The sequence below is a fragment of the Trichosurus vulpecula genome, chromosome 4 (genome assembly GCF_011100635.1).
Source record: "Trichosurus vulpecula isolate mTriVul1 chromosome 4, mTriVul1.pri, whole genome shotgun sequence".
Lineage (NCBI taxonomy): Eukaryota > Metazoa > Chordata > Mammalia > Diprotodontia > Phalangeridae > Trichosurus > Trichosurus vulpecula.
In genome coordinates this window covers 376,329,936-376,474,114 of record NC_050576.1, presented here as the reverse complement: position 1 = coordinate 376,474,114, position 144,179 = coordinate 376,329,936, and the positions used below count along the sequence as shown (strand labels likewise).

Sequence of the window (144,179 nt, the reverse complement as noted above, 5' to 3'; positions counted from 1 at the left end):
GGGGGATGGCAAGATAACATAGAAAAAGTGGGGAAATGCAGTTCTGATTTTGCTTCCTTGAATACGATGATATTACAAGTGGAAAAGATAGAAAGAACGTGGTTAAAGTCTAGTTAGAGAACAAGATAGGTAAGGTGATCACTAATAAAAGTGCACCTAGTACCTGAAAGATCAGGTTTCTAGGCCCAAAATATAGCCTAATGTATTTGAAGACCCTGAAGATGAGACTCAAGAATTCTGTCGGTAGCCTTAACATATCACCAAAGCTGGTTTTTGTTCAGCTCTTTTTCAGTTGTGTCTGACCCTTCATGATCCCATTTGAGGTTTTCTTGGCAGAGAGACTTGAGTGATTTGCACTTTCTTCTCCAGCTCATTTTACAGATGAGAAACTGAGGCAAATGGGGGGTAAGTGACTCACCCAGGATCACACAGCTAGTTAGGGTCTGAGGCTGGATTTGAACTCACGAAGATGAGTCTTCCTAATTCTAGGATTGGCACTTTATCCACCATGCCACCTAGCTGCCCCCTGCCGAAACTGGTGGCAGTGCTTAAATACAGGCAAACATAGAATCAATTGTCCAAAAGGGAGAAGAGCTGGAATCTAGAAAGCTGATTCTAGTGATTTCTACCCCAGTTTCCAGCAAAATTCTAAAATGAATTATTATAGATTATGAACACTTAGAGAAGGGAGCAGTGACCACTAGTAACGATCACCAAAGTGAACTTTGATTCGCTAATGATAATCCACAAAAGTCAATCAAGAAACATTTATTAAGCACCTACAATGTGCTAAGCATATCATACCACAACAATCTCATTTAATTCTGTCATAGGATTACTAGACTGATTATATCACTAGAGATAAGCTGTGGTTAAAAAAAAGGAGAGAGGGATAATAATTCTATTCTATATTTTATAGATACAAAATTTAAGAGAGATATATACAAATTAGAACCCATTCAAACAAGGGCAATCAGGCCAGGGAAGAATCTGGAAACTCTAAGAAATGGTTTGTGGAATCAAAGATGTTTAGCTTATGTCATGTAACAGCAGAAGTCATCACAGTGAATATTTGTGACATTTTGTGATCTTAAACATAACCATTTACTTAATAGGAAGGCAAAAGAAATCAATAATAACATCATAGATACAATTTTATTAAAGCAAGTGCATAAATAATAAATTTTATAAACATCAAAACAGATAAAACTCAGTCATACTCTCCCCCTAGTCCATCCATTGTAATGAAATGAATGTGAAGAAAACTGGACATAACTTACAGGAATCTGACAAAGAAGGACATGAGTGAGGAAAACCCACATGCTTAAGGTGACTCCCAACTCTGAACAACAAGCTTCGATATTAAGCCGTTCAGGAGTACCTGCACCACAGAAAACTGCTACTCTGCACTCTGGTTGATTTGTTCATACTTGTCATTACACTCTACTCTTCAGCTCAAGAAATCTTCTTCTCTCTTGTACTCAAACATAACTTTACACAAAGTCCTTCAATTTACAACCATCCTTAAAAGAACATTTAGGAAGCATTACTTTGTTCTTTTTCTTTTTCACAACATGAATGAGTTTTCTTTAAGCCAGAGAACAACAAAACTAAAAAAAAAAAAAAAAAAACTGGCTGTCTCTGAGATCAGGCCATCCCAGCATTCTCTGATCCAGATACTGCATTGTCCAACCAGAACAGAGCTTACAGCCACTCAGGCTGCCAGTGCCATACAAAGAAACTTAGATCCAGGATATCAAAATGTCCGTTTTTCCTTCTCAGGCCAGAAGTGGCATCAGAGAGCAAAAACCCTTTATAAGAAGATTTATTTCTCTCCACCTCTAGGATGTAGGTAATCTTGGGCAATAGCTATCACAATAAAGTTAATTTTCTTCACACCACCACCCCTTCCCCCTCAACGAGGAATCACTTACTTAGCTGAAGCCTTCTGACACCTTCTAATTCCCAGAGATGCAACAGTGCAGCTTTTCAGCCCTCTGCTGTATCTTCTATTCTCCCATACATGTTTCCAATATACTTCAGTGGCCTAGATAAGAGCCTCATGACTCTCTCAGTGACTTCAAAGTCTGCTTCAAAAATTCTCTTAAAAGTACACAAATTTCCCTCTATCAAATCAGTAGTCTTTTTTTCAACTATATCTCATCTCCATATGTTTATGTGGCCACATTTTGAAAAAATCTTTTAGTCACAGAAAATGCAAATACCTTAAGGTACCAAGCAAGCCTTGCTATTCCGAAGGAGCACAACAGGAGACTTCAGACACTAGCTTAGCTTTTCAAAATGAAATTGCCCAATGAGCACATGCACAACATATGCCAAAAAAGACCAATATGGATCCATAGGATAACATCCACAAAGACTGGGAGTCAGAGCTACCCTCAGAGGTAAGTCAGATGAAAAGAAAAAGTTGGATAAAAGCAGAGAATGTCACTTTTTTTCAGCCCTGTAATATACGTTCTATGTGCAAACCTCAGGGCCCGGGGTAGGGCGAGGGAGTAAGAAGACCGTGTTCATTAAAGAAAACCCCAAATCTCCCAAATGTTGCTTCTTCATTTTTGTTAGTTTATGTTGTGCCCTTGCAATCCAAATCTTGGATATGAATCAACATCAAGAAAATGGCATAGAAGTGACACACAGGGCAGGCAAGCCTTTGAGAAAGGGTGAGGGCACCTTCCCCTGAGACCTGCATTTAGTTATCTCTTTTTTTTTTCCTTACACTATTTTCTTCTTCCCTTGACACAGGCTCCCACCCTGCTAAGGATCACTTTCTGAATAATACCTGCTCAGTACTGCATAGAGAGAACAGAATCCCAGCTCACTGAAGCTGAACTTCCAGGGTTTTAGGAAAATGCTGATGTTTTGGCTCATTGGGCAGACAGTGGGCTTTATGTTTAACATGGTAATATTCTCATTCCTATTGATTAGAGCAATTAATTTAACCTAGAGCTGGGGTCAGGTGGTAGGTTTTCTATTCTCAGAAAACAATTAATTAATCTTTATTGACTGTGCTCCTGGGAAAATGGATCAAAGAATATAGCCGAAGCTGTTTGTCAATATATTTGGGGGCTTTCATGTGGAAAATTCTCTCATTAGTTAGTATGAGTGAGAAAAACTGAAATTCACAAATGATTTGATAAATCATGTCATGGACAGAAAAAATGGGATCTGAAAATTGTCTTTGGGTTTAGGTTTTAGTTTTGTTGCTTTTATTTTTGTTCTATGATTTCATCTGTATGATGAACTCTAAGTGTGGAAACTCTCTCCCCTGGTGCAGATCAACAACTCTTGTATAAATTATGTGCATCCTGAAAGCACTGAGAGACTAATTGACTTGTCCACAGTCACACTGCCAGTCTGTATCAGAGGTTTAAATCCAAGTCCTTCTGACTGAACAGTTGGCATTTTAGATGTTATTCCATGTTGCCTCTTTTCTTTGAGTTTAAGCTCATAATTACAAGAGAAGAAAAAACTACCCCCCCAAAATCATGATTATCAAATATTTTTATTTATATCTTTGATGGTGATGATGACGATGATGTTGATGAATCCCAAGATTTCACATTCCTTCCTAATCCATGGGAATTAGATATTATTATTTGTTTTATAAATAGCATAGGTATTTATTTTATGTTTTATAGGTCTTATTTGTTTTATAGTGAATATTATTTGGTTTACAGGTATTATTTTGTAGGCATTATTATTTGTTTCATAGAAGAATCTAACACTGATAAGTGACATACAATTGAAAATAGAAACTATACCCAACTCCTAGACCGTTCTACCTGGTGCCAAAGTAAGCTCACAAAATAGTTCACTAATTATTTCTCTCTGCCCTAACTTCCAGTTTAATTAGCAGCAGCTGCTCTGGCTGCTTCATCCAACAGAGAGTCTGGGAAATGGTGGACTCAGCATTTGCTTGGTTGTACAGGCAGGCTGTCAGAGGATCAAAGAACCACAGAGACTTAGAGCTGGAAGAGACCTAAGCTAATCCAACCTCTTTATTTTGCAGATCAGAAAACTGGGGCTATCTGAACTCAGGTCTTCAGATTCTGAAGCCATTATTTTTTCCTTTGCCATGGTGATAAAGCCACCAACCCTGCTCCTCTATTACATGACAGAGACAATACTCAAAAAGCAGCAAGAGGGTGAGAGTTGTGTCTTAAGGGTCAGGTGTATGATTGCCACCATCATACTAGAAAATAGGAATATTTTATTGATAATGCAGCTGTATATAGGAACCATGTTGAACTTTGCACCAAATTAAGTCAAATTGATAGAGACAACATGGTACAGGGTGGGAAACAAAACCCAGGATCTAAAGCCAGAAGAGCTAGTTCAAGTCCCATCTGTAAAGGCAAGTAAAGTGGGACTTTTTGTTGTCTTTTGTTTTGGAGTGCTTCTCAGCACTTAAGGCAATCAAGTGCCTTTGATGAGTCTTTTGTTTGTTTCAATCAAGGGTCTTTGATTGAATCAAGAGTCTTTGATGACCTGCTTAAGTCTCAGGAAAGCCTAGGTCATATGGGTTTGAGTCTCATGGTTGCAATGCCCTCTAACCCTGAAGAAGTATATATATACTCTGAGGTTAGCATTTGCTTGGGGGAATCACTCACTAGAGGAGCATTCCTATTATTTTGCCAGATGAGACTCTGGGTAGCCATCACAGAGCCCCCACCCCCCAGCTTTGAAAACCTAGATGTTGGTGCTCCTCTCTCTGGTAACTATGTATGTAATGTCCTGGTCAGACAGCTAGAGGCCTGTCTGTTAATTTCTGTGTGTTATTTGCTCTGTTTATATAATTTCTGCATGTGTTTTCTGCTTATGTTTTCCCTGAAGTTCAGGGTCCTGACTTTTCCCCTGAAAAAAGTGAATGATATGTATATGTTTAATTAAAGTAAGATTGTTAACCCCTTAAAGTTGCTTTCTTTAGAAAAGCAGACCAAAGAACTTGTGCTAGCAGCCCTCCTGTGTGCTGGTGTTGTTGGTCTTGCTATTGGCCTTACACAGCCACAGTAGTGGCAAATATCATTGTTGTCCCACCATCTTGTCATTTACTGCTTGTGTGGACTTGGGCAACTCACTTAATCTCTATGGGCTTCCATTGCCTCATATGTAAAAGAAAGAAGTTGGACTATATGGCCTCTAAGATTCCTTCCAGCTCTAAATCTATGATCCTCTGTGTATGCTCTATCTGCCATTTAGCCAATTCAGATTCTGGGGCTGGCCTTGGAGATGTAAAAATATAAATTAAATAACTCTTGACCCCTAGAAGCATATAGTTTACTGGGAAACAACACTTCTAAAACCAAAACAAGGTTTCAGGAAAACCGTCTCCCTTTTCTAACTGAAGAATAAGTGGTTTTCTAGCACCTCCCTGTGATGATCCCAAAGTACAATCCCCTGTTCAATAAACTTGTGTGGTGGGTGCCATATTACTTTTATAATCAAATACAAATTCCTCCATTTGGAACTTAAAGCCCTTCACAACCTGGCTCCAACCTTCTTTTCCTGCTTATTAAACATTATGCACCTTCACATACTCTAAGATTCAGTCAAACAGGCATCATATGGAGCATCTCATCTTTCATCTCCATGACCTGGCAAAATATGAAGGAACAGCTATGTCCAAAGGAAGAAGAGTAGGCTATGGACCTAAATGATGATGGTAAAGCCCTGTTTTGTTGAGAAAGAGAGAGACAGAGAGGGAGAGAAAGACAGAAAGACAGAGAGACAGAGGCAGGGAGGGGAGGGAAGGGAAAGGAAGGGGAGGGGAGGGGGGAGGGGAGGAGAGGGAAAAGAAAGAGACAGAGAGAGACAGTACTTTGGTCTAGGGCTACTTGTCCAGATGTTTCCCTTTGTCAGAGAAGAGAAAAGAAGAAAGAAGAGAAGAGAAGGGAAGGGAAGGGAAGGGAAGGGAAGGGAAGGGAAGGGAAGGGAAGGGAAGGGAAGGGAAGGGAAGGGAAGGGAAGGGAAGGGAAGGGAAGGGAAGAGAAGAGAAGAAAAGGGAAGAGAAGAGAAGGGAAGAGAAGGGAAGAGAAGAGAAGTGAAGTGAAGAGAAGAGCAGAGTAGAGAAGGAGAAGAGAAGGGAAGAGAAGAGAAGAGAAGGGAAGAGAAGAGAAGGGAAGAGAAGAGAAGAGAAGAGAAGAGAAGAGAAAGAAATAGAGACAGAGAGAGACAGTGCTTCAGTCTAGGGCTACTTGTTCAGGTGTTTCCCTTTGTCCTACCCCGTAGTTTAGCCCACTCACTTATAGCAAACATTCATGCAGAATACAATTTAAAAAAACAATCTTTATCAGAAGATAAAACCCACTATGAAAGTACAAACAGTTAAAAAAAAAAACAAGATTTGAGAGTAAGAGATGCTGATTCTCACAGCAGAATAGGACAGGACATGGAGAGGAAAGGAAATAAGGATAAATTCACCTTCTCTCAGTGTGGCAGCAAATTCTGTCTAGGCAGCTATAAGCAGGTCAATGTGCCAAACAAGGCTTCAACTGCTCATGATTATACTCAGTTTGGTGTAGCAGTGCCCTTCTCTTGCAGTCAGAAGGCTGCTGACTCTGGCCTGTATGCAGACATCCAAAGACCCCCAAAGACCCCTCTAAGCTTCCCTGACCTACAGGCTTCCACTGATCATGATCTTTCAGACTGAAGAAAGAGAAGTCTATGGCCTCAAATGAGATGGTATTTGGTGGTATGATCAAAGGAGATAGTATTTGTTTTTAAATAAAAAGTGCTTAGCATAGTGCCTGGTACATTGTAGGTACTATATAATGCTTGTTCCCTTTTCTTCCCTCCACTCTACTAGACCTAGCTCCTATTCCACATTGTTGGCAGGTTTAAGGCTTACCTGCACCCAGCACTAGTTAAAACCAACGGCTGAAACTCTCCTGCAAACTCGCTGATGTGGCACAATTGGGGCTTCTGTGTTCTCTGCCCTGTGGCAGTTGGAACAGGCCTTCCCGAGTTATCTTTGGAGAACTCTTCTTACTACAGGTGTGTGTTCTCTGATCCCATCACCCCTCCTGCAACATGGAAGCTGCCACACAAGCCCTTTGCCTGAAAACCCAAGCCCTAGAAGCCCTGGGCCTTCGACCAGAGTGCACATGCCATTGCTTGGCTGGGCACCACCCTGTATGCTGCCCCATACAACTCTATCCCTGACTGAATTGCTATCCATCTATCCATAACCTCCTAGGCTATTTTTGGATATGATTATCAATAAACCATTTTGACCCACCTTTGTGTTGTTATAATGCCATTCACTGGAACTTCCACCCCAAATACCCAATCCTATCACCTGGAAAATACTGTGCTATCACTTCTCTTGATGGTAAGGTGCTACAAATGCAAATACTTGGAAGTAGATTGGCAAAGGTTTGAAGGAAAAGGGGCAGGAGTTCCCAACTGATTCATCAAGTAAAGTGATGTATAACCATTACTTGAGGTTTCACCCTTGGGAGGCCAGTGCCATAAGGCAAATATTAAATAACTATTCCTCGTATTTAGTTGTCATATTTAACTTGTAAACAGAGTACTGTATGGACCTTGAATTATAATTCAGGGTGAGAGGGTAAGGTTAAAACCCAGCTCAGTCCACCATGCCCAACCTAAGTGTCCAGGATGCATAGAGAAGACATGAGAAATCCTATTGAGCCTCCAGTTCAGTCACGGTATCCAAGTTCCCATCTCCTGAACTTCTGAAGTGACAGCAAGTTCCCATCAAATCTCCACCCTAAGTCTCACTAGGTCTTTCCATTTTTATTGGATAGGCCCATGAAGAAGTTCTGCACCTGCTAGGTGCCCAGGACAAAGATCACAGAGGCCCTGAGGAGTCTGATTGTGCCACATCAATGAGTTTGCAGGAGACTTTCAGCAGCTGGTTTTAACCAGAACTGGGTGCAAGTAAGCCTTAAATGCTGTCATGTCATTGTATAGTAAGAGGACTTTAAAAAGACAAAAGGCATTTCAATGTGTCTTTACGTGGCTTATGGCACTTCTCTAGTCATCAAAACAATCCTTTCTAAATATTGTATTTAAGGCTATAACAGCTGAATATTAGGTACTTAATGACTGTTTTATTTTGTGTCCCTAATACCTAGCATGCTGCCTTGCATTTAATAAATATTGGTTGAATTTAATTGAATGCAAGATAATTTTGTTTTCCATCTCTATCCTGTGTAACTCCCAATTTGTTCATCTAAAAGCATTGCCAGAGAGACTCAAGAGACCAGTAGTATCTATGGCAACTGAGTAGGCTTTTACCTAGACTTCATAGGACTATGGTATTGACCTTGGCATTGAGATGAACTCAAGGGAAAGGCACAAGATGAAATGCATCTTGATGGAGTCACATGAAAAAATGCAGGGATGGACTGGAACTGTCACCTTTAAGGTCCATTCCAACTCTGACATTCTGCGATTCTGCGACCATTCTCCCATTTACCCAGGCTTAAACATGAGTCAGCTTTGGGTCCTCTCTTACCCTCCACACACACACACACACACACACACACACACACACACACACACACACCTCTATTTGGTTACCAAATACTGCCAATTCTACCTCAGTTTCTCCTATGTGCCTCTGTTCCTTGCCACTTCTACTGCAACCTCCATCATTCCCTCTCACTTGAATTATTACACTAGCCTTCTAACTGAATTTTTTGCCTCTGGTCTCTCCAATAGCCCCCTCACCAAGGGATTCATCTTTCACTTGTCTACCAAATCGTTCTTTCTAATGTACTTGTGTAGCTGCGTCAATCTCTTGCTCATAAATCTTCAGTAGTTTACAGAGAACACTGGCTTTGGAGTCTGTGAATCTGGGTTCAAATCCTATTTCTGATACTTACTACCTTTGGGCAAGTTACTTAATTTCCTTGGACCTCACATTTTCATATCTGCAAAAATGGGGGGAAGGGAGATAGCCTAAATGGCCATAGAGGTCCCTTCTCTCTCCAGATTTATCATCCTGTGATAGGTTTCCCTTTGCCTACAAGATGAAATATAAATTCCCTAACCTAACATGTAAGTACCTTGACAATATGATTCTAGCCTACCTATCCAGAATAATTTCACACCTTTCTACTCCATGCTTTGGCTAATTCAGACTACAAGCTGTTCCATTATCCCACCCTGTTCTCCCCCCACCATGGATTTACTCACACCTTCCCTCCAGCCTAGAATAGACTGCTTCACAGACATATCCACCTATGAAAAGCTGAAAGAGGCCCAAAAGTCCTCCAAGGCCCAACTCAAGTATCAACTTCTCATGAAGTCTTCCCAGATACTCCTGGCCAGAAGGGTTCCCTCTCTCCCAGAATCTCTCCTGCGTCTTTGTTCACTCCTATTCACTTACTACATTTTAACCTAGGTTATCATTATTAGTTTCCATGCAAGTCCTTGAAGGTAGAGACTAAGTCGATTCTTTTTTTTTCTTTCATATTTATTATACTGAGCACTTAGCTGTACTCCTTGAATAAAATAGTCGTAAGAAATCTTAGTTCGTGATGGAGACTGAGTGCAGATTGGAGCACATTATTTTCACTTTTTTGTTCTTTTTTTGTTTTTCGTGACTTTTCCCTTTTGTTCTGTTTCTTCTTTCACAACAGGACTAATATTAGTGGAAATATGTTTAACATGATTTCACAAGTGTAACCTATATCAGATTGCTTGCAGTCTTCTTGGGAAGGATGGATGGGAGGGAGGGAGAAAAATTTAGAACTCAAAATTTATAAAAGATGAATGTTGAAAACTATCTTTACATGTAATTGGAAAAAATAAAATACTATTTATCAAAAAAACAAAAGAAATCTTAGTTCAAACTTGAATTGGGTCTATCTTCATTGCCTCTTGTATCTGTACCCTTCCATTCCATCTTCATTCCTTCTTTCCTAGCCCTGACTCACAATACCTCTAACTAGGACTATTACAATAACCTACTGTCTCCACTATTCTCCAGTCTGTCCTCCATACTGCTACCAAGTTAATCTGCCTGATACAAAAGCCTGACCTTCACTCTGGCCTGCTCAAAAACCTTCAATTGTTATCCATTGTTAAGCAAATAAAATGTAAATTCCATAGACAAGTACTGAAGGCCAGGCTTAATGTATCCCCACCCACTTTTCCAATCTTCTTTTTATACTACTTCCATTCATGTATTCTAACATCACCCAAACTGGACTGTTCACCAATCCCCAAACACCTCCTCAATTCTCCCACCTCCATGCCTTTGCCGATGCTATTCACAATGACTAAAACGCCTTCTATCTGCCAACACCCCATCTCTGCCTGTTGCAGTTCAAGCCATCCTTCAAGAATTAGATCAAATACCATCTCTTTCACTAATCTATTATTATTACTTAATATACTCCAAGCCAGAAATGATAGCTTTTCCTCTTAAAATTCAAAACACTTAGCTCGTACTTGTCTTTTATCTTGTTTTGTTTTAGGATTATCCGTGCACTTCCTGTCTTTCCATAAGTTTCTTGATGGTGGAAACATATCTTATTTAGCTTTTTATCACCCTTGGTGTCTAACACAGTGCTCTACATATCAGAGATATGTAATGAATTTTTGTTAAACTGAATTAGGGTTGAATATATCAGTCTTGGTGCCTGCCCTGGATATAGTAGGATGGATCAAAGATGATTCAATGATTCTAACATCCATGTGATGTCATTCACAAAAGTAGAGAAATCTGGGAGTAGGTGTTGTTTAGGGAGGAAGATAGGTACTATTATGGACATGCAGACCTGAGGTGCTGGAGAAACAAACAGGCACAGTCCCCAAATTCACCCAGTCAATAACGCTGAATTTCCACCCTGACTCCTGTTCCTAGAACTCGACCAAACCATATCTTTTATGCTCAATGCATAGTGGTTCTCTCTCAAGCTCCCCATGTTTTTTCCATAGACATTTCATAGAATCATAAAATCTTAAAAGCAGAAAGGAGCTTTAGCAATCTTCTAGTTCAGCAGGTGTTTTGTAAGTACATATGTGTACCTCTTTTAGACAAAACAAATGACTGTCTATATTATTTTATTGCTTCATATCACAGATTATTAGCCTTGGAGGAGAGAAGAGCTCAGGTTTTTTAACCTTATGTTTTTTCCACCCACAGCACACCCATTCCCCTGCCCCCATCTTCCCTCACCCCCATTCACCCCTGTGCCCCACATGGATCTCTCCTCAGTCATCACTTTCATAATGCCATGCTGCTTCTCTTCCTGCTGCTTCCTTCCCCTTCCTTCCCTGTCTTTTTCTTGCTCTAACTCTATATCTCGTCACTCCAGGGACAGATTTTCTCTGGCTTGCAAGATGAAAAAACAAATAGCTTATCTGATCATTCATTATACTAATGAACTAAAGAAAGAAGGCTAGGGGCTGCTAGGTGGTACAGTGAGTAGAGCACTGGCCCTGGAGTCAGGAGGACCTGAGTTCAAATACAGCCTCAGACACTTGACAAGCTTACTAGCTGTGTGACCTTGGCCAAGTCACTTAACCCCAATTGCCCTGTCCTCCCCGTACCCCCCAAACAACAACAACAACAAAAAAAGAAGGCTATAGGAACTCCTAGGGTTCTCTTTTCAAGCCCAAATATGAATAGTATTACAAGAACTTTCAGGAAATGGTAAATTATTATTTGGTTTTTCAATAGAAATTATTGCATTAACTTCTGTAAATTAAATAAAATAATAAAGCTGTGTATACTAGTACAGATGAGATCACAGATGTGCTGGAGCCAGCTCAAACCAGCTGGTGATTGTTTAATTTTTAGGGTGAGCACTTATTTTTCAGATATCAACAAATGTTCTCAAGTAGGGCTTAATTATTTTGTTGATTTCTAGACTTAAGAAAGTGATGGAGAAAATGTTAATAAAATGCAAATTAAACTTTAAAGTGTATCTTGTGTTTATTGGGGGAGGGGAGAAGAACCTTATTAGCATACCACTGGATAAAAGTGATATAAAATATTTCTCCATCAATAATACAAATATACACAAATATATGTACATATTTTTTCTATGTCTGCTTACCTATATGTGGATATATAATGTGACATGATCCTAAAAATATTACTATGTCTCTTCTTCCTAATTTGCTAAATCACGGCCTAATCTACTCCCCAAAAGTTTCTCAGATGGAAAGACCAGAGGCCTAGAGAGATTAAATGACTTACTGAGGTCACATAGCTCAAATGCAAGACTGAGACCATAAATGGGGTCCAGAGCACGTAACCAGGTAAACATCTAATAAACAACAGTAATCCAGAGCTCTTTACACTGTCTCTACTCCAGCTCCCTATTCACATTCTTTTTGGACTCCATAACCCACACTCCACCTTTTCCGACTAATTAAATATGCCATCTGGAGGGGATTTTAAGTTTTCCTTTTAAAAGATTAGGATTGATTTTGGACACTGAACATTTTGCACCGCCACCTGAACCAAAAAATAAAAGTCATAAGAAAATCATTTCACTCTAGTCCATAGTGACTGAAATAAACCTGTAGCAAAAGGCTTCGTAGCCAATCTCAAATGGTTCAAACTGAGAACTGTTGGAAGCTAATGAACCACAAGGAAGCCACGTCCAGCCGGCCCTCATGTCTCACACTACGAGGACAAGAGTGAAATCTGACCATTTGCGTAGGCCTCTTCATTCTACTTCTCTCCCACACACAAATACCCACAGAACCAGATGGATACTTGTGTAGGATTAAAAAGCCTACAAACAATGTAGAAGCTACCCCTTACTTCCCCTTTTCCCAGTGAATTCATTTTATAATATGTGCATATTACAGGGGGTAGGGGGTGGAATTTAAACAATCCCTAATTAAGGAAGAAAGCACCACATATTTATCACATTATACTGTTGTGTATTTACCCCTTACTGCTTTTGATGCATTTGCATATAATCTTTCATAATTCAATTCACTTGTTTAAATCTTTTTTTTTTTCAATTTTCAGATATTTATTCAGAGGACTGAATTTGTTCTACAGATCACTGGGGACTCCCAGTGGTGATGTGGTGTAATTTCAGACTTAGATTTCAATCTTGAGAAGTAACATGCAAATCTTTAGTTTTCATTTTGTCTTGTTCTTCGATGCAAAGAATCAAGACCACCTTTGTATCTCTGGTCTATTTCCTTTATATCAAAGCTGAAACCTCTCCAGGTGTTGGTTTACAAATTTGCTAAAATTTCTTTTCCTGTCACTTGTTTAGCAGCTATGACTCCTAGCAGACTTTAGGCTCCTCCAGCCCTATATAGGAATCCACCCTAAACTCACCATAGAGCACATCCTCCTTACTCTTAGGAAAATATAGGACAATGGAGAGAGTCTCAGCCTCTAGTTTCCTGTCTTGGTTGGCTTTGAGATTTTCCTGGGGGTGTTGCACAGTTTTCCGGCATCCCTAGCCCTCCAAAGCTGTGACTTTTTCTTCTAAGGTTTCTCATTAGGCCATCAGGATCATGCCTCCTGGACACTCTTCTGGCCCTTCTTAGCATTTCCCTGTTCCAGAATTCTGGCCCCTCCCAAAACTGGTCTCACTTACCAAGCAGCATTCTAACACAAGCCTCACCTTCTAAACCTCTGTCTCCGGTCCAACATTCTATTCTTTCCGCTCAGTCCTCTGACATCACGAAAGCATGCTAAAGCTTCCCCTCCCATATCAGTTTACCCCTGTGTGCCTCATTCAGCTCAGGATGGGGCTTACCCAGCAGACCGAGCCAAACAGAAATGAGGTGCCTCTTACATAATGACCGTCCAGAAAATGGGTTCTAAGGGACCATTTCTACTAAGCCAGCATCTTTCTACTTAGTAGGCCAGTGCACTTCAATATTTCCAGCGTCTTTGCCCTCCTTTCTTTTGCTCTTGAAGGCCTCGTTGCCAGGCACCTTGTCAGTTTGAGGTATTACTCAAAGGCAATATCCATGAGCCGGTATTCTCACATTGCTTCAAGGATTAACTCTCTGCTGATGTGGTGAGCCATCCCACACTGAAAAAGACCTGTTAATTTTAGCTCCATAGACAGTGGTCACAAAAAGAGCCTGTGTTTCAAATTTCACCCCTCCTTGGCTCACACCAATGAAAAGCTGAAAACTTTTGCCTTGTGCTTCATTTGCGTCTTTCTCTCTGAGACACCTGGAAAGACGCCCCTGCTATGACAATTCCTTTACAAAAGCTGTGTTCCCTCACATGTGCACACACGAGGTCACCTGGTGTTATTAGATTGACTTGCATAGCATCTCTTCCAAAAATCTCCTGCCGATAGGAATTTATTCCGTGAGTTAGTACTCAGAGTACACAGTAGGAGATTAAGACCCAGTAAACCCTGATAGAGATCTCATTTGAACTGGCGTGAATTCCACCCAACCCACCCCAGACCGTACAGTTCTGTCACTGAGAAGTGAGGGAGTAGTAAACCCTAGCTGAATTGCCTTAGGAAATGGTAAACCACTCCAGCATCTTTGCCAAGCAAACCTTAAATGGGGTCATGAAGAGTCGGACACAACTAAAATGACTGAACAACACCCCCTCTAAACCCAAAAGAACTGAGTTCAGTTAAAATTGTATTGAATTTTGTCTCAACATGTTTTGCATTAGACACCCTCCATCTTGAGTTAATGATAGTAATAGCTAGCATTTAAGGTTTGCAAAATGCTTTAATCCTTGCAACAACTCAGGAGTAATTATAATTTTCATTTTACAGATAAGGAGACTGGCAGACAGAGGTTAGGTGATTTGCCCAGGATCACACAGCTAGTAAGTGTTTGAGGCTAGGTTTGAACAGAAGTCTCAGTGACTCCAAGTCCAATACCCTATCCAATGATCTGCTTAGCTGCCTAACCATTTAGACCTATATCTCTAAATTCTCTGAACGTTAGAGTTTATTCTCAACTGTTTTGGTACACTACATAATGCCTCCCTAACGCCATCTCCCCTCAAAAAAAATAGCATTGCTCCTCATTGGTTCCATTCAATTTCTTTTTCCAGCATTCAAGTCTAAAACAGACTTATTTTCTCTTTCTGGTCATCTTCACTTTTAATCTATCAATAATTTTGGAGAGTAGGAATGGGGAAAAGCCTTTGAAGAGGAGTGTTAATAATTTACTAACTATAAATTGTACTTTTACCTGGGAACACCAGTGGGCCCAAGACGCTGCTCACAGGGAAATTTAAGAAGCTCATACACTCTTCCATAACATCTTCTTTAGGCTTATTTAACAGAGGATTGTGACAAGGAACTCAACAGTACCACTGTGACTTACTATACCCCACAAAATACAACCCAAAGAAAGACTCACAAACGTAATTGAAATCAAGTCTGTGAAAGAAATCCAAGGAGGCAGAGGGGCCACCCAGGAATTAAAAATAAACATGATGAAAGGATAAAAATATATAGACTTTGGTCTGTGTAGATGAGGAAATGTAAAAAAGCAATTCTGCAAAAGCTAAGAAATCCCCCCAAACGGTGTTTGCCAAGAGTATTTTCATGTCAAATATTTCTATGTATTATGAAACAAGAATTTTCCATTTTCATACAGGAAATGAATAGTGTGTGCTAATTTTTATTCCTCTTGGGCATTTCCTTACAAAAACCATTAATCCCTAGATAATACAAGATCATTCTGGATTAAAAAATATTTCTCCTTTATTCGTCTATCTAAAAATCCGCCAACAAATAAAATTCAGTATTTGCCAGGACTCTTTTATTTTCTTCAATGTCAAAATCACAAAGAATAAGCATTTGATGCCTTTATAACCATCCCTCAAACCTTCCAGCATTTTAAAACACGTGAGCAATGTACAATGTTAAATACTCTACCTGAGGTTGAGTGTGAGGGAGCTGCTATAGAACCTAAATAAAGTCACATCAAATTCGTGATTGAGAGAAAGAACACTGCTCTTTGAGCCTGGCCAATAAAGTGTCAAACATAATAAAGGGCAAAGGCCAATTCAACAGAATAGACAGTCAATAGTGTGTGTACCCAGAAGAAATCTAAACACAGCACTCCTAAGTACAGTCCTGAGTAAACAGTAATGTTACAGCACAGGAAACCTGGGGGGAAAGGAGTTAATATGACCATGGAATTAATTGGTACTAACTAATGCCACCTGACAAGCAGCTTTCATATTAGTGCTGCTAGTCAATTAAATGGCATATTGTTTTCAGTTTTGTCCATAGCATACAGCTAAGTAAATATTGAAATTGGACTTTTAGCTTATATCCTAGACTTAATTTTGCATCACACAAACATGCCAAAACATGGATAGTTAAGGATTATATTATTATAATTATTTGTGAAGTAGTTCTAGGCTTATTAAAGAAGAGAGATGTGTATGTGCATATACATGTATACAGTTATGTGCACATAGAATAAGAAATGTGCATGCATATAATGTTATATATGTATGAATTATGTGTGATGTTTTTCTGTATTCATATATAGAAATGTGTGTTATATTTTATAAATATATGTGTATAATGTATCGGGTGTAAAGCATAAGCACATTTATATTATATACATATGTGTATATAAATATGCTACCTTTACTTTTTCATATTTAAAAGAGTTTCCCTTGGTTTTATAATGGTAATTACAAACAGAATTGACTCACAAAGCAATTAAAACCAGTTGAAGGGGAAAGAAGATTACAGAGAGCTTGGTGTCAGATGTAGTTAAACCGGTTTATGTCAATAGCTCTGAAAAGAGGACCACAAAAAGATATGAAACAAGTGAGATTTACCGGTGTGTGGCGCATCTATGTTAATAATAGTAGAATTACCATATTTAAACTCCGGCAAGGTACCACACTGGTACTTGACATACTATGTGATGGAGTAGCAAGGCCTTTAAGATGAAATTGGAATATTTGACTGGACCTTACAAAACAAATACAGAAAAACATATGTTCTGGAGACCCCCAAATTTTAAAGGTACTGTATATGAAATTAAGGAAGATTTGAGGCCTTCTAGGGCCTCAGGTGCAGCCCTTTGACTGAATCCAAACCTCACAAATCATTTGAATTCAAAGGCCCACACTTGAGGCCCTAGAGGGCCACATGTGGCCTCCAGGCCATAGGTTCCCCACCCAGCAATAGATAATAAGTGGTATTCAGGGGTGCTGTGAGGTTGAAATGAGATGATGGCTATAAAGCATTTTGTAAACCTTAAAGTATTATATCTCTATCTCTATATCATCTCTATCTACATATGCCAGTTATTATTATTAATTATGGTTGCTATTATTAGCCTCCAATCACCAGGTCTCCAATCTGAGCTTTCTACCGTATTCTTGATGAGCTCAAACAATGCTTATGGAGTAATACAAGTGTACAGTATTTATATATATATATATATATATATATACATATATATATATATATTTATATACAGAGAGAGAGAGAGAGAGAGAGAGAGAGAGAGAATGTATCTCTTATAGAGGTAATAGAATGTGCTAGGTAATGTTTAACAACCAGGCTCCCTGTGGGGAGAAAAAAAGGAAGCACACACACTTAAATTTAATCTGTATTATTAATGCTTTCTTAAGTCTAGGCAATCATCAATAAATCAAGCCCTGATTTATAGTTGATGCCTATTTCTGAGGTGTAAATGTTCACACTGAAAATTTAACGATCCACTTTTCAAGTCCGTTAGAACTGGCTCCAACAATCAATACATAAATGTTTATTATGTGCCTACTATGTGCCTGGCCCTGTCCTAAGCACAGAGGATACAAAAAGAGATAAAAGACAGTCCCTGACCTCAAGGGGCTTATGATCAAAAATGGGGGAGACAACATGCAAACAAATATATTCAAAGCAAGCTATATACAGGATAGATATGAAATAATTAAAGGAAGGAAAACACTGGAATTAAGAGGACTAGAGCAGGCTTCTGATGGAAGGTGGGATTTTAGTTTGGACCAAAAGGAAACCAGGGAGGTCAGCAGTTGAAGTGGAGGAGGGAAAGCGCTCTAGGCGTGGGGGACAACCCCAGAAAATGCCTGTACCAAGAGATGGCCCGTCTTGTTCATGGAACAGCCAGCAGGCCAGCGTTACTGGATCGAAGACTACATGTTGGTAAGGTATAAAAACACTGGAAAGGTAAGAAAGGGCTATATTTATGAAGGCCTTTGAATGCCAAACAAAGCATTCTTATATTCACTCCTGGAGATAATGGGGAGCCACTACAGTTTATTGCGTAGGGGGATGATATGATCGACCTGTGTTTTAGACATTACTCCACCCCACCTCCCAAAAAAGGCAATAACTGAACCATACGGCTCCTTTCTAATTTAGAAAACCTCCACAACATTGATCTGAGTGGCACAGTAGATAGAGTATTGGGTCTGGAGTCAGAAAGACCTGAGTTCCAATTCAGCCTCAGACACTAATTGTGTCCTGGGCAAGTTATTTAACATCTATTTGTCTCAGTTTCCCCATCTGTAATTGGGAGTAGTAATAGCACCTACCTCCCAAAGTGGTTGTGATCATCCAATAAGATAATAATTATAAACACTTAACATCGTGACCGGCATATAGTAAACTCTAAAAAATATTAATTATTATATATTATATACATACTATATATATCATAATATATAATGTACATTATATATTATATTGTTAGTTATTGTTGCCTTAACATATATTAAGGACTTCCTTAATGAAAATAGAGGAAGGGAATGGGCAAACTATAATAGCTCATTTTCTACAAGAGACCTCATCTCATTCATAGTCATACAAATGGCTGAGGGGAATATAAGAGCTCACTGTGCCAAGAGAAACATTTCAATATGAAAAACAAACACGTATATACATGGGGGGAGATGTGGGATCCAGGGAGAAAAAGAATAGGTTTTTGCAGGTTGATCAACAACAGCGCTAGAAAAGTATTTGACTTGGCAGAGGGAAGCGTAGCCCTGAAGGTTGTCCTGCAACGAGCAGCCTCCCACACACATGACATCACTGAAGATTCCATAACCGATGAGGCCGCAGAAATAAAGCGAGGCATTAAAAAGGAGACTTGTAGTATATTTCCACTAAAGGTATTTATTCATCAGTGTCAGGAAGTACACAGGATTTTCAGTGATCCCAAGTTACTCACTGTGGCAAAAGTCCATCTTTTTTTAACTGGAATGCTTTTCCTTACGATGCTATAATGCCTGCTGTAAAACGGCCTGTTCTCGGTGTGACCGGAATTGTATTTCTGCCCCAGTGGACGAGCGCAGGCCCATCTCAGATCGACCCCAGTCATGAAGCACCTGGGGGTGGACATGCCTCCGAGGCCTAAACACTATGAAAAGAGTACCTCAGGGAGGAAATGAAAAAGAAGAGAGAGCAAACAGTGCAAGTGCTGTGGGTTTTCAAGAACACAGATCACTTTGGTAGGGAGCGGTAGATATATAATAATAGATATCATTGTGCTTTAAGTACTTTACACATACTGTAATTTTTTTTTATTTTTTTGGGGGGGTAGGCAGGGCAATTGGGGTTAAGTGACTTGCCCAAGGCCACCCAGCAGTAAGTGTGTCAAGCATCTGAGGCCAAATTTGAACTCAGGCCAATGTTTTACTCACTGCGCCACCTAGCTGCCCCTGTAATTTTTTTTTTAATCCTCACAACTCGAAGAGGTAAGAGCTATTATTATCTATTGTTGTCATTTTCAGATAGGGAAATCGAGGCACAGAGAGCTTAAATGACCTACCCAAGGTCACACACCTAGTAAGTGCATTAAGATGCATTTGAACTCAGGTTTTCCCAACTCCAGGTCTAGTGTTCTATCCACATATGAGGTAAGGGGCAATGAGAAATGTATGTATCCATCTACCAAAAGTATTTGTTAATGGCAAGGTACTGAACAATGTTTTCAATCGTCCTGGAGTGTACAGGGCAACAAAAGTCAATCTTTTTAATTCATTGTGGTTGTTAAATATCCTACATCATATTAACAATCACTTATGTGCAAGAAGTGATCAAATGGATCAATGAAATGTACTTTTAAGATGTGATGCAAAAGACACCATAAAGCATATATGTAAGTGGAAAAGGAGGTTTCCTGATTACTTTATGGGGAATGAGAGTGGTACACTCATGCATACAATATTTTTTCATGCATACAATATTAAAAGAACCAGCAGAAGGCTTCAAACACCTTGGAGGATTTATGGAAAAGCATAAGCAAGAATCACGTAGCATAAGAAGGAATATGTGGGTTCTATAGAAATCAGCTTAACTAAAAAAAAATTCCAGTTTTGAAAAACTCCATTAGACTTATAGTGAAGGAACATAAGCATTAGGTTTTCTCCTTATCTTGGTAACTTCAGGCTGTTTAATTTTTTTGTAGTAACCACTGGGGGTTCTACTTTCCTGTGCTCAGGAGACTGTTACCCACTGTAGAAAACAGCTGAAGCTAAGTACCACTTAGGTGACCCCTAAGTGCCTGTCTTTGCTTCAGCAAATTCCTGTTCTTTTTCCTTTGTCTCAGTAGCTTCAAGATGTCCCAGTTTCTACTAAAGAAGTCTAACTCCGAGACATTCTGATGTTCCCTTTCCCCTTTTGACTGGGGCATAAAAAATTTACAGCATTGAAACCCTATGAGGCAATTATCCACTTCAAAGTTATTTAACTGGCTGGTTGTCAAATAAAAACCAGGCGAAATCTGACCACCTGGAGAATGGTCTTTATTCCCCAAAAGTTGCAGTCTGTACCAATGGAGGGAGCATCCTTACCAACAACTGAAGTGCCAGGGTAATTAGGTAGAACCCAGCAGTTACTTCTTATTTTTGTAATGGATACAGGGTAGCTAGGTCAAGCAGCAGATAGGGTACCTGACCTAAAGTCAGAAAGACTCATCTTCCTGAGTTCAGATTTGGTCTGAGATACTTACTAGCTATGTGACCCTAGGCAAGCTACTTAACTATGTTTGCCTCAGTTTCCTCAACTGTAAAATGAGCTGAAGAAGGAAAGGACAAACCACTCCATTGTCTTTGCCAAGAAAACCCCGAATGGGGTCATGAAGAGTCAGACACAGCTGAAAGAAACAACTGAACAGGCAAACCTTTTCTTCCACAGCAGGGCATTAAGCAACTAAAATTCATTCATCACTTTTTTACTTTACATTATCATAAAAAAAAAATTGCTCATGTGAGCTAACACTGCTGAAAACAAATTAAGTAGACATGGGCTTTTGTCATGGTTTTACAACTTTGTGACTTCACTTTTTTCTTTACTTTGTTTCCTTGTAAACGAGGGAGTTGTGCCAAAATTGTCTCCAAGGTCAATTCTAGCTTTAAATCCTATGACACTTTCACCTATAAGACTTAGGTCAAGATTTCTTAGCCTTTTTTCTGTCACAGACTTCTTTGGCAGTCTGGTGAAGCCTATGGATCTCATCTCAGAATAACGTTTTAAAATGCACAAGACACATAGCATTGCAAAGGAAGCCAATTATATAGAAATATGGTTATCAAAACATTTTTTAATTCTAAAAATAAATTCATAGCCTGCAAGTTAAGAATCCCTGGTCCAGAAGTTCACAGTGATGCTCTAGACCAGTGGTTAAAAGTTACTGAAGACACTCCAAAGCACTTTTGATAATGTGAGTTATATCTATCCATATTTTTCATGTTAGAAATTAAAGCACCTTGGTATTTTTATGAAAATAATTTTTACCTTAAGCCTCCCCTAAGTGAGTCTCAAGGATCCCTGGACCACATTTTGATAACCACTGCTCCAGTCTAGAGACCAATCTCCTGAAATATAGACTGTAAGGACAAAAATTAAGAATGTGTGGTTGCAGGCTTTTCTGTTCCACTTTCAATGAGCTCAGTCAACCAGCTGCTTAGTCTGTTATGAGATTTCACAGGTCCATCAATTCCTCATATAGCAAGAGGAAAGGGCATGCATGAGTCTGGGTATGGAATGAGGGAAGCTACTAAAAAAAATTGCAGGAGACAAAAATAGCAACACATGAAACACGATAAACTAGTCAACTCTATAACAAAGGTTTTGGTTCCAGTCCATCGCTTCCTGTGGTTAGTTTGTACAGTGAGGGTTATTAATAGAGTCTGTGGCATTCGAGGGTCCGTACAACTAGGAGGTGTAGACAGTAATGATCAAGGACAGTATTATACTACGGATTAGGGCTTGATTTATTGTTTTGTTGATTGTCTAGACTTGGGGAAATGATAGAGAAAACGTGAATATTAAACTTAAAAGTATGTCATGCATACTTTTTTTCAGTCCATTGTCAAACGTTTATCAAAACATTTACCAGCACACTGCTAAATCCTCTGTACCTCTGACACACAAAAAAGCAAAAATCAGGTAACAATCTCTATTGAAATCTCGACAGTGAACAATGTTCATGCTACTAAAACCTCCGATAAAGACTATAAGAATTAAACAAAGGCTTAGAGGGATTCACTCAAACCCAGCTTGCCAAAAAAGGAAATCCCACACAAGGAGACTCCCCTGGGATGACGTAAATATAAACCAGCCCATGACTTTGATGCAGGTGAAAACAATGTGGCTTAAGAGAAACCTGTCCAGAGCTTCTCAAAATAGAGGCTGCTGAAATTAAATCAATGTAAATTAGAATTCAGGAAAGGGGGAAGAAGCTGTAACAACCCAAAGATAAAGAACAGATGTGTACCCAGAAATTAGGTGACACACTAGAAACAGAAGGAGTGTGTGGGTGTTGCAATCTGAAAAAAAGAAATGTGGTAAACAGGATGAAACAATGGAGATCTTGAGTTTTGGATGACTGCTTTGGAATACAGAAAAGGAGGAATTTTGAAGGGTGACACAGGCAATATGATCCTGGCTGTCCTTGGGAGAAGGATGTCCTGTCTCACTTTCGCAAGAGCAGTTTAGGCAAACAAGTCCCCTGCAGAATTAACATGTTACCTTCCAGCCGGTTCTTCCACAACCTGTATTGATTTAAAAAAAAAAAAGCTTAAGATATTTCCAAAAGTTTCATCTCTGATTCTATATCCAATAAGAAATTTTCTGATCTATGTTAAGTTTCTTGTGTCAAGAGTGGGGCGAAATGACATCAATATATCACATTACATTTGCAGAGAATTTCAAAGTCTTTTTGTATACATTGGCTAATTTGCTTCTCCTAAAAGAAAAAAAATCCTCTTAGAAATGTCATCCCATTTTATAGATGAGGAAACTGAGGTTCATAGAATTAAGCAATTTGGACAAGTTCACATTTGGAGCAGAGAAAAAAAATCCAGGTCTCCTAACCCCAGAATATTTCCATAGTACCACAGTAACTGAAGAAGAATCAGTTCTCTTGGTACAGAATCCCCACTGTAAACTTAAATTAGGTCACCTTGTAAGAATTCTGCCAGTGAATGTCTCCATAGGGTACAAAGAGTGGTTTCTGTGCTCAGTATCAACCTATAAACAGTGGTGGGATTCAAATAAATTAACTGGTTCTCCATGGAATGCAGCTGACGTGCCGCCGCCACCACTGACGTGGCCGGCGCAGGCCCCGCTCCCGCTAACAACAGGTTCACCAAACGCAACCTAAAGTTAGGTAACGGTTCTGCCAAACAGGTACAAATTTGGCTGAATCTCACCACTGCCTATAAACTAGTTGGTATCCCGAGTACCGCATTGTAAATGGATAAAAGGGGAAAAAAGGAAACTGAACATAGTATTGGAGTTGGAGTTAGAGGAACTGGGTTCGAATCTCACCGAGGCTATCTGCTAAGGGTGTGATGTTGGGTAGGTCACTTCATTTCTCTGGGCCTTCATTTTTGATCTAACAGATGAAGGGGTTGAACTGGAGGACATCTAGGGTTCCTTCCTGAACTTAATGTATGACCCTAATTAGGATGACCAAGCTTGGTAGCACACCAGAGCTGAGAAAATGCACCTTCCTCCATTATATGTGGGAAAATAGAGAGGTGGAATATTGCCTTTCCTGTTGACGTGTTGGTTAATTTTGCTGAACTACTATTTTTTCCTCTTTCTTTTATAATCTTGGTTTCTAGGTATGATTCACTGGAGAGAAGATAGACGGACATATTCAGAAATGAACCTGATGCAAAAAACAAAAGACACAAATGAAAACAGGAATACAAACTAAGGATCTTGGGAGCATAGATTTGGAGCTGAAAGAGACCTAGTAGATCATCTATTCCAAACTCCTTACTTTACTAGAAAAGGAAACTGAGGATCACAGTATTTAAGGACCTTGAGATCAGAATGGCTGGCTTCATTGTGGTGACTAGTGTGGACTTGCAAACCTAGGTTTCTACTGCTTCCAGGTATCCACTTATTGCCTAAGACATTCCTTGCCATCACAGATGTCTGCTTCATGGATCTCAAGTAGACACTTCTGCATGTGCTATACAATTAAAGTATTTGATAGAAGGGGTGAAAGTATTGGAATCTGTTGTAGCCAAAACTATTGGGTGAGAATGGATTAATAAAGATGAGCTATGCCACCTTTTTAAAGTAATGGCAACCTGACTCTTTTAAGTTCAACTTTCCTTTTGATTCTTTGAGCAGTGACTTGGCCTCAGAGTGGAGATGAGAACTAACTGGGTTTTTCAAAGACCCTGGCAAACATTGTACCTGTATCACTATCTTACAAGGTCATCCAATTTTATTCTTCCTTTCAGAAAAATGTTCCTTTTTTGTGCTTTCCTTTAGTAAGCAGAAGAGAGGATTTGAACCCAGGTTCTTTCAGTAATTTTTTTCTACTGCACCATGTGGAAAAAAAAATGCTCCTAGTGACTACTATAGAAAGAAAACATTTTTGATGAGCCTGATGACAAATCTTGAGGCAACCTTCTATTTCAATTAGCTGATAAGTCTGCTGTACCCTTAAATCCGTTAGGGTGCTAGGACTCATGGGATCTTTTGGGGTTGGTCTTCTATCTTTTAACACATTATCAGAGCTGAACTCACAAAATAACTACGCATTTTTGTTGTAAAGATGTGTTTAACATGAATTATCAGAATATAGACCATAAGGGAATTCAACCCAATAATGAGCATCCCAATCTAAATTGAACTACCTAAAGCATGCACTATCAACCGTCAGAGAAATCCTTAGCTCCGCAACATATAAATCTATCAACAGTAAGACCTGTAGAATAAAAATACAGCCCTTCACGATGATACAAGGTACATCATTATCACCATAAAGAGAATGGTACCAGATTACCTGCTCCACCTACAGAAGTCAAACCTCAGGTCAGCCTTTTTAGAGGTGTCATAATACCTATCCATATTGGAAACTTGAAGGTGGCTCAATGCCCATCCACAATGAAGACTGCCAGAACACATTGGTTTGGGAGTTTGACCCCCCATTAAGTGAACAAAGATCCATCATTCTCCTCACAGGCCACAGAACTGAATCAAAAGAATACTGCCCCAGGTCTAGGATAAGATCCTACTTCCTCCCATCTGTGACCAAATGGCGAACATATCTGCACTGGCAGCAGCTAGGTGGGAGGAGGGGAAATTCCTTTTATTTCCCTCCTCCATTTAAATAGCCAGGAGCTATACTTTCAATCATGGCATTACAAAGGATATTGGAGCTGAGGACGCCTTGGACCATTTCTCCATCATTCCCATTGGTGGATCGATGATATAATCCCCATCATCACTTATGCTGACCATATTATATACAGTGGGAGAAGTTAAAGAATCAGGTGGCAATTATGGTATTATCAAGGAAAAGGGAGGAGCTAGAGACACCTTGCAACAACAGTTACCCCCTACTACTATCTTAACTGTTACCAAGCACAAAATTCTCACTTTTGCTTCTGTTTGCATTTTGCCCCTAACTGCCTTGCGCTTTAGTCTGATCTTTTAGGGCCAAGTACATATTCACACAGACTTGCAAATATCTGTGGCTTTGTCCAACAGAAGAGTTGTAAATGTGTTCAGCCACACATATCCGGGCTTTTGAGATTAGAATTAGAATCCTACATCTTTTCATCTATATCTTTAATGTTGTTGTTCTTGTGTTGTTGTTGTTGTTCTCCAGTCGTTTTAGGTCATGTCCAATTCTTCATGACCTCATTTGTGGTTTTTTTTTTGGCATGGATGCAAGAGAGGCTGGCCATTTCCTTTTCCAGTTCATTTTACAGATGAGGAAACTGAGGTAAATAGAGTTAAGTGACTTCTCCAGGTTCGCACAGCTAATAAGTGTCTGAGGACAGATTTGAACTCAGGAAGATGAGTCTTCCTGACTCCAGATGCACCACTCCATCCATTGTACCACCTAGCTGCCCTATAGCTTTATATTTTTATATCTTTGATAATAGGAAAGAATAACTGATTTGGATCTAACATATAGCAACCCTTAATATTGCACACTGTTTAAAAGTTTTATTTTCAGCTTTATTTAGCAAGAGACTTGAAATGCCATTGTTCATCACCTCAGTCCTACAAGCTGGACCCATTCCAGAGATTATAGCAAAATTCTCACCCAGCAGTATGAAGACTTACTCGGTTGCTCCAGTAGACTACCAGGAAATTTCATCTAATAGAGAAACAAATACAGTATGTTTCCCCTCCCCTAGTTGATACAGTAATAACACTATAACCAAACATTTCATCCCAAAGGATAGCCTATTCTTATATTTATGAATATAATCAACTACAAATTATGTCTATTTCAAAGCCATATTTATTGCAGACAACTTTATGGAAATATAAAATATTCAGCTTTCATTTTAACAAGAACACTAAGTGCTGGGAAGGTATATTCTCCTTATCCAAACATCCACGCACTATTGAGGCTGACCATATGAATTATCCTATAACTAGAAAGAGGCTAAGTGAAGTCTGTAAGGAAGATAGCTCAAATGAGGCAAGCTCTCTTTAACTGCCAGACCCAAGAACTATGGAGAATTGCCTCCATAGGAGAAGCCATCTTCTGAGCTATATAATATAACTCTTTGCTTCAGATGATAATCCTTACCATTTGAAAAGGGCCATAAGTAGCAACATACTTCACAAAATTGTTACTTCTTTGAGGGGTTCTGTGACATTATGCAAGTTTGATATTTCAGTTCAGGTTTTAACATCAGGTTGCTTGTGACATTACCACAGTCTGCTGTATGTTCATAAGTTTCATTTAGAGAAGCGGTCTCTCAGTTTATAAATGGTCAAAGGATGTAAACAGGCAGTTTTCAGATGAAGAAATCAAAGATATCTATAGTCATATGAAGTGCTCTAAATCATCTTGATTAGAGAAATACAAATTAAAACAACTCTGAGGGACCACCTCTGAGGTACCTATCAGACTAATAGGACAACAAAGGAAAATGATAAACTTTGGAAAGGATATGGGAAAATTGTGACACTAATGCACTGTTTGTGGAGTTGTGAACTGATCCAACCATTCTGGAGAACAATTTGGAACTATGCCAAAAGAGTAATCAAATTATGCATACCCTTTGATCCAGCAATACAACTACTAGATCTGAATCCCAAAGAGATCATAAAAAAGGGAAAAGGACCTCTATGTACAGAAATATTTATAGCAGCTCTTTTCGTGATGGCAAAATGTTGGAAATTGAGGGGATGCCTATTAATTGCGGAATGGCTGAACAACTTGTGTTACATGAATATAGTGGAATGCTATTGTGCAATAAGAAACGATGAACAGGAAGATATCAGAAAAACCTGAGGAGACTTGTACAAACTGATGCAAAGTGAAATGAGCAGAACCAGGAAAAAATTGTACACAGTAACAGCAACATTGTGTGATGATCAACTATGAATGGCTTAGCTCTTCTCAGCAACACAACGATCCAAGACAATTAATTACAAACGATTCATGATGGAAAATGCTATTTACATCCAGACAAAGAACTGATGGACTCTGAATGCAGATCGAAGCATACTTTTTCACTTTATTTTTTTCATGTTTTTTTTCTTTTGGTCTGTTTCTTCTTTCACAACTGTGACTACTATGGAAACATGTTTTATGTGAATGCACATTTATAAGCTACATCAAATTGCTTACCATTTTAGGAAGGATGAAGGGGAGAAAGAGAGAAAAATTTGGAATTCAAAATCTTGTAAAAATGAATGCCAAAAGTTGTCTTTATGTATATTTGGGAAACAATAAAATACTATTAGAGAAGCAGTCAACAAACATTCAAACAAGTGTTTTGTTTTGTTTTGTTTTGTTTTTATGTGCCAAGCACAATGATCAGAAATGGAGATACCAAGTAAGACTCACCCCCCAAAAAATAGCTTCTGTTCTCAAAGAGCTTCCATTGTAATGAGTGATGACACATGTAAATAATTAGACACATACAAGATATATACAGAGTAGATGAAGGCAGTTCAAGAGGGGAGGCTATGAGTAACTGGGGGGCACTGGAAAGACCTCCTGAAAAGGGTAAAATTTAAATTGTGTCCTTAAGGAAGCCAGGGAAATCTGGAAGGACATGTGTCCTTCTGGAAGCCAGGAATCTTCTGAATAAATATGGTTATTGCAGTGAAATCACAAAGTGAGATAGCATAGAGAAGAACGTCATAAACTTTTTTCCATATTATTGGACCTCTTTGGCAGTCTGGTAAAACTTATGGACCACTTCTCAGAATAATGTTTTTTAAATAAATGAAATAAAATATATAGGATTACAAAGGAAACTAATCATATTAAAAAGTTATCAATATGTTTTAAAGTAATTTCATGGGCCCTAGATTAAGACCCCTTGGCATATAGAAAAAGAAGGAGGGAACCCAGGACAGAGTTTGGGGGAACATCCATGATTAGTGGGGCATGACATGGATGAAGAAGTAGCAAAGGAGACTGAGAAGAAACAGTCAAATAGATATGGGGTCTGCCAGAGGAGGGAAAGAGAGCACTATCAGAAAAATCTAGAGAAGTAAGTACCCAGGAGAAAGTGATCAATAGAGGCAAATGCTGCAGAGAAGTCAGGGATCAGGATTGAGAAAAGACCATTAGATTTGGCAATTAAGAGCTCACTGGGAACTTTGCAGAGAACAATTTCAGTTAAATGGTGAGGTCAGAAGCCAAACTGCAGAGTGTGTAGAAGCAAATGAAAGGAGATGAAGTAAAGGCACAGATTATAGGTAAATGACAAATGGCCTTTGCCTCCTTCCCTTCTCTACCTGGGTATACGTTGGCAGTATTTTCAGATCTTTATCTGGGAGTATCATACTCTCCTACCATTTTTCTTCATAGCTTTATACAATTTAATGTTCAAGCTAGGGAAATTAGAAATTTCCTCCAGGTCAAACAACTCCTGAAACCTATCCACAAATTTATTTTCCTTATCTAACCTAAATTTCATGACCCAGAGGATAATGGTAGTGTCTTTACATAGGTGGTCAAAGGTGATAAGGAGCTCACCCAGGAAGGGGTGGGCATATACAACATCTGTGGCTAGGATATAGTCAAAATGGTTTGAAGACCTGGGGAAATTCTTCTCTAAGGCCATCCCCCAAGATAACTCCTTCACCTGAGGCTGATGCTTGCATTTCATTTTGGTATTTCGGGAAACATTATACTGAAGGTTTCCAAGTAAATTGGGCAGGTCTGTGGCAATCACTCGAGCACCTATAACACAAAGGAACAATGATGAAAGTCACCCCTTCGGTATGGGATAAAGTAGTCAAAAATCATACCCACACACATCCAGAAAGACCACACTGACCCAATAGCTATTACGACCCAAGCTCCCAAGTATTCAAACAACCTATGTTGAAGTGAAAGACCATTCACCAAATAAATATTCAAGTAGCCATTTCAAAATGTAGGACTTCCATAGTACTAAAAGATAGACTAAAAATAAATACTATTTAGCTAAGTTCTTTCCCTATGTGCCTACTATAGGCTGGGGGGAAAGGATCTTATCAATAAATGGTATTGAAAGTAAGTGGCAGTTCCCCTTCTATGGAAATGGTCATTGGGAGGTAACCAGCAGTCACAACAGAGAAGATCCTTTGCCAATTACCTACCTAAGTAAAGACTACCAAACCTTACCAAAATGACTTCAAACTAGCACATTTAGGGGATCTATGTCTTGTTTTCCACTACCAATTTTGTCAAAAGAATGGACATTCAATTAACTAAATTTATCTCAAAAGTTAGTGATTTATGGGCTTAAATCAAACATCAGGCAGCTAGGTGGCAGAGTGGATAGAATGCTGATAAGGTCAGGAAGACCTAGGTTCAAATTACTAGCTGCATAACTTAACTTACTACTACTTACTACTTACTGAAAATACCACTTACTACCTGCATAACCCTTGGCAAGTCACTTCAATTTTCTCAGCTGCAGTTTTCCTCATCTGTAGAATGGAGATCATTATAGCAGCTACTTCACAAAATTGTTGTGTGGGTTAAAAGAGATAACATGTAAAGCACTTTGTAAGTTTTAATGTGCTATGTAAACATTAGCTATCACAACTATTTCTACCTATGCCAAGTAGAGATTCAACTCAAGAATGTTAGCGCACACTAGATTCTTTGGTGTTGATCATGAATGTCATTTAGACGGTTGGAAAAGTACAAATTGCTAAGACCTGGGGGCCCTCTCAAGGTTTTCTAGTGCCAGGTGTGTACTTCCAAAGAACTCCAAAATCAAGACAGATCAATATCTATGCATAAAAGAATAAGGCTAACTTAAGGCAAACAGAACGGATTTTTTTACAAGAAAAATTGAAATAGACTTAGGCATGTCTATAGCACATGCAGCCAGGTGAAAAAAAAAGAGTGAAAATGAACAAAAGAAACAATTACAACCACAAACAACTAGAAATAGAAGCAAATTATGAGAAGATAAGTTCCATTGTCAACCCATCTGCATGGCTATTGAAACAGGTGTTCCTTCAGAAAGGAGAAGGAATTTACTCCCCAAAAGGGAACGCACAGCTATGCGGAGGGCATGAGAACCTGGCTACCAGTCATATTGCGTTAGAATCATTAATAGATATAGGTTACACCCGTCTCTAATTTCCTTCCCATCATTGTACTGCTCAGACTTTTTAGGGGGTGCTGCCCACTCACTGTTGGTTTATGATTTCTGTGACTTAGCACAAGATGGCATGTAACTATACCTTCACAAAACATTCTGAAGGAGCCATTAATACTTAACTTTTAAGTTGGTAGATTTTCCTGATGAAGTCTATTGAAAGAGTTTGAAAAGCTAAAATAGGTACACAATATATTTCGCCAGATGGTGATGGCTACTAATGCTATTTTTCATTAGAGCCCCTAACTTCAGCCAATCAAAAGTACCCAGCTTACCAAGTAAACTTGCCACTATCGAGACTAGTCCTGTCCCAGCCCCAATTTCAATTACATTTTTGTCAGCCAGATTATACTGCTTTGAATTTGTTTCCAGAAAGTGACAGAGAACGAGAGCCTGTGAGGGAGAGAAAAAAGGAAATATTGTGCTAGCAAATCATAACTGAAAATGAAACTTCTCCTTTTATTGACCTAGAAAATGTACTTTGCATAGACTCTCTACTCAACATATATGCAACACATCAGAAGAATGTCAACAGAAAAAAAAATTCCAATGAAATAAACAATCGCCTTAAAGAAAACTACGAACAAAAACATGGAATATTCTAAAAGCTTGAAGTTTAGTGATTTAGGTCCAGTTGGGTCTCAAAAGTGGAAGGGGGCAATGGCTACAAACAATGGTTATTTAGGATGAGAATAAGGAGTTACTACTGGTGAATTTTCATAATGAGGCAGATTGGTGATTGTCCCCAAAATCATTTCCTTGAAGGTCTGATGCTCTTTTAGAATATTATTAGTGTCAGGGCTGAGAATTAATTTATCTTTAGTTATTTGACATGAACATAGCCACTTTAGTATGAAAAGAGGAATTTTAATTTTCTACCAAGCACCTGGAGTCGTGAAAAACTAAGTATTTAAACAGTGCTTTCTGCCAGATCTTCAACCCAAAGCCAATAATCTTGAAAAACCATAAATGGGACTGATAAAAGCAATTTCCCAGTTGTGTAGTATCTATCCTTTAGTGTTGTTTCTGCTGCTGTACTCACTATCTTTCACTAAACGTTCTACTACATAACCAGAAGCTCTCTTTTTGAACTGATAGAGATTGAAGCATGTTATATTTCAGGTTTTTTGGTAGGAGGGTTTTTTGGTCTGTGTTTTCTTTCACAACACGACTAATGTGGAAATATGTTTTACCTATATCAATGTATAACCTATATCAAATTGTTTATATCTTAGGAAGAGAAGACAGGAGGGAAAAAGAAGAGAATTGTTGAAAATTTTTTAAAATGTTAAAAAATTGTTTTCACATGCAATAGAGAAAAAAGAAAATATTACATTCATAAAAAAGAAACTCTTTCCTGGAAAATAATTTAAATATTGAAAATAATACCGATGGCCAGACAACAGCACCATAGCAATCAGTGGCTTCTGTAATTCTTATCTCATGTCCAGCAAAACGAAAACCTTCCCAGGAAGTGGTTGTTATCAGAGATGGAAAAAAACATCTTGCCATGATCTCTGAAACCACCTGTTTGTCTTCATTTTCTCCATTTTCTCCTGGAAGTAAAATGACAAGAAACAAAGAGAGTTTTATCAAACTAATACATACATATATATATATATATATGTATATATATATATACATATATACACATACATATTAAATATAGCTTCTTTTTTGCTCCATAAAAAGGAAATATATTTATAATTTTATAGACTGATTAGGAATTATATGGGAAATTAGAAAGTACAGAGAGATAATAAATATAATCTTACCTAAAGTTACCTTCTTGACTTTTAAATGCAATAAACATTGACCCCCCCCCAAACTTGAACTCATCTATGTGACAATATGGATTATTAAAAGGGACCGTGCAAGTCATGGAGTCATTCTGATGACAAAACTGTCCATCACTAGTGCAGCCTTGTCAATCCATACAAAAATTAATCACTTGCAACTTTCCTAACCTTCAATGAAGGTATGCTAGTAGTAGAATGAATAATCTCAGCACTCATTGAGAATGAAATCTACTCACCTGGAATAAATTGTCATCTTCCCTGAGTAAGCACATGAGAATATGCTACGAAGTATCATACAGAATTCAATCAGATGTGTTAAATCTGCTCCCCTTAGGGACATGGCCGAATAATTTCTCCTAATTTCTCACTTTAATTTGAAAAATCACCCTGGCATGAATGTTAGGCCCAATGATTAACATTCGGTTTTTATTGGGTCATTTTCCTCAAGTGGTAACTAATGATGACTGGAGACTGTATTCGTACATGTATTATGTATGCTTCTTCTACAGATTTCTATGACCATTTTGGTCATAAAATGGTATGAATAAATAGATTCTATAAGTAGGCAAAGTAGTTAGTTCTCTATAGGATATGTTTTGACAGACATGAAAAGGAAGCACTAACCAAAAACATGTCCCTGCCAGACTCAGTCATAATCACAATTGTGAAGTGAATAACATTTGGTGCAGCTTGGTGGGACAGCAAATAGAGCCTGGAGTCAGGAAGACCTGAGTTCCAATTTGACATCAAACACTTAATATCTATGTTACCCTAAGTCACTTAACCCTATTTACTTCAGTTTCCTCGTCTATAAAATGATCTGGAGAAGAAAATGCCAAACCAGTTCAGTATCTTTGCCAAAAATAAAACCCCGAATGGGGTCACAAAGATTCAGACACAACTGAAATGACTAACAACAACAAGCAGATATGTATATGAATATCTATAATACAAGGCAGAATTTATTATGTCATGTGATTTGTAGAGACAAAGAAGTTCAGAAGGACATAAACGCAAAAATGTCCAGTGTGCGGTTGGACGTGTGGGACTGGAGCTAGGAAGAATGATACTGATTCTAAAGAGATAGATCATTGATTTAGAGTTGGAAAAAAAACCTTAGAGATCTTCTAGCCCTGGGGTCTTAAGCACTAAAGAATCTATGGATAGATTGGGGTGGCCTGGAAGAGGGTGAATGAGTTAGATGGGGAAAAGAATTTGTAGTGTTAATCTGATCAAAGATCTTCCCCATCCATTCAATAGGGTTCGGGTGGTTTTAGGTGGGAAAACCTGATTATATATTTGTTTGTTAGTAGGCCTAAAGCCCCTATTTACTAGGTGCTAAACCGATGTGGGCATGAAGCCCTCAGGTCCCTAAGGGGAGTTGCTAATACCAGAGTCAGTGGTATGTGCCCTGAGTTCTAGTCTAGGACTGTATAAAAAGAGAGCCCAGAACTGGGAGCAGCCGAGCGGAGAGCAGCCAGGATTCAGAAGCAGAGAGCCAGCATGGAGAGAGTGCAGAGCCGGGAGTGCTGAACAAGGGAGAGTTGCAGAGATCGAGGAGTCAGCAGAGCTGCAAAAGAGAGTGCTGAGCAGAGTTAGGATTCATGAGTGATCTTTCATTGGAAGGCCCTAGCATCAAGGGGAAGCTACACTATAGATTGGTTCCTTGCTATAATCTTTTGTTATAATTTCCTTGTTACTACAGTGAGGTGGGCTTATCGGTTTTGGAATACTATTGCTACAATATCAAATTAGGGGCATTGGTCCTTGAATCTGATCCTCTGGAGTCTCAATAAATGTTATACTTCCTCTGCCTTCTACCTAGAAAATTCCTAATACTTCATGATTCTGAACCACTCAGGCATGTCCATGACCCTCTCCGAGGTCATAAATTTTGATTTACTGCTTTAGAATTGCATCTTTATTTTCACTAACCTCTAACTGAAATTTAGCACTTCCTTCAATTATTTAAAAACATCATTCTGAGAAGGGGTCTATAGACTTCACCAGACTAGCCAAAGGGTCCATGACACCAAAAAAAAAAAAAAAGAATAAGAACCCTTTCTAGTCCAACCCCCTCACTTTACAGATTAGGAAACTGATGACCAGAGAGGGTCAGTGATTTCACACAGAATCAGACAGGTAGTAAATAGCAGAACCAGAATTTAAACACATCGTCTATCCTGGAATCCAATATTTCTTTCCAGGATACCATCGTTGTTATTGTTCAGTCATTTCAGTCATGTCCATATCTCCATGATTCCATTTGGGGTTTTCTTGACAGAGATACTAGAGTGATCTGCCATTTCCTTCTCCAGTTCATTTTACGGAGGAGGAAGCTGAGGCACTTGCCCTGAGTCACAGATCTAGTAAGGGTCTGTGGCTGGATTTGAACTCATAAAGTCTTCCTAACTCCAAGACTGGCACTCTATCCATTGTACCATGTAGCTGCCCATGCTGGCACTCAAATAGAAGCAGTCAGGTCCTATGACCAGCAAACTGATGGAATATTTGTTTTCCATGAACCTCTCCAACCTAAAGAAGACATGAAGTGCAAGCAACATGGAATGCATGAAGAAAGACCTTCTGTGCCTAAAAGAAAGGGGACTGGAACCCTCACCAGACCAGTCATCTACCCCAAGAATTTACTTTGGGCAGGGATGCTGGCCAGGTCCCCACAACCCCTGTTTAAGGAATCTGAGGATGCCCAGCCCCTGGGGCTTGTGTACCCCTAGTAGAAGAGAAGGAACCAAAGAATGAGGAGAGAAGCCAGAGATAGATGAGTAGGACTGCAAGATCTAGACCGGAAAACTAAAGTTCTAGTGAGAAAAACTGAGTAAAAACCTTTCTCACAAGCAGTTAAAGCAACAGAGATGTTAATAAAGACAGAAGAAAGAATGAGTAAAAACTGAAACACAGGTCAGAATACAATGAACAAGTATTAAAGCATCATGCTGTAAAAGAAACTTTAGCCAATAGAAGAACTCTTCAGACTCCTCTGATGTCATGAAGGAACAACAAGAAACTCTGGAATGGCACAAAAGAGAAAAGAAACTTAAAAAGATGGCAAGAAACATAATTAGATCATATATCAGAGCTCCTAGTGCAGAATTTCAAGAAACAACAGAGTACAGAATTTAGAAGACAAGAAGGACAGAAACATAGAATTTTTAGTTAGAAGGGATTTTGGTAGCTACTAACTCTAAGACATACAAAAGGAACTGTCACTATAAAATACCCAACATGTGATGATCCAACCTGTAGACTTGAAGGTTTCCAATGGGTGAGAGCAAGCAATTAGAAACGATTAAAAGAAATTGTTTTCCTGCAATTGAAAAACTTGCAGCAAGGGTGAGAAAAGAAAGCATCGACAGCATCAACTTGCATCAAATATCTTTAAAGAGGGTCTGAAATCTAAGATATGCTCAAAAGATAAAGGGAAATGAACAAATCTCAAAAGGAAAAATAGAAACTATTAATAATCATATGAAAGATTGCTCCAAATCATAAAAAATTAGAGAAATGTACACCAAAACAACTCTGAGGTTTCACCTCACATCCAGCCGATTGGCAAAGATTATAAAACATAGAAATAGTCACAGTTGAAAAAGCTAAAGACTGGCAAATTTGATACACTATGGGGGTTGTGAATTAGCTCAACAATTATAGAAATCAATTTGGAATTGTGCTAAGAAAATAACTGAAATGTCTATACCCTTTAGCCCAGAAATGCCACTGCTAGGTGCAAGGTCAAGCACAAGAAGAAAGATCCTACGCACACCTTTTGGTGGTGGCAAAGAATTAGATATATTCTGATTGGAGTATAGTAAAATAAATGTGGTATATGAGGATAATGGAATATTACTGTATTCTAGATGACTATGAAGAATACATATATAAAGACAGAAGCATGTAAAGACATGTGAACTAATGCAATGAATAAGAACCAAAAAAGTACCCAAATGACTAAAACAATGTAAATAGACCACAAATAGCCAAAATTAAATCCTATGTACCTATAATGACTAAGTTTGCTCCACCCCCCCCAAAAAAAAACCCAAATATCCCACCAAAAAAGAGATAAGGAAATTCACCTTTCTTCCTTCTTTACAGAAGTGAGATATTCTGGATATATAATATTGTATATCTGTAAGGCTTGATTGATATATTGGTCAGTTTTACAATTTTTTTGCTTTTTTGTCATAAGGAATGGCTCTTTGCATAGGGGCAGCGGAGAGTTATATTTGGAAATAAAGGTTGTGTTAAAAGATATCAATTGAAAAGGCCACATCCACACCATGACATTTAGTACTTTGGTTTCCATCTCTGACCTGAAACATAAGCTCCCACCTTGGGAACCTCCAGCTTCTGCCTGGTACACATTCACCTTCTGTTGCCCAGATCCAGACCCACCACACCACTTCCAGTCATCTGTGTCCCCTTCTCTTCCAACCCAAATCACCCGACTTTTCAACCTCAGCTCTGAAATCAACAGTCCAATCAAGTACCTTTCTAGAATAAGCATGTCAATCAATTACCCTATTTTTCCAATCACCGTTCACTTTGACTTCTGACAAAAACACTCCTCCTTCATCACTGCTCCTCCATTAGAATGACCTCCTTGAGGTTAGAGACAGTCTTGCTTCCTAGTTTTTGTACCCCCATTATGTAGCACAATGTCCAGTGCATGGCAAACAAAATGCTCCCTTCATTCATTCATTCATTCTTTGGACATGTCTGTATTCGGAGAAGCAACATGGTATGGGGAGTACATTGATGACCTTGAAGTCTGACTCTGATACATATTGGCTGTGTGACCCTGGTCAAGTCATTTAACTTCTCAGTGATCTAGGTAATTCTCTAAGACTATAAGTTGCAGGTAAAGAAAGGACCCAACATGAATCATTTTCACTGTTCATGCCTCCATTACCCTTTGGGTAACTTAACTTCCATTCTCCATAGACTGTGGCATTCCAAGACTTGCAGCTATACAATATCGCCAGGAGAGCACTGATATTAAAAAGTGGGTCTTTTGTTTCTGAGAGAAGTAGAAGGCAGGGGGAAATGGGCAGCTATTATTGGTATGACCTTTCCTGAGGCCAGAGCCCTAGCACGCACTTCCTGCCAAGTTGGTTAATTGTCCAACCTCTTGTAAACCTAATACAGTACTGTTGTAAAAGTCAAGAGAGCCAATAGTTTCCCGTGGAAACCCCACCATCACCACACACCAAACACCACCATCATTCACAGACCATAGAAGCATCTACCCAAAGGAGATGATTCCATAACAAAATGATATGCTTTAGCAACAGCCAACTCTTCCATTAAATTTCACTACATTTTCTCCTGTACAACTGGCTGAAACCACATTCAGGAAGCAGCTCTGGCAGGCATCAGGTAACATCTCTGATGTGCCTTATCTGACCTTTAGCTTTCATTTCGCCATATTCACTTGTCTTTGCTAAGATATTTTTGGCATCGTCTGCTCTTCCAGTTCTTTAGGGAAAAAGAGAGAACTTTAATTGCTTTCTTGACCTTCATCTGAACTTGTCCTCATGGGGCCCTGTGCACACTCCTTCCAGATAGTAGCGATGTTTTGACATGTCACCTAAGGTTTCAGGCACTAATAGAAGTTAGAGCACACTAAATCCCAAGTGCAGCATAGGTTCTGAGTCTTTGATATAAAAAGCTTGCCAATAAGCATTTGCCAAGATAACCTCACGTCACTGCCAATGCACTTTCCTATAAGGGCTGGTTGGACAAAGCAATGCAGCTATCCTGATAGCTGTGGAGATGATGGCAAAATCTTCCACTGTTTTCACCTTAAACCTCTTTTAATAAATATAACTAATAATTTCTTTCCAAGCATGGCCATATTGTGCTCCTTTGCCTCAATGGGGAAAATGGGGAAATGAATGGGGACATTTCCATGTGGATGCAATATATTAATAAGCTACATAATACAAAATTTAGGATCAATATATTTGTATTTCCCAGAACAAGATACAGGATATACACCCATCAGTGGGCCAAATCTGCTTACCATATAGAGTGATTCAGAATAACTTTTATAACCAGGAGGGACAAGTTATGTTTTATATGAAAAACATTATAATACTTAGAATTCATAAGCTATAGGCAAGTTGAATAAAACTTAATTGACAATGGTTCATATTCATGTTCCTTTTTGCATTTAAATGCTATCATGAATACTATAGACATCCCATAAGAAGCCATCCTTATAAAAATAATTAGCCTGTTAACAGCATGAGACCAAAGTGGATTGGTCTTTAGTTCTTTACTACAATGTGTCTTGGAATTACTTATGGGATTAGAAAATGACAAAGCTCTTTTTCTCTTTTCTGAATGAAAGTTTTAAGCCTTTATTTTCCTTTATTCTGTCACAGTGAGATTTTTAAGGTTCCTTTGCTTTCATTTCTTATAAGGGCAGCATTTTCGTTCACATCCTTTGGTCCCAACTGAAGCCAAAAACAGACAATTCTAAGGACTGAGAATTTCTAAAAATTCAGGATTTAAAAAATAATCCACAAATGAGAAGTTGAACTTTATCCTCCCAAAGCAGCATGAAAAGCATATACCCTGAAATGTGAATGATCATGTTGGGCACTCTGGCAAAAACAAATGACATTTTCATGAATTAGTTTGTCTTCTGCTTTCAATTTGGATACAAATATTTTCTTTTGACAACAAATGGTATTAAATGAATGGAATTCTATTCTAATTTTTTGAGAAAAAAATTACTTTTCTACCAAGGATCTCCTTTTGTTACCTGTGGTTAGGCCTCTGGAAATAAGTAAGCTAGGATTGCAAATCTAGCTTCCACCCTGCATCTGTTAGCTCAGCTGCATCACACTATCCTCCAGACTAGAATCATCCTGATTTCTGGAATCTAAGCAAAAGATGCTGCTTGCAATCTGAAATATCATGTTATCATCCCAAAAAATAAATCCTCCACTAACATCGGTGTTCTGGAAAGAGCAGATAATCGAGATCACTGCATTACAACGTGTACTTCATGGATTTCTTTGGTTAACACATTACATTAATTATTTGTGATAGCACATTTTATTAATGTAATGAAGTCTTAGAAACCTGAGATTTTATGCCAGCTCTCTGCTATTAAATCTTTTCCAAGAGGTGAGGAAAGACTCCCAGGTGCTCCTGTTTTCCTGAGAATTAGAGGGGGTTTGTGCATGAAGTGAAAATTAGCAGGTTTTACCACATTATGAAGATGATTTTCTTGAGTGGAAAATTAAAGAGTGTTCTATACTGAACTCACTTCCTTTGTTTGGTTTCAGCAAGTCTTCACGTATGGGGGCCCTGTCTACTGCTTCTTATTTCTATTATAGGCCAACAAAAACATGGACTTACAGAAGGCTCAGTTCACAGAAACGCCTCAGTACTTTACCTCAATTCTCTGTCTGATATACATTTAAACAAGTCTTGAAAGGCCATCACAAGTGAATTCAAGCTTCCATTTGGAGACTCTCAGGGAAATCTGGGTCTGTGCAAAATTCAAAGTGAAACCCCTCTAGGTGATGAAAGAAGCTGTCAGTCAGTGGGGACATCTATTTGAGGATGAATGTCATGTGCCTCTTGCAAACGCCTAGAGATAAAAAGTCAGCATTTAAGATCACGGCCAACCTGAAAGATAAAACCCTGAATTCCTTAGTCATGTCAAAGACTCAGGCCCTTCTTTCCCAAACAATTCCTGAAGTTATTTCACGAATATTGTCTGTGCTTAGTTCTGGTCAGCTTCATGAACTACTTAGTAACTACTGTTCTAATCTAACAAAAACCAAAGCACTATGCTTGGAATGTAGTGGGCGCTTAACAAAAGCTTCTTGACTGACTGACTGACCAAATGACACTATCTTTTACAAGTGCATAGAAGGTAATGTTACATCTAATATTGCAAGGCCATAAATGTCAAAAAAAATAGAAAGATGTTGTTGTTGTTCAGTTGTGTCCAACTCTTTGCAACCCCACTTGGTGTTTCCTTGGGAAAGATACTGGAGTGGTTGGCCATTTCCTTCTCCAGAGCATTTTATACAGGGTATTCCTAAAGTCTGGACACATAGGCAAAAATGCCGATTTTCAAGAAATGAAATGAATGAAATTTTTATTTACTTGGAATATTTACAAATAACATCTTCAATATGATTTCCATCATTTGTGATGCAAAAGTTGATGAGCTTTGCAAGATTCACGTGAACTCGATATAATAGCTCCACATGGCTGTCAATTGCCTCTGTGTCCAGACTTTAGGAACAGCTTGTAGAGAAGAAACTGAAGCAAACAGGATTAAGTGACTTTCCTAGGGTCACACAGCTAATAAGTGTCTGAGGCCAGATTTGAACTCATAAAGATGAGTCTTCCTGACTCCAGGCCTGGTACTCTGTCTACTATGCCACCCTGTTGCCCAAATAGGAAGATAGAGATTAGTTAAAACTTGAGTATCAACTATATTAGACAGTTAGTTTTTTTCAAATAACATTTTTTTAAAACTTACTTTTAATTCACATTGCTACAATTTACCTTACGTTTCTTAGAATCTCACCTTGGAACAAGCTATTAAAGTAAACATCTCCCTCCAAGGAGAGGGATCTGTTACTTTTCAATATATTTTAAATGTTCCTTTTAAATGAACAGATTTACTCAGTAAGTATATGCAATATAGTGACTTGGCTCACAGAATTTATCTTACCATCCCTTAATTGTGAAGGATGTCCTTCCATATCAGTAAAGTTTTATTTTGTTTCTGTCTTTGCATCACCAGCACTTAACACAGTGACTGACACATTGGGGAAGGTGAGGAGGGAGTCTGGGGGAAGATGAAGGAAGAAGAAAGATGGAACAAGGGAGACATACGAGTTTTTTAGTGTAGGGGAAGCCTAGTGGGGAAGCTCCCTCTACCAATGCAGATCAGAAAATGCTCTATAAACCTTAGAAAATAGCCTTAGAAAATTACCTTAAATATTGGGAAGTTATTGCCCAAGGACATACAGTCAGTATTGTAAAAGGCAGGCTTTGAACCAAAGTCTTCTTTACACCAAGGCCACCTCTCTATCCACATGGCCAGGTTATCACTTTGCTGAGAGCTAGTAGGAGCTTAATAAATGCTTGTTGAAATGAAATGAATTCTGATTAAATTGAAAGTTGCTCAAGTCAACTTTCTCCTCCTTCTAAAAATGAAAAATCATTACATAAATTTCATCTTCTATAGATTCCAGGTAGACCCCTAAACTATTCCAACTTTAGAAATGTTTACAAGTCAATACAAACTCGAGATTCTTGAAATGTCACAAAATGGTCTTTTTACAGTTTATTCTTTTTCATGTGATACCCCTGAGAAGAAACTTATTCTGAATCCTGTCTGTAAGTTAGCTATAGGTATTCAAAGGCATGGAAGCAGTGAAACTCCCCAGATTACCCATGATGGGTATATATTAGATGCAGTGATGGTCTATTCAGATAGACAACATAGGTGGCTTCATCATACTACCATATCAGATATGCCATCTAGAGGTCACTGAATATTGTCAAGATATAGTGGGTATGGGGGACTTGAAGTGGTCATCAATGAAAATTAATGCAGCAAGGAACATAGACAACAATCGATCAATATGGTGCCAGAAAGTGAGAGCTCAGAAAATATACAATACCAATTAGTTTTGCTTGACTTTGCATATTATACAGGTTTGTAATGCAGGTTTTGGTTTGAGGTGCACAGGAGATAAAACAGATTTTAGTTAATTAAAAAAAATTAATTTTTAAAAGAAAGTGCATAGCATCCAGCATGGGGCACGTCTTTGATATGTGAAGTATTTTGTAAGGTCACATGGCTCATGGGTTGCTTTAAGTGAGAATGAAACATGAGTCCTGGTGGCACATGGTGCTAAAAAGTTTGCTGATCCCTGTCCAAGAATAAGATATTGAATGTAACAGAGCTAGGGCAGGAAAGGCCAACTGTGCTTTAGTACTTATAAGTACTTCATGTTCCTCTAAGTAGAAGCCTTTCCAAACTAACTTTACCTGGTTGCAATCACTCTAACTGCAATTATGGATGGACGCCCATTAACTGGAGGATGGTTAAATGGAATACGATTATTGCTCTATAAGAAATTATGAAGGGGCAGCTAGGTGGCGCAGTGAGTAGAGCACCGGCCCTGAAGTCAGGAGTACCTGAGTTCAAATCTGACCTTAGGCACTTGACACACTTACTAGCTGTGTGATCTTGGGCAAGTCACTTAACCCCAATTACCCTGCCTTCTCCCCTCCAAAAAAAAATTATGAAAAGGAGAGTTTCAAGGATATTTGGTGATGTTTGTACGAACTGATGCAGAGTGAAGTGAACCAGGAAAACAATTCATACATCAACAAAAACATGATAAAGACAAATAACTTTGAAAGACTTAAAAACTCTAATTAGTACAATGACTAATCATGATTCCAAAAGAGGATTCAATCAAACATGTTACCCACCTACCCGGATAGAAAGATTGACTAAGGGGGCAGACATATAGACATATATAGATATACATATACATATATATGTATATGGAGATGAATGATGTAGGAATTTGTGGACTATGCAAATTTGTTGTGAGGTGTTTTTTCTTTATTTTCCAATAGTTAGAGAGGTAAGGAGGGAGAGAATAGATTTTTGTTCATTGAAAAAAATAAACTTAATTTCTAAAAAACTCAAACTCTCTTGGTACGATATTTATATGCCTTTTTATAGTTATACTTGCTACATATACATAAGCGATTTTTTAAAAAAAATCTTTATCCATATTGGATTCCCTGTCCCAAACTTACATTGTTTCCTTTGTAAGTTTCCAAAGTGCTGTGTACACAGTTCTCCTTAACTGCCATTAATGACTAAGAAAATGATGTTTACAATTCAGTGATATTCATGATATCCACAGAAATGTGGAGTAATTCAAGCAAGTTTGATGGGAGATTTCCTGAAGTTGTTGGAAGTTTCCAACAGGGCACCCCAAATCACATTCAAATAACCCAGGCAGGTCAACATTGAACATTTAGCCAGCTGACCTGGCCAGAGGAAGACCTCCTGGCCAAGGCAGATCTACTAGATGTGAAAGATAGACCAAAGAAGGAAAAGAAAACAGTTTCAGTTCCTAGAAGCATTCCATATAATGTATGGGGAGAAGAGTAATTCATTCAAACTAATCATCCCCATTAATGATATAGAGAAATGGCTGCTATGACTGCTCTGTACACTCATGTCAATCACAGCAGTGTTTCATCAATATTTGTGTGGTTGCCCTTTTAATCTCAAGATGCTGATGATTGTGTGGGCATAGCAATATTATGTGTTTCCATGCAGTCACAGTTGAGATCTTCACCAAACATGGGATCAATTCCAAAGACATAGAGCTGGGAACAGAATTCAAAATTAAAATTCTCACTGCTTCTGGAAGGCAAATCGTTAAGATCACAAGAACCCAGATCTAGAGCTGAAAAGGACATCAGGCCATCTAGTCCGCCTCCCTCACTTTACCAATGAGGAAACTGAGGCCCAAGGAGGTTATATGATTTGTTCAATGTCACACAGGTGAAGTAGAGTTTGAACTGCAGTCTCTGAATCCAGAATCAAGTCTATTTTCCATTACATGGACATATTACCTACTTGCCATAAATCAGTCTAAACTGACTGGAGGTGGGGTGGGGGTGAAGGGGTCTGGATATATGATTTTACTGGTATAGGGAACTCCTAGACAGAAAATCCTCTCAATCAATGTATTTCTACAACTGCTCTTCAATTTAGAAGTTTATAGCCTAGAGCACTAAGAACACCAGGCCTGGAGTCAGGAAGACCTGAGTTCAAATTCAGCCTCAGATATTTACTAACTGTGTGACCCTGAGCAAGTCACTTAACTTCTATTTGCCTCAGTTTCCTCATCTGTAAAATAGGGATAATAATATCATCTATTTTCCAGAGTTATTGTGACAATCAAATGAGATAATTATAAAAGTGCTTAGCGCAGTGCCTGGCATATAGTAAGCGTTGTTTAGATGGAGGTGGTTGTTACTGTTTGGCCATGGTCACAGAGCCTCTCATCTACTAAATACATATTTACTGTATTTGTTATGTAATGCACATATATAATATAGAAACATATTTGTGGAGCTACTCACTCAATTTCTAAGGCTATTCCTTCCCATTCACATTCACACTGGTGGGTTCTGTCCCCTGGAGGATAATTACTAACCAGGGTATCAAAAGTAGGTCTAGACTCCTAAAATTCTAGTTCATGAGCCCCACAATGGTGAGCTTGTCTTTGATAGTCAACCAGTAGATACAATTAAGACCAAAAAAAGGCAATTACTAATATGGCATGGAAAAATACTCTGTCCCCACCCCCCGCCAAAAAAGACCTAGAGCATGCTTTCCTACAAATACACACAGAGTCCATCATAAGCATGCGTAATCTTCATATAGCCAATTCCAAGCTCCCCTCCCAACTCAACCAGGGAAATTTTTTCTCATTTTATACAGGGATAATAGGGCATTGACCTACTTTCACACTTAGTTTCATATATTAACACCACATTGCCTCTGTTATTTGTCCCTTAGTTTCTGAGATTTAGTGGAGCTGAGGAGGAGGTGAGACCCCATAATAGGGACCTTTTTACCGAATGAATAATTTTTAGATGTTTGAATATACGTAAGTTTATTTTCATGCTGACTTTTAACATATATGTGCATTTTTACATAAACATTTTCTATACATGATAATTTAGTCTCAATCTTTTATTAAAACTTAACTTACTCTTATAATTTATAAGCATGAACCTATTGTTTAGGCCTCCAATCCAGAAAGACTTTTGATTACTTAAAATAACAAAATATTCAAGTCCTACACTTAATATGTTAAATATATATTATTATATCTCATATATTGTAGTTAAATATATTTATATTTACTATTTTTTTACAGTTTGTTCTTCAAGTATACCATATAAGGTATATGTATATGATATCAGTATCACTGACGCTATGGAAATGGACACTAAGCAAGCATTAAATCTAAAAATGATTGTAGTAATGCTAGACATATGATAGATATGCTAAAAGGCCCTTTGCATTCTGGCTTCCAACTCAACTGAGATTGCTCTCTCCAAAGTTATCAATTATCTCTTGATTGCTAAATCTTATGGTCTCTTCTCAGTCTCATCCCTCTTGACCTCCCTGCTGCTTTTGATACTGTTTGATCATCTTCTACTGGATAATCTCTCTTAACTGGGTTTTCGTAATACTACTATTTCTTGCTTCTTCTCGTAACTATTTGGCCATTTCTTCTCAGGATCCTTTGCTGTATTACCATCATATCATTCTATATCATATTCTCTAACTATGGATATTCCCTAAGGCTCTGCCCTGGGCCCTCTAATCTCTCTATACTCTCTCTCGGAGACTTGATCATCTACCATAGGTTTACTTATCTCTACGAAGATGATTCATAGACCCACACATCCAGCCCCAGTTCCTCCCTACCCCCCAAGCTCCAGCCTCCTATCACCAGGTGCTTATTAGATGTTTGCAACTGGATGTCCTAGAGACACCTCAAACTCATATCCAAAAGAGAACTCTTTATCTCTCCTCCCAAACCCATCCCTCTTCCAAACTTTCCTAATTTCGGTCAAAGACACCACAGTTCTTATAGTCTCCCAGGTTTGGAACTCTGTGATACAAACAATATTTCTCTTTGTTCCTTACACACAAGACTCCAACTCTTGCCTCCATGACTTTGCCCTGGCCCTCTCCCATGCTTTGAAAGCATTCCTGCCTCATCTTGGCCTCAGAGACCCCTTCTCTTCCTTCAAAATACAGCTCAAGCACTTTCTTCTATATACTTCCTTGATCCCCCCAACTGATAGTGCCCTGCCTCCCTCCCTACATCATATTTATTTGTATTTATTCTCTTTATATTTAATCTGAATACTTACGTATGTATATATGTGTGTTAGATATGTATACGTATATGAGTACATATGTATATCATGTATATATTCTATATACATATGTACTTATTGCTTCCCCAGACAGAATGTAAGGTCCTTGAGAATAATGCTTGTCTCATTCTGTGCATTTGGGTCCCCAACACCAGCACAATACATTCCCAGTGCTTAGCACAGGCAGTAGACACTTAGTAAATGTTTATCGAGCATTATATAGAGCTTGGTGGCTCAGTAGATAGACCACTGGGCCTGGGGTCAGGAAGACCTAAGTTTAAAACTGGCCTCAGATACTTACTAGCTGTGTAACACTGGACACCGTGACACTCTGTGGGCCTCAGTTTCCTCAACTGTAAAGTAGAGATACTAATAATGCCTACCTCTCAGGGTTGTTGAGGATAAAATGAAATAACATTTATAAAACACTTGGTACATAGTAGGCACTATATAAATGCTTATTCCTCCCTGCCACCTGTCTCCTCTTCCCACCTCAGTCCCCCACCCCAGCCTCAGCTGATTGACAGTGGCTGGTGCTTAATAAATGCTTGTTCTTTGTCTTTTTTTTGGAGGGAAGAAGGGAAGGCAATTGGGGTTAAGTGACTTAGTAAGCATTCCAAAGATAAAAGTTATGTACTTCCAATCACTATCTTTTTAGCATTGATCAAGAAATATAATGAAATATATTCATAAAAGGTTTAATTTTTCTTGCCTTCTCAATGAGTGGGGGAGGAGAAAATAAAAGGGAGAGAATTTGGAACTGAAAACAAAATAAAATTGAATTTGAAAAAGAAATAGAATGAAAGAGAAGCATTATTTACCTCCTTGAGCTTCTGATTCCATTATTTCATCAGTTAATAAACTATCATATTGTGATTTCATTTCCATTCTGTAGACTAAACAAGATACCATACAATGAGTTTATGAAAATAGCAAGCCATTGAAAATTAATACTGAACATTTAAGTTTATTCAATATCCTCTTATTTCTAGTATAATGCACAAAAAAGAGACTAAATTAAAATTGCAAATTTTTATCTAGAAGGGATTTTTTGAATCCAAACAGATTTTGTCCCATATAAATATGGCTTTTAAGAAAGAGGACTCAACAAACTTGTATATTTTAGACGTTCTCGGTGGGAAGGTTAACGAACATATCATTCGCAACAGACCTCCATAGGGAGTTATCATCTTTGTGTTGACTAGTGAAATAAAAACCCTATAAACTTAGCAGCACTGAAATGCCAGTAAAGAGGGGATTGCTGTTTTCAGATTAGTGAAACCACAGGATCAGCTTCAACATAAGTTTGCTTCATGACAGTCAAACAAAACTATCCTTTACCTCTATTTATCCATTGCCTGCAGATTGTTATCAAACAGTATTGTTAGCAAACAGCTCAATATACAAATGCTCTATTTAGTAGCATCTATTACTCTAAGTTCTCTCTCTCTCTCTCTCTCTCTCTCTCTCTCTCTCTCTCTCTCTCTCTTTTTCTCTCTCTCATCTCTCTTCCACTCACACTCTCCCACTCCCTCTGCCCTTCCCTCTCCCTAATCTTTCCCTCTCCTTCTCTTCTTCTTCCTCCCCCCCTCACATTCACACACACACACACACACACACACTCTACCGGATAAAGACTTCAGAGCCAAAAATATTTTTTGTTTCTCAAACCTAGCATCCAACATGAACAAATGCAATATTTCAACACTCACTGGAACTTCAGGACTTATTGATTTACTACTTTCCATCTCAAACTTGGGTCTGTAACAAGTTTGAATCATACTACCTTGCATTGATATAGCACCACCTTTCTCCTGAAGACTTCAAATTACCCCATCCACACAGCCACCTTCCTCTTCACAGCATCCCTGTAAGTTAAGCTGGAGACAGGAATTATCTTCCCTATATTTCATAGAGAAGAACATGAGTGGTTAAATTACAGACATATCTAGGGTTACACGGTTAATCAGTGGCAGAACTGGGACTCCTCGTTCCCTGATCAGGGTTCTTTCCAGTAAACAAAGTGGTCTCCATTTACTGTAAATTTGCATTAAGCCTACTGCTTATTGATCTGGTGGTAAGTCTAAACATACCCAAATGTTTCAGTCATGTTTTCCTGAAGGCATAGAGGATCATCCAAAGCTGCTGCTTCTTCTTTTTTTTCCGATGAGACCACTGATTACCCCTGAGAGAGCGGCACTAAAATGAGCTAGTACTGTAAAAAGTTGGCAAGGAGACCTCAGAGTAGGGATTAAGGATCATGACAGCTGCAGCTGGGTGCCTCTGGCTGTCTAGCACTGAAGGCCTGGAACATCTATGAGCTAGGGAGCAACCACAGGACATTACATAATGAAGGAGTAGCGCAGAACTATAACACATCTTAATTTAATTCTGCACACATTAATTATATGCCTACTACTTACAACGCACGATGATAGATGTTGGGGACCAAAGATCTTTCAGTTTAGGGGTAGATGGGAGGGAGGGCAACATATTCACAAATAATAATTTAAAGAGGGGGCAGCTAGGTAGCACAGTGAATAGAGCTCTGGCCCTGGAGTCAGGAGGATCTAAATTCAAATCCAGTCTCAGACACTTGAAACACTTACTAGCTGTGTGACCTTGAGCAAGTCACTTAACCCCAATTGCCCTGCCTTCCCCTCTCCAAAAAAAAAAAAAACTACCCCTTCCCCAGTAAAACCATTTAGAAACAGCTAAAACGAGTAACTATTTTATACAAAAGAGGAGCAAGAGGAAGAAAGGATACAGAGGTTTTAGATGGAGGAGGAGGGCTGGTAGTTCTGGTAACCTACTTTCATCGGGAATGGGTTTAAGAAGGAACAATACATATATATTTAGAAGAGTATAAAAGTCTTCTAAATTTAGAAGAAATAAAATGGTAGGGGTTTAGTGTGGGGTGAGAGGACAAGGGAGGGATTTTTAGAGCTGAGAATGAGGGAATAGGTAAAGGATGTTTAGATTAATGGGAATGGGAGGACAGGGGAGGGATCCTTGGAGGGGAAAAGGCAAGTAATAGGAGGGCAGGGTGGTTGGTGCAGGAGAGGGGTAGGAAAGTAATATGAGGGTGATGTAGCAGGTAGAAGTAAAGTAGAGGAGGCAGGAGGGATAGGAAACAAGAGATATGTACAAACATAAAAACAAAGATCAGGAATAGAGTATGTTTGGAAAAATATATGTCTATATACACATGCATATATGTATAAGCATATGTATTTATCTGTATGTGTTTATATATAGAGAAATACATCTAAGCCTTCTGGGGGGATGGGGGGAGGGAAAAAAAGAACAAAGTGCACAGCAGAGAACAAAAGAAAACACAAGGAAGCAAAGAAAAAATGGACAATTCTCAACACCAGGTGTATTATTTATCACGCAGGCTTTCTTGAAATGAAAATTTATTGTTACATATTTGGAATCCTCTATCATGTTCTGCTATGCACATGGCATTCTTTTTTTACTTTGTATTTAAGTTTCAGTACTTAAGTTTATGATATGTTTTGTTTCTTTTCTCTATTCTGTATTTGTGTTCTGGCAACATAAAAAAATTTTAAAAAGCTAATTTAAAGAATGATTAAGTGTATGAAATCAAGGGATCGTAGGTTTAGAGCTGGAAGGGATCTGGAAGATCATCTACTTTAATCCTTTAGTTGTACAGATAAGAAAATTGAGGCCCAGAGAGGTGACCAAAGGTCACTCAAGTATTAAGTAACAGACATGGAATTTGAACCAAGGTTCTCTGACTCCAAAACCAGTGTTCTTTCCACAATTCATACTTCTATATATCAAACATGGTGTCACCAGATATATAAATGTATGTGTAATATACATAATATATTTGTTGTTGTTCAGTTGTTTCAGTCACGTCGGATTCTTCACAACTGCTATTTGGGGCTTCCTTGGCAAAGATACTGGAGTGATTTGCCATTCTTTCTCCAATTCCTTTTACACATGAGGAAACTGAGGCAAACAGGGTTAAGCAACTTGCCTAGAGTCAGCTAGTAAGTGCCTGAGACCTGGTGTGAACTCAGGATTGGGGCCATCTCCAGTCATCCTGATTTATAGCTTGCCACTGGACCCAGATGGCTCCAGAGGAGAAAGTAAGGCTGGTAATTTTGCATAGCCCTCTCTCACTTAAATCCCATTAACTTGCAAGTCATGGCATCACCTTCCTGATATCATGGTCCTCTTTAAAAACTAAGGACAAAGAACAACCTGAACTCAAGAAGATGAGTCTTCCTGACTCCAGGACTGGCACTTTACCCAGCTGCCTACATAATATATATGCATCTATATTATAGATGTGTATACATCTTTGATATGTGTGTATGTGTGATGGGCAATGGGGAGCCATTTGACAAACACAGCAGCCCTAGAAGTAACAGCACCCCCTAAATTACCAGTATCGCTTCCAGAACAGACCTCACATCCATGGATGTGATTCCTGTGAAGAAAGGATCAGACTTCCTCACCAATTGCCACCAACTACTACCCACAGGGCAGGTAAGTTAGCCTAAATGAAGCAGCAAGGCACCCTGGGAGAGAGACAGAAGGTAGGTAGCATGCACCAAGCAGGTCAGGCTACTACCACCACCTTTAATACCATTTCCACTCAGATTCTAATGGAGAAGGCCCAGGACCTTGAACCAAAGAGCCTGGGAATGGCAATGCTTCTAGCCCAGTGCTCATAGCTAAAATCCTGGGAAGCATCCTCCTGTGGAGATGAAATCTGATAGCTCCTGTAGATGCTAGTCACATCTACCAAATACCAAGAAATCTTGTCACCTAAGTCCTTGGCACTGTGAAATGGCTCAACATCAGAAACTGGTATGAATTTATCAGCGAATGTAACAGCAAAGAAGAGGAATACCTAATAACTATCAGTATTAGTAATAATAACTATTAGTAATAACTATCTGGTTTGCTACTGTACTCTGAGGACTATGGGAACTTTTCATATGACTTGCACCTGAAACCTCCCATGTTTATTGTCTTCCTCTTTTAGACTGTGAGTTCCTTGAAAGCAGGGATTGTCCTACTTTTCTATTTGTATGGAAGCACTTGACACAATGCTTACATATAGTAATTACTCACTAAAGGTTTTTGACTAAGGAAATGATCGGAGAAGGCCTTTACATTAGGAAATTAGGAAACGTACTTTGCCAGACATATGAATGAAAAGATTGAAGGGGACAGAAATTAGAGTTGGGCAGACTAATTAGGAGGCCGGAGACAGGTAATGAGGGCCTGGACTAAGGTGGGGACAGTAGAAATAGAAAGGAGGAAGAGCTGAGAGAGGGAGTTTAGAGAATCAAGATGATACGGTAACTCATTGACGATAGTGGGTAGGGGAAAGGAATAAGGAAGAAGAATTAATAGATATGACTGGGAGAATGGGCCTGAGTGATTGGAAAAGTTACCACTGTTAGCAGGTATATAGTATCTCCTCTCCATCCACCCAGAAGGTCTGAATCAGAAAGATCAATGAGACACCAGGGAAGAAAAGGAAAGCCATATAAAATCATCCGAACCCCAAACATCCCCTAGTGTTCTTTTCCTTCAACTTTGAAGAGATTTCTGGGCCATGATTCCAGACAATTCTTTCCATGCTAGTGGGGGCAGGGTTAGCCATGGCTGGCCATTTCTTTTCCTTTTTTTTTTTCAAGGGGAGAAGGCAAGGCAGTTGGGGTTAAGTGACTTGCCCAAGGTCACACAGCTAGTAAGTGTCAAATGTCGGATTTGAACTCAGATCCTCCTGACTCCAGGTTCACTGCACCACCTAGCTGCCCCAGCTGGCCATTTGTGTCCTGCATTTGTTGCTTGATGATGCTGAGGCTGTATTGATGCTGCCTTAGTTCAATGACTCATAAGCAGACCTTGCAGAACTGTGGTAGCTAATACCAGAAGTGCACATGGGGCAGAGGAGCTGGGGATATGAGATGGATCAAAGGCCACCGGCAAAGAAAGAGACTGAATGGGGCTGACAGTTTCCATAAGAGATGGGCAAGAGACCATTCCCCACTAGGACTTCCCCTATTCTGCACACTTGCATAGCCAGTCATGTGAGAATTCCTTCTCACCACCCCACCACCTATGTAACTTCTTCCCTTAATTCTCTCCCCATGCATGCCTCAGGAGCAGGAAGGGTTGGGAGGAGGAGGAGAAGAGGCAGGAGTGTATTGGAGCCAATTCAAACTAGCTCTAGAGAACCAAATGTTAAATTTTCAGTGTAAGCATTTGCACCTTGGAAATTAATTAATGTTGCAAAACAGGGCTTGATTTATTGTTTTGTTGATTTACTGTATTGTTTCTAGATTAAAGAAAGTGACGGGGAAATGTTAATAATGCAGATTAATCTTAAAAGTGTGTCATGAATATCTTTTTTTTCTGGAGAGTGGGTGGTTAAATATTTGCCAGCACACTACAGAATGGGGAATTGCTGTGAAGCAGTTTCTTTATAGTTGGTAAAAAGAACTGCCACATAGAAGAACTATACTATGGTATCTTAATGAATTACATGGTCACAAAAAAGGTGATTATCTGAGTGTATGAATCAGATTGTCAAAGTCAAGAGCAGGTTTCACAGATGGTGGGGCGGGGCGGTACAGAGCCCCTGAGAAAGTCATGCCAAGATTTCCACAATTGTTACACTTCCCACAGTCGCTTTCTTTCTCCCATGTTAAATTTTGAATCAGGCTTTTGAACAGGAGTCGTGCGGCCTTTTTGGAGCAATCTTCAAAGCTTGAAGGTGAGCGCCCTCTAGTGAGCAGTGGTGACAATGCCGCCCTTTGGGAAGCCACTTGTGCGATCACATTCGAGAACCCAATCTGCTACTTGTTTGATAGTACTGCCACCTGGTGACCAAAATGTATAATACACTCTCCAGCTGATAATTTCTTATTTAAGATATTTGACAAAGAGAATTACGATATTATCTACAAGCATCAAATTAAACAAAACTATTCTCTGTCGTGGAATTTATTAAAGATAGGTAAAGTCTGTGATTATTTGTGGAGAACGAAAATAATAATGCTACTTATGGAGGACTTAGAAGTAGAAATCTACAGGGCAGTGTGGAAGGCAGGAAGAGATGGATTAAGCTTAATATAGTTAATAACACCCCTTAGTGTTCATAGTGTTTAGAGTAGTTATAGATTGCAGATTCAAATAGCCAGGTTGCAGCACACTCGCTATTTTGAGAAGCCCCAATGGGTTTGCCATGAAAATGATACTGCCAAACTGATCTCTCCAAATGATAATGTTCTGCTAGAAGCTAATTGAAAAGTTAAAGTCAGTCATCAATACACTCAGTATTTCATGTTTCCTATTTGCCAGGTACCGTACTAATTCCGGGGGATATATTTAAAAAACAAAAACAAAAACGCAGTCTCTGCCATCAAAGATTTCACATACATTAACGGACCTAACATGCTAGTAGGAATTATGTATAGATGGATGGATGGATGGATGAAGCAGGGGGGCAAGGGAGGAGGGAGAGAGAGAGAGAGAGAGAGAGAGAGAGAGAGAGAGAGAGAGAGAGAGAGAGAGAGAGAATAAAAATATAGAAAGTATTAGCAGAAGGTTCTAGTAGTGGGAGCTGGGGATGAATGAAAAAGGCCTTTTGCAGAACATGGGATTTGATCTGAATCTCACAGGAGGCCAGGGAAGCAAAGTGGCCAAAATAAAGAGCTGCAGGCATGGGGCACATCTAGTGAAGAGACACAGAATCAGGAAATGGGAGTATCTTATGTGAGAAACAGGAAACAGGCCAGTGTTTTGGGATCACAGAGTACGTAGAAGGAAATAACAGCATAAGAAGACTAGGATTTTATAACTGCTCTTGGAGGTCACAGACAATGAAGTTTAAAGAGAAAAGGGAGGTGGTGACACGGTCAAATTTGTACCTTAGGAAAATCACTTTGGCAGCTGAATTTAGAGTGGATTGGAGTGAGGAGAGACTTGAGGCAGGGAGACTGAACAGAAGTTTGCTGCAATTGTCGAGGGGAGAGAAGATGACATAGTCCTCGGAAGTTGGTGGTTCTGTATAGAGAAGGGGATGTATACAAGGGATGTTGTAAAGGTAGAAATAAAAAGACTTAACAACAGGTGGGATATGTGGAGTAAATTAAAGTGAGGATCAAGGATGACAATGAGATTGTGAGCCCGAGTGACTGTAAGAATGGTGGTTCTCTCCAAAGTACTCTTGGGAAGAAAGAAAATACCTAAGGAAAATTTAGTTCAAGATTGTCCAAAAGGTAAATGATGAGGTGAGATTGGAGCTCAGGAGAGATTCGGGCTGGATGTAAATCATCTGCATAAAGATGATACTTGCACTTACTGGAGCTGAGATCACTGAAATAGTATAAAGGGAGAAGATCTAAGAGCCCTGAGGCACACCCATAATTAATGGACATGCCATGATCCATCCAGCAAAGGAGACAAATGGTCACACCGGTAGTAGAACCAGGAGAGGGCAATGTCAACTTAGAGGAGAAAAAAAATCTAAGGGGTGAAAATAATTGACAGTGTCATGGGCTGCAAAGGGGTCAGGAAAGATGAAGGTTGGAATAAAAGAGCCATTAAGATTTGGCAATTCAGAGATTATTGGCAGCTTTGGGGAAAACATTTTTGGCTGAATAATGCAATCAGAAGCTGAGGGTTTAGAAGCAAGTGAAAGAGGTGAAGACATGGTATAGTCAGTTTTCTTAAGTTTTGCAAGAAGAGAAATAAAAGATGGTAGCTAGGGAGTTGAGATGGCAAAATAAATTGAAGTATTTTTAAGTCTGGGAGAGATATGAGTATGTCCATAGGCAGCAGATAAGGAAAGATTAAAAATTAGAGACAATGGACAGAGGGCAATCTGCTGGGAAAGATGGGAAGGAATGGGATCAACGGTACATGCTGAGGAGTTTGCCTTGCCTAAGAGAAGGGCATGTGAGATGTGGTGGAGATGGGCAAGGAAGAGATCTAAGTGATGTGAAATCAGAAAGGGGGGCAGCCCTCAGTGCTTTTCAGCGAAGTATGAGGCAAGATCCTCAGCTCAAAGGGCAGGGATAAGAGGTTTGGGAAGGAATGAAAAGGTTTGGTGTAGTTCCTGTAGTGAGGAGGGAAGTTAATCAATTCATGATAATAATAGCTAACATCTATATAGGAATATATACTATGTCCCACGCACTCTGCTAAGTGCTTCACAATTTCCTTTGAGCCTCACAGCCCTAGGAGGTAGGGGCTATTATTATCCCCGTTTTACAGATGAGGAAACTGAAGCAAACAGAGGCTGAGTGATTGCTCAGAGCTGGAGGGTCTTCCTAACACCAGATCCTATACTCTACCACCGCACCACCTAGCTATAAAAGTACTGCCTTACTTCAGTGCTAACTGCAGTTACAATTATGTCATATAAATTTATAGTGGACCCAGACAACATGATTTTTGACTTTTTCCGGCTTTGTTCAGCAACATGTGAACAGAAGGAAATGGTGAAAAGTAAGGTAAAGATGTGTATGCAATTATTATAAAAGGAAGGCCTAGGCCAAGTGCTGACAAATTTAAGCAACAGACTGCATTCAATGGGAGTGTGTTAGGGTTAGGGAAAGTTTCATAAGAGGTAGCCCCCAAATCAGGACCAGAAACTTCAAGGGAAGCATTGGGGGATGGGGTTGGAAGTCACCAAGAATAGGGGAACAATGCAAAGACATGGAGGGTAACGCAATGGGGCAGGTACACAGAATATGTGAATACTTTGATTCATCTTTGGCGTGAATTAAATTAAAACCCCTTATTTTCACATGAAGTATGCCACTATTCTTGCACAGTTGATTTTGTGAAGCTAAGTGCAGGACTTTGCATTTGTCACTACTAAATTTAATCCTAACTAATTTTGACTTTCCATACAAGAGACTCTTCAAATATTTTGTTATCCTGACTTTGTCACCCAACATATTAGCTATTCCTCCCAGCTAATAAAATGAAAATTTACATTATTTGCCAAAGTCATTGATAAGATACTAAATGATGTAACCATAATCACTAATAAACTACAGCCATACACCACCACTTATAAACCCCACTATCAAAACCATGTTGTAGTGAATAGTGCTGGACTCAGAAATGCAGAACTAGATTAGATTCCTTCTTCAGACACTACGAAGGTTATGTAATCCTAGGCTTCTTTAAGCTTCAGTTCCCTCATCTATAAAATCTCACAGAGTTGTTATAAGGATCAAATGAAATAATGTATGTAAAGCACTCTGAGAATTAAAGTACTATATAGGCATAAGCCATCATTACAGTACTAAAAAATGAATCATTCTGGTGAAACATTCATGGGAGTAGTACGGCATAAAGACTTTCTAAAATATTTATTGCAACCAAAGGACAGTTCCCAAATACTCTCTGGTAGTGGGCTTCCTTCTCTCCTAACTCAACCTTGAGAAAAGTGGGGAAAAGCATCCTATTTTTCACACAATTGTTAAAGAATGACAGTCCAAACAGAATGTGAATCCAGGCTAAGGTTAACACATTTCACATGTGGTAGCAAGGACATCCAAGAATATTCAGATGAATGCAAACATGGAGTAACAATGTCAGGGAGAAAATATATCAGTGATGTAAAAAAATGCCACATTTCCATTGGGACAACCAGAATGGGATATAAATGGCATTTAACAAAACCATGGAAGACTTTAAGATTTAGATTAAAAATAGAAAAACAAAACATTCAAACACAAATTAGGGCTTGTTGAATTTTATTTTCTCTATATAACAAATTCATTAGGAAATTTCATTATACTTGATTTCTCTCTTTATAAATACAGATATATATCTATCTAGATCCAGATCTGTGATTTCATGAGCACAAGTAGCTTCTGGTAAAGAAAATTCCTCTACCAACGCAGACCAGCAACTATTCTAAAACTTAGTCTTAAACAGTGGCCTGCAGCACCAAGAAGTTAAGTGACTTGCCTAGAGTCACACAGTCATTAATATGTATCAGAGACAGGATTGGAATCCAGGTCATCTTGACTCTGGGGCCAGCCCTTTATCGTTTTCATAGCTACAAACAGAACGAGGGGTAAGTTATGTTTTTCTTTTCTTCCCCCTCACATTTCGTTTCCTTTTTTTTTTCTCAAACACAGATCTAGCAGTCACCATAACCATTTGCGTTCCTTTTCCATCATCATCACTGGAGCTGCTGGTCCCTTCTCCATTCTTCTCAGAATTATGTTGTGTTATCTCCTGAAAGCCTAAAGAGACAGTATTTGACTGCTTAGGAGGTTTTCCCCTCTTGACCTTGTTTGAAGACGCACTTTCAGAATCCTCCCCTAAAGATACATCAAATGATTCTGGGAAATAGGCTTCCCCAACAAAGCCGCCTTCACCATACTGATTCTGCTGACTGGCACTGGAAAGCACTTTTCTTTTTAAATTTTGTGGTTTTTCCAATTTATTCTCTATGTTTTTCTTCCCATTTTTGTCTTTTGTTTTTTCAAGCGTTTTACATTCTCTCTCCATGGCAGCAGTGGCTGCTTCTATTTCACCAGCTTCTTCTTCCCTTTCCTTCCTGAGCATACACGTCACAGCTCTGTTGAGTCTCTGACTCTTCATTCCTTTAACGTGTTGTTTCTCGTGTTGTATCAGCCTGAAGAAAGAATCAATGTGGAGCTGTGTCTATAAAAAAAACAAATCAGAAAAGGAGGTGAAGTTTATGACTATCTACTCCAAAGAAGGATAATGTGAACACTAGTAAATGACACCTGATTACTATTTCAGAAAATAATAATTTGTTGCCTTTCAAATGAAGTCAATTTTATCATAGGTAGATTATCTAAAGTAGATCTTGTTTTCTAGGCCTTCTTGATTATCCACAAGAAAAAGAAAGAAAAAAAACCAACCTCTTACTTTCTAGGTTTCACTGACAGCACCTGCACTGACTCTGCTAATTAAGACCTTTGTTTATATACACATCATCTACCAGATGTATTCCTATTCACTCTCTCTCTGGATGTCATGTAAAGCATTTCTCAGGAAATACATTTTTTAAAACCATAGAAGTCCTCCTCTTAAAAAAAAAGTTAAACATCCTTTGGGAACAATTTGTATTGCTTACATTGTTTCACTGTGAATTCTCTTGATTACTGCTTTTAAAAAATAAATATTGCCACCGGACGTGGTAGCATACACCTGTAATCCTTTCTGCCGGGGAGACTGAGGCCACTGGATTGCTTGAACCAGGGATTTGGGAACTGCAGTAGATTAAGCCAGTACTGTATCTGCATTAAATCAGTACCAGTAAAGTAACTCCCTGGGAAGAGAAAGCCACCAGACGGCCTAAGGAAGGGAGAACCTGCTTAAATAAGAAACAGAGCGAGTCAAAGCTCCTGTGCTGATTGGTGGTAGGTTCTGGTCCCTGAGTGGCTGCTGCACATCCAGCCTGGGAAGAACTGGGAGAACCAGTCTCAAAAAAAACTGCCCCTAAATTTAGCAAGAATCAGTGAATGTTATTCCAGTTACAATCTACCCAGTTATCTTATAATCTTCTTGTAAAATACATGAAATAATAGTAATCTCCTCTTGAAAATAACATCTGATACAAGGCAGAGCCAAGATGGCAGGGTAGAGGAAGCACTACAGCCAAGCTCTCCAAACACTCCCCTCCAAATAACTTTAAAATAAGACCTGAAATCACACTCCTAAGCAATAAACGGTCAGAGTTAGACATTTTTCCAACCCAAGCCAACTTAGGAGGTGGTAAGGAGGGATGTGTGACACCAGAAGGGAAGCTGGCTTAGAGTGATGGTCACACCAGCTGTGGGCCTTGGAAGCATTGACAAGCAGCAGCAACAGCAGAAGCAGCAGCTTCAGGAGCTCTCAAACCAGAAACATAAGGACACTGGACAACTGGTCAGAAAGAGATTACAGGGGACCCTGAGCTGACACTGAGCACAGAACTGGGTCTACTTGGCAACTTCATTGCCCATATGCGTTTGTGGGTCACAGTTTCAGGGTGGACAGAAGAGCTTTTGGTCACAAAGGATCAAGGGCCCGCCCTGCGACAGGACCAGAGTGTAGACCAGGAGACCAGTGACCACACCTTTACCCACACCATCCCATCTTGGAAGCACCAAAAATTTCTAAACACCCAGAAGCAGCTCTAAAACCAGCTTTAAAAAGCCTGAAACTTGGTAAAGTGCCTGCTCCCCCACTGCCCCAAGTGAACAAAGCCCAAATGAAACATAAAGCACAAAGTCAAGAAAAAGGCTGAAAAAGCAAGCAAGCAATGACAACAAAAAAGAAACTGACCACAAAAAACTACTATGGTAACAGTGAAGATCAGGAAACAAACTCAGGAGACAATCATGTCTATGATCTAAAACATCTATGAGCAATGCCTCAAAGGGGAAAAAAAATGTGAATTAGACACAAGCCTAACAAGAATTCATGGAAGAGCTAAAAACTGATTTTGAAAATAAAATGACAATGGTAGAGGAAAAATTGGGAAAAGAAATGAGAGCAACACGATGAAAAGACAATTAACGAATTATTAAAAGAGGCACAAAAAAATACTGAAAATAACACCTAAAAAAAACCTGGCCAAATAGTAAAAGAAGTAAAACACTCCATTGAAGAAAAGAACTCCTTAAAAAGCAGAACTGGCCAAAGAGAAAAAGGAAAAAAGCTTATTGAAGAAAATAATTCCTCAAAAATTAGAACTGGGAAAGCAGAAGCTAGTGATACCAAGAAACATCAAGACTCAATAAAACAAAGACAGAAGAATAGGGGAAAAAAATAGAAAATGTGAAATATCTCACCAGAAAAACAACCTGGAAATAGAATTACTGGACTATCTGAATGCCATGATCAAAGAAAGAATCCAGACATAATATTTCAAGAAATTATACATCCTAGAACCAGATGGCAAAATAGAAAATTAAAGAAACCATCAATTACTTACTGAATGAGATCCCAAAATTAAAATTCAAAGGAATAACACTGCCAAATTCCAGAGCTCCCAGGTTTAAGAGAAAATACTTCAAGCAGCCAGAAAGAAATCATTTAAATACCACAGAATCAGGTTCACAAAAGATTTAGCAACTACCACATTAAATGAGCAGAGGGTTTGGAATATGACCCAAAGACAAAAGAGCTAGGATTACAACCAAGAATAACCTATCCAGCAAAGCTGAATATAATCTTCATATTTAATGAATATGAGATATTTAATGAAACAGAAGACCATCAAGCATTCCTGATGAAAAGACTAGAAATGAATAAAAAAATGTGTTCTTTTAATACAAGACTCAAGCATAAAAAGGTAAACATGAAAGCGAAATCATAAGTGACTCAATAAAGTCAAACTGTTTACATTCCTTTATGGGAAGATAATCATGTAACACCTAAGAATTTTATCATCATTAGGGCAGTCAGAAGGCTTCTACATAAATAGAAGACACAGGAATGAGCTGATTATATTGGGATGATCTTTAAAAAAAAAAGTAGATGGGCAAGAAAGCAGGTTACACTGGGAGACAGGAAAACAGAGAAGTGGGGGAAATTATCTTACATAACAAAGGCATGCAAGAAAAATGGGTAGGTGAGGAGACAATGCTTGAACCTCACTGTCATCTAAATTGGTTCAAAGAAGGAAGAATACACACACACACACACACACACACACACACACACACACACACTCAGTTGGGTACAGAAATCAAGCTTAACCAACAGGGAAGTACGAGGGGAAGGGAATAAGAAAAAGCAGGAGGAAGAGTGATAAAAGAGAAGGCTGATTAAGGGAAGCAGTGGTCAGAAGCAAAACAGACTTTTGAGGAGGGAACAGGATAAAAAAGAGAGAGGGAAAAACAAAAGAAAACAGGACAGAGGAAAAGACATAGTAATCATAATTGGGAATGTGAATGGGATGAACTCCCCCATAAAACAGAAGCAGATAGAAGAATGGATTAGAAACCAGAATCCAACAATATGCTGCTTATTACAAGAAACACACTTGAAACAGAAAGTCACACAGACTTAAAATGAGGGGCTGAAAAAGAATCTATTATGCTTCAGTTGAAGTAAAAACAGCAGGAATAGCAACAATGATCTCGCAAAATAGATCTAGTTGAAAAAGATAAGCAGAGAAACAGCATCTTGCTAAAACGTACCACATTTACCAAATGGCATAGCTTCAAGATACATGTTGATAGCATAGCACAGGTACCAATATATATATGAACCAAATGGCATAGCATCCAAATTCTTAATGGAAAAGTTAAATGAGTTGCAAGAGGAAAAGACTAAAACTATATTAGTGGAGGCCCTTACTTTCCTCTCTCAAAGCAAGATAAATCTAATCATAAAATAAATTTTAAAAGAAGTTAAGAAGATGAATAGAATTTTAGAAAATTTAGATAGAACAGACCTCTGGAGAAAACTGAACAAGAATAGAAAGGAGTAAATCTTTGTCTTAGCTATACATGGCACCTTCACAAAAAAATGGCCGTGTCTTGTGATACAAAACTGGAGACCAGATTTGAACTCAGGTCCTCCTGACTTCATGGCCGGTGCTCTACTCACTGCACCACCTAGCTGCCCAGAGCATAATGTAATAATAAACTCATTGGAAACTAAATAATCTAATCCTAGAAAATGAGTGAGTCAAAGAACAAATCATAGAAACAATCAATAATTTCATTTAAAAAAATGACAACAATGAGACAACATACCAAAATTTGTGGGATTCAAGCAAAACAGTAATTAGGGGAAAATTTGTAGCTCTAAACTTACATCAATAAAATAGAGAAAGAGCAGATCAATAAAAGGGGCACACAAATAAAAACACTAGAAAAAAGAACAAATTAAAAATTTTCAATTAAACACCAAAATGGAAAAGCCTGAAAATCAAAGAGATTAATGAAATGGGGGGAGCCACTGAAGTAATAAATAAAACTAGGAGCTAGTTTCATATAAAAAAATAAAACTGATATACTATGGATTAATTTTATTTTTAAAAAGAAAGCCACCAAATTATGAGTATCAAAAATAAAAAGGTAAATGTACCACCAATGAAGATGAAATTAAAACAATTATTGGGAGTTATTTTATCCAATTATATGCCAATAAATTTAACAATCTAAGTGAAATGGATGAATATTTACAATAATATAAATTGCCCAGCTAAGTAGAAGTTAAATAACCCTATTTTAGAAAAAGGAATGGAACAAGCCATAAATGAGTTCTGTAAGAAAAAACCCCAGGACCAGATGGGTTCACAAGAGAATTCTACCAAACATTTAAGGAACAATCAATCCCAATTCTATATAAACTATATGGGGAAAAAAATAAGCAAAGAAAGAGTTCTACTAAATTCCTTTTATGACACAAATATAATTTTGATACCCAAACCAGGGAGAGCAAAAACAGAGAAAGAAAAATATAGGCCAATTTCCCTAATAAATATTGATACAGAATTTTTAAATAAAATACTAGCAAGAGAGATAAAACAATATATACAAAGATCATACAAGGCCAGGTGGGATTTATACCAGGAATGCAGGGTTGGTTCAAAATTAGGAAAACTATAACTGATCAATAACAAAAACAATAAAAATTATATGATTATGTCAATAGATACAGAAAAAGCTTTTCACAAACTACAATTATCCAATTAAAAACACCAGAAAGCATAGGAATGAATGGAGTTTTTCTTGAAATGATCAATGGTAGTATTTATCTAAAACCAAAAGTATTATGTGGAAGGGGGATAATAAGCTAGAAGCCCTCCCAATAAGATCAGGGATGAAGCAAGGATGTTCATTATTACCATTATTATTCAATATTGTATTAGAAATGTCAGCTCTCACACTGACAAGAAAAAGAAATTGAAGAAAGAAAAATAGGCAATGAGGAAACTATCAATCTTCACAGAAGATATGATGGCATACTTAGAGAGAACCCTAGATAATCAACTAAAAAAACAGCTGAAATAATTAACAACTTTAGTAAAGTTGCAGGATATAAAATATACCTACATAAATCATCAGCATCTCTATATAGTACCAACAAAGTCCAGCAGCAAGGGATAGAGAAAATACATTAAAAATAGTCACAGACATTACAAAATACTTGGGAGTTTACTTGCCAAGATAAACTCAGGGACTATAAAAACACATTTACAAAATACTTTTCACACAAAGACAGGTCTAAAACAATGGAAGGTTCATTACTCACGGGTAGGCTGGGTCAATATAATAAAAAAGACAATTTTACCTAAACTAATTTACTTATTCAGTGCCATACCAATCAAACTACCAAAGAATTACTTTCTAAAGCTAGGAAAAAAAAACAATAAAATTCCACTGAAAGAAGGAAAGGTCAAGAATATCAAGGGAATATTTTTTTTCTTTTGTTTGTTTTTGAGGGTTTTTTGGTTTTATTTCTTCTTTCTCCTGATCCATTTCGTTGGTCATAATTCATCTTTACAACTTGACTATTGTGTAAATAAGTTCAATGAAAAGTTATATGTAGAAGATATATTGAATTCCATGCTGTCTTGGGGAGGGTGGGGGGGGGGAGGGAAAGAAAATCTGGAACTCAAAATTATGTGGAACTGAGCATTGTAAACTAAAAATAAAAAATCTTAATTATAAAAAAAAAAGAATATCAAGGGAATCAATGGAAGAAAATGAAGAAAGGTAGCCTAGAAGTACCAGACTTTAAACTATATTACAAAATAGTAATCATCAAACCAATTTGGTACTAGCAAAGAAATAAACTAGTGGATCAGTGAAACACGGTTAGGTACACAATACATAGTAGTAAATGACCATAGTAACTTAGTGTTTGATAAACCAAAGATCCAAACTTTTGGGTTAAGAACTCACCATTTGACAAGAATTGCTAGGAAAACAAGAAACCAGTTTGGAAGGAACTAGGCACAGGCCAGCATCTCATGCCATATACTAAAATAAGGTCAAAAATGGATAAATGGTTTAGAAATAAAGGGTGATACCATAAGTAAATAAGGTGAGCATGGAAAAAAATTATCTATCAGATCTACGGATAAGGGAAGAGCTTATAACCAAACAAAAGAGAGTACTGCAGGAAGTAAAATGGATACTTTTGATTACATTAAATTAAAACGGTGTTGCACAAACAAAACCAATGCAGTCAAGATTAAAGGAAAGCAGGAAACTGGAAGAAAATTTACATCAAGTTTCTCTGATTAAGACCTCATTTCTCAAATATATAGAGAACTAAGTAAAATTTATAAGAATATGAGTCATTCTCCAAATGATAGACAAGAATATGAACAGTCAGTTTTCAGAAAAGGAAATCAAACTATCTATGGTCATGTGAAAAAAGGTTCTTTATCACTACTGATTAAAGAAATGCAAATTAAAACAGTTCTGAGGTACCATTTCACACCTATCAGTCTGGCTAACATGATAGAAAAGGAAAATTATAAATGCTGGAGGGGATATGGAAAACTGGAAAACTAACACGCTGCTGGTAAAGTTGTGAACTGGTCCAACCATTCTGGAGAGCAATTTGGAACTATGTCTAAAAAGTTATAAAATTACACATACCCTTTGGCATAGCAATACCACTACTAGGTCCATATTCCAAAAAGATCAAGAAAAAAAGAACCTATATGTACATAGTTATTTATAGCACCTCTTTTTGTAGTGGCAAAGTACTGGAAACTGAGAGGATGTACATAATGAGGAATGGCTGAACAAGTTGTGGTATATGATTGTGATGGAAAACTACTGTTTTGTAAGAAATGACAAACTGGGTCGTCTCAGAAAAATCTAGGAAGATTTATATGAACTGACTCAAAGTGAGTTGAGCTGAACCAGGAGAACATTTTACATAGTAACGGTAATATAACAATGATCAACTGTGAAAGACTTAGCTACTCTGAGTAAGACAATGATCTAAGACAAATCCAAAGGATCCATGATGAAAAATGCAATCAATCTCCAGAAAGGGATGAAGTGAGAGCAAACTTGTAGTGCATTTTTTCATTCACCATATTTTTCTTGCTTTTTTGGGGGGGACAACATGGCTAATATGGAAATGTTTTGCATGACTTTACATGTACAACTGATAGAATACAGCTTGCCTTCTCAAGGATGGAGGAAGGGTGGGAGAGAGAAAATTTGGAATTCACAATTTTAAAAAATGAATGTTAAAAATAAATAACTAGCCTCATGATGGACAAAGTGATTCACATGAGGAAATCTGAATGCAGACTGAAGCAAATTATTTGCTCTCTTTTTTGTTTGTTTTTGTTTCTATTTTGTTTCTTCTTCTTGTGGTTCATTCCATTGGTTATACTTCTTCTTTACAACTTGACTATTGTGAAAGTAAGTTTAATGTGAAGGTATATGTACAACCTACATCAGATTACATGCTGTCTTGGGAGGGGAAGGGGGAGGAGAAGGACAAAATTTGAAACTCAAAAACTTGAGGAACTGAATGTTGTAAACTAAAACTAAATTAATTAATTTAAATAAATATCTTTTTTTAAAAGAGGGAATTACAGAAAATAGCATCTAAATGAATCAAGTCACAATTATGGTTTGATTTTAAAAGTAAAATCAATTTATAAAGTCTCATTATAGAAAGCTTCCTTTTTGATAAATAGCTCCTTGTTAAGGGTATGGATGCCAAACTAGACTCACAAGACATCTATATGGGATAATGTTAGGGGACATTGATAAGACCCTATGCTCCTCACAAATTTCCTCTTCTCAGGAAGATTATGAATTGCTCTGTTTCTGTTTCTCTGGGCCTAAATTTGTTCATCTTTATAATCAAGAGACTGAACCAGATGATCATAAAGGTATATTTGAGTTAGAAATCTTGTGGTATCATGAATATAAATGCAACTGGGCAGCTCAATACACTAAGTCACTAACGTGATGATATGCATTAATTTATCAAATCAATTTTCCCTGAATGAATACATAGGGGATCTTGAAAAAGAGATAGCAGAAAAATGTAATCTACTTCCCAATTTTGTGTAAGGCCAGCCCAGAAAGTCAAAACTGCAAGTTTTCCAACATGTACTTGTACAATGCATTCATAATTTTTAATTGTATATGATAGAGACCAGACCTGTGAATTAACTGATAAATTCTCAATACATCAAAAAGGAGATCTCCACCTTCTCTGCAACTTACAATCTTAAGAGAGCTGCCTAGAGCAGCCAGTATCAAACTCAAATAGAAATGAATCCCCGCCAAACCACAAATTGACTTGGAAAACCGCAAATTAACATTACATATGCTTGGGGGCAGCTAGGTGGCGCAGTGAGTAGAGCACCGGCCCTGGAGTCAGGAGGACCTGAGTTCAAATCAGGCCTCAGACACTTGCACATGTAATAGTTGTGTGACCTTGGGCAAATCACTTAACCCCAATTGCCCTGCCCCCCCCCAAAAAAATTACATATGCTGTACTGTATTTTTATTCATTTTGTTATACATTTCCCAACTACATTTTAATCTAGCTGGCCTGAGCTTTGACACTGAAAGGTTAAACACTGAAGATTGAGCACTGAAAGATTAAGTGACTTGTCCAAGATCACTTAGGATGTATCAGAAGCAGGAAAGTCTTCTTCATTCCAAATCCAACTCTCCATCCACTATGCAACACTGCCTCAAGTAATCAATGAAATAACGAAGAACAGTAAGTTGATATTTTTCTCAATTTAAAAATTAATATAGTCCTTTAGGGCTGATTTAATCTTTCCACTCATAGTTACAAAGCAGCCAAACAGTCCACTTTTAATCATTACCTGATGTGTATTCAGCTGTTTTAGTACAGGTAACAAAGATTCATCTGTCTTTGTTCTGTTCCAGCCAAAATAACGCTGACAAAACGTGAAAGTTGGTTAAGGCTTTAAATTTCTTTAAAAAAAAACTTTTTTTTACAACAAAGTGATCAAGAGGAGCCCCTACAATATCAAATACAATTATATTTTAAAATTTAAAAACTACAATTGATATTTTAAAATACATAGTTTGTAAAACTACAATAGTAAGGTCAAGAAATAAATAAGCCAATTAAGTATGCTGCCAAATAGAAGTATTTGGTATCATTTTCTACTTAACATTCTTTGAATAAAAGCTATTTCAGAATACAGATTTTCCATTAAAGAAAAGCAAAACAACACAAATCTCCGCAAGGAATGAAGAACTCGTACCATCTTTCTCTAGGAATTAACAATCAAGGGCTGATAACAAGCTTCCTTTGAATTTCCAGTTGTCCCCTTGAGGAATGCTTCCTTTAACTCTGCCCAAGAAAGCTTTGCAAATACAAACAATATACTAGGGTGACAAATTGTTGGCATGTTTTTTTGGTTTGTGCAACTGATTAATAAAATGAATAATGACCATATTCTTTGTAAACTGATAATAAAATGAATAATATAACTTCTCCTTCTAATTGTTCACATCATATTTCATTGGGTCAACAGCCATTAGCCCACATACAAAGCTGACAAGGATAAATCACTAAACATGGCATAAATACCCATGTTTAGTTATAATCATGTATAGTTATCCACAAATATTTTTCCAAGTCTTTACTCTCTAGGTGGCTCACTCAACAATAGGTAAGGCACTAGTTATAAACTGTAACGTTTAAATATGAAATACACACTAGTCAGGTTCAAAATCAGAGGACCTGGGTTCAAATTCTAGCTCTGGTACTTACTACCTGGGTGTCCTTAGGCAGATCATTTTATTCTCTTCACTTTAGTTTCTTCATGTGTAAAAGAAGGAAGGGGTTAACCTGGATGACATTCTGAGGATACTTTTTTTTAAACAATGATTCTGTGAACAACCTCAATGCTGAATGAGAAATACATAAGCCAGATGAGTCCAATATAGACATCTGTTACCATTTTCGTCCTAATATTGACTGTCTTGTAAACATGTATGTCCCTAATAAATTTATCACTATTCCTTTTCCCAGGGAGGTACATGGTAATAACACGAACAAAGTTAGCATTCTTTTCTACTTTTAGAATAAACCATACTCAGCCTGAATAAGCACAATCATATATCACTTCCAATTTTTAATAAAGAAGGTGCCTATTTTGCAGTAAGATTAAAATCTTAAGTAAAAATTCAAAGAAAAACCTGATTTAGGTTCACTTCCTATGGATTTGAAATGATCTAAAGTCAAGAAATAAAACAAAATAAAAATTTGATTCATTGTTCCTTTAATGTATATGTTAAGCAGCAAAAGGATATTCTCTAATTTTTTCGAGATCTGGTTTTCCCCACAAGAATGCTCCTTTTGAGTCATCCACCACAGGTTTCAGATAAGCTTCGGCTACAGCTGGGTTAGGGAAACCAGGAGAAAGTTGTAATTGTCGCAATTTCCTTTTCACCTTGGTATCATGGGGATTGGGTCTTATTTTCTTAGTCTTTTGAGCTTCATTCCACCATTCTCTGAAGAATAAAGAGAAACAGTATCCACAAAACACTCAATTAACCACAGCAAATTTGTTTTTATCAGCATTTTTTAAATTTTATTTTTTCTTCAGTTCAAATTCTCTTCCTCATTCCAGCCTTCCCCCACCCTGTGAGAAGGCAAGAAATACAATACTCATTACATGTACATATTTCCACATTCATAATATATTTATTCTCCCCCCACAATACTAAGGGGAAAAAAATCAAGAGCAGTGTATTTGTATACCGGTCTCATTTTGCCGTCTCAAATGTTATTTATCCTCTCTTTGGGTGCTGCTTAAAAACCATCTACATTTCACTCTCTGCAGCAAGGTGGGGACCTAAAACATAAGAGGCAACATTTGTCTAGCCCCTCTTTCCCTATAACAAAAGTGCTTACCTCCCAACCCCAACACAAGACAAGCACGAGGCAGGAATTAAAATATTTACTGACTGAAAGGAAAATACAAAATCATCTTGCAATCACTTTGCAAATTATCTCTCTCTGCCAATCTCTGCCTTCCTTAGAAACATGACAGTGTATGTGACCTGATAACTTCGTACACAACTTTCCATTAATGTGCTCTGTGCTTAAGAGATTTTCCATCAGAAAAAAGATAATATGCATTTAAATTCACTAATGAAATTCAACCCATACCCACTTACAAAATTTAATCATTAACAAAACGTATCCTCTGCAGTAGAGCAGAAATAACAAGGGAAGAAAGGGAACTGAGGGGATGCAGCATGGGACAGGAAGTAAAAAGAAGCCTGGCTTTGGGGTTTGAGGAGCTGGGCTTGAAGCCTGGCACAGCCATTTACTGCCTCTGTGGCCTTATGCAAATCACCTTACCCTTCAGGCCTTGTTTTCTCATCATTAAAATGATGGGGTGGCCTAAATGATTTCTACAATCCCTTCTAGCTCTAGAGTATGCGATCCTATTTTTTTCCAATGTGGTAATTTATAAAGCTAAAGACTAAACTAGGGTGACAGTGAGCACCTACTATCTTCCTCTACAAAAGGAAAACAGTAAATTAAACTCTCCTAAAGATAAGGTTACAATTATAAAATGTATCTGTTTAGGTGAAATTGAAAGTAAAGTTACAGAGAAAAATTAATATAGGTGTTAGCCTTTAAAACACAACCAACCAAAAAACTCAAATTCTTGCTATATACAGCCTGTTAATAGTAAAAGTTTCTCAAGTAATTAGGTCAGAAAATTTGAAAAGTGATGTAATGAGATTCCAGCCCTTTTCTTTCTGGTATAGTTGGGCTTTAAACAGATGCCTCACCATGAGGATGAGGGGGAGTTTGAGGGCAAACCAATTAACTTCCTGTTTAAGCAGAAAGGAAAATAGTGTGGAATCAAAAACCATCCTGTCAAGATCACATTACATGACAATTAGTCAACATCCAGGCTATTTGTCTAACAGATTTACAATTTCAGAAGAAAAAGGGAAAATTAGAACCATGAATAGGACAAAAATTTGAACATATCAGATGGAAAACATCTTTAAAGTTCTTTTAAGAACTTCTCAAAATGTATTTACTAAGTAAAATGGGACACTCATGAAATAACATGATAAGACATACTCAATGAGATACTAAATCATATTAATCTATTACGTAGCCTACCTATAATGTTAAAATGCTAGAATTCCCAAAGAGTAAAAATACAAAACAAACAAGAATAAGAATGGCTTACATTTATATTGCCCTTTAAGGCTTAGAAAGTGCTTTCCTCACAAACACACTGAGACAAGACATATATATAATCATCCCTATTTTATAAAACAAGAGGTTCCAAGAAATCAAAATCCACCTATAACAGCTAGACGTACATCAGAGTTTCAGAGTTAGGACTTGATTTTCAGCCTTTTGACTCTACATCCAATGATCTTTACATTACACCACACTGAAGAAAAGTGTTCTAAAGTGCTAATGGAAGTACGCCATAGATATTCAGTAGCAGACACACTAAAAGCAAAAACTTCTGTGTAAGACACAGAACCCTGGAATTTTAGGTCTAGATGAGATATTAGAGATTATCTAAGCCAACACTCTTACTTTATTTAAGTACACGGAGAAAGCTGAGATCTATTAGTCAAAAATTCCAGGTTCAATTTTTATTTCTAATAATGCAAAAAGCTTCATATGCTTTAAAGGCTGATTCAGGATAAGGGGAGAGTTGATGTAAGTGGCATTAGTCATGGATCTTTAAAATAAGCTAGGCACATGTGGCTACCTAGTACAAATCTTAAAGAGTCACATACATCCTTGATTCTGTATGCTGCAGCCGGCCTGATACTGCTCTAAAAACTAAAGGCCTATTAATCTAGGAGATGCTAAATTACACCACTGGACACACTGGCTCCCCAAAATGACATGCAGCAAAAGTAAGGAAAGGCAGCCTGTAGGGAGAGAGAAATTCTCTAAGGCATTACATACCAGATGCTAATTTGTACATTGTGATATTCCTCAGGATAAAAAAAAAAAGTTTGTCTACCCACATCCAGCCTCCTTCCCTCCCTCCCTGGAATGTACACACACATGCAGAATGACATAAAACAATGCCTCTTTGGGACTTTAAATCCAAATAAGGCCACCTCCTCTTTACCTCTAGATAATAGTAATATTTGAGGCTTTCATTATGCAACATTGGTTGGTTGCATTGTCAATGCTCCCTCTCTCTCTTTTTAGTTAAAAATCATCAATAAAAAGGCCTGTATATGCCTTTTATTTAAAAAAATAAAGCATACTATATATAGACTTACGAAAACTTTAAGAGAGGCTCCAAGCCATGTCCAGGAAATTCATTGAGAATTTCCATGGCTGTTACACAGCCAACAGTTGGTATCCCTTCTGTGTAATCACTTCCAAGCAAATAGGCCAAATTAATCAGTTTGCTCCGGTCTAATCCTATAGGGTAAGAGACATTAATCAATTAACATTTATTAATCACCTACCATGTGTTAGACACTGTGTCCAAGTACAGTCATATTTCTTCAAGATATCAACTTATTTACCATTTTAAAAGAAAAGCTATTGATCAAATAAGCATTTTTAGATTATTTAAGAAATGGTTATCAATTCCTGGTAGACCAGCTCCAGAAGTACACGGTTCAGAGGTCCAACAGAATTAACATAACTAACCTGTTCCCCTAATTCTACCCTCTCTGGCTTCTGTCTAGGTACAACTGTGAATCTTCTAAACATGACCCCCATGTTTCCCACTATCTAACCAGCCAATTATTCAAACTAAAATAACAGCCTGAAGATTCTCAATTTCCAATTTCTTCTTAAATCTAGTTCCAAACACGATGATCATGGGTTTATGAATATATGAAAGTTTATACATACAATGCCACCATTAAAACTAGGTCATCACATCAGTCCCCAGATAGTACATTACATTTAAAGCCTGAAGACGTTTTTTTAGAAAGCAATCCTATATACAACTCTTATCTCTAGGTACTGAAATATAAGCTCCTACAAAGATAAATAAAACAATAGTCTCAGCTTTTGAACCTTCCCCTATCAGTGCATTCCAAAGAGCAGATATTTAATAAATTTTTATTAGTATGAACAAATATGTAAACATAACCCTTCAAGGTCTTACCTAGTTGGTTGTGAAAGTCTATATACTGGTAATATTCTACAAACTTGTCTTTACTAAAGAAGTTTTTATACACATGCCGTGCTCCAAAAAGCCAGATATCACTATCATCAGTGATTGTTCCAGATGTCTGATCAGTCAGGTCCAAAATGGCACACTGAGCCTCTGCCTCCATAGGAGCCTCAATGTAAGGAATGCCAAATAATCGTAGAAGTTCCTATTGAGATTAAGAATGCAGTTGAAGCTTATTAAAAAGCGTATCAGCTTGCTTTGAGCTCAGAGTGAAATCCATATTTTAAGGGTTTAACACAATTTCCCAAACCATATCTCCTGAGAAATGCTGGAAATCTACACTAGTTACCTCTAAACTTTTTTGATTGTGTACCTTTATCAGTAAAAAAAAATTTGAGCATGCACCCCTAACATTTACTTACTTATAAACAACATACATGTACTATTATACTAATAATCATGTTATAAAACTTAATTTTGTCTGCATAGCTGCTTCAGGTATTTGGACTGAGTTAGGTAATACTCTCCTTTAGGGGTCGAAACTTAAGGTAAGCACATTGAAGGCCTCTGGTAGGGGCAGGGAGAGTAAGTGTTGATAAAGATGTTGTACAGGAAAATAATAAATGTTAGGGAGAATGCGGGAAAATTGGAACATTGTTACATCGTTGGTGGAGTTGTGAACTAATCCAGCCATTCTGAAGAGCAATTTAGAACTATGCCCAAAGGGCTATAAAAATGTGCATACCCCTTGACCCAGATATACCACTTCTAGGGCTATATCCCAAAGAGATCATACAATTGTACAAAAATATTTATAGCAGTTCTTTTTGTGGTAGCAAAGAACTGGAAATCAAGGATATGTCCATCAGTTGGGGAATGGCTAAACAAATTGTATTATATGAATGTAATGGAATACTATTGTGCAAAAAGAAACACGGAACAGACAGGCTTCATTATAACCTGGAATGATTTATAGGAACTGATGCTGAGTGAAGGGAGCAGAACCAGGACATCATTATATACAATTACAGACACACAGTCTCTGTAGGGACTCTAACTTTGATAGACTTGACTCCTCTCATCAATGCAAGGTTCAAAGACAGCTCCAAAAGACTCATGATGGAAAAAGCTACGCACATCCAGAGAAAGAATTGTGGAATCTGAACGCAGATTGAGGCAAACTTTTTTTGCTTTTTTTCCCTTGTTTTTTGGTTTCATCTCCCCTTTCTTATGATTCTTTCCATTGGTTATAATTCTTCCTTACAACTAGACTATGATGTAAATAAGTTCAATGTGAAGGCATATGTAGAACCTACATTAGATTACATGTCATCTTGGGGGGGAGGGCGGAGGGGAGGGAGGGAGAGAAAATTTGGAACCCAGAAACTTGTGGAACTGAGTGTTGTAAACTAAAAATAAAAAATATATTTATTATTAAAAAAAAAAAGAAAAGGATGCTGTAAATGTGTTGAGAACAAGCCCATGACTGACTATGCAGATGTTCCACTCCTCAACTTGTTAATCACATGATCAATATGTGATAAAGTTGCAGTTCATTCCATGGCCACCACTTTAGAAACTACTAATCTATACAACATCAACAGGGATTATGTAAGAAAATTTTACTGTTAGCAATAACGTTTTGGATTTTTTAAAGGGAAATGTGAATATTTCAAAAATGCATTTTACAAGAGAAATTTTCAAGGCAAACATTAGCTCAATTTTTTCTGTTTTAATACTTTTTTTAAGGGATTTTAATCCAGAAGATACATAGCAGGGCTAACAAACCTTTACCTGCTACAATGTTTTCCACTGTGATTTAGGGTAATTTCATTCCCCCCCCCCCCGCCCCGAGTCCCCTGGACCTAGGTTTCTGGGCTCTGCCAAAATACTTAAGCTTTAAAGTACCCTATAGCCAAATTTACTTGGTACAATGCTGAAACCCAAACCATTTTTAATCATCCCCAGATCTCCAGAACATACCCACTATCAACCAGGACACCAAGCCCTTCCAAGCATGGACATCTAACTATCTGCCTTGCCATTGGGTCAGAACCCTGTCCCAGGTTGCCCCAGCTTTTCAGCTCCTGCTGAGGAAACAATCAAATCAATACTGCCACTGCTACTGAAAAGGGCATGACAATCCACTGCATTATGGCTCCACTCACGATGCCTGTAACTATGTAGATCAAAGATCACTTCTCTAGCCACCACTTCCCTACGGGTTGTAAAAGTAGCACATAAGTTCTTTGAGGCCAGGGAATGTCTCACTTTTACATTTTTATCCCCAGCACCCAGCACAGTACGGCATATAGCAAGTGCTAAATAAATGTTTATTGATTGAAGTAAAAATACCAGAAGTTAAAGGAAGCTTACAATAGAAATAAACCTACCTGACTTTCCAAGAACATCTGGCCTGTTACAGTTGCAGCAATCCGTTCTTGTTGCTGTTTCTGAGCTTTCAGTGAATTCTGTTCAACTAAAAGATCGTTCTCCAGAGCCTCCAGTTCCTCCTGCATATGAATTATATTTTAAGTAACTTAAATAAATTTAATATAACTAGGTGGTACAGTGTATAGAGTGCTAGACCTCGAATAAGGAAGGCAGACTTCAAATCCAGCCTCAGATACTTAACAGCTGAGCTGAGGCCAGCCACTTAACCTCTTTCTGCCTCAGTTTCTTCATCTGTAAAATAGAGATAATAACGGTACTTACCTCCCAAGGTTGTTCTGAGGATAACGTAATATTTATAAAGTGTTTTGCAAACCTTTGAGCACTATATAAATCATAATAATTGTAAAGTGCTTAGTATAGTGCCTGGCACATAATAAGCACTATATAAATGTTAGCTCTTATTTTTTTAACTGAAATTGTGAGAAATAATTCATTTGGACCCCTACTCTATTCCAATCAGTATTAATCAATTTGGTATGATTCTATATGGGTAGTGATTATACATTCTGTATATTAGGCCCCAGAGCCATGAGCTGCAGACTGTAAGTTCACTTGCTTAATCATAGCAAGCCAACTAGAGGCCTTCCACCCTTGTTTTCTCTTGTCATGGTGACCAAGCCCAGTGTGGTGGAGATGACTCAATTACATGGAAAGTCCTCCAACTTATTTTTGCACCATGCCTCTTCTGCATATTTGAGTATCAAACTCTACAAAAACAAGGTCCTGGAATAAGGGGTCACGTCAGATCGTGAGGAAAATCTGAGGTCCACTTCATTAGAGGGGACCATGGATCTTTAATAAAGTGCCACAGGCTCAGAGTTCTGCTTCAGTCTCTTTTATTATAGGTTGGACAATTTTAATCCCCACAATTACCAACATGTTTTTTCTCCTTATAAGGAATTCCACTTGACTTTCAGAGAAAAACCAATATTTTTGGCATGTCTTCACTAAATAAAGCACAAGGAAAAGCAGAGTCTATCAGATCATTACATAAAAAGGAGATGATCCGCAAAAAGAAATGAAGAAACATGCAAATATGTCGCTGTGTTGTTCCAATAAGTCCTTGAAAACTAACTGGTACTTCCTCGAAATTCCATTTAACAGTAAGGTAAAATACAATTCAACTAATTACCAAATCAATATCTTGCCATTCATTGATCATTTCATCTGTTTCTTTTTCAATCTCTTCCTCTGGCTGCTTGGCTGATTCCATGCTTTCAAGAGAGTCTCTCAGGAGGTTTTCAGTGGTCCCAACAGCTCCTTTTCTCTCGATGTCTGTAGCCTCCTCTTCAGGAACTGACTTTTCCCCATGCTCCGTGAGAGGTCTGAATACCTCAGGTAAGTCAGACTGAAATTCGTCACTACTACTTTCATTGTCTACTTCAATGAAACTACCTGTTCCAACATAAGGGTCATTTTTTTCAGCATTAATATTTGACAACAGAAATAATTCTAAGAACTACTTGTGGGGCAGCTAGGTGGCACTGGCCCTGGAGTCAGGAGGACCTGAGGTCAAATCCAGCCTCAGACACCTGACACACTTACTAGCTGTGTGACCTCGAGCAAGCCACTTACCTCCAATTGTCTTGCCTTCCCCCCTCAAAAAAAAACTACTTGCAAAAGCTTTCCCAAAAAGTTTGTTCCTTAAAAAATTGAAACATTTGATTTATATGGCTGTTAATAATTTGCAATTCTTTTGAGAACTGTTTGTTCACATCCTTTAACCACTTATTCAAGAGAAAATGGTTCTTGCACTTTCATATTTAAGTTACCTCCCTACATGTCTTAAATGAGACCCTTACCAAAAATATCTGATGCCAAGACTTTTTTCTCCAATTGACAGCTCCTTTGCTACTTGTATTGATTTTGTTCGTATAAAAGCTTTTCAATTTCATGTAACTTGAAATGACCCATTTTATCATTTCTGATCACCTCTATCCCTTGTTTGGTTAAGAACTCGCCCCTTTCTTTGGCTCTACTATTAAAAGGTCTCACCTAATTTTTTTTTAATACAGTGATTATAAAAATTCAAATCACATATCCATTGATAAAAGCAAGAATTGCTTTTCAATAGTAAAATTTTAATGGGAAAGCATTAAATTTGACAAATGAATACCACTTTCCTTCATACTAGTAAGAAGGACTGTATCCAATTTGTCTTTTTTCAAATTGGGATCAAATATTTTAGGTAACCATTTAAAAATTAAATGAATTTTTAATTCTCTCAAATACTAATTTTAGTACTATTTGGACAGAAAATGTTTACGTTAACCAGTATTCTGTTTTTTCAAAAATTCCCTTCAGAGATAGAAAACTCAGCTCCAATTTATCTTTCCAAAGTTCTATTATTGCCCTCCCCACACTCCAAGTTCCAAAAATTGGCTTACTACCTGTTCCCCCAGCTTAGTATTCCATGCCCCATTGGCACAGGTTACCCCTAGGCCTGGAACATATATCCTCCATGCCTCTACTTCTTGGAATCAATTCCTTCAAAGCCCAACTCCACCACCATCCCTATGGTAAGCTTTTTCTGATCCCCTAAGTGCTTAGCACAGTGACTAGCACATAGTAAGAACTTAACAAATGCCTGTTGCCTACCTGCTGCCTGTTCTTTCTCTCAAATTACTTTCTATTTATTTATCTCTATACAGGTCATATCCCTAGAGTCAAGTACACTGTTAATAAGTTTGTCGAACTGAATTAACAGTATCAAGGAATGTGGACTTAATTATAATCAGATGTTTATTTCAACATGCTTTCATACTTCCTACTAAGAACTTAAAGGTTAAAAAAAAATGACAGTACCTACCATCAGATTCACTCTCTTCTGAGTCCATTTCTGTTAATGCCACAGTCTCTGGTGTTGCTGAAATTAAATCCTGAGCTAAAGATTCATTCTTTTCAATATCTTGTAGAGTTTTCCGCGAATTCTCATGTTCACTGGGCTTACAGCTTCCTACAGTTTTTGCTGTACTAAGATGACTTCCTGACATCAAAGGGGCATTTACTTCTTGGAAAGAGTTAGTTGCAGTTTCAGAAGACTGATTTTTTTTATACTGTATTTCCTTATCACTTGAAACAATCAAAACAGAGGAATCACACTTATCTGGAGATATGAAAATATCCTTTTCTAATTCAGGAATCACAGGGTTTTCTTTATCTTCAGATACAAAAACTGTACTTGTCAACTGAGTTGTCACTTTGGAGTCTTTTCTATCCTCAACCCCAAATTCACCAATATCTACATTAACTGCGCTCTCCAAATGAGTAAGAATTACTTCTTCTTCATCCTTAAAAACAGATTTAACACTTGGCCCAAAGACTGCATTTGCTGAATGCCTTAGTGATGTTGGTTCTTCTAGAACAATGGATTCATCCTTTCCTAAAAGAACAATACTTGATGACTGTGCTGCAGGTACAGATTTGTGTTCATTCTTAATGTTGCATTCATCTCCTTGTGCAAATATCCTATTTTCTGAATGAGACACTGCTGCAGATTGTATTCCTTTGCTTTCTCTAACCTTAAGGAACTCGTCTTCCTCTTCTGACCTATTTACAAGAATCTCTTTAACCTCTGACACTCCATTCTGAGAGTTTTTTCTATCATTTTTCACAGCATCATCATCATCATCATCAAGAACTCCTTGAATTGCTAATAGAGTTCTGGGTGACACAGAGCCTTTATCTACTGCAGCAGGGGTATGTGCTTTTTTCACACTGAACTGCTTTTCATTTTCATTATCCAGCTCTTCTTCTGAGCTACCTTCCGTCATAGCAGCCTGGATAGCTAATAAAGTCCTTGGGGAAGGAGGGGCTGCTGCATCAGTATAAGTGTCTTTCTCTGTCTTTGGCTTCTCAAATGATGACGATTTGGCATCAAAAGGATGTGGACTATACATTTTACTAGAAGAAGGAAGAACTGATTTAGTATCCATTTCTTCAGCTTTCTTAGCTTGACTGCCTTAAAAAAATTAAAATTAAGAGATTTTTAATATGTACTGTCACAATATGACAACACAATTTAACATGATGAATAAAAGGAGGAGTTTATCAGAGTTAATTTTAGTATCTAAGTTCATGAAAACAGCAATTAACATCTTACTTCTACATTCAATGACTTCAAAGGAGATTAAAGTAAGAAAAGTAGTAGCTGACACTTAAGCATACTTTTTAATCTCAACTAGCCAGCTTACTCAGTGCTCTTTCTGTATAATAAGTTACACACGTTTGCTGAACAGAATCCATTAACAGTTTTACTAACTGTGTTGTGAAGTACATAAGAATTCATCAAGTTCACCAATTATACTATCCTGGACTACAATTTACAGAATTCATAGATGAAAGACAAATTCTACTGTTATAATTTCAGCTTGCCAGCAAATTAAGGACTTACAACTGATACCTTTTATCAAGATGTAATGAGAAGTATCCTCAGAAATTACTTTCCTTGATTCCACAACCTTCATAAAACCCCCTTCATTTTCATATTGTCTTTGGATGTCGCCTGAATGCTGCTGATTCATCTCTTTTTGTACATTTTCTATGTGTCGGTTCAAGTTGTTTTTTTTAAGCAAGCCCTTGAGTTGATATGCTGAAAAATCATTGGACTCCTTAAAGCAAAATAAATAATTTAGATAGGGATAATATGACTGTATTTCCCCAAAATCTAACAATTGATTTCTTTTCATAGGTGATATTTTTCTTTTGATGACGCTATCATTTCACTAAATTATTAAAAATTAAATCTGGGATAAAAACAAGGAAGTAGAATGAAGACATTCTGTGCCACACTACCCAGGAGCCCTTGGGAAAGTCCAAAACTCTCAGGGCCTCAGTTTACTCATCTGTCAAATGAAGGGATAGGACTAAATTATTTCAAACGATTCTAGCACTAAATCTATGATCATATGACTCCATGAAAGACTGCAAAATTTATTTTTAAAACACATTAAAATAGGAAGAATTGGGCAAAAAAAAGAATTCATAGATATATTTTACATTCAATGAGACTTTTGAAAAGTTAACTTTAGTTTAGGCATAAAAATGGTTTTCCTTCAGAATCAAAGAATCTCAGAGTTGGAAGGGATCTTAGGAATGATGCATCTAGTCCAACTTGTACTTGACCAAGAAGAATCCCTCCTGTGGCATGCCCAGCAAGTGGTCATCTAGCCATTATTTAAAGACTTCTAGCAAGATGTAATTCTGGGCAGCCCATTCAACTTCAGGAAAAATCTAAGTGTTAGAAAGTTTTTCCTTATACTGAAATGTTCTTTAAAAGATTTTCCTTTATAAACAGAGTAGTTCCATATATAATGCTCCATAAAGAGTACCAAGATATTTATGGTTCTGTGATTCTGAGTTGTAGTACTATAGATGGGAATTTTCAGATATGAGATACTTAATTTCCTTTTAGAGCAATAGTAAAATTATTTGAAGAATGAATACACTACGTATTTTACCTCGGGCATTGCTTCAAACAATGTTCTTCTTCGCTTAGTAAATTCCTTCATATCTGTCAAGATTTCATGCTTTATTTCTGGTGGTAGAGAGCTGAAGTCTTCAGATTCAATGTCTATAGCATGAGGATTACGAAAGAACTCTTCCTATTTGTATTAAAACATAATACTGTGAAATTAAATATATATAAAAGTGTCTACCTACAAAGTGATTTCCTCAACAAACAAAAGTAACTTAAAACTAAATTAGAACGAAAACTGCGTCACTCTCAAAATAGAATGGTACTGAAGGGGGAGGGGCATACACACAGCATGAATGAACAATGTGTTTATACTTATATAGATAGATGCACATGCTATATACGTGTGTGTATATAAAATATACTGGGGGTAGAACTTGGCAGGAGTGATCCAGAGCAGCAGCTTCATCAGTGTGGGGAATTCTCAGCATATCAATTTCTTCCACCAATGGAGATCAGCCACTTATATAAAAGTTACAGTTTTAAAGAGATGCCTGGGCCTCTAAGAAGTAACTTGTCCATGGTCATACAATAAAGAATCAGACTGACAACCTGAAACCAGGTCTTAATGCCACGTGTACTGGCACTATTAAACACAGCACTTTTGGTAAATATTCAATAAATATTCACTAAGGGTCTACTAAGTACAAAGAAAAATACTAGGTGCAGGGAGAGACATGAAGCTTATATTTATAATAACAGTCTTCTAGAACCAGGAGAACAATTTAATCAGTAACAATATTATAAAGAAAAATAACTTTGAAAGACTTTAGAACTTTGGTCAATGAAATAACCAACCACAATTCCAGACCACCAGTGAAAAAACATGCTACCTTCTGAGGAAAAAAGTGATGGGCTCATACATTTTCACTGAAGCATTTTTTTAAATGTGTAAAAGACAACATAAGGAACCCACAGAAGAAAACCTGGACAAGCAGTACAATTCTGAAAGTTATGTTAGAATTTATCTTACAGCTAAGTTTTGAATAAGAACATTTTTAAAAACATAACAGCTTAGATCTATATAGCATTTACAATATGCCTTCCTAAATAGGACATGGTCCATGACCTCGAGGAGCTTATAATCTGGTAAGAAAAACAATAATTTGACAATAGGTAAATAACTATAACACAAGACTGTCTAGTTTGAACTTTAAAAAGCAAATAAAATTTTTGCAACAAATTATTTTAAAGAAATGCAAATGTGAAACAAATAATATTACGTACATCTATTATGCCTCCTGGTAGTATTTAAAATCACTTCACCAAAAAAGACATTTCTTGTTACAATGCTTATATGAAAAAGGTAACTTTGTGAAGTACATTTTTTTCTGTATTGCAAGGTAAAGTTTAAAATGTCCATGGCTTTATCTAAATTAATACTCAAGAGTATATGATGCAACTCTAATAATTCTTAGAAATAAGCCTTTTATTGACTTTTTAAAATACTTCATTTTAATACCACATTCACTTCTGCACAATTTCACAATTGTTCACATTCCAGTATGGAATGCAAAAAAATAGTCTAGCAGAGTTACATGAAAAGAAGTAAAAAATTCTCAAGATTAGGAAAAAAAAATAAAGGACATCCCAGTAGTTTTGTCACTTCTAAAGAAGAGACTACATGTAATATTAGGAGGAGAATACTGACTCAGGGTAAAAGGGCAAGTTCAATTTTTAGTACTATCTTTGGAATTATATTATAAAGGAAGGGAAAAAAATCACTAAGTCAGGATAAACTACCATTAATTATGATACAGTCTTATATTTACTTAGGTATAAAAGATAGACTTGGATCCCTACTACTATGTTAGGCCCCACAATTAAGAATTCTGACTGGTAGAAGTGTATGGAAGAAAATAGCACCTATCACAAAAATAACTAAAAGAGAATTTCAAACTGAAATTCTTTAGCATTTTCAAAACACTGATTTATATATTATTGTTAGAGATGTGGAATTTGATCACTTTTGATTTCAGTGATAAAACTTCCAAATAAAGAAACTCCTTCCACCAATGCAAGTTGGCACCTTCTGTGTAATTTATAGTCTCAAAGAGTTATCTAAAGTTGTGAGAGGTTAAGTTACTTGCACAGGATTACAAAGTCAAGTGTGTGTCAAAGGCAAGAACTCAAGTCTTTCTGTTCCAAGGCAATGATAAGTAATTCATCTTAGTCAAATAAGAAAATTTCATCTAATAGAATGTTTTTAACTAACATTTAAGCACTTCCTAGCTCTGAGAAATCAAAAGTAATGTTTTATTCATCTTTATCTTATTTTATAAGAAATATTTTGATGGAACTTTGATCTCACCAATGGGAATAGTCCTTCCACCAGTACAGATTGCAACCCAGCCAAAGCTGGTCCTCCAGTACAACCACTGCCTATGTCCTCCAATAAATCCTTCAACAAGTGTCTCCCCAAGATGCTGAGGACTTGTCTCTAGATCGCAACACTGCACAGATACCAACAGAACATACGGACTATAAATCTGTTTTCCTGCTCTCTCACTATATGAACAATCTACCTCCTTCTCTAGTCATAAATCTCTCAATTTTTAAAATCTTTTTAAATAAGAGATATTAAAATATAATTATACCCAGAAAGAACTGCCATACAGTAGTTCTACTTGTAATGCATACCTTCCCTACTAATCAAGATGCCCAGGCTTCTCAAAAACTATTCCAGGGAAGCACAAGTTCTCATTAAGTCCTACAAATTTGGGAAAGGATTTAATAATGAACTGTGTGTTTGTGGTCCAAAGAACAGACTAAGTGAATACAAATAAAGTTGGCTCCCAAAAGATAATTTCTTTTTTCAGCCACAGAAACTAAAGAAAACCACCTAAAGAAAACAAGGTGGTTATAATTTGCATGAACTAAAAGGAATACCTACACCGATTAAATAAGAAATCCTTGAATTACTGACAAAAAAAGATAATTGTGCTACTAAAGAATGTTCATGCCTCTGCTTAATAAGCTTGAAAGTAAGATCTCCTGCAGATAATCCAGCCATTTCATATAGTTCTAAACAGAACAGAGAAAGTATCAGTTCTAATTTTTAAAAAACATTTTTGCAATTACATGCCATATATGCTGATTATTTTTGCATTCCAAGAAAAGTATTTCTAGCTTTTAAAAGGCATTTCTGATTACCTGTAATGCTTGTTTCTGACTCATTCTTATTTGCCATTCTTTTTCATCCTCCTCTTCTGAGCTAAAATTTCAATTAACAAACAAGGATGGAAGTTTTAGTGCACATTAAAATATTTTCTATAAACACATACTAAATAACTATAACTCCAGGTATATGCATATGTACATATTTATGTGTGTGTGTGTGTGTATATATATATATACACACATATATATATATATATACACTCCAGTTACATATATAATAATGTATACTACATGATGTGGATAATACAAAGTATTCATAATTCATGCCCTCAAAGACTTTACAATCTATTTGGAAGAGACAGGACACGGAAAGTTACAAACGTAAAAGCTAAGAAACCATGCGAGGCCACAGATGTCAAGACAGCAATTTATGACTGAGTGATAATACAAATGGCATAGATAATAAAGAAAGAATAACAAGGTTTCATAGAGTTAAGTGGAGATCAAGCTGGGCCTTGAAGAGTGGGTTAGGATTTGAAAAGTGGAAGGGGCATTCCAGGAACAGAGAACACAGAACCAAGGACTAGGGTCAGAATGCACAAGGTATATATGGAGGGGTTAGTAAGTCTGGCTGAAGTATTTTGTTCATATTTACCAATGGTGGCAGATAATTTTGGAAAAATAGTTTACAGTCTGGAATCAGACTGCAGAGGTCCATAAATACCAGGTTAAAGAGTTTTAATTTTTGGCAATGGAGGACCATTTAAGGTTTTTGAGCAGCTGAGTGACAACATGAAAATGGTGGCTACAGAAAATTAATCTAACAGCAGTGTAGATAGTTACATAACTGAAAAAGTCAAAGTATGAGATGATGTGAGTCTGAATTTAAGATAATGGCAATGCTAAAAGAAAGTAAGATATGGACTCAAGAGACATTACGAAGGAACTGACAGGGTCTGATGCTTATTGGAGGAAGAGGAAAGAGAGAGAAATGCAGTCAAAATGATTTATAAGTTTTGAGATAATTCTAATGTGATGACAGAAATGAGGACTTTAACAAGGTGACAAGCTCTGCAATACTGTAAAACAATAAAAATCTTTACACACAAAATATCATATAATACTTCTTTTTCTCAACACAAGATGATATAAAATAACCGGACAGTTCCAGATTTTGTTACAGAGTTTGCCATACTTTAAAATCAAGTCTTTTCACATACTGTTCATTCATTACATGTTAATTACTTAGATAGCTTAATCCTATTCCAAATAAGCACTACGACAAACACCCATAGTCTAAAAACTTCCTGAAATTTGGAAACTGTTGAAAAATTAGATAAATTAAATCATAATTCAATTCTATAGAGGTTCAAATTACAAGGCAGTAATCCATTTTGTGGGAAGACTTCTTAACTGTGAGGATATATGGCCTTTTGAACATCAGCCATAAAAATTAAATATTCTCCAATCAAAGCTTAAAAAAAATCTTAAATCATATTGCAAGTTCTGAACACATGCACTTTGATTACCAAGGCAAAAATGCAAAAGCCTTCCACTAAGAAAACAAATAATGCATTACAAATCACAACAGAAAATTTGCTAAATGAGTCACCTTTTAATATAGTTCTAAAAAGAGATATCAATTCCCAACTGGCTTTGTCTATGTTAGAGACTAAGGTTTAAACATGTTATGATTGCATTAGTTATAGCTATTATTTTTTAAAGCAAAAAAAATATTTACCTATTTTTCTCCTCCTCTTGTAATGATGGCAAAACATACATGTCATCTTCTCTTTGAACTTGGGTAAGACTAGGAAGTGCTTCCTCTCTTATAGAAAATATTTAAACAGAGATATAAAAAACCAGGACCTCAAATTCAAAAAACCACCCTTCCAACCATGCAGTAGCTTTACTTTCACCTCTCTTGATGAAATAAAAAAGCAACACATTTCTCCCATGAATGACCTAATTTGCCTTCTGCTGCTACTTATGAAGCTGATGCATACTTGCTCTTTGAAACTATACTGCAAGCTGCCTCCTCTTCTCCTACTGCTTCAGGAGAACAGGAAGAGAAAAATGATACAGAGTAAAGATTATGTAGTAGCAATTTAGATTTGATGATCTTTGCCACCCATTAATAGGCCATGTGACCTGCTTATATCACAGAAAGCCTAAGACACATGTGGTAGGAGGAGCTTCCTGACAGGAAAAGGAAGTTATGTCACAGGAAATGCTGAGAGAGAGAACAGTTATGGCTGCTAATGGCGCCCTCATGATTGTTAGAACTGAACAGGCTGCCGTAGCTGTGCTGTGAGTTTGTTTCGGGGAAGACCCCAGCAGGGGGTCGGAGAGGTTTTGGCACGGCGAGTCTCCAGGTTGTGATACTGTGTACTGAATGTTTTACCGCTCTGATAGACTGGATAAACGGCTTGTGGGATCTGGTTCTCTTGGTGTCTGAATAAATGGCTTACTCCTTCTACCTTCTATGTGGAGAGTCTCTTATACTTTGCAATACAGAACCACACGGGCATTTTGACAATTATCATCTACATTGTTATTATTGCCTTGCTGGTACAGATTACAGCACTGCAACATTCCCATCTTTTCGTATTTCTTTTTGCTTATATTTGTATTCACAGCACAGCACAGTGCGGCACACATGTTGAGTATTTAATAAGTGCCTGTTTCCTTCCTTCCTTACTTCTATCACCCTGGAAGGTCCACGGTCGCTCAAATTAGGAAATTTTTCACATAACCAATAATGTGGTTTTAAATATGTTATATTAAATGTGCTCTGAATAAGCTTACTTGATCCCTAAAAACAAACTTGTTTAAATAGGCATAATAATTATTTTTACCTCCACATGGCATATGAGGAAAGAGACTCAAAGAGATTAAGTGACTTGCAGAAGGGGGACCCTAAAACCCAGGTTTTCTTATTTGTCACACAATACTATTCCCACTATACTGTGCTGTGGTCTGCACATAAGATTTCTGTCTCATACAAGCTGGGAGCTGAAGGAAGGTTAAATGGACAGCTACCTAAACCAATGATGTTATCTAATTTCAAACACATCTAACATCTAACCTTTGGCCTCTCAAAGTAGTTTTGATAGCTTGTCTTTTTAAGAATGTCTTCAAAAGTTTTTCTGTAGTTTTCCTGGAGTCAGCGGATGCCAAATCTTTTCTTTGTCTTCTCTTAGCCTACAGAGAGAGAGTTTTATGTCAGAGAATAAACTGGCTCTGAGATGCCTTCAGAGCCATTCTGTAAAATACAAAAGAAAAATCCATCTCATTACTTTGTAAGCATTTGTTATTGGTTTGGTTGTTCTGTTTTTTAATCACACCTCTCTGGTCTTCTCCATCACTGCCAACCACTTTCATTGACTCCAAATGGAAGAAGGAATAGGGGAAGAAGGAATAGGGAAAGAAGGAAAGAGCTGAACAGTTTGTGAAGTTGATGGTTATGAGGAGGAGCAGGTTTAGGAAAAGGTAGGCAGTAGGAGAAACAGATATGGATCTGTGATCAGAAAAGGGAATTTTAGGATCTCCCCACCTTAAGCCTCAAACAATTACAAGTAATAATGTAGTCTAGAGATGTGGCCACCCCAGAGTGGCTATGGTAGAATGGAAATGGAAATCAAGGGAGTTAAGGAAGTTGGGAATAAAAAAAAAATTGCACATACCAAAGTCTGTTTCTTCAACAGTGGTGCTTCTCCATCAAATACAAAAATTGGACGAATTCTGAAAAATAACAGCTTGCAAAGTCGATGAAACAAAGTTAAAAGATGGGGATTTTCAATTGAGTTTCCATGCCTGTCCCTGACTCCTTTAAGTGCCTGATTCAACCAAATGCTAATATCTGTAAGAATCATCAATGGAAAACACTTTGGAGTTTTGAAATATACATTTAACATTCAATGGAAATCAACTACAACCTGAACATTTATTTCAAATTATTTTAAAATCAAAATCATTTAACTCCATTTGGCCTTTTGCCAAATTTTTACCAAATTTTTTTAGTAAATTATTTGTGAAATCAAAACTCAAAATCCTAGTTTTAATCAATTAACTTACATTCTTATAGAACAATATTTTAAATTTAATTTGTGTTCTGGTAAATGTACTAAAGCACAATTTATTACTAAGGCAACACACATCTTGTCATTTTTGAAGAGAATGAGTGACATCACAAGGTGATGTCTTGACTCAAGCACAAAACTGGATTTAAGTGAGGCAGAAATGCAGTCAGAAGGCTCACCCTCTCTTCTACAGTCAACAAAATCCAGTGGCAGGACAAAAGTCAAGATGATAGGTGATGGCCCGAGATATAGTGGATAACCTTGGCATCTTCAATGTCTAACCAAGCTCTAAGCTCTCCAGAGTACCTGCTTCAGCTACCTTTGTGGCCACTGGAACAAAGTGTTCTCATCCAACCATTCTGCCAGCAAGTCATAGCATGCTTGGGGTAGACATTCCCCTAACTCACAGACAGGTTTGAGGCCTGGTTACCCTCGAGCTGGTTTAGCTCATCTGCCAAGACAGTTTTACTGGGGTGTAGCCACTGCATATGCTACAACTTCTTGGAGCCACAGGTGAGAGCTGGATGACAGGTGCATACCAAAGGTGGATGAGCAGCCCTGAAAAGGGCTCAGCAAGCCCTCATACAAGAAGTGCTAGTCCTTCCTGAACTCCTCATACACGCTGCCCCAAATGTGTTGGAAGGGAGGAGGGGCTCCCCCAGTGCAAGAGCTGGACAAAACAAACAACTAATACATAAATTACATACTGATGACTGGCAGGACTCTAAGGTCAATATCTGACCTCTGAGAATCTAGTTCAGTCTGTTCTAATAATTCGTTATTTGTTAATGCTGTATAAAACAAAGGAACTTATACAAATTACTGTTGTAGGAATAATTGAAGGAGAAAAGGACTGGACCTATAATTTCACTGACATGCAGGTCAGCACCTTCTCTGCATCTTACTCTTAAAAAATTGCTCAAAGAACTAAGAAGTCAAGTGATTTGTTGAGCATCACACAGGCAGTATGTATCAGAGGCTGAACTTTAACCTAGGTTGTTCTGGTTCTCAAGCCAGTTCTCTATCCAGTACAATATGCTACACTACAACATTTCACCTAAAGTCAATAAAAGTACAAAAAAAGTTTAATTATATCATCAAAATACTTTCTAGAAGGGACATAACAGTCCACCTATTCCAACTCCTCTCATTTTAGACAAGACAAATGAAGCCCAGAGTGACTTGTCTAAGGTCTCACAGGCAGTCCTAAATAAACAGCAAAACACATCAGTTTTAAGCCTTACAACTTACTTACCTATGGAATTAAGCATAACTAGAGATGGGGGAAAAGGTCCAAAAAATTAAATGAGCTGAAATATTTTGAACAAGTGAACGTTTCTAATTACACCAGGACTTAAAAAAGTCAGACACACTGCATCCATACTTCTGTGTGAGGCTGAAAAAAGTATGTTTGTAGCAAATTAATGTGCCATAATGCCTGGGCTATAAGAAGATGCAAAATTCTAAAAGAGGAAGCAGAATCCTAGGTGGCATTAATTCTACAACCAGGTCTATACAAGAAAAGAACAGCTGAAACTTATTTAGCACTCTAATGCATTAAGAAAGCACTTTCCTCACAACACTACTGTGAGGTAGGTGACACAAATATTATCTTCATTTATAAAATAGCAAACAGACCCTGAGAGGTTAGATGACTTGTCCAGATCACAAAGATAATAAAAGTGAAATCCAAGTCCAGCACTTTTCCTACTGTCACAATGTTTTGGCAGAGAGTTTAAAAAAAAAAAACACATTTAAGGTCATCTAAGTCACTTGAAGGTTAATTAAATCACAAAATCTTAAAGGGCCTCAGAATTCATCTTGTCCCACTTCTGCTTCTATAGAAATTACCCCTACAACTCCTCTATCAAATGGTTCCTCCTGTTGGTACGTGAAGACATCTAGTAAGAAAGAAGCCATTACATTCTAAGGTCATTCTTGAATAACTCCAATTTGAGTTATACTGAGACTAAATCTGCCTCCTTGTAACTTTCACCCAATCCTCCTGGTTCTGTAAAATATCAAATTAATTTGGTAAAATTTGGACTCCTTTCATAAGGGAAGTCCTAAACAACCCAAAGATCAATAACTTGAGCATTCTAGCTTTATTCTTAATCTGATAATTCGTTGTTCAGGGAATCAGAACATACTCTTTACGCTATTTCTCCAGTTTTATACATTGACCTGTTCTAGTAAACTAAAATGCAAGATAAACATTCCCGAAAAATCAAGTTTATTTTTTAAATGAATGGCAATAAAAATAGTGCCTTCATTTGCCATTTTTGGCTTTTAAGCAATTTTCCCTCATCTAAACTTTAACCTGAAGCACTAAACAAAGTCCACCAGATGTGGCAACAACACTCGAATTTCACCCCTTTCAATCTTAGCAGAGCACCAGTGCCTTGCTTTTAAGAAAAAAAAAATGAGCTATTAATATTATCTCTCCCTCTCCCATATTTTGGAGGGAAAGCAGTGGCTCTAGAGTAAGAAGGTGTGGTTTCAAATCCCACCTCTGACATGTTTGACATTAGGCAGCCACTTAACCTCCCTGAGCCTCATTTTCTTCATCTCTAAAATGTGGTGTTCAAGTAGTTGGCTTCTGATGTACCTTGCAGCTGTGAAGTGATGATCCTAGGATTCAGCAGAGATAAGTTGTGCATATCTAGAATCAAGTAGGATGTTGGTGCAGTGGAAAGAATTCTGAAACTAGATTTACAGGGATGAAATTTAAAACTGGTATTCTGCCACTTACTACGTGTGTAACCTAGGATAAGTCACTTAACTTCTCTGGGTTTCCCTTTCCAAACCTGTAAACTGAGAAGGATCTAGACTCTATGACCTCTATGGTCCCTTTCAGCTCTAGATCAACGATTCTCATAAATGGAAAGCAAGGCTGGTATTAGGAAGGAAAGAATGCTTATAATCATAACAAGTCACATTCATCATCCAGGAAAATATCATTTGTCCAAGAGATAAGAATCAATTAGCATTTATTAAGCATGTATTATGTGCCGGACACTGCGCTATGCAGTAGTAGTCAGCTAAATCAGGACGGAGAAAACAGAATTGCGCTTGGAAACGATCTCAAAGACTTAATCTAAACTTCTTTTATAAATAATGTCGCGGTAGAGATAGGATTTAAAGAAAGGCATTTCCCGCCTCACAAAAGCACAATGATAATTTTAAGGATACCGACAGCAAGAATTTTTCCTTCTAGCGTCTCTGGATTGATCTGTCTTCCCGAGCACTCAAGCAGCTTCCAAAGTCCCTGGACTCCCATTGCGCCTGGGTTTTCTCAAATCACGTTTAAGGAGCCCAACAAGCCGCGAGTCTGTTTCCTCCAGGAAGACGGAGAAGCAAGCGTTCTGGATGTTTGGGACTCTAGTTCTACGCTCCCTTGTAGCAGGTCAAGACGCCGTTAGGCACTAGCTTCCTGAAGCAGGAAGGAGAAAGGAAGTACGCAGCGGCCAACACGGACTAACATACAGGCCCATTTCTAACCTCGGAGTTTATCCCCGGCTTCTCCTAGTTTCCAAGAAAAGGGAAAAAACCTTCAGACCTAAGAAATGGAACAACTGCTTCCCAAGCTGTAAGGTGAACAAGTTCTTATTCCGTCCCTCAAGTCTTTCGTTGGACAGTTTGTTTAGGATTCGGAAGAACCAAGTGACCACCAGGTGTCCTCAGCAGCTCACCTTCCAGGTGGCCGTCAGAGATCCAATCACAGCAGCCGGAACCCGACTTCGGCCCTGAACTTCCGGCTTCCGGAAAAAGTCACGTCCTTCTTCCTTTAGGAAGTCCTGCCTTATCACTGCCACTAGCCCAATCACGACTTGCCGTCGCAGGTTACGTTGCGTCACGCAGAGAGACGAGAGGACGCAGGGGACGTCCTACACGCATAATTTCCGGAAGAAGTTGCGGACACACCCGTCCGTCTATTGTGTGGCGCTGGATGTGGATTTTCGCCTCTGAAGTACTCGGCTCCTAAGCTACGTGTGGGCGTGGGCGATAGAGGAGCCGAGACTGGCGATTAACAGTGGCTTTAGACAATATGGCATCGTATTCCCCGAGAGACCCGTCCCCATCCCGGGATCCTGCAGGCGGCTTGACGTCCTTAGTCTCTTTCCCCACCGCTACCTTTCTTTTCTGCCTCATTACTTCAATACCATCCCACCTTCCTCCGGAACTTTTACGTTTTCCCTTCTTCGCGCACTCTTCCCTGGAGAATGTTTTCATGGTAAAATTGCCAGCCTGATTTCTCAGTTCTTCGAGGGTAGGGACTTTGTCTCATTCATTTTTTACATCGCCCTGCCCCCAGTCCCTCAGCACGCTTGGCCCAGTACCTTGCACCAGCCGAGTAGGCGGGCGGTGTGTTTGAATGAATGTGTGTGTGAATGAATGAATGTTGCGTTTATTTAAACATAATATAGCACTCCTTTGGAGAGGGTAGCTTCTAAAGTTTGGTGTTTTGTCTTTTTTTTTTAATGGAAGCAAGACAGTTAAAAAAAAAACTGAAGATTTTCACAAAAGAATGTAGACGTTATAACGATAACATTGAAAAAATCTTTTTTCCCTCTTCAAAAGGAATGGCTGATGTAAAAATAAAAGATAGCAATGAAGTTTTTTGGGGGTTTTTTTTAGCCTCTTTTTCTAGTTGGAAATTTTTGCTGAACAAAATTTTGAGGGCTGAAGTGGTTTAAGGTCTGTTCCTACCAATAAATCATTTTAAAGGATTTTTGTCATCTCTGCTACTGATATATCTCTCTCTGAATTAAGAAGCATTGCTTATGTGCCTTTTTTCCAATTTGTTTGCAATCTGTTTTGTGTGCTATTTGGAAAATGAAGGTGATATAAAAACAAAGGTAGCAATTGACACTTTTTACAAATTTTAAAAGAAAAATGTACTTTTGCCTCTTTTTCTAGTTGTAAATTGACTTAACTGGGCTGCTTGGTAGTATAGTGAATGGTGCTGGGCCTGGAGGCAGAAAGACTCATCTTCTTAAGTTCAAATCTGGCCTTAGACACTAACTATGTGACCTTGGGCAGGTCACTTAACCTTGTTTGCTTTAGTTACCCCAACAGTAAAATGAGCTGAAGAAAGAAATGGCAAAACCTCCATTATCTTTTTTAAGAAAATGTCATGGGGGCAGCTAGGTGGAGCACCAGCCTTGGAGTAAGGAGGACCTGCATTCACATGTGGCCTCAAACACTTGACACACTTCCTAGCTGTGTGACCTTGGGCAAGTCACTTAACCCCAATTGCTTTGCCTTCCCCCCTCCAAAAAAAAGAAAAAAAAAAAAGAAAACCTCACAGACACAACTGAACAAAAAATTTATCTTCCTGACCTTCAGGTTTTTATAAGAAAAAAAAATTCAGAAATCAGTTTCTTCATGCTCTCTCGGTCACTGATCACTGTATGAGTGCCTCTGTAAATGAGTATACTAATTACCTTGATTTTCTTGAGCTCCCCAATTATCCAGGTAACCAAGAAGGTATGAGGATTGGGTGTATTAACTAAAACACAGAGTGGCTAGACATACCAATAATCCATTTCAGTGACCCAGAGTAAGCCTAGCTGGAAAGTGCAGAAAATCAGCAACTCTGAAGCCAATTAAGACTATTCAGCTTTGAAGCAGACCTTGAGCCATTTGGTTTATGGACCTTCAAGAGACAGGCTTATCTTCAGAGATTCTCCTAACTTTGGTTACGGGGCTCTTAGACACTTTCTGGTTTTGGAGACATCTCATTATATTATTGCCTTGAGTTATAGACTGCTTATCACCAAGAATGCCTTCTGATTGGTGTATCAAAGGGCTACAGCTCTGACAGGTTGAATTTTTCACTCCCCCCTCCCTTTTGGAATGGGACTCACTGACTCATTCCTTTCTAAGCCCACCTTTCTCCAAAATTTCTTAATCTTCCTTTGTTTAAAAGGTATATTACTTGATATTCTATTGAGCATAGGCCAGACAGTTCCCATGTGAATTTTTTTTCCTTCCCTGCTTAATAAAAACCCTTCTTTAATTTCACAGACATTGTCTTCCTCTGGTTTTGTTGTTGTTTTGTTTTATTTTGTTTTTCCTTTAGGGAAAGGGGGGATTTAGTTCTTGAGAACTGGCCTTTGTGTTCTCTGGGTATCTTCCCCTTTAGGGAAAAGATCTCAATTCCCTTAAGAGAAAGTCTGCCTCAGTTTACACCACCAATGAGGAGAGAGTCCCTTACCAATGTGCTTTGAGGCTGGGTTACATTTGTACAGTCATAGATTTAAACCTGGAAACTTACTGGGCATCTAGTCCATACATTTCATCTTACAAAGCCCAGCAAGGTTAAGTAACTTACTCTATTGCACAGTAAGTGGCAGTCAGGATTCAAACCCAAGTCTTTTGATTCAAAATCCAGTATATTCTCCATTGCTCTGAACACCTTCAGTTTTTCAAATATGGTAGATTTTAAAATTATAGAATCTTGGATTAAGCTAAAACCCCTTTGAGTACTAGTTCATATCAGGGAGATTTTGATTACTAAATAAGTGTTCCTTACCTTTGCTTATCAATATATTAAGTCCTATGAACTCTACAGCTACCCATAACTGCCCCCCAAAGTGCTAATTCATCTAAATTGAGATCCTAGAGAAGATCGTGTATTTAACATGAGTGACCCTACTTATTCCAAGAATAGTTTAGTTTTTAGAAGTAATTATATATTTGTTTTTTGGTTTATTGTAATTCAACAACTAGTATATTTGATTCAAAGCCTTCCTTTTGTAACATTGATCTTTTTTCTTTGTTCTTTGTCTATTTAGGGATTGAGATTGGAGGAATGACTGAATTTACATAGGGAAATTTGAGGTAACTCTCACCACCAATGCATGTTGGCACTTACTCTACAATTTATAATATTAGTTGAATGGAGTAATGAGTAAAATAATGAGGTCAAGTGAGTTTTCCAAGGTCAAATAGCCAATATCAGATGGAACAAGATGGAAGCTAGATTATCCTGATTTGAAGGTCAGTTCTATGAACTACACTATAATTGCTTCTATTTTTGCCTACTTAGAGTAGCAAAAAATTAACTACTTCATTTTTAAAGTAGTTTATAATAACTTGAAACAATGATTCATGAGAAATTTTTGTGGAGACCTTCAATTTCATAGATATAGGAACTTCTTCCACTAATAAGGAACTGCAGTTTGTCTATAACTTCTAGCCTTAGCACATTCAACTAATAAAACAAAGTATATTAAACATTTTAAAACAACACATTAAAAATACACTCTTGAAGAAACAGACTCAATTTCAAATTATGTGACTCAATTATTATGACTAAAGGTCACATGAGTAATAAAAGTAGCAGTCAAGATTTGAGCCTAAATTCTCTACTCCAAATCCATGGTTCTTTCCACTACACTGCATAATGAAAGCTATTGATATACCCTAGGGTATGGTACGTAGTAGTAGTGCTTTGTTGAACAGATCTCAAAGGATACTGTTTGAAGAATAATACAGCATTAGAAATGTTTCTGCTAACTCCTATTTATGTAATCACTTTCTGTGGTAAAAGTACAGAATTTGATTGCATGCTGTTGAACTTAATTGTGGCTTCTAACTAGCTAGCCTCTAAACTATTTTGCATCACAGTGTTAGAATATCCTTAAAAGATCACTCATGTCACCTCTCTACTCAGAATCCTCCATTCTCATTGTTACTAATTTGTGAATTGTAAAAATGTGAGTTTTTGTTCTTTCCCTTCAGGAGTCTCTTGGAGTAAATCAAATAAATTAATACCTCCCAATTGACAAATTATGCTTGACAAATTCAAGATTCAAATGTTACATGCTGGATGATGTTGTATACTTGATAATTCACCATGATTTGTAATAAATGAACATCTAGAGATTCTTTTCTGAACACCTAGTAACTTGCTGTGGTACATGCTGAGGGAAATGCTAAGAAAAATAAGACACCTCACTGCATTCAAAAGTCAATCTAAAACAAACTGGCCCCAACTCATCTTTCCAGCCGTATCATCCACTATTTCCCTATAAGAACCCAATTTAACTCTTTGCACCAGGGGTATCAAAGAAAAGTCTACAATACTTCTGAGTGCAACCCAATCCCGATTGTTACTGTAATTAAACATTGTGATTGTAAATGTAATTGAGGAACATTTAACAAAATAAAAATGCAATGCATTCTATTGAATAGTTCTATTCAATATTGTATTCTTGTACTATTAGAATTAATATAATAGAATAATATTTAGTACTTCTATCGAGTAGAATATAGATAATGCTAATATGTGATTTTCTTAGTCAATATGCAGCCCACAGGGATCTTTATATGCAGTTTAGTGGCCCCCATTTCTGTTTGACACCAGTGATATAAACTATTTTACTTGCTTGTTTCCAGAGCACAGCTCGTAACCCTGGGCATTTGTTCAAGCCATCCCTACACCTGGGATGTCCTCTACTCCTCAATCCCAGCTCCACTTATTGTCTTACCTGAGGACAAAGGTAACCTCCTCCATGAAGCATTCCTTGATTGTTCTGGCTGAAAATAATCACTCTCTTCAGTTCTTAGCACTTCGTAGCATTTTTCAGTAGTTATCACATGCTGCCTTTTATTATGGTTATTTAATAGATTTGAGCTAAAATGGACCCTAAATATTAATTGGCCCAGTTATATTCATTTGCAGATGAGGAAATTGAGGCCCAAAGAGATAACATCATAGATTTCAAAAAAGAAGTAACCAGCTCAAGAGATAATTTAGTACAACCCAATCACTTAACAGATGAGGAAACCAAGGTCTAGGGAAGGTAAGGGACTTACTCAAGGTCACATTATAAATGGCAATTGAGACTTGAACTCCAGTCATTTGATTTCAACTTCAATCCTCTTTCTGTTGCTAAATGTGATCCTATCTGTTCAGTGGATTGAATGCTTGCTAAGGACAGAACCTTGTTTCATATGTCTTTGTATGACTCAGTGCCTTGCTCAATAATTTTTCTTTTAAATGAATGAATGAAAATTGTAGGTTGGTTGAGATTCGTTAAATGGGAACTAAATCCTCTGATGAATCTGAGGATTGCTACACAGAGGTATGTTTTTTGAGAAGATATTTTTTGAAGTTTTATGACTAATCTGGCAAGGTCCAATCATAAAGAAATCTCCCAAAGCATAACGATGGAAAAGTAAGTATGGAATATGATGGATATGAGAATTTTGTTCAAAAATCTGTATAAAAGAACAGAATGATTAACCAAGGTCTTCAAGAACTACAATACTTCCTAGATCTAAAATATTTCTTCATTATGAAGTATTCTTTTTTTCCTAAGAACAGATAACTTAGAGAATATGTAGTTTATTTGGAAAGAAATGGCTTTTTTTTTTTGCACGTTGTTCAAACGATTCCTCCAGAATGTGTGGGATGACAGGTATACTAATGTAATGTTTTTGGAACTGCTGATTGTTACAGCCATTCTGGATGTGTTTGGTATTAGGCAAGAAAAGAAACTAAACAGTTCATATTGTTTGGCCTACCAATACATCTAGTGACTATATAAGAAGGTCAAGGACAGAAACAAATGTCCATGGCACAGTGGAAAGTGTTTTGGATTTGGAATTAAAATACCTAGGTTCAGATACCACCCCTGCCACCTGTTAGCTATGAGACTTTGGGTAAGTCACTTCAACTCCAAAATCTTGAAAATGAGATATTTGTTGAAAAAAAAAATCACTTAGCACAGTGCCTAGCACATAGTAGGCACTAAACAAATGTTTATTTCCTATCCTGTACAAATGAAGGGGCTTCTAAAGTCCTTTCCAGATCAAAATGTATGATCCTAGGAATAGGGATTGGACCTGTGATTTCATTTGTATAGAGAGCTCCCAGGTAATTAAATGCCCAGTGCAACTTGGAACATAGAGTTTTAGAGATTTGCCCAAAGCACTGAGAAAATAAATGACTTGCCCAGAGTCACACAGCCTATGATCCAGGACACATATTCCAAAATGTACATAGCAGCCCTCTGTAGTAGCAAAGAATTAGAAACAAAGTGGGTGCCTATCAATTGGCAAATGGCTGAAGAAATGTATGTGAATATACACATATATGAATATAAGGAAACATAATCATATAGTAAAAAATGAATAAGGAATTTTGCAAAATGAGGGAAAAGTTATATCAATTGATACAGAAACAGTTAGAACCAAAAGAACAATATATACAATGACTAAAATAATATAAAATGAAATATCACTAAAAGGAAATAACTGTAAAATTGAAAAATCAATGATTGCCCATAAGAATAGACAATGAAGCATCGCTTCTCACCACAGAAAAGTGGGATGCAACTTAATTCAGATGCAATTGCTGTATTGGGTGTTTCTGCTTCATTTTTTTGTGTTTTACAAGGGCGGATACAATTTGGAAGTGGGCATGGGGAGACCTTTCCAGAAATGACTTATGTAGAAATAAAAACAGCATTAACAAAACTTATTTTGAAGTAACTTTTAAAAAAGAAATTAGATGAATAAATAGGTAAGAACCAGTAGCAATTTGAACATCCTCGCCTGGGTGATACCCTACTCTAAGAAGGAACATAGAGTAGTGGAAAGAACACTAGACTTGGAGTCTGGGTTTAAGCCCTGGGTCATCCATTTATTAGCTATATGATCGTTACCAAATCACAATTTCTCATCTGTAAGATGAGAATAATAGTCCTTGCAATCATATATTTATTAAGTGCCAACCATGTGCCAGGCATTGTGCTGTATTCTCTTTCTTATAGGTTAGAGATGATTGAATGAAAATGTACAAGGCATATTTTAACCATGAGGTGCTTTACCAATGTGATCTATAATTATTCTTTAGTCTCACAGTTTGTCTATTTTAACTTTTTTTCTTTTTTCCTGTTTTTGCTTAATTGAAATAATGCATTATGCTTTTTAAAAATCATTCCTTGTATCAAGTCCTATGGATATATATTAGTTATGCCACATAATATTATGTTACTAGATATTTTCTCTTGTTGTTCAGTTGCTTCAGTTGTATCTGACTCTTCATGACCCCATTGGGGATTTTCTTCATAAAGATACTGGAGTGGTTTGCCATTTCCTTCAGCTCATTTGGCAGATTAAAAAACTAAGGCAAACACTGTGAAGTGACTTGCCCAGGGTCACACAGCTATTGTCTGAGGTCAGATTTGAACTCAGGAAGATCCAGGCCTAGCACTCTATCCAACTGCACCACCTGACTACCCTCCTAGATACACACCACATATTAAATCATGTCCCCTAGAACACAATTAACAACAGATAAAAGCCAGACAAGTAATATGTAGTATATAATGTAGCCTTTAGTTTCCCTAGTAGTGTTGATGGACCCCAAAAAGCTCCAAGTTAATGTTTCTGAAAGTAACCCATCTCAACCCCCCACACCTCCACCTCCCTCGGGCGCCTCATGAGAAAATTTTCACTTGTTGGAGGCCTGACTGTATTTCCCTTATCAGGACAGACACAGGATCCTGTCTCTGGTATTTGCCCAAGGTCCATGCCCCTGGCAGGTAAACAAAAAACTGTCTTTTCTCCCTCAATGTCTGCCATACTCCCTACACTTTCCTATTCGCAGCTCCCAGAGACACCTGGACCCTTAGATTACCTAATTAGCATGCCTGGCATTCCTTTCTAATGCCTCTTTTCTATAGAAGTTCTAGATTCACCCCCCCCACTGGGGTGCAAGTTCCCCAAAGGGACTTCACCCACTTCTATTGGCATTCTAACAGATTGTCTCACGACCGAAAGAAGGCTTGAGTGTGTGAATTCATTACAGGCGACTCTGCCTTGGCATTCTCAGCATCCCAGAACCCCCACCCCCTATCCCTTGCCTCCTTGGTGCCACCATAAAAGAACTTCAGCTCTTTCAGAACTAGTCAGGCGGACAGAAGTAGTTGAGCAAATTCTTATTATTGTTGTGTTTTTTTCTATGTAGGGAATTCCTAAATGATGAAACTCCTTCTGCTGGTATAAATCTGCAGATGTTCTGAAGTTTGCATGGGGCACCGAGAGGTTAAGTTACTTGCCCAATATCCCCTAACCAATATACATCGTAGTAGCCGAACTTGAACCCAGATCTTCTCAACTCAGGCCAGCTCACTGTCTACTACTAAACTAAACTTCATGGTTATTGAATGATAAATGCCCAAATTCACAAATATTTACATGACTAAAAGTAAAAAAAAACAAAACAAAGCTTTATTTAAAGAACAAAGTTTTCTAAAAGTTCCAGTCTTAGTTAACAAAATCAGCAATCTACAAATCCTAACCCCTTTTATTTAAACATAGGTTTAGTGTTCCCTTTAGAAAAAAAAATGAACATCCTATTACCATGTTCTCATTTGTAGATTACACAAGTGGATACTCGATATGGAGTTAAAAAATAAATAAACTAGGAATCACCTTTTACTAGAGGTATATTTCAGAGGAACTGCCAAAGTCTCACCACTTTGCAGTAATGACAGTATTTGTTCGAATATCCCCAAAAGACCCTTGAAAAGGAAGAAAAGCAAGAAAACCCCAGCTTCTCTGATTCACAAATTGGCAACAATCACAGTAGGGTTCAGAATCTCTCCAGGGAGAGCAGAGTTCTAACATGTGAAATCCACCCCTCAGGTTTTTATTTTTGTCTTTAACACCATGTATCAATTGCTTATGTGGATAGGATTCACGGATTCAGCAGCAGATACATGGATCTTACAGTAAGACTGAATCAGACAATTAAAGCAACAGCTTCCTTGCACTCAGTGAATTCAAGATTCCTTAATGTTTCTATTGCCTCCATCCTAGAGTGAGACCAATCAGGTCCTAGGAGATCCCATTCTGTATCACTATGTAGTAGTTTGAAGTTCCAGACACCTAACCCATCCCTCCCCCAAATTAAATAAAAAAATCTATAAGCTCCATGGATTACAAATAGGATCCAGATTTCTAATCTATGTTTTACAGAACTTTATCAGGTCAAAAAAGACAAGAGTATATTGATTCAATGGACTAAATTACCTACAACTGATAGATGATATATTGAGTTCCAAGATGTTTCATTTCTGATAAAGGTTGACAAGCAAAAAGTCAAGTGTAGTGGTAGTGATACTCATAATTGTATAGACAGCTACCAAAGCACACTGGACAATTTCAGATGAACCTTTATCCTTATATACCTTAGCTGAAATTAGTAATTGGTAGCTCTATCAGCTACCTTTTTTAAAAGTGATGATGGAGACCTACATTTTAATCTTATATGCAGAATAATCTTCAATGTTCATCTGAGAAAAGCTATTTTAAAATTTCATGCTTGGTTAAGTAGTTCATTTCTTGATTCTGTTAAACATACTTTATCTTCAGCTATTTTGGAAAGTAATCACAGTTTGATTTTGGTTCTAAAAAAGAAATTGCTTTCCAATTTTGACTGCTTATTTTCTTTAATTTTACAAGACCAATACTCTGTGCTTATCTGTTCACATATTTAAGATCATCCATCACAATGATATACAAGCTTAGGTACTGAAAAACTACAAGACTGTGTTTTATCCCACACAATGAGACCTATTCATATATAACACAAGCTTAGTAAAACTCCCTACTACTGCATGTCCTACTCCAAGTTTTCATACACAACTGTGCAGTACCCACCCATTTAATCATTTCCATCATAATCACTATAACCCAAATAGGCACTATTTCTTCTTTCATTAATACTGGACATCTTTTTCCATGTTGATTCCTGATGAAAACTAGCACTCAAAGATCGGCCCAGACGCCCATGATGCTTCTTAGAGATGTTGTCTTCACTCTCAGATTTGGCAAGTCCTTGTGTATGTGCTGGAGGTTGTGTTTCTTGTCGGATATTTCCAAATGGGAAGTTCCAAAGGCCAAATCTTTGCCAATTAAGTCTCTGAAAGGCTATGATGCAATGTAGATTTCCCCCTACCTAGAAGACAAATATTAAACAAACAGGCATTGAGCACCTAATATACAAGTTCCTACACTAAGTCTTTCCAGAGACAGATAAATAAAATTCAGCCCCAACCCTCAGGGAACTCACAATCTAGTTGGGAAGATAAGATCTTTTTTCTTTTGAAGGGAGAGGGGTATCTGGACCTGTGATTATATCTATGTAAGGAAGTCCCAGTGTGGAATGATGAAAATCTGCAACTTAGGGTTTTAGAAATTTGCCTTGAACGCTGAGATTAAGTTATCTCACTGAGTCACATAGCTAGTATGTGGCAAAGACAGAACTTGAACACATATTCCTGCTGCCAAGGCCAACCTTATTAACTACATAATTCTACCTGTCAATAGATGAGGTAAGATACAAAAATAAACAAAGGATAATACAAAATAGGATATAGTAAGTGACAATAGGGCCTTAAATGCTTTGTGAAGACAAAGAAGGAAAATTGTATGCACAAAAGTACATCTCTTTTAATAAAGTATAATAATAATAATAGCATTTTATAGTGTTTTACATATCTTATTTCATTTGATCCTGGGAGATAGGTGTTATTATTATCCTCATTAGACAGTTGAGTAAACTGAGGCACAGAAAGGTTAAGTGATTGCACAGATCACATAGCTTGAGTGTCTCAGGCAGGATTTTAACTTGGGCTTTCCTGACTCTAAGTCCAACACTACATCCAATATACCACCTAGCCCCCTTTAAGGGTAGGGAGTGGTTTCACTGTGTGGTCACAGTGCCTAGCACATGGGCACTTAATAAATGCTTGCTGATTGACTGATTAAAGCCCTAAAATCCCCGTATAACTCCCCTTTCTTCCTACCTGCCTCAAAAGTACATTGCCCTTCCCAGATTCTACCTCCTTTTTCTTTTCTACCTTCCTGCTGCTTGCCTTTCTTCAAATGATCAAAAATCCAAAGCACTTCTCAACCACACTCCTTTCATTGAGCAGTTCAGTGCCCTCAACAATGATACCTCCACTTACTGGTCTCCTCCTCTACCTGCCTCATTGAAAATAAGAAGGAACCCTTTGTATCCCATTCAGTTCTCCACATCTATTCTGTATTTCTTTCTTACCTGCTCTAATTACCTTTACTTTTTTGCAGGCAATAGTTTAAAGGACTAGGGAGAGAAAAATCACAATCTCAAAGTATTTGAGCATGGGTGACACTTTTTGGTGAGTTGGGAAATGTATCTTTGAGTAGGATCTCGTCTTACCTTCTTTGTTTTTCTATACTGTAGTCCCCTTTCTAGGTGTCGAATATCGAGGTACTCTGGATTTTGAGTGTTAAGGTCAACAACAATGTCTGCCCATCTAGAGTTAAGAAGAAAATTTAGGAGTTTTTTTTTTTTTAAGAACTAAAATGGGGGTGGGGGAGCAGAGCCAAGATGGCAGCGTAAAAGCAGAGACTTGTTTGAGCTCTCCCCCAAACCCCTCTAAATAACTATAAAAAATGACTCCGAACAAATTCTGGAGCAGCAGAACCCACAAAATGATAGCAAAACAAATTTCCAGCCCAAGACAACCTGGAAGGTCAACAGAAAATGTCTGCTGCACCAGACTGAGAGAAGAGCACAATCCAGGGTGGGCTGAGCAGCCACAAATGGGGCTGGAGCAGGCCTCAGGTGACTGAATCACTGGCAGCTGTGGGGGTTTCCAGACTTCTCAACCCCAAAACGCCAAGAACAACTCGGAAAGTCAGTGGAAAGAGTCTGTTGGACCTATGTGAGAGAGGAGAATGGTCTGGCCCTAGACCCAGGGTGGCAGTAGTGGCAGGTGGCAGCAGTAACTGCTTCTGGAGCTCTCAGCCCAAAGGCAGTAGTGGGGATTGAGCAGCTGATCAGAGGGGGATTGCAGGGATCTCTTTGGGGGCACTGAGGCAGGATTCTCTTGCTTTGCCCATGATTCAATCTGGGTCATGGTCCTGGGTGGCGATCCTGGGGTGAGGAGGAGCGCTAGCATGGCAGAGCTTGTGGTGGTGGTGAAGAGGGAATCTTCCTCACAGTTCCAAGGCAGAAAAGAATACCTGTGGTCACTCACAGACCGGAGCACAGACTAGGAGAGGAGTAAACACTCTCCTTTGATCATACAACCTTGGGAGAACTGAAAATTTACAGGTCCCTGGAAATATTTCTGAAAACAGCTGCATAAAACCGATGAAGCTTGGGACAGTACACCTTCCACACTAGAAGCAGAGACCTTAACAAAGAGCTAAAAAGTCAAGTAACTGGTTGGGAAAATAAGCAAACAGCAGAAAAAAATCAGACTATAGAATCTTACTTTGGTGACAAGGAATATCAAAACATAAAACCAGAAGAAGACAACAAAGTCAAAGTTCCTACATCCAAAGCCTCCAAGAAAAATATGAATTGGTCACAGGTCATGGAAGAGCTCAAAAAGGATTTTGAAAATCAAGTGAGAGAAATAGAGGGAAAATTGGGAAGAAAAATGAGAGTGATGCAAGAAAATCATGAAAAACAAGTCAATGAATTGCTAAAGGAGACCCAAAAGAATACTGAAGAAAATTACACCTTAAAAAATAGACTAACCCAAATGGCAAAAGAGGTCCAAAAAGCCAATGAAGAGAAGAATATCTTAAAAAGCAGAATTGGCCAAGTAGAAAAGGAGGTTCAAAGCTCACTGAAGAAAATAATTCCTTAAAAATTAGAATGAAACAAATGGAAGCTAATGACTTTATGAGAAATCAAGAAATTATAAAACAAAACCAAAAGAATGAAAAAACAGAAGACAATGTGAAATATCTCATTGCAAAAACAACTGATCTGGAAAATAGATCCAGGAGAGATAATTTAAAAATTATTGGACTACCTGAAAGCCATGATCAAAAAAAAGAGCCATCATTCAAGAAATTATCAAGGAAAACTATCCTGATATTCTAGAACCAGAGGGTAAAGTAGAAATTGAAAGAATCCACCGATCACCTCTTGAAAAAGATCCCAAAAAGAAAACTCCTAAAAATATTGTAGCCAAGTTCCAGAGTTCCCAGGTCAAGGAGAAAATATTTCAAGCAGCCAGAAAGAAACAATTCAAGTACTGTGGAAACACAATCAGAATAATACAAGGTTTAGCAGCTTCTACATTAAGGGATCAAAGGACTTAGGATATGATATTCTGGAGGTCAAAGGAGCTAGGATTAAAACCAAGGATCACCTACCCTTTAAAACTGAGTATATCCTTAAGGGGAAGGGCTAATCAGAATGCATGCCATCTTGGGGTGGGGGGAGGAGAGAGATGGGGAGAAAATTTGGAACTCAAAATCTTGTGGAAGTAAATGTTGAAAACTAAAAATAGATTAGTAAATAAAATAAAAAAGGTAGAAGAATGGTCAAAAAAAAAAGAACCAAAGTAAAACATTTAATGAATTTTTTCACCTAGGCAAATTGCTACAGAGTTAATGGTTACTGGAATATAAACTCCCTCAGAGCAGAATGATTTCATTTTTGCCTTTTTATCTGAGTGTCTTTAGCGGATATTTACTAAATGTAAGATCACAGATTTAGAGTTGGAAGGACCTTAGCAGTCATCTAGTCCAACCTCATTTTACATCTGAGGAAACTGAGAGAGAAAATTGTAAGGGGCAAAGACAGGATTCAAACCCATGTTCCCTGACTCCAGTTCCAGCACTCTTTAAAACTGTACCACAATGACTCCAAAAATGTTGGTTGAATTGAATGAGCTTTACCATGGCAGTAATTAATTTTTCAAATTATTCTTTTACCATTACAAGACATGATATAATTATAAGCAATGGTCTTCATAACAACATGGGGGTTTTTTAATCCAAAATTCCAGGTCAGTAATTGAGTTTTCTAATATATATGTGTTTATGTGTATGTATATGTATATACACACATATATATAATATATACATATAGAGAGACATATACACATACAAAGAGAGAGAAAGCATGGTATATACATATAACGATAGTGACACATCAAGATAATGCACAAAAACTGTATATTTTCCTTTCGTTGCAGGCAAGTCCAGATAAAGAATTAAATGTAATTACAATACCTCAACTTACTTTTTACAGTGAATGGTAGGATGTTTTCTACTTGGCTCTCCAATTAGGATCCAATATTCTACTTCTTGCTGCAACAAATGACTCCTGCTAAATAAAAAATACATTCAGAATACACTCAGGTCACAATATGTACCAATGCCTTAATCGAAATGAAGGTCTTTAGTTTCCTTAAGATTTCTGCATTAATTATAACAAGATGACAATTTGGTTCCAATGGAAAAATATATAGTACTACAAAGGGCACTAAAAGCTGGGAAAGCTAAAAGAATTTAGGCACTTTAAAATTTCTGACAACAATTAGAAAAATGGGGCCTATTATTTAGTCTCATCTCATGTTCCCAATGACTGGGACTAGGAGAATTGATACATCTCAGACTCTAGAAGAAGAGAAAAGGTCATATTCTTCTTTGTGGACCAATTACTGAAGACTGCAATGGAAGCAATAGTCCTTAAGGGTGAGGTGTTAAAAAAGGAAATTCACATTTCACAATGATTGAGGTTCTCTGTAATAAAGTAAAATTCTAAGATATCATTGAAACAACAGAAACATATCAATATTTCTATTAATTATGAGGATGCCTTTGAACAACACACTTCATTGCCAGAAACTTCCTACTAAAGGAAAAATAGACAACAAAGAGATTTGTTCTAGCATATGGATTTCCTTCCTACCTCACCTTTGTCAGATACTTCCCACTGAGAAGTGGATTGTGACTCACTGATTTTCTAGGGAGAGATTCTGCCTTCCTCAGGAGGATATTTTGATAATGAAAGACATATGTGTTCCTGGCTTATATATGTTCCCCAAAATACATTATTCCCATCTAACCAGGCCACTTGAATGGTTCTTCCCTCAACTATGTCCAGGACCTATTTGCTGTTCATTCTAAAAAATTCAGATTATCCCTTGGGAAACTTCTGTACCCAAGATGAATTTATTCAGATGGATGCCATTCTCAGAGGATTCCTTATTTACCCTCTCCATCCTCAACCAAGATCCATAGCATAACATTTCACAGTGCCAGCATATTACTTCAACCTATCATAAAGAAGCAATTTCTATGCAATTTAAACATAACAACTAGGACTGAGATGCCTAATTTTTCTTTTCTGATAGATTCTTTGGGGGTTGTTCCTGAGTCATTTCTGAAGCACTTTTGTCTTTAAGTTTTTCAAAGATTCCTTTCAAGTTTATTTTCTCCAATTAAAGTTTCAATCATATATAAGAACAAACAAAAGAAAATTTTAAAAAATGTAAACAGATTAAATAGCAAGCAATGTGTCAACAAAAGACACACTTGATACTCTTTTGAGTGCCTAGCAAAACATGAAGTCATACTCCTGGTTGCTATGGAACCAAACCAAAAAACGGATAGCTTTCTGCAAAAGAAAAAATTACCACCAGCGAAGAATTCCCATCGATAATGCTTACCTGTATGCTTTATTAGCTTTAACTGGTGTTGCTTCAAATCCAATTGGACAAAAGTAATGATTCTGGCAATGGTAAATGTAAGCCAGTGATTCATCTTTCAGTCCATGTGTTAATTTTGACAATGCCCCTGAAGCTACAAAGAGATAAATACCTGAGTCTCCAGAAAATGAGTAAAAACATTTTACAGAAATTTCTATGAGAAAATGTCACTTGTATATCCTGCTAAAAGGCACCATAAACAATGAAGCAATATCATTGCTTAACATATATACACCAAGTGGTAAGGCATACAAATTCTTAGAGGAGAGGTTAAGGGAGTTACAGGAAGAAATAGACAGCAAAACTATAATATTGGGAGACCTCAACCTCCCCCTTTCTGAACTTGATAAATCTAACCTCAAAATAAATAAGAAAATGTCACTTGGTACACAAAGAAAATTGCTGAATGCATTAGCAAAGGACAGGTCACCAAAAGTTTCACATTTTAGCTTCTACTTCAGAGAAAAAAGTAATTCAATCAAAATAACTTTATAATTTTAAAGTGAAAGTATAAAATACTGAATTTTTTGCTTCCCAACATGTTTTGAGTAGTACATGTCCTAACGGTCCATAAACTTTAATCATCAATCCTGTGCTTATTTCCCCTAATTTACAGGCCAAAAATCAACAGACTCTTCTCAACATGCAAGCTCCTATTTAAAATAAAGAGATGTTATAATATTTCTCAAGAGCTATAGACTAGAGGTGAACTCATCTTTTAAGTGGTGACACACAAAAGCCTCTTTAAGGAGACACCCCATCTTTCTGGCAAGAAGCAGCAGTAAGCTTCTCACCTTCTCGATCTTTTTACTTGTATTTTTCTGACATTTATCTGTCAAGTAACATGGAGGTGTATTATGCCAAGAAAATAGTTCTTACCAAGCCTCAGAACTGAGACTACCAACTAAAATTCAATTAACTTGTACTTCCAGTAAAAAAACTAAATTATTCATTAACCAAAAAGTCCATTAAGGCAGAAATACTAACAATAACTGAAGTAGATGATGAGATTCTGAATCAGAATAATAATGATGGCAGTTAATTGATTTTGTGGCTGCTAAAAGAGCTGAAGATAGCTAAGAAAAGCCTATTTAGTGAGTGCAGCACAAAAGTAAGGAGACGAGGCATGCTTACTTATAGTCCTCAGCACTACCCAGACTTTCTGGACCCTTAAGCCTTCAAATCGTTTTCCAAGGACAGCCCCTTCTCTAGGTCTTTATTAATAAGTATAAAGTGTATCACTTTATTACACAAGCCCTCTCTTTTCTACAGATTTATTTCATAACTATAGTGGCTAAGGAAGCCTTCCTTATTAATGATAAGGTTCTCCAAATGCCCCTATTTGAAGACGATGTCACACTAATTATATAGAATACTAAAAACCTCAGTTAAATTCACCAGTCAAAAGATATTTAACTATATATACCACAAAAACAAAATGTTGAAAAAAATACATTGTCCAGATTATGACATGTAGTTAGTTACACAAGAAGACAATCAAGTTATTTCATTTGCAGCTGAACACATATATATTAACATATCTATTTACTCATATACAAATATACACAACACACACAAAGCTTAGACAGTCACTACAATTGGACAATGAACAGGGTTTAGAATTGAACAAGCAGATAAAATCAAGATAGAATGCATTCGGGAATATTCACAGAAATTTCAATGTTTCCAAAATGCTCACTGAAGCAAAAACCCATCTCTTTTATGACATATTACTAATAACTGAAATATACTAATTACCATATAATATATAACATGATATAATAAATTACTAGTAACTAAAATAACTAAAATCTTGGAAGAGTCCAAAATACAGGTGACTCAAAGGACAAGACACAGGATAAGTTTAGGTAAGCTCTAATATGTTACCTATGATGCTCTGCTTGCCTAAGAGGAATGGAATAAAAGACATAATTGAGGATATGTAAGACCAGGAAAAAGGCAGACCAGTCAGGTACTGAGAATAAGAAACACCAGACTGACAGAGAGCCCAAGTGTTATAGCAGTGTCCCTCAAAATATTAAAAGAATCTAAGTAATACCAACAATGCATTAGGTAGATCTCCTGTGTAGAATTTATAGAAATTTATGTACAAAAATTGTTCGTATGCAAAGTGAGGTATGGAATAGCTGCTATCTAGATCAATGAAATCATGGATCCATCAAATTACCAAAGGAAAACCTTCTTATAAATTTTATTTAAAGTCTCAAAACATAAAAAGTGACACATTATAGTAATGTAAATGAAAATGCATACAAGAATTAAAATGTATGTGATATAACATGATAGAAATTGAGTGTTCTATTTTCTGTAATTGGTGTTCACTCTGGAAAAGATGCAGGTGGTTGAGAAAATATAAAGAATGGCTTTTGGCAATTAAATAATTCATAAATAATTTAAATATGTAAGAATTAAAGTAACTTGTACACCCAATATTAAAGGATGTAATGAAAGAACCTGGTAGAGTGATAGCTCATTACTTGGCGTCTATGGAAAAGGAAGTATAACAATGTGGGAAAGGAGACTGATAACAGAAATAGGTGAAGTCTGGTAAGAGAGCTGACTGTGGGGAAAGGGGAGGGTGAAGGGCAAATAGCAAGAAAGTAGGGAAAGATGATGAGTTACTTTTTTAAAAAGGGGGGAGAGAATAAATCATACTCAGTCAAAATTGACTTAACTAAGGAGTATATGAAAACATTCTTAAATGATATAATAAAGGCAGAAATAGGGAAATAAACAAATCCACCCCAAACAAATATAAATAAAAGAAATACCAAAAAAATTAAAAAGAGTGATACTAAAAATATTAAGAGTATTAACACTCTCAAGATAGAAATCATTTTTCAAATCTATGTATGCTCAGTAATGTCTTTAAAAGCGCTATTATTGCTCTGTTACTATCCATCATCCTCTGAGCAACCCTGAGGATCATCCTTGATTTCTTTTTCTTCTTCACCCCACATATCCAATATTTTTGCCAAATCTTATGGTTTTTACCTTCACAATATCTCTAACATATTCCCCCTTTTCTTTACCTCTCATTGAATTCCAGTGGCTACCTATTACCTCCAGGATCAAAAAGAAACTTCTCTAGCATGTAAAACTCTTTCTAACATAACCCTTTTCCTACCTTTCCATTCATTTTATACATTACCCTCCACTCATGCTATGATTCAGCTATACCAGCCTACTTAAAAGTTGCTTTAAGGAGACACTTAATTTCCAATTGCTATGCCTTCATATAGGATTACTCTACTATGCTTATAATGTTCTGCTCCCTTGCCCCTACTTCTAAGTTTCCCTGGCTTTCTTCAAGACTCGGTTCAAATCCAGTTTTCTGAAGAAGCCCTTCTAGTCTCCACCCCCAACTAGTGACTGTTGCTTTAAGATTACCTTCCTGGGGCAGCTAGGTGGCCCAGTGGGTATAGAGTACCGGCTCTGGAGTCAGGAGGACCTGAGTTCAAATCCAGCCTCAGACACTTGACACACTTACTAACCGTGTGACCTTGGACAAGTCACTTAACCTCAAGTGCCCTACCTTCCTCCCTACAAAAAACAACAACAAAAAAATAAGATTACCTTCCTCCTTTTCAGTATAGATCTTATATATAACTAGTTATTCTCACGTTTATTAGAATATGTACTCTTTGAGGGCAGAAATTACAGGGTTTGGTTTGCTTTGGTTTTGCCTTTGTTTGTATTGCCAGCTCACAGTATAGTGCCTGCCTATTAAATGTAAATAATGGGTTTTCTATAATAATGTATTCTAAACATATACATTAGAGTTAACATTTACATAGTGCCTATTATGTGCAGACACTTTAAAATTATCATCTCATTTGATCCTTACAACAATCCTGAGAGATAAATGCTAATATCCCTATTTTACACATGAGGAAACTGAGGCAAACAGGTTAAATGACTTTCTCAATATCACAGAGCTAGAGTGTTTGAGACCAAATTTGAACTCAGGTCTTCTTGATGCCAGACCCAGTGCTCTATCTATTGCACCACCTAGCTGCCTCACAGATTTTAGAATTGGAAGGTAAATTTAATAGTTCACCTAATCTAATTCATTCCTCATCTTTAAAATCAAGCTAATGACATACTGCATATCTCACAAGACTGTTGAGGAAAAAAGTACTTTGTAAACCTTTAAAATACTCTATGTGATCAAATCAATCTAATAAGCATTTATTAAGTCCCTAAAGGTTTGTGGGTTCGTTGGTTGTTGTCCTTCATGCTCAGGGGACCAAAATGACATCACTATTTTGAGGTCAAGTTACAGTGTGTCCAACTGTGGCTGATTAGACCAGGAGAGGTAATACATCAGGGCTGTCTAGCCTTAGGTTTTATTGAAACAACAGACAATATATTTTGATTTGCCATTTTAGTGAGAGCTCTGCTGTAGCGCAGCTTCCTTTACTAAAGCATTTATGTAAATGTCTATGCTTGTAGGTGGGCAGTATAAATTGCACTGCCAGATGCATGTGGCCCCTGGGCAGCATTTTGGACAGCCCTGGCTTAGACCAATATGAGCTCAGAATGCTCTTCCACAGGTTGGGCACAAATAGTCCGTAAGAACATTTCAGGCGAGGATATCTCTAAATTTTCAAATTTCCTGTTTCTTTTGTGCAATTGCAATTCTGCTTCACTCATAGCACAGCACCTTCTTTGATGTGGGCACACCATGCTGAGTGGTCCATTGCCAGCATGTCCCATGTCACACAACCAACTCTAAAGTTCTTCCTAAGTCTCTACTGTGTACAAAGTACAATACTAGATACTAAGGTGCAAAGGTAGAACAAGAAACCTTATCTGCCTTTAAGGAGCCTACATTCTTTTGGAGAGATACAACATGTAAATAGATAAATATATTCATGACAATTTGAAGACAAGACAGCGCTAATGACCAAATGCCTCAAAACAGGCTTTCCATAAGTTGACAGGAGATGATTCTAGAACGAAGGGAGGCATTTCAGGAAGTAGAGATTAGAAGGAACAGCATTCAAGGAACTATGGACAGCCTGTGTACAAAGTCACAAAGGCAGGAGGTAGAGTGACAAATCTGAGGGAAAATGTAAGATTATTTGGCTGGAATGTAGAATTGTGAAAGCGGAATAAGGTGAAATTAGCCTGCAAAGTTAGGTTGAAGCTAGACTGTGCAAGGCTTTAAATTCCAAGCTGAGAAGTTTGTATTTTATGTTAGAGGGAGTAGGGAACCACCGAAGGTTCTTGGGCTGGGGAATAACATGGTCAAACAATCTTTAGAAGCATACAGAACTGTGAGTTATTATTTTATAGATGAGGAAACTGAAGCCTAGAGAGGTTAAATGCTTGCCCACGGCTCTTTGTAAATTATAAAGTGCAATATAAGATATTATTATCATTAATGCTATAAGTTGCAATACAACCCACATCCCATGTTTTCCCTTCTCTGCACCTTTGTTCTGGGCCTGATTTGTCCTTACACCCTCCTCGCCCTTCATCTTAACCTCTTGTAATCTACATCATCCTTTAATGCCTAACTCAAATGTCATCTTGCTACATGAAGCCTTTTAAGGTTTCATGAAGTCTCCAAATTTCCTTTGTCAAATTTCCAGAGCAATTTGTTTAGACTTTTCTTATGCATTTACGAGGAACCATTTTACATTATAATCATTTGTATATGTTAAATGCCCCAACTAAACTGAAAGCTTTATGAGAGCAGGGATGGTGTCATTTATCATCTTATTTTTTCAAGTGTCTGTACATAATTAGATAGTTAATACATTTGTTAAATTTAATCACATTTAAGGAATATACAATTTACTCTTGTTAAATTAGATTACTTAATGGCTTGTTTGTGTTAGTGGAGTAAGGAAATACTACAGTTCAGCTTTCTCAGTACTTTTGCCATAAAGTCTTACAGCATGCTAATACAGTTCAAATGCACTATCATTCAAAAACATCTCTTCAGTTTATGGAAAGGAGTATAGTTGTACAAGTTGTACTTGTATCAAGCAACTCAAGATGCAGCCTAACAGTTCAGTTTCAATGGATAAGCCATTTTTTATGACTTTGAGAACATGACTAGTGGATGCTCCCACTGCATTCACAGCCATCACCAATCATCTTGACCAATGTCTTGCCACTGCACTCAGATGACCTTAGAGGAAAGAGTAAGGCTGAAGACTCTACACATCTCTGCTTCACTTAAATTCAATTCACTTGCCAAGACAAGACATCACCCTCCTGATGTCATTGGTCCTCTTCAAGAACAAAGGATGAACAACAACAAATCTATGATCCACTCAGAACTTACCAGGTCCTGGAATTAACGACATACAGTCCATCACCAATCCTATACTCAAAGTCTTTCCAGCTTTGTAAGACCTGCTTGCTGGACCTTTAACTTAATTGGCATAGTCTTTGAAACGCAGGGTCACCAGCCCTCCATAACAATTTATCAGAGTAGAAATGATATGGAGCATCACATACTCCCTTCAATAATTCCAAGATCTATTAGTGAGGATCTCCCTCCACAAAAATTATACCATGCTCCCTTCTACTATGACTTCTGTAGATAATCAGTGAGAGTTTTAGTGACCAGAATTTGCCACCTGAAGCTAACCAGGTGAAAAGCTGTAATTTAGCTATGTCAGGCCTTAGATACAGAGTCTATAGCTAGACATATAGTCAAAGACTTTCCAGACTTACAGGACCCAACAAAGTTTATGCTCTTTTAACATAACTTTCAAGCACCCAGGGTTACTTCTATGCAAGAAAATGACAAGAGAGCGGAGCTTTGGTAGAGATGCAAACAGCTATAATAAAATAAGTATACAAGTGTTCAAGAGAAGTGTAAGGCAGGATATACCTATATCTGCATATGCAAAAGAAAAAAATGGAACACTGAGATTTTATGAATATTTCGAGCTTGTGGTGTTTTTTTTTTTACTTTTAACATCACTGCTTCAATTATTCACTGATTAAATAGGCATCTTGAAATAAAAGATGAACAAAGGTTGAAACCAATTTTTCTGCTAAGCCACCAACACACAAATCTTTACCTTGGTTTATTCTCTTCTAAAATACTGGATCACTATCATGTTCTGACTACTAATCCTGCATTTCATCAGAAAAAGGTAGATTCCACTTGCTAGTTATATCATATATATCATATATATTCCACTAAGTGGAAAAGGTCCTTCATACGTCGTTAAGGAGGAAAGCTTGAAAAATCTAAAATGCAAAATTCTTTGTGTTAGATAAGCTGGTTTTTTAGATTGTAAAAAAAGTATTTCATGCAAAATAAATCTAATTACTCTATATGCTCCTGATAATCTCTAGCTATTACATGAGTAACCCAATAGTTTCTAGAATTCATAGCAAAATCAATATGGTGAATCACTTAAGCTCGACTCTCTCATATGAAAAATATCTTGACTCAAAATCTTGTAGACAGAGTTTGAAATGAAAAAAAACCAAGAAATCAACTAAGAGTTTAAAAATATAAGAAAGAATCATGACCAAATCAAATATAAGTAAAAATAAGTAGAGAAAGGTCTCTGATTCCCATGTATCATGTTTTTATATTGACAAAAAAAATTTTATATTGACAAAAAAGTTGAACACATTATGCAGTACTAAATGATATCAACTTGCTAGAGTTTACAGTTAGCTCCTAGAAAGAAACAAAGTACTAATTTCCAGAAAAAGTTTAAAGTCAATCAGTTATTCAGATCATAAAAGTATCCTTCACATTTCTGACAAAACCAGCATTGATGGGATCAGAAGACCTTGCCTTTGACACTTTCCTGTGTGACCTGGGGCAAGTCACTTAACCTCTATGAGATTCAGTTTCCTCTTCTATAAAATGAGAGGATTAGTTTCATGACCTCTAGGATGCCTCTCATTCAGATTTAGATTTATAATCCTATAATCTTATATGAAAGCAATTCAGACTGATGGTTTTGTTGAAGACTTATATGTCCGTGTATGTATATATATAAAATATACATGATCCATTATATATATATAATACATTATATACATATTCAAGTGGTTTTGCCAAAGACTTAAAAGAATATTATATTTATTATAATTATATATAATATATGTACATGATAAAGAATATAATTATATGTGTTATATATTATATGATATATTTATATATTATATCTTTTTATATAATATTATCACATATAATGTGACATGATAAATTGATATATAATATAACAAATATATCCTTTAATTCTTTGACAAAACCACTTGAATATGTATATAATATATAAATACATAATGGATCACATATTAGTATAATATATACATATAATACACATGTCTGCGTCTACATACATATAACATATAATATTCTATTATGTCTTTCACAAAACCATCTGACAATATATTATAAATTTTATATATCATATATAATATACATACATATATATGAATCTAGTTCAATCTCTTTACAGATGAGGAGGCAGAAGCCCAAAGACTTGTATTTCTTTTAAGTGAACTTATGTAACTCTTAATCTAATTCTTTTCTAAGAATTTTAGAATTCTGCCAATGATCAATACCAAGTTCACTGGGATACAGTTTCCAGACTTACTTTTTTTGGAAAGTAAGCCAACGCTTTTCCTGTTTTAAGGCCTTTTCATATCTCTCCCATACATGATTTCACAGGTGATTATATCTATAAATTCTTTCAGTATCTTAAGATGTTATTTGTCTGGCTTAAGGTTTTGAACTTGTTTAAAGCAGGTAGTCTCTCTCTCTGTCTTCTTTTTGAGGTTTGTTCTACCCTTTCTATTTTGAAAGTCACTTTTCTTAATAGAGAAGACAAGAACAAAATGCCTTCTGTCATAACACGTCACGTAATAATTTTTAAAAGCCCATCTGTTCACATTTTACCATCTCCCTAAATACTGACACTTTCCTCCCCTTGTTTTTTTTTTATTCTAAGCAGGATTTTGCACAGAATATTGCTCTTTGCTTTAACATTTTTTTTCTCAAGTCTAAGCTCCCTCTGAGCTTTAGCATTCTAAATGTGTGCCATTCCTGCACTACCCTCACTGCTCTTGGTTACGTGCCAATCCTATCTTTTATGCATGCCCTTCTTAAAACTGAACTTATAGGTCTCTATGTGTGGCCACATCAGCTTCTTTAGCTAAATACCCTCATTTCTTCCTCATTAGCACAGTTGAGACTAGGGACAGACAAATAGGCAACCATCTAAGATGTGGTATGTAAAGAATGCAATTAAGGACAGAGGTTTTATAAATTAACCTAGTTTTAATGCTACAAAGTGCTGCCCTGTGGTATATAGGTATTTATTTTGTAGTAGGTTATCACATATACTAATATGAAATTTCAAAGCCTCTTATGTGTAGGAGGTATAATTTTCAGACACTGATGGATGTCTTTTTCAGACTGATCAGGGTGTCTAAATGCTTCATACTAGCTCTATTCATTAGTAACATTCAAGTGGCTAGCCTAAACTTAAATATTTTTCATAGTCATTTACTCTTGAAATATTTGATCATTAAAAACTAAGTCACATTCAGCTCTCCTAAGAATATTCTGAAATCTACATTCCTAAAGTTTAGGCACATTATTTATATTGTCTAATGCTGTATTTCTCTACTTTTATAAGTTCCAAGATGGCAAAAGCATCTGTCTGCTTTTAAATGATCTCTTGAGCAGGATACAAGATGATTTTAAAATTCAAAAGAATAGCATTCAACAGAATTGGCCTGGTTGAATAATAAAATATTTCTTTGTTTACACTAAAATTGATTTATATGTCCCTGAGATTGGAAAATGTCAAAATGTATAAGATGTATTCAAAGGGGGAGGAGGGTGGAGAATATCCATTCAACTAAAATCATCTAACTTTTTTCCCTAGAATACAGAATTATTTCATTGTTTAGTTGAAAAATTGTTTGCTTGTATGTAATTGGAAGGCAGGTAATTCCGGAAAAAATAAAAATATAAAATTATTTCTAAATATGCCATAATATCATTTATATATATTTTCATTTCAAAGCATTTTATGTTTCAATCAATCCATGATATGGGGAGCAAATGTTATCTATATTTTGAAGACTGTCATAGATGTGTTAAAGGATTTATCCAATTAAATCAAAGGAAATTAAAATTGATCGTGCTATCCACTATTATTTTCTTTCTAAAATACAATTTCTCTTTCATTAAATAGCAAATATTTTCATGGAAGATAATTTATATTAATTATATTATATTATACTATATTATATTACATTATATATACATGCACATGTATTACATACATATATATAATACTACATGTAAATATACATATACACACCCATATATATGTATATATGCCTCTGTCCAGAATGGATAGACACATACATGCACATATAATAGATACAGGTATATATACATATATGTGTATATACACACATCTAAATCAGATGTGCTTAAAACCATGGACACACTTTGGCAATGAATGTGAAGCCCTGTGACAACAAAAATTAAAAAGTAGCTACAGGAGTGAAATTATTTCTAGGAACACTGCAGTTGAGAGGGAAAAAAATGCAAACTTTCTATACTAACTCTTAAACTAATCAGACCTAAAGATTTTACTCTGAAGACCTGAATGCTAACGTAACCAAATGTAAGTCAATAATATTTTTTGAGCACCAATCTTGGGCCCAACATTTCTCTACCAAGTACTGAGGAGGACAAAGCATAAGATTGGGGGGAAGGGTAGAGAAGAGGATTCACAGAAGAGAGAAGGGAGAAGAAACCAAACAAATGAAAGACATTTTTATAACACAGACAGTGTCAAAATACTACTACATAGTTTGCAATTAAATTAGAAAAGCTTGGTGTTAAAAAGAGTTTCCAAGCTCTCTGAATGCACCTTTATAAGAAAAGGAATTGGTGAGAAAATGGTACTAGACATCAAGAAGACAAACTCTAATGAATCAAGAAACCTAAAGAAAGTCACAAGTGTGGAACAAGTTGTATCATCTTTTAAGAAATTAAAATTAAATAGGAACAGACATGCCTTTTCAAGAGAACGCAAAAGAACAAGAAATGCTAAGGAGGAAGAAGTATAAAATGGAAATGAAAAGGTAAAAAAACCAGAAAACCACAAGACATTAAAACTTCTATGAAGAAAGGGCAACAATAACTAAAAAGGGAAAACCGAGTTTTTTTCTTTGTATCCACTTTTAACAGGTAAATAGGAAAAATGGAAATTCAGATTTTTGCCCACTGCCCAGAAAAAAAAAAGATGGTAATTATACGGAAAGGAGGAAGCAGATGGATAGACTCGGGGTAATTTTAAACATATAAATGTCAGTAGAACCAAGAGACATGCATCCTAAAAGTGTTAAGGGAATTTGCTAATAAACTTACCGAACCATAAATATTTATTTTTGAAAAGTCATGAAGAACTGGGAAGGTACCAGAATATTGGAAAAAAGCAAATGCAGTACTGATCTTCAAAAGAGGAAGAGAAGTGATCCTGGAAGTTACCATCCAGTAAGTCTAACGTCAATTCCTATTAAAATAATGGAATAGAATCTTAGAGTTGGAATGGACCTTCAGAGGTCATACACATTTCAGAGAAAAACTTTGGAATTCCAGAATGTTGCTTCCTAAACTTTCTCTGATCCAGCACCCTACTACCATTTGATTACATCCTAAGGACTGTCCCTTTCCCCCAACATATGGCACCTGATGAAATGTTTACATTTGACTTCTCTCTTTCCTCATAAATCATACCAAGCTATGTTTCTTTACTTTTATAGTATCAGAATGGACATTGTCACCTGGGATCTCTTCAAACATCCCATTACACTGTCAAACTTGAAGCAACATCAATCAATCCAGTTCATCCCAAGTTTGTTCACCTGACCCTACAGTTCTTTCCTACCTCTTGAATTGCAGCTGCTATCCAAAATAGCAAAGAATTGGTAAAAATTTCTCTTAGTCAGAGGTGGCCATAGCTGGGCAAGGGTTACAGAGAACAATCTAGAAGCAGTCCCACCTTTTCCTACTGATTATACACTCCTGGGACAGAGCTTTGAAGACAACGTTAAAATAGTCTATCAGTGTACCAGATACCTTTAGTTTTTTGCTGTGCATGATATCCTCTTCAGTAACATTTATTTTTATCTCTGGCTTCCTCTGGTTCCCTTTTCTTTCTGAACTCATGTCTAGTTCCACTTCAGTCAGCTAGAATTTACATTGGCAACCCCTCATGCATGGTTTTGGAAATACTGATCTATATCAGTGTATTTCAACATTTTCATTTGTAAATGTATATACCTAAAGGAGGAGAATGTCATTCCTACTAAGGAAATCTCCTGTAAAGGCACAAAAGGTAAGGGTAAAAAGGGACAATAAGGAGTGAAGATAGTCTCAAACCCTACACAACCTCCCTATATCAGAGTTCATCAAAGTTAAACTTTTGGTCCCAAGGGATTCACAAAATATGTCACAAAGCTCAATGCATATTCCCTAGATGCCCCCCCTCCTTCCCATCATCTGATCCATTCTTCAGTATGTGTCTTCACCTGATCCCCACAGGTTCTAGAAAGAATATGGAACACCAAGAAGGCAGTCCTAGCTCATTGGTAGGCTGGTAAGCACTGATCTCAGAAACACTGAAATGTCAATGATGAGCAATACTGAATATGATTCTTCTATTCCTTTGCAAGAGGCAATGTGGGCTGAGGTCAGGCATTTAAGGATGCTAAAATATGTTTATGAGGAATCATCTGCATATTTTTTGGACTCTAAGTGAAGTCAGTGTTTGCTGATTCATTTCAGAAAGGGTGTTAGTAAAATAATTACAGAGTTTTATAATTCCTTTTAACTGAGATGTGTTTTCTATAAGCTATGGAATTCATAAAGATAATGCAGATTTTATATTAAAAGTATGTCAAAAATTATTTCATATTTAAGTAAGACTACCCCTCAAAAAAATTTACTACTGTGCTGTCACATGGTCTGAAAAATAGCAATATTGAGCTAAGTTTATAATAATGGCAACAATTGAAAATGAGAGGATTACTATAATGTTGTACATATTACTGGCATATGTGAGTTCCAAAGTAAGCTTTTGCCACTAAAAATCAGAGTATTATTCCTGATAGCAAATATCTTTAAACACAGACATATACACAGACATTCTTTGAAAATGTCATCTAGTTACATAGAAAGTTACAAGCTTTTAGTCTTGAAGCCAAAAACATAATAGTAAATTCAATCAAACTAAATTTTTTTTAAATTGGTGAAAACTGTGTGTGTGTGTGTGTGTGTGTGTGTGTGTGTGTGTTGTGTAGTTGGCTGGAAAAGACATACCTTAAAAACCTTAAAATAGTAGGCAGGTACTGAGAAGGCAGAAACCTCAGGGTAATAGTGGACAGTAAAGTAAATGTGTGGTCACGCGGATAATCTGGACCACATATAAAGAGGCATAAATTTTCTATCTGCGTGATCAGGTTTTCTGCTCGACTGAAACGACTAGATGGACTAGAAGAATCCATCAAAGCAATGAACAAATTATGCATACTGACACAGTCTTAGTGTCAGAGAATAGGACAAATTTATATTATGTCTATCCCAAAATATTCTGAAGAGCATCAGCATTATTCTACTATCTTTAACATACTAACATTTAAACGCTTTATGCTATACCCTGAAAAATGCGGTTAGACAATATTGAACTGAACTGAATTAGATTAAAGGCTAAAGGGTCATGAGGAATAGGACACAACTGAAAAACGAATGAACAGCAACAAATACTGAGGACTGGTAAAGAAAAAAAAAGGAAAAAAGAAAGGGAAACTTTATAGAACTTTTTGGCTCTGGACAAAATAGTAGCAACATGAAAATAAAATAATAACAAAATTCTCCTAAAGGCACTAAAGGTCAAGAATCCTAAAGGAAATAATGAAAAATAGTAGGAATGAAGTGGGTCTACCATTACCAGATCTCAAGTGATACTATAAAGCAATGACTATCAAAACTATTTTGAACAGATTAAATAAGTAAGACCCACCACAGTAGCCTACAGATTTCCTATTTGACTAAGACTGCATGGAGAGACTAAAACACTGAAAAAGTTTGGCAAAAATTAGGTTTAAATTACTCATACCATTTATCACAATAAATTGCAAATGTATACACAATCTCAATGTAAAAGGACATATCAAAAAATCAGCAGAGAATGAAAGGATAAATATATCTAAGGGGAGAATTCTTAACTAAATAATGGATAGAGGTTATCAAAGAAGAAACACTGACAACTTTGATTATACAGATTCAAAAATATTTGCAGAAACAAAATCAATGCAGTTAGAATTAGAACAGAAATTAGTAGGAGAAATTCATTGTAAGAAATATCTTTGTTGGGGCAGCTAGGTGGCGCAGTGAATAGAGCACCAGCCCTGAAGTCAGGAGGACCTGAGGTCAAAATCGACCTCAGACACTTGACATACGTCCTAGCTGTGTGACCTTGGGCAAGTCACTTTACCCCAATTGCCCTGCCTTCCCCCCTGCAAAAAAAAAAATTTAAATATCTGCTAAAGGTCTGAAATGCAAGCTATATAGGGAATCAACAGAAATACATGAATAAGAACTATCTGGAAAAGATGAATAGTTAAAGAATATGATAGTTATTAAAAGCCAGTATAAAAATAAGAAATATAAGCTCTCAAACAAAAATGTTCCAAATCACTAATAAGAAGAGAACTGAGATTAACAGCAGAACATATTGGATAAAGAGCTGGCCTTGTAGTCAGCAGACCTAGGTTCAAGTCCCACCTTTGACACAGACTGGCTATGTGACCTTGGGTGAAAAAAGAAAGATGCAAATTCAAACAACTCTAAGGCTTTACTCCATGCCCTTCAGATCAGCAAAAGACAAAAATGGCTTCACAAAGACAGGAACCCTATTTGGACTGTCAGTAGAGCTATAAGTTTGAACAAGTGTGGGAAATAATTTTAAGCTGTAATATCAATAGCTAGCATTTACTTTGTGCTTTAAGGTTTTCAAAGTTCTTTACATGTTATCCTCTCACCAATCCAATGAGATGAGTACTATTATTATCCCTGTTTTACAGATGAGGAAACAGGCTGAGAAAGGTTAAGTAACTTGCCTAGGGTCACAGAGCAAGGAAAGGTCTGCGGCAGGATCTGAATTCAGATTTCCCTGCCCCCAAGTGCAATACTCTATTCACTGTTCCATGTAGTTGCCCAACAGAAAATAAAATGCACATACTCTGACCAATGATACAACTACTAGGCATACACCCAAGGGAGTTAAAGACAGAGGAGAAGATAGAAACAAAAACAGACTTTTCGTACTTCCAAATCACTGAATGACTAAACAAATTGTGATCCATGAATGTAATGGAATATTATCATGCTGTAAGACATGGAAAATGTGAAGAAGTCAGAGCAACTTGGGAAGACTTTATGAACTTGTGCCCAGTCAAATAAAAAGCAGAAGAACAATTTACATTTACATGATGACCACAATAATGAAAAGAAAAGCAAAACATAGACTTCTGAACTCTGATCCATGGAGTGACTAATCATAACTTCACTAGAATGATGGTAACGCATGCCTTTCTGTTTCACCAACAGATGGAGAAATATAGTTGTGACATAGAGCAAACATTTACAGACATATTAATTTGTCTTCTGACTCTATTTGTCATGTGACATGTACATTTACATATATGTATATTATATATGTGTGTGTATACATATACTTACACACACATGCACACAAACATATGCCATAAGGGTCCTCTCTATTGGATGAGAGTGGGAGAAGTCAGAGGCAAGTGATAATGATATAAGAAAGAGCATCAAAAAATTATATCCCCAAAATTAATATTTTAAGTCATCCAAATTATGAACTCTGTGTTGTGAAAATATTTTTTCTATGTTACGAATGTAATTTAATGTGATGATAAGATCATAAAAGACCACTCCAGAGAATGAAAGTGAAGTTAGTAACCTGAGTTTATGGTACATCAGTCCTTGCAGCTCTGCCAGTGAAGTATGATGGAGGCATGGGGGAAGGGAGGATGGCGCTGTGGAGAGGAGCAAAGGGTGCAATAACATGATATTCTGGGAGCCAGCATGGACTAAGAAGTGTTTCTGAGAATTAATAGCCAATGTGGTATTACAAACTCCTTTTAGATAACTCTAAGATCATTTATCAAACAAGAGGTGAAATTTTGAGCATTCCACTGATATAGATCTACTAGACAGCATTCTAAATAAATCAATAGAAACCTCTTACTCCCAGGGAGTTGTGACTAAACTATAGATGGCTATCGTACAAATAAGGAAGGGCTTGGTAAGCTATCTAAAAATAGTTAGAAACAAGAAATATCAAATATATTGCTTATTGTGAATATAAGAGGAAATAACAGGAAAAAAAGCTTTGTTTTGACTACATACTCCTAAAATGATATCTAATCATCTCTAGAAATGGATCCTAAGGAGGGGGGAGAAATACACACACACACACACACACACACACACACACACACACACACACACACATTCATATACATATACATATACATATATGAACCTACATTCTAGAGAATAAGCCTACCCATAATCACATATATTTAAACTCTAAAATAGCTTCCTTTTTTCCTGTTTACTCATAAAATTAATGTGAAAAAAATTACTGAAAATATTTTAAACAGTATATTTTGGACTATGGTAAATATTCATTTTAGAATAAAAGTATTGTGGTACACAAACTCAAACATTTATGATGATGAATATAAATTCTTTAGGCCTGCCCCCTTCATCCTTCCCTTAACTTGTCTGAGACTGTTTTCTGAGGAATGGACTAATCTTGAAAACCTAAGGTCAAAAGGGAAACTCTGGATTGTTACCCATCTTGGATTTAAGAACAGGTATCATTACCTCTGCAGTTCAAGATGCCTTTTTATGCCTCGAGAAATTCTCCTTCCTAGGATAACTAACCAGGTACGACATGCTGACTAACTACTGATAGCATATCAACAGCTAAGACTTCTATAGCATTTCACGTACGTTATCTCATTTGAGCCTCACAATAATCCTGTGAAGTTGAGTATTATTCCCATTTTTACAAATAAGAACCTGAGGCCCATCCGGGTTAAGTGACTTGCCAAGTTTACCCAGCTTGCAAATAGCAGCTGGGGCTTAATAACCCCAGAGTTTATGATTCTGTAGTTAGTATTCTCTTTAACTTCAACATAGCTGCCCTACCAAAATTCAAACACCTATGTGGGTAAAATAAAAGTGTTTTTAAAAGTGTGGAGGGGGGAGCAGTTTGATGAATCAATCTGTGACTGCTGAGCAGCAATCCCAAGATTTTCATCTCTCCTGTCTTCTAAATTTCAGATAGTTATCCCTATCGAAATATTAGATTTACAAATAAGAAGTAACAGGGTTTCTTTCCCACCCCTCCCTTGTTTTGGTATCTGGCCAAGATTGAAATAATAAGCCTCTACATGCTTTAAATGATTCTTTGACTAGGATACAAAGCACTAAGGAAAGGGAGTGGAAGTCTAGAGGGGGAAGCAAAGTATTTGTCTGCTGAATTTGGACAATGTAGATGTGGAGCCTATCAGAACAACAACAAAAAACTGCCTGAGTGAATTATCCACTTAGGTAGTTTATACTGGCCAAATTACGCAGACAATTGTTCAAACTTTTATTTCTTTGCCATTATAGAATGGATAAAAAAGGTTTTCTTTTTGAACTGTGCAATATGTACAAATAGTTCTGTACCATTTAGGCCTACCTAAACAACAGCATTTTGTGCCTTTCCTTTGGGTGAACAGCCCTTTGGTCCTTTCCTTCAGAATACTCCATTAAGAGACACAGTACTTGATCTAGCACACTTTAGTGGAAAAACTTAGATGTGGAGTCAGAGAAGCTGGGTTCATATCCTAGCTTCAGCACTTACTGTATGACCCTGGGCAAGTGCCTTAATTTCTTGATGCCACCGTTTCCTCATCTATAAAATAAGAGTTATATGTAAGGTCCCTTTTAGCTCTAAATCTAAGACACTAAGCTGTCTATATAAAAATAAGTTAACCTTTAACTTTGGTGATTAGTATAAGAAGTTATACTCAAAATATGGTAAAAGAAAAAAAAACTGCACATCAATTGTCTTAATGTTATGCTTACCAGTTTCTCCTGCTGTTTTATTCTTCCCATGAGGTTTATAGAGAACATAAGAACAGCCCTTTACATGGAAGTGGTCATTAATTTGTCGAAACCATCTGAAAAAGCAAGAAGACTTATTATGGACCAGAGTTTTTGAAGAAAACAACCAACACAAATTCAAATGAAACTTTAAGAGTCAGAAATATGGCATATTTAATATAATAATAATATTTACAGGAAGCTCAAATAAAATATGAGCCTTGCTATCAAGTAAACATCCTGCAGTACTAATACTTTTAAAAATAAATATATAACTGGAAACAAAGTAGGTGTCCATTGATTGAGTAATAGCAGAGGGGAAAAAACCTACAATATGTAAATGTCGTATTACTGTACAGTAAGGAATGAATAATAGAAAAATTCAGAGAAACATGGGAAGATTTCTATGAATTGATGCAGTGATGTGAGAGAACAACGTACAAAATGGTTACAAAAATATAAATGAAAAGATCATTAAAAACAAATTGAACTCCAAGTAACTGAAAAAGCAATGAAGGTCTCGGAGAACAGACGATGAGACCTGCTTCCCCCATCCTCACAGGAGGGAGGCAGAGCACTACTGGGACAGAAGACTATATAGGCACACTGTCAAATGTGGTTACTGAATCTCGTGTTTGGCTTAACTTTTTTCTTTCTCATAAAGGAAGATTTAATCTTAGGGGGAATTTGTGAACTGACAAAAAACAGCAAAAACATCTATATTAAGAACAAAAATAAAAATTGGGATCTGTGATTAAAAGATAGATGTTATCCTGTTGCCTATAGGTTGCTTTAACTTGCATAAACTAATGCAAAGTGAAGTGAACAAGACCAAGAGGACTATTTATGTAATAACAACACTTTTGACAAGACAAATAGCTTTGGAAGACTGAGGAACTCTGATCAATTTAGTGACCAAGAAGTCTCTTAATGAAACATGCTACCCATCTCCAGACAGAGAGGTAATGGATTCAGAGTGTAAAATGAGGGAGTATGTATGTATGTGTATTCACACACACATTTTATATGTATGTACATACATATACATGTATATCCACATACATATGTGTATATACATGTGTGTTCATATATACATGAGTGAGATGGCCAACAGAAGAATTTGTTTTGCTTGACATTACATGTTTGCAATAGATTTTGTTTCTCTTGCTTTCTCAGTGGGGCTGGAGGGTTAGGGAGGAGATCTAGGGAAGAGGATTCAGACCTGAAAAAAAAAAATAAAATTGAATTTTCACTAAGGATGCTTCATACCTCATTAAGGTGGTATGTTCTGGGGTATGGCCAACTCATGATTTTGTTTTATTTGAATATACATGTTTGTAACAAGTTTTGTTTTTCTTGCTCTCTTAGGGTCTGTAGAAGAAGATGGGGGCAGCGTGTGTGTGTGTGTGTGTGTGTGTGTGTGTGTGTGTGTGTGTAGAATTTGGACCTGAAAATAAAATAAAATTTAATTTTCACAAAGATTATTTCATACCTCATTAATGTGGTATTTCCAGTAAAAGGACCAAACCGAATATCTTCAAATGGGGGTTGAAAGCCCAAAATGTGTAAAGCCTCTTCTTGGGTAACAGGTGGAAGACTACAAGAAAAGCATCATTTATAATACACATATATTTACATAATAACAACAATATTGTCGAGACAAATAGCTTTGAAAGACTGAGGAGCTCTGATCAGTGTAATGACCAACCACAACTCCAGACAGGTAGGTAGAGAGATAGACAGATAGACAGACACACAGACATCCATACAACAAAAATAAATACTTCAATATAGACAAAGACAAATTATCACAGAAATACAACTTTAAAATACAAATCTGAGTTGGGAGAGGCAGCACATGCCAATAGTCCCTGCTTCCAGGGAGACTGAGGCTGGCAGAAATCTTGAACTTAGGTGTTCTGAGCTTCTGTTAGCTAAACCAATCAGATGTCCACACTAAGACTAGCACCAAATAGGTGAGGTCATCCAAACTGGGGGTTACCAAGTAGCCAAAGAGGGGCAGATAAGTACAAGTCAGAAATGGAATAGGTGAAAATTCCTGTGCCATTCACGTGATGTTGGGTCACAAGCCCTTCCACTTTCAGCCAGTGTGAGACGAGGAGACCCAATGCAAATCTAATCATAGGCTAAGCAGATACCTTAAGTCAAGTTCAAAAAGAATTTGGGGAATATTGTATATCAATGAACAGGTATGACTTACCTTCCAGCTCCCATTGTGCTATACAAGAAATTCCAACAAGATATCAATGAGGAGATACCACAGGAAGTCTTATACTGAGGTCGACTGATACAGTACCTGAGAAAAGAATAGTTTATTTTGGTTATTTGAATACAAGTTATGCAAATGGATAGTTTATCAAAGTTCACATGATCATTGCAGGTTTCAGTTTATAAAATATCAATCCAGAAGCATTTATTAAGCACCTACTATTTGCCAGGCACTGTACTAGGGACACAAACAATGAATGAATAAATCTCTATTTTCAAGAGGTTTAAAAACCAGTGAAGAAAGCAAAAGTATCATATTTAAATATATACAAAATATATTAAAAAAAGAATAAACACAAAGTAGTTTGGGAGGGAGGGCAAGAGCAGTTGGGAGAGTGGGAAAAGTTCCACGCAACTTGCTTAAGCTGTGTTTTGAGGAAAGAGAGGAAATTTATGAGGCAAAGACGTGGGGGAAGGGCATTCTAGGCATAAGGAAAAGCCAATGCAGAAGCACAGAGAGTAAAGATGAAAGGCTAGAGGTCAAGAAAGGAATTAGGGTTAGATAAATAGATCTGAGAATCATCTGTATAGAGATAACTCCACCTCCCATCAGCCTTTTCAATGGCTGTTCCCCATACAGGGAATGCTCTCCTTCCTCCCCTCCTTCACCTCCTGACTTCCCTAGCTTCCTTCACCACTCTCCTCAGATCCCACTTTCTGAAAGAGGCTTTCTCAGTTCATCCCACCCCCACCCTCACCCCTACTGCTACAATGCACTGCTAATACCTTCTGTCTGAGATATCTTCCATTTACTTTGCATATAGCTTGTATGTACATGTTTGTTTTGTGTAGTCTCTCATTAGAACACGGGCTCCTTGAAAGTAAGGACTGTTTTTGTCTTTCTATCCCCAGCGCCTATAGTGACATGTGGTAAGTACACAATAAATGTTTGGTGACAGACTGACTGACTTGCTCAAGACCATACAAGAGCTAAGTAAAGGAGTTGGGGTTAGAACCTAAGTCTAGGGATTTCTAAAGCCCAATGTTCTTTCTATTTACTATTCTTAGTCCTTCAGTGGCCCCTTGAGATTTCTAATGGGATACCCCCTCCCTGATAGTTTAGATCGTAACTCATATACATCTCATCCTGTAAGATTCATATCAATGACCTTCTGCATTTCTCAATATGAATTTGAAAGTAAGGTACAATCCCATATTTCTTCAAATTATTTTAAACTGATATTTCAGCTGATTTATCCATACTTCAAAAAAACTTTATATACCAGTGTTGTCATAGAGCAGACATATACCAATGTGCAGAAGACATCTTTAAATCAAATATTAATCATGTGTCTACTTTATTCAAAGCACTGAGCTATGACTCATAGCACTTTAAAAGAAGCATAAAACAGGATCCCTGCTACCAACATTAGAGCTATAGTAGCCCTTAGAGATCATCTAGTCCAATCTTCTCATTTAAAAAAAAAAAAGAGCAAATTGAAGCTCAGAAATGTTAACTGACTTGTCCAAGGTCACATAGCTTGTTAGTAGCACACACAAAATTAAAAGCCAGGGTTCCTATTCCAATGTTCTTTTCCCAACACTTCAAGGAATTTATAACCTAATTTCTGGAAACAGATAAATGCTAAAACAGTTCAGTAAAATGAAAAAGACTCAAAAAAAAAACCCACTGAATTTGACTCATATTATCTTTCTTCCAATAGGGTTAGTGAACAATGTAATTGCCCTAAAGATGGGGGAAAAGAAAACAGGAAGCTTTGATAAACTGTAATCTATATTATTTTTACCACAAACACCTAGTGTGGGCCAAAAATAGAAAAAATATAGAAATTCTCCAAAGAACACGTCACACCTATTCTATTTCGATATTTCAATTCTTTGATAACAAGTAGGTAGTTATTGCCAACAAGATCTAAATTATGCTGCGATATGGATGCTAATGACTTGTTCTCAAAGACAGCATTATATACGTCACTCCTTGTATGTAAACCTTTCATCACTATTTCCCATAGGACAAACTCCACACTCCTTTAACTGATATTTAAGACATTTAACAATATAGTCTTTCCCTACCTCTCCAACCTTCTCTTCTCACAAATGCCCTACACAAAACCAAATTGTTCTACTATTCTACAAAGGACCATACAAATTTCCCACCTGGGTGCCTTTGCTCACACTCTCCTGGCCTGAAATGCCTTCTCCCTTATCTCAATTTATTTATATTCTAGCTTTCCATAAAGTTCAGATTAAATACTGCTTCTTCCATTGGCCTTCCTGGATTGTCTCATCCTTGATGATCATTTTTCCCCGCAAGTCCAACCCCTTCATTTTCCAGATGAAGAAACTGAGGCTGAGGTTAAGTGACTTGCCCAGCATCACAAGGCTGCTACATGCCTGAGGTAGGATTTGAACTCAGTTATTTTTGACTCCAAGTCCACTAAATCCATTTCACTAGAAGAGACCTTAGAGGTTACTAACTCCATTCCTCTCACTTTACAGATGAGAAAACTGAAGTCCAGAGACTTGGTCAAAGTAGCAAAAATAGGATTTGAACCTACATATACTTTGTTATGTATCTTTTATGCCTATTTTCTGTCTCTATAATCAAACTACAAGCCCCATGAGGACAGGCACTATTTTATACTCCTTTGTATCTTCCACCTCCCTACATGTAAAATAGGCATTGACCATATTCGCACTGAAATTTCATATAAGTTAGTGAGTAACAAACATGTTTAAGTCAACAATAATTTTAACTATTTAATAACTTCCATTAAAATACTACCATCGCCTGAGGTCTAATACTTTCCGCTGCTTAATGTCTTCAAGAGTAGAATACTGAGGACACTCCTTGTTATGTTTTCCCTTTTTTTCTGAAGTCTTTTTTTTGGAAACTTGTTTCTTCACATTGCCTGAAAAAGGAAATCTTGGAATTATTAACTACTTCATAATATGTTCCAATTACAATCACTTCTGAATGTACAGTAAAACTTAAAAGGGATTTCATCAATATCATTAAAAATGATAATCTCAAGCATATTTAAATAACTAATTTATTTCTGGGAATGCACCCTTGCTATAAAAAAATTCCTAACTGAAATATCAAAAATGTTTCTTCTCCAGAGTCTCACATTTCTGTTACTCAGCTTATAAATTATCTACTTAACTTCAGTCACATCTGGAAAGTGAGATAACCATGTAGCAATATTGTTTAAATTGCTTTTTAAAAAATCTTTTTACTTACAAAACCATAAAATTATATTTTGTAATAAAACCATTAAAAGCATTAAGGTAATATCTGAAAAAGTACTATTTTTGAAAACTTCAGACCACAGACTTTTAAAAATAAGTATAAAAAGTGCTTAAAAACATCACTGGCTCCAGGACAAGAGGCAAAAAAAAATTTGTAACCTTCACATAGAAATATAAGCCAATAAAATCCTAATTTTATTGAAATTCTATTTAAATTAATGATAATAATTGATATTTATATTCCACTTTGAAGATTACAAAGTACTTAACAAACAATATTTCATTTGGGCCTCATAACAGCTTATGAGTTACGTACAACAGGTACTATTGTCCCCATTTTATTAATGAGGACCCTGGGACTGAGAGAAGATCCATGATCTACTTGTTTATGCTCACAAAGTTAATAAGTATCAGAAACAGGATTTGAACTTAGGCCTTCTGGATTACAAGCTTACTACTTGATTTAAACATAAATAAGTTGAAATAATTGAATAGATTAAATATTTTAAAATATTTGACTATGTCTTATGTGTTTTTGTTTATCTAAATAAAATATGCATTATTTTATTGACTGGAATTATCTAAAAGCTAGTATTTTCTTATTATGAGTCTTTTCAGGGAATTTGTGGGTACATCAGGTCCAGAACTGTGACTGCACTAGTACAAGAGACTCTCAAGTGAAGAATTTTCTCCAATGATTTAGATTAGCAACTCATCTGTCACTTACAGTCTTCCATGGTTGCCTGGGATATTTAGAAGTGCCTTATACATAGTTATATAGCTAGTATGTGTCAAAGACAGGATATGAACCCAGGGCTTCACAACTTCATGATTCTATCCCCCCTGTGCTACCTCTATGAGTCTTTTAGCAATCTTGAAATGTAAATATTCGAAAATGTACTCAGAAAAAGACCAGCAAAACACTGGGCATCAACATTAATCCACATTGGCACAGTTGATCTACACTGTAGCTGTCTGTAATGCAGCCAATTATTAGCTAGAATTACATGTGTTATTGGTAGAAAGGGAATTTCATTATTCAAAATGAAATTCTGTAGTAATGAAAACTTTAAGAATAGGGAAAAAATTTTCCCCTTGAGTCATTTCTTTTGATCCTTGTCAGATACAACTTAATTTTTCACAGGGCTTAACCACGACTGGCAAAACATTACCAAAGCTTCTTATGCCAAACTGGATACTTATCTCTCTGACTCTTGATTCCTCTGTATGTAAAAAATGGGCATTGTACTACATCATCTCCAAGGTGCTTTTTAGTCTTAATATCATCATAGCCTATAATTTAATGAATGTTTTCCCACTTTTAGCTGTGAGACTTGGTTTCCAGAACCACAGAATAAAGAAAACCTATCTTCTGCCATGCTTCCTGTGTTTCTTTTTTTAATTAATTTTTTTTTTAGTTTACAACACTTATTTCCACAAGTTTTTGAGTTCTGAATTTTCTCTCCCTCTCCCCCCACCCCCAACAGCTTATAATCTGATATAGGTTCTACATATACCTTCACATTAAACTTCTTTTCCAATAATCAAATTGTAAAGAAGAATTATAACCAGCTTCCTGGGTTTCTAATCATCTTTCAGTCACTTAAAAATAATGCATCTGGGACCTGACAGGCAAGAGAACTAAGATTAAAGTACAGGGCTGTGAACAGCCAATCTCAACCCCTCAATCATAGCTCAAATAGGCCTACATGTAATGGAGCTATTTGTGTTCATATGTTGCCTCTGTTCCTTAGCATTTAATTCCTATGATCCTCATGAGACATATGTGTTGTACATTCCAAATGAGCATATGCCATGAAATGCAAGCATCCTAACTTAACAGTGAGCAGGTTCAAGGCCTCAGCTGCATTCAGTGTTGCAGAAGGCAACTGGGGCCATTTAGATTACTAGATATTCTCGGGGTGGGGAGAAGAAAGATGTAGGAGTTTACCACAAACTAATCCTGATAGCAAATCCCTGCTTTTCCCCTCTACCTCAATCATGCCCACCCCAGTCACCTGACTACTAAAGGAAAAAGGGGCAGAAGTAGCATTTATAAACTTTAAGCTTCAGAAACACTTTCCCCATAATGACTATCAGGTTGGTAGACCTGGGTTCTAATTTTAACTTAGCCTCTGGTTTGGAGAGTGAAGCAGGGCAATTCAGTTAACTTCCCTTAGTTCCAGTTTGCTCATCTGTTACATGAGCATAAAACTATATACTCCCCATATCACCCCCATTGATAATAGATGGAAAGGCTCTGTGAAAACTTAAACATACAACACAGAGGGTGATATTATACAGATCTGAATGTAAAAAGGAAATACATTCATGAAACGCATCACTTCTTTTAAAAGGTGACAACTTCAAGTTATCAAAATAGTACATAGAGCTTCTTCCAAAAGGCATAAAAGAGGGGTGCTTATTTCTTTTATTAGATAATAATTTTTGTCTTTGTATTGGGGGAAAATAGTTTAAACCATTTATTTCTCTAAATATGGCCTTTATTAAAGGCCTGCATTTTTCTTTACATTTGAATTGAGTGATTCCTTACCTGATTTATTTTTCAAATTTGCAGTCACTCCATTAAATTCAGACTTATCGATTTCCCAGGCAAGTGGCAGCTTGCCAAAACTATTAGATAAGCTTTCCAAGTTACTATCTTCATTGTAGATGATCTCTGAGGAACTAGTTGGGATACCTATGTATCTGGCTGAATTATTTCCAACAGTCACAGAAGTGCTATTGGCAAGGCAAGAAGAAAGAGTAGAATTTGGAGTTTTATAGATTGAGGTTGCCTGGTTGAGAAAGGCATAGTCTGAGCAAATGGCATAGATTTTTTCGCGAGTATGAGTCACCGGACAACTCCATGGATAACGACCATCTCCACCAGAACCCAATGGTGATGTTGGGGCATTGGTGGGGCAGAAGGATTTGACAGCAACTTTCAAATTCTGCTCTGGAGACTTTCTTTCAGGCTTATGGTCACTGTTTCCAGAATCATTTGATCTTTCTGTGTCTACAATGTTAGGCATTGAATGAAATGGCAAAATGTTGTTTCCAGGAAGATTTCTTGCAACAACTCCAACAGCCTACAGCATTCTCCAAAGATTTACATGGGGTTATTTGGAACACCTAAATAAAGACAGGAGACAAAGAGAAATAGATCAGCAAGCAATTACATGCCCCAAAGAGAAAGGAAATGTTTAGTATTAAATGATATTCACCCTTAGTTATAAGTGGTCTCTGGAGCAACTGGCAGCTGCTAGTTATATTATTTTAAAATGAAACATTCTTTTGAAAATCAATCAGTCAACAAGCATTTATTAAGTGCCTACTATGTGTCACTCATTGTGTTAGGAAATTATTAACTGTTTTTTGAAGGTAAAGTACCATACAAACTCAAAATACGAAAGATGAAGTTCATAGAACTTCACTAAAATCTCTCAATCAGTGAACTATAAATAACCTATACAGAAATCCATCACCTGACAAGAAGTAATCCTAACAATTTAAGAGGACTGGTTTTCAAGTCCAGGCTAGTTACTTTTGGAAGAAAGTGAAGGAAGGTTTAAACAAGTAACTGAATACAGGTCTTGGGAATTGGAGATAGAGTACAACAGAGACCCCCCCAGGTGAATCCAATCAAAAGTAGCTTTAGCAGAAAATCTTGCTCAGTAAGGGGGCACACACCTTCAGAGCAGAGACTTTCAAAGGACTTAATCCCCATTCCACCATTCTTTGATCTTTCCCACTCTTGGCAAAACAGGTAGCTCCTTCATCCATTTCCTTATTTATAGAAGCACAGAATGTTGGAGCTGAAAGGAACCTGAAAGGCCACATAGTCCAACCTCCACCCCAACCCTAAGTAAAAAGGAAAATGTTGACAACCTTCAAAGACTTTATAAAAATTAAAAAGTACATTTAGGAAAAATTATCAAAACATACAGAAAATCATAAGTATTCAAAGGATTAATGAAATCCAGAGATGCCAAACAGTAAAGTGGAAAGACTGTGTGGCCCCAGAATAAGAAAATCTGAGTTCCTGACTCTTCCCCTTATTAGCTGTATTCCCTTGAGCAAATTGCTTATTCATTGGAGCCTGGGGCGGGGAGAGGGGAGCGGTGCAGTGTAAAATAGCAGGTGAAAGTGGAGCGGGGGAGGAGCAAATATCTGTTTACAGACTATCTATATGAAAGTACTTTGTGACAAAATTCATTCATTCAACAAACATACACATTCCTACATAAATACAAGCTTTCACTATTTTTAGGTGATTCCAAAACCCATTCTACTATTTAATTATATCCACTGGAAGAGAATTAATCTGCTTTAAATCCATCACAATGAATTTTAAAACTACTTTTTTTTTTTACCTTAGCATCCCTTAAGCAAATGTGATGTTGTTGGGTTTTTTTTGAGGTAAACTTTGATTCCATTGGTACAGGAACTCTAAGTATGGAATTTCCTTCTGCTGAAATAGATCAGACTTGCTCTGTACCTTATAGTCTTAGAGGTGCCTCATACACATAGAGGTTAAGTCAAGTCAACAAATCATTTATTAAGAGCCTGCTATGTGCCAGTCACTATGCTAAGGGGTATGGATAAAATGAAAGGCAAAAAATGGTTTCTATCTTCAAAGAGCTCACAGTCTAATAAGGGAGAAAGTGTGCAAATAACTATGTAGAAATGAGATAAAAACAGGAGAAAGTGGAAAAAATCAAGCAAGGGAAGGCATTATTAGCATTAAGGGGCATACAGAGAGGAGCCGAGGAAGCCAAAAGGCAGAGATAAAAAACATATTTTCAGGTATCAAGGGCAGGCAATGAAAACACATGGAGTAGGAAGGTGCAGTGCTTTATATAAGGAATAGCAACAAAGTCACTGGATTGAGTATATGTGGTGAAGTAAGGTATAAGTAAACTGGAAAAGTAGGAGGGTATCACATTATGTTGGGCTTTTTGACTTGCCATTAGTCGCACAGTCAGTATGTCAGAGGTAAGATTTGAAAAAAGATCTTCCCAATTCTATGACCAGCACTCTACCACATTACAATATATTTTTTTATGAAGCTGTCTAATAAACATTAAATATTGTGTTTGGCATGTGTTTCTATTAAAATTACTTTTCAAAAGGTCTTAAATAGCTCAGTAGAGTAAGAGTATACTTAGAGGTGGTAAAAGTTTTCTTATGGGAAGGACAATATTATTTGAATTTTTGTTCAGTACTATAAGGAATATGGACACAGAAGACACAAACAATTAGAGGACAATGGCAGAAGTTAACTAAAAAACTGATCATTTGAGAAAAAAGAAAAAAAAAAGGCAAGGCATAGCTAGAAGTTGGATTTCTACCTAAGTAATCACAGGTAAAAGATACAAACATTTCTCAAAACAAGAATCACAAACTATTAACCATATGAAAGGATGTTTCAAAGCACTAACATAAATGCAAATCAAAAACAACTCTGGAGTTTCACCTTGCACCCAGTAAATTGGCAAAGATGACCAAAAATGGGAATAGTCATTGTTGGAGGGGTTGTAGAAGACATACACACTGATACATTGTTGATAGAAAGTGACTAAAATGCCAATAACCTTTGACCCAGAGATTCCAGCGCAGGACACATAGTCAAAGGAGGTCAATGACAAAAATGAAGACATGCCCCCTCATAACAAAATATTCATAGTAGCAATTTTTGTAGTAGCAAAGAAACAGAAACAATGTAGATAGCCATTAATTGAGGAATTGCCTGACAATGTATATGACACAAATGTAACATTACTGTCAAAAAAAATAAAAACTGAATGCTGGGAAATTATAACTACCAATCTTGGTCCCAAACAAGAGATACGAAAAGACACATCATCAAGCTTCTTCGCAGAGTTGGGGATCCATGGGTATGGAACAATGCCTATAACATCAAACTTTTTTTTATATGTCAGTTAATTTCACTGATTTTCTTTTCTTTCTTTTCATTCTATATTGTAAACTTGAAGGGATAGTTCACCGGCAAAGGGATCTATTGGGATGTACATGATGTCTCTCCAATAATTGTTTAAAGGTCTCACAGGTAATAAAGGCAACTGTGATTTACGTTAGAGATTTGGTAGAAATATGCTAATTACAGAAAAAAAATTCTCCTGCCATAGATAGATCCAAATCAGACAGCCAAATGATAGGGTCCATATCCAATGACCAGAAGTTTGCTATGGTGATTAGCTATAGTAGTTAGCCATGAGAGTCGGCAATGAATACAACAGGGACTCAGATCCAACAATTACAGAAAACAGTAGCAATTTTCTCTGTGCCCTTAAACACTGTACTCTGTGTTTCCATCAAAGTGAAGTAACATTCATATGTAAACAAAATAAAGATTAGGCTCCCTACTATGGGAGAAGATGAAAGGGCTAGAGGTAACACCAATATAGTAATAGGCTCATCTTAAGCCTAGGGGCAACATTAATGGCCCATAAAGTCCTTCTGTGGCTTTATGGAGTTTATTCATGATGAAAAGTTATAAGTTCAATTAAATTGCTCTAACTCCCCATAAGAAAATTCCTAACATAAGAGGTTGGTCTCTTTATCTAAATTTACATTTATATCTATCTCTTTAACCCCTGAACTCTCTGTGGTTAATGCAAAAATTCAGGTTACTGGAGATGTTTGGGTAACAAAACAGCAGATTATATTAGAGTGTCTATGGTACCAGTAGAAGATAAGGAAAGAGCAGATCTTTTGCTGGGAAAAGGTCTTTGAGTACATGAGTATAGTGGTGGAATCAGCCTTGTTCTGCTCTGATATGCCTGTAGAGCTGCCAGTGCTCTTGACTATCTTATCTCCCTTCTGTATCACAGCTCAGGACTATCTTCTCATTCTCCTTTCACTGGTTGCCCAGGGCTCATAGTTCTTGGCTTTGCTCTTATAACCTCACTTTTTCTCTCTTCCAGATACTCAAAATCTCTATGTGGCTCTGAAATTACTCCTTCCTTTTATACAAATTCCTTAGGAAGTCACCAAGTCTCTCACAATGGTTTTTATCGCTTCAAAGAGGTGTAAGTACAGGCTCTGTTCATACTTTATTCTGATCAACAGATATAACCAAAAAGTGTTCTTACCCAACAAAGGTAATTGCCTTTATGTGGCTGGAAAATCAATGGATCCCCGACTTCAAAAGAAAAAGGAAAAGGAAAAAAAAAGAATCTCAAAATGTAAAAGAGAATCCTAACCTATGTCAGGAGGTTGGAGCTTAGAAGGATATATTCCCTAAAAGGAAGAGGAATAGGATTATTAAACCTTTGGAGCTGAACACCTATACAGATATATACTTCCTATAGACAATAGAGCTGTACCCACTTGAGAGAAGGCAGCCTCTCAGGAAGGAATGAGTATTCATAAGCAGAATTTAAAGTGAGGCCACCCAGTATTAGTCAGAGGGAAAAAAAGAGGAGTTGAAGTAGATGGTGATTCTCTGTTGAGAGGTACCAAGGGAGCCATGTTGATCTGACCTCATCAGTGAGGAAGCATACTGTCCTTCTGAGACATGCATCTGGGACATGACAGTCTCACAAGACTTGCCAAAACTAATGACCAGTACTCAATTTTAGGGATTCCCATAGGAACAGTGAGAAGACAGGAGACCATGCCAGTGAAGGAATTGGGTATGTTTAATCTTGAAAAGAAAAACTTGGGGTAGGTGCTATATATAATTGCTGTATTCAAATATTTCTATCATATAAAAGCAGTATAAAACTTAATCTACTTAGTTCCAGAGACAAAACTAAGAAATATAGTGACATTACAACTAGGAATCTTCACCTAGATATAAGAAACAGTTCTGCAATAATTAGAGCTCTACAAAAATCTCCGGAATGGATGCCCCTGAAGTCCATCCCTAGAGATCTTCGATTAGAAGTATGCTAATCATTGTTGCAGATATTGGAGAGAAGATTCTTGTTGATGTTGATTTGGACGACATGGCTCCTGAGGTGCCTTCCAACTGGGCTTGTGTGATCCTCTCAACATGGAACAAGAGCAATCCAGAGGTTAAAATAGTTTCAGAAGTATTGTTGTCTTTAGTTAATTCTCTAGTTCTCTTAAAAACAAAGGATATCTTCAAAAATGAATAGTAAACTCTGGATGGGATTGATTATGCAATCAAGAGATTATTGAGGACGAGATTCTTCTCAACCTCATATTTGCCTTGTCCATTAACAGCTCCATTGGAGGAGGAGAAGTGTATTAAATACCAATCTTCTCATGTTTGTAGTTGTTATCAGCTCTGGCCTAGCAGTAGAAAGTTGAAAACTCTGGTTTATCTAAGATTTAAATATTATGTGTAGAGTTACATTATCCATGCTGTCCCTGTTCTCCTTTAATTACAATATAATAATATAAAATCAACTGTGAGATTAAAGCTTTAGGTGAATATACATAAATGTACATACATGTATGCATATGTGTGCATGTATGTGTAAATGCACAACTTTTTCTTGCAATCTGAAGCCTAAGAGAAAAGCATTCTAGAAGACAGGGAGATCAGTCTTTTATCTCTTGCCTATTTTTTTTTTTTTTTTTGCTGTTCAAGTAACATAATGTTTTATTTTTCTAATAGTTGAAGCTTCTTCCTCTAAATGACAGGGAAAAAAAACCAAAACTTGACTATTGTGGATGGAAAGCTTTTTAAAACTTGCTATGTATTTCTCTTCCTTCTCAAACATAACACGCTGAACATAATTAAAACTTTTTTTCAATACTCAAGGTCATACTATGAAGAACAATTTTATTTTACAGCACAGTGATTCTTTCAGGGGCTATATGTTGAGCAGCTCGTCTCAGACTGCTATATTTTTTTTGAAAATTTTGTCTGCTTTTATGATATTCAGCCTCTTTCCTCACTCTCAGTTCAAGCACAATATGATCCCCCAGGTGTTAGTACCCTCCCCCCAAATTTGTTAGAATTATGCTAATTGGAGGGGGAAATTTTTCAATCATACACAAGATCCAAATCAGGCATTCTAATATTTGTATTTAATATTGGCATGTTTCTGTACATGTTTTTATCCCCAGTAAAGAGTAATTCCTTAAAAGTATAGATTTTTTTTTGTCTTTGTAACCCCCTTAGCTAGCATAGTGCTTTGAACATGGCTGGCACTGATAGATAACAAATGAATAGATGAATGAATGAATGAAATGGTCAAGCAATAATTTCTCCTTTATTGGTGCTATCAGTGTGATATATCTAGACTTTCCTTCTCCTAATTTGCTGTTTGAAATCTGACATGGACTATGAAAACAAATAACTAAGCTTTTTTGAACTGTACCTGGGTTCAAATGCAGATCTGATACTAGCTCTGGGAGCAAGGAACTTAACTTCTATGAGCTACTAGTTTATTCATATTTTACAAAGTGATAATATTTGCATTAGCTACCTAATGGAGTGACTTTGAGGAAAATTCTTTGTAAACCAGAAAGTACTATGAAATGTATTATTATCAGTATTAACTTTGCCATATCTATTTAGGCTTTTTTGAAGCTTATTCCCCTCTATTCATCAGCTGCACCCCAGACAAGTTGCCAGATAACTGGTAATGTCAGATGTTGCTGTTTAAGAGTTAATGAAATGCAACCGTGAGCTCAGCTCTGGTTTCTTCTAAAAGAAAGCTCTTCATAATTTATTTATAAACACATTTATAACAAGTGCTCCTCACCTTAGACATCAGAGTCATTCCTGAAAAGTTGTATGTAAACTGAACCTCAGATGAATATTTTAAAAGCAGGAGAAGTTTACTGTTTAAAAGAATCATATTAAAACCAATAAAAACAAGAAAGCCTTTGCAATGCAGAAAACCACCTAGTTTGTTTGTCGCTGCTGTTTTATGAGCTATGGTTGTTAAATATCAAGTTTAAAGAGGGGGATGCACTACTGCTAGTGCGCCCATGTTTACATGGGGGAAACTGAGGCATTGGGCAATTAAGTGACTTTATCAAGGTCAAATATCAGGTCAACAGCAGAGCCAGGACTAGATCGTTGATTGCATCTCTCTGTAGCGTTAGTCCCCATCAAGACAATAACGAAGCACAGGACTGCAGTCAGCCTTCCTCCCCTCCATTCCTCTTCCCCCGTCGGTACAGTTTAGCTTTCATCTATCCTTAAGACCATATTCCTTCCTCCCTCCCCCTTCTCCTTCCTAATGCAGCTCCAGGGCTCAGGATCTCCAAGAGGAAGCCTAGACTACCTAGCTGACCTCTAGGGTCTCTTCCAAAGCTAGGATCCTGCTAAGGGCACACAAGGGACAAGCATCCTGATTGCTTGGGGGGCCGTGGGGAGGGGGAGGTGGCCTGAAGACAGGAACTGCTTTCCCTCTCTTTTTCCTGCAGCTTAGGGACGCGGTGCCTGCTCCCTTGGCTCAGCTTGGAGGCCGGCAGCGGGGGAGGGAAGTGGGGCAGGAGAGTAGGAGACTTAGGGTAGTCAGTCTCGGACCTTTTCTCCGGTCGAAGTGGCACCTCGACAGGTCCGAAGAAGTGGGGAGCGACAGGGCAGTGCTGCTAGTCCCTGCTGTTCTGGCGGCAGCTGTGGGCTCGCACAGCAGGGCCTCGGCCAGGGGAAGACGCGAGCTGGGGGAGAGGTAGCCCCGGGACCGGCCGCATGCACGCACGCACTCACTCACCCCGGGCAGCTGCAGAGCCAGAGCAGCCTCGCGGTTCCAGCCCCAGCCAGCCCCGTCTCCCTCCCCTCCAGAGATGTGGTTTCTACCTCCCCGGGGTTGGCCAAGTAAGACAAGGGGTGGAGAAAGGCACAGCCTGTCAGAGGATGCAGGGATAGACCGCCCCGTCCCCAGCACCGGAAGCTCAGGGCTCGGATCCCAAATGGGTGGCCGGAGGGCGGGACGGAGGGCTATGCTCGGTCTTTTACCATGGATTCGCATTCTCCTGCCAGCTTCTGTGTCCCGGGGAAAAAGGTCACAGTAGCTGCGGCAGGAAAGGTTGTAAGCGTCTGTATTCATTTCTTCAATAAAGCAAAAATGAATTCTGGCCTTGCTTCGAAGAGGCCGGCTCCCACTGCCTACTTAGTGGCAGCCAGAGAGGAAGCAGGAGACAAAAGTAACAGCTGGTCCAGTTCTGGCGCTGAGCCTGAAAAAAAGAGACGTGGACAAATGAAATGTAGGAGGAGAAAGCAGATTGGAAGGAGGAAAGGCCCCAACGGGTTTGTTTAATAGTATTTGGCTCTTGGATAGCATTTAATGGCCTTTCCTCCAATTTCTTTTTATTCCAATAGCTGTAGCAGGCACAGAATAAAGCAACCCAGATCTTAAAGGGACTAAGGACTGCCCCAAGGAGATTGACTGAAGGAAGTCAGCCATTCAGCAAGCATTTATTTAACCCTTAGTATGCGAGAGGCCCTGTACTAAGGAGTTAGGAGTGGCATGAGGTTTGACATAGATTGTAAAGAATTTTAAATCATGTCCCTTCTTTTCCAATTTTGAAGTCCCTGCAATAATGTTAAAAGACAGAAGGGCTCATTTCACAAGTCAGGTCCTCATGGATTTATTTATTTTTTATTTTTTTTAAAATTTATTTAATATATTTAGTTTTCAGCATTGATTTTCACAAAAGTTTGAATTACAAATTTTTCCCCATTTCACCCTCCCCCCACTCCAAGATGGCGTATATTCTGGTTGCCCGCCCCCCTCTCCCCTCCCCCCCCTTCCCCAGTCAGCCCTCCCATCTGTCACCCCACTCCCCTCCCATCCCCCTTTCCCTTCTTCTCTTGTTGGGCAAGATAAATATCTATGCCCCATTGCCTGTGTATCTTATTTCCTAGTTGCCTGCAAAATCTTTTTTGTTGTTGTTGTTGTTGTTTTTGAACGTCTGTTTTTAAAACTTTGAGTTCCAAATTCTCTCCCCTCTACCCTCCCCACCCACCCTCCCTAAGAAGGCAAGCAATTCAACATAGGCCACATGAGTATCATTCTGTAAAACCCTTCCACAATACTCATGTTGTGAAAGATTAACTATGTTTTGCTCCTTCCTATCCTATCCCCCTTTATTGAATTTTCTCCCCTGACCCTGTCCCTTTTTGAAAGTGTTTGTTTTTGATTACCTGCTCCCCGGGTCTGCCCTCCCTTCTAACATCCTCCCTTTTTTATCTTCTTCCTTCTTCTTTCCTGTGGGGTAAGATACCCAGTTGAGTGTGTATGGTATTCCCTCCTCAGGTCAAATCCAGTGAGAGCAAGATTTACTCATTCCCCCTCACCTGCCCCCTCTTCCCTTCCTACAGAACACACCAGCACTCCTTCCTCAAGAACCACCAACCCAGACCTGAGGCAAATCTTCAGCAGGCTCTTCACTCCTGCTCTGATCCGCCACTTAATTCCTCCCACCAGGTGGGCCTGGGGCCGGAAGTAACTACAGCTGTAGTTCTATAGCTGCACCTCCCCCCGCTGCCCGGAGGCCGTGGCCAAACCTCGAACTCTGTCCCCCGCATCTTTTCCCACTAACCTTCTCTGTTGTCTTTGGTGTTTGTGGGTTGAGAAGTCTGGTAACTGCCACGGCTCACTGATTCAGGGTGCTAGGGCCTATTCTGCCCGGCTCCTGGTCTGGCTGGTTCTGCTGCCTCCCACGCTGAGCTCCGCTCCCCTCCACTCCATGCACTGCATGATAGACCTCATCCAGCGACCATCCAGGCTCTCCCGGGCTGGATCCCTGCTTCCCTCTGCTATTTTGTGGGTTCTGAAGTTCTAGAATTTGTTCAGAGCCATTTTTTATAGGTTTTTGTAGGGACGTGGTGGGGAGCTCTGGCAAGTCCCTGCTTTCCAGCTGCCATGTTGGCTCCACC

General features: G+C 37.4%; 3 protein-coding genes across 7 annotated transcripts; all 3 read right to left on the bottom strand.

Moving 5' to 3' along the window:
• Nucleotides 1-27,897: 27,897 nt before the first annotated feature.
• LOC118845761 lies at nt 27,898-48,701 on the bottom strand. 3 transcript variants are annotated; one of them, XM_036753783.1, is made up of 6 exons: nt 48,611-48,701; nt 47,646-47,720; nt 40,250-40,447; nt 32,411-32,577; nt 31,297-31,414; nt 27,950-29,604 (listed from the first exon to the last, which is right to left on the bottom strand). In XM_036753783.1, exons 4-6 carry the CDS (start codon nt 32,531-32,533, stop codon nt 29,201-29,203), a joined length of 645 nt encoding a protein of 214 aa, XP_036609678.1. In that variant the 5' UTR covers nt 32,534-32,577; nt 40,250-40,447; nt 47,646-47,720; nt 48,611-48,701; the 3' UTR covers nt 27,950-29,200. The 3 variants fall into 3 exon arrangements, with proteins under 3 accessions (XP_036609677.1, XP_036609678.1, XP_036609680.1); XM_036753785.1 differs by lacking the exon at nt 47,646-47,720; XM_036753782.1 differs by lacking the exons at nt 40,250-40,447; nt 47,646-47,720 and having other exon boundaries at nt 27,898-29,604; nt 48,611-48,696.
• An 8,883-nt stretch (nt 48,702-57,584) lies between these two features.
• Nucleotides 57,585-91,879, bottom strand: ERCC5 (ERCC excision repair 5, endonuclease). 2 transcript variants are annotated; one of them, XM_036754500.1, is made up of 15 exons: nt 91,265-91,879; nt 87,677-87,852; nt 87,079-87,194; nt 85,732-85,818; nt 84,024-84,084; nt 80,854-80,997; nt 79,797-80,004; nt 78,204-79,355; nt 76,527-76,789; nt 75,334-75,453; nt 72,932-73,145; nt 72,087-72,231; nt 69,108-69,308; nt 67,646-67,730; nt 57,585-58,512 (listed from the first exon to the last, which is right to left on the bottom strand). In XM_036754500.1, the coding sequence occupies exons 1-15, from the start codon at nt 91,350-91,352 to the stop codon at nt 57,922-57,924; spliced, it is 3,651 nt and encodes a 1,216-aa protein (XP_036610395.1). In that variant the 5' UTR covers nt 91,353-91,879; the 3' UTR covers nt 57,585-57,921. The 2 variants fall into 2 exon arrangements, with proteins under 2 accessions (XP_036610395.1, XP_036610394.1); XM_036754499.1 differs by having other exon boundaries at nt 79,788-80,004; nt 91,265-91,758.
• An 8,420-nt stretch (nt 91,880-100,299) lies between these two features.
• On the bottom strand, nt 100,300-142,088 carry BIVM (basic, immunoglobulin-like variable motif containing). Of its 2 annotated transcripts, none has more exons than XM_036754502.1 (10): nt 142,012-142,088; nt 133,896-134,476; nt 130,875-131,001; nt 128,061-128,156; nt 127,332-127,436; nt 125,822-125,916; nt 107,563-107,695; nt 106,131-106,214; nt 103,299-103,395; nt 100,300-102,053 (listed from the first exon to the last, which is right to left on the bottom strand). In XM_036754502.1, exons 2-10 carry the CDS (start codon nt 134,374-134,376, stop codon nt 101,760-101,762), a joined length of 1,512 nt encoding a protein of 503 aa, XP_036610397.1. In that variant the 5' UTR covers nt 134,377-134,476; nt 142,012-142,088; the 3' UTR covers nt 100,300-101,759. The 2 variants fall into 2 exon arrangements, with proteins under 2 accessions (XP_036610397.1, XP_036610396.1); XM_036754501.1 differs by having other exon boundaries at nt 106,131-106,217; nt 142,012-142,072.
• Between the last annotated feature and the right edge of the window lie 2,091 nt (nt 142,089-144,179).

What these genes read in the sequence shown, in the direction of transcription:
- LOC118845761 (XM_036753782.1), bottom strand. An exon ending in GTGCTGTTGTCTGGCCATCG is followed by an intron (nt 31,415 to 32,410) that starts GTATTATTTTCA and finishes TCTCCCTCACAG; the next exon opens with GCTCTCGTTCTCTGTCACTT. An exon ending in GATAGTGGCAAGTTTACTTG is followed by an intron (nt 29,605 to 31,296) that starts GTAAGCTGGGTA and finishes TTTGTGTTATAG; the next exon opens with GTGCTCGAGTGATTGCCACA.
- ERCC5 (XM_036754499.1), bottom strand. Translation starts at nt 91,352, where the DNA reads ATGGGAGTCCAGGGACTTTGGAAGCTGCTTGAGTGCTCGGGAAGACAG. An exon ending in TGTTTGAAGCAATGCCCGAG is followed by an intron (nt 80,005 to 80,853) that starts GTAAAATACGTA and finishes TTTTGCTTTAAG; the next exon opens with GAGTCCAATGATTTTTCAGC. An exon ending in AGAAGAGAGTGAATCTGATG is followed by an intron (nt 76,790 to 78,203) that starts GTAGGTACTGTC and finishes ATGTTGGAACAG; the next exon opens with GTAGTTTCATTGAAGTAGAC.
- BIVM (XM_036754501.1), bottom strand. Translation starts at nt 134,376, where the DNA reads ATGCCTAACATTGTAGACACAGAAAGATCAAATGATTCTGGAAACAGT. An exon ending in AGCACAATGGGAGCTGGAAG is followed by an intron (nt 127,437 to 128,060) that starts GTAAGTCATACC and finishes CTTTTCTTGTAG; the next exon opens with TCTTCCACCTGTTACCCAAG. An exon ending in AAAGCTAATAAAGCATACAG is followed by an intron (nt 106,218 to 107,562) that starts GTAAGCATTATC and finishes TTTTTTATTTAG; the next exon opens with CAGGAGTCATTTGTTGCAGC.